General features: G+C 36.8%; 9 protein-coding genes, 1 non-coding gene and 4 pseudogenes across 11 annotated transcripts; 5 read left to right on the forward strand and 9 right to left on the reverse strand.

Annotated features, from left to right (window-relative positions):
- Positions 1-3,471: 3,471 nt before the first annotated feature.
- Positions 3,472-10,494, reverse strand: LOC103965506 (very-long-chain aldehyde decarbonylase CER1). The gene is given in 11 exon segments (XM_009378576.3): positions 3,472-3,886; positions 3,974-4,147; positions 4,268-4,363; positions 4,521-4,721; positions 5,508-5,615; positions 5,888-5,938; positions 5,940-6,264; positions 8,755-8,974; positions 9,408-9,640; positions 9,780-10,003; positions 10,335-10,494. Coding segments are annotated over 11 exon segments (1,872 nt in total). The 5' UTR covers positions 10,395-10,494; the 3' UTR covers positions 3,472-3,706.
- Positions 10,495-27,258: 16,764 nt separating this feature from the next.
- On the forward strand, positions 27,259-33,085 carry LOC103965517 (annotated as a pseudogene).
- A 6,332-nt stretch (positions 33,086-39,417) lies between these two features.
- LOC125480687 (DNA replication ATP-dependent helicase/nuclease JHS1-like) lies at positions 39,418-44,268 on the forward strand. The gene is given in 16 exon segments (XM_048591715.1): positions 39,418-39,440; positions 39,869-39,944; positions 40,028-40,215; positions 40,316-40,388; positions 40,483-40,587; positions 40,735-40,902; positions 41,198-41,267; positions 41,352-41,503; positions 42,129-42,206; positions 42,298-42,358; positions 42,361-42,389; positions 42,477-42,640; positions 43,216-43,303; positions 43,431-43,571; positions 43,724-43,843; positions 43,995-44,268. Coding segments are annotated over 16 exon segments (1,701 nt in total). The 3' UTR covers positions 44,160-44,268.
- Positions 44,269-45,711: 1,443 nt separating this feature from the next.
- LOC125468310 (riboflavin biosynthesis protein PYRD, chloroplastic-like) lies at positions 45,712-47,026 on the reverse strand. Its single transcript, XM_048591788.1, has 2 exons — positions 46,704-47,026; positions 45,712-46,525 (listed from the first exon to the last, which is right to left on the reverse strand). Exons 1-2 carry the CDS (start codon positions 47,009-47,011, stop codon positions 45,916-45,918), a joined length of 918 nt encoding a protein of 305 aa, XP_048447745.1. The 5' UTR covers positions 47,012-47,026; the 3' UTR covers positions 45,712-45,915.
- Positions 47,027-48,718: 1,692 nt separating this feature from the next.
- LOC103965518 lies at positions 48,719-55,197 on the forward strand (annotated as a pseudogene).
- Positions 55,198-56,523: 1,326 nt separating this feature from the next.
- LOC103965507 (riboflavin biosynthesis protein PYRD, chloroplastic) lies at positions 56,524-59,721 on the reverse strand. The gene is given in 5 exon segments (XM_009378577.3): positions 56,524-57,014; positions 57,017-57,408; positions 57,587-57,885; positions 58,468-59,018; positions 59,513-59,721. Coding segments are annotated over 4 exon segments (1,275 nt in total). The 5' UTR covers positions 58,837-59,018; positions 59,513-59,721; the 3' UTR covers positions 56,524-56,799.
- Positions 59,722-59,759: 38 nt separating this feature from the next.
- Positions 59,760-59,833, reverse strand: TRNAV-CAC. Its single transcript has one exon. It is a non-coding gene; the product is annotated as a tRNA-Val (tRNA).
- Positions 59,834-61,684: 1,851 nt separating this feature from the next.
- Positions 61,685-66,989, forward strand: LOC103965508 (endoglucanase 14-like). Its single transcript, XM_048591872.1, has 7 exons — positions 61,685-61,726; positions 64,546-64,725; positions 65,095-65,508; positions 65,636-65,722; positions 65,824-65,976; positions 66,139-66,420; positions 66,534-66,989. Exons 1-7 carry the CDS (start codon positions 61,685-61,687, stop codon positions 66,849-66,851), a joined length of 1,476 nt encoding a protein of 491 aa, XP_048447829.1. The 3' UTR covers positions 66,852-66,989.
- A 6,706-nt stretch (positions 66,990-73,695) lies between these two features.
- LOC103965519 lies at positions 73,696-77,156 on the reverse strand (annotated as a pseudogene).
- Positions 77,157-80,037: 2,881 nt separating this feature from the next.
- Positions 80,038-82,441, forward strand: LOC103965509. Of its 2 annotated transcripts, XR_007260982.1 has the most exons (5): positions 80,038-80,460; positions 81,041-81,137; positions 81,209-81,415; positions 81,950-82,004; positions 82,096-82,180. XR_007260982.1 is itself a non-coding variant. In XM_009378582.3 (4 exons), the coding sequence occupies exons 1-4, from the start codon at positions 80,308-80,310 to the stop codon at positions 82,274-82,276; spliced, it is 486 nt and encodes a 161-aa protein (XP_009376857.2). In that variant the 5' UTR covers positions 80,112-80,307; the 3' UTR covers positions 82,277-82,441. The 2 variants fall into 2 exon arrangements, 1 of the variants encoding a protein (XP_009376857.2); XM_009378582.3 differs by lacking the exon at positions 81,209-81,415 and having other exon boundaries at positions 80,112-80,460; positions 82,096-82,441.
- A 1,590-nt stretch (positions 82,442-84,031) lies between these two features.
- On the reverse strand, positions 84,032-84,912 carry LOC103965521 (annotated as a pseudogene).
- Positions 84,913-100,050: 15,138 nt separating this feature from the next.
- Positions 100,051-104,543, reverse strand: LOC103965510 (WD-40 repeat-containing protein MSI1). Its single transcript, XM_009378583.3, has 6 exons — positions 104,001-104,543; positions 103,082-103,408; positions 102,694-102,846; positions 101,686-101,810; positions 101,485-101,580; positions 100,051-100,500 (listed from the first exon to the last, which is right to left on the reverse strand). Exons 1-6 carry the CDS (start codon positions 104,343-104,345, stop codon positions 100,278-100,280), a joined length of 1,269 nt encoding a protein of 422 aa, XP_009376858.1. The 5' UTR covers positions 104,346-104,543; the 3' UTR covers positions 100,051-100,277.
- Positions 104,544-106,298: 1,755 nt separating this feature from the next.
- Positions 106,299-113,011, reverse strand: LOC103965511 (ribose-phosphate pyrophosphokinase 1). The gene is made up of 9 exons (XM_009378584.3): positions 112,758-113,011; positions 112,424-112,603; positions 110,961-111,209; positions 110,367-110,510; positions 109,802-109,969; positions 108,845-108,914; positions 107,696-107,777; positions 106,981-107,140; positions 106,299-106,649 (listed from the first exon to the last, which is right to left on the reverse strand). The coding sequence occupies exons 1-9, from the start codon at positions 112,872-112,874 to the stop codon at positions 106,611-106,613; spliced, it is 1,209 nt and encodes a 402-aa protein (XP_009376859.2). The 5' UTR covers positions 112,875-113,011; the 3' UTR covers positions 106,299-106,610.
- A 17,350-nt stretch (positions 113,012-130,361) lies between these two features.
- LOC103939256 (protein NRT1/ PTR FAMILY 7.3) lies at positions 130,362-135,739 on the reverse strand. The gene is made up of 5 exons (XM_048591673.1): positions 135,516-135,739; positions 133,912-134,038; positions 132,836-133,053; positions 131,558-132,123; positions 130,362-131,248 (listed from the first exon to the last, which is right to left on the reverse strand). The coding sequence occupies exons 1-5, from the start codon at positions 135,543-135,545 to the stop codon at positions 130,375-130,377; spliced, it is 1,815 nt and encodes a 604-aa protein (XP_048447630.1). The 5' UTR covers positions 135,546-135,739; the 3' UTR covers positions 130,362-130,374.
- Positions 135,740-144,179: the final 8,440 nt, after the last annotated feature.

Genomic DNA, 144,179 nt, shown 5'->3' on the forward strand with positions numbered 1-144,179 from the left:
AATCATGCTTGTGAAAAATGCTCGTGGATATATTTGCTCTAGCCGACATAGGATATACACAATATCTTCTTCCAAAACATCTACATCGGATTTCCACAACGTTTTACAACATAGTTGCATGAAGAACTGAAACAAATATTTAATCGTCTTAACAACCTCGGAGTCTAAGTGTGGCTGAATACCAATCGAAGGTAGCTTTTGGAGTACTACATGACAACCATGACTCTTCAAACCCGGTTGTGTCCCAAATGTCCATATTAACATGTCTTGCTATATTGCTAGCATGCCTATCTAGAAATTTCACACCTTACAACCACTTCAAGAAGTCCTTCTTGCCATCCGACTTGAAAGTAAAATTGGCATTCTTTTTCTTGTATTTACCATTTTTGAATGTAGGCCATAGGTTATACCTTATCTCCATTGCTTGCATTCCAATACGAGTCTTCATGGTGTCTTTTGATTTTCCCTCAATAAGCAGAGTCATTCTCACCACATTGTCGCATACATTCTTCTCAATATGCATGGGATTAGCAATGTGTTTGATTTTCAATTTCGACCAGTATTCCAAGTTAAACAATATATATATATATATATATATATATATATATTGTCCAATTTAGTTGTTCCACTAGTCTCAAGCCTTCCTCAAATTGGAGCGTATTCAACTTGGCTAACATTTCATTTCCAATAATTCTCTTGTTCTAGGTTGATACTATGTTGTCCCATCAAATGTTTTAGGCTTGTCATGCCGCTCGTGATACTAAGGGATCCATCTTCGGTGGCCAAATTAGCATACATTTCCTATGTGTCAAAAGGAAAACGTATATTTCCTGCATGTGGGGCATGCCATGTACCCTTTGGTGTTTTAGCCCGACAACATACCATAAGCTGAGAAATCATTAATTGTCCGCATAATTGCGTCTCTTAGAGTGAACATTTCCCCTGTAGACCTGTCGTACATTTGTACACGATTTGGCCATAAATCTATCAACTCGTTAATCAAACACCGCAAATAAACATCCATGAAATCGCCTGGTGATTTGGGCACTAGTAATAAAAGACTTATGATTGTAAATTCTTTCTTCATGCACTTCTAGGGCAAGTTCTAAGGAAGAACAACCAGTGGCCAAGTTCTGTGCTCACTGGAAAAATTCCCAAACGGATTGACGCCGTTAGAAGCAAGTCTTAGTTTGACATTTCTTCGTACTGCGGCAAAATTGGGTAGATTTTATCAAATTCTTTCTATTCTTCACTGTCAGCCAGATGCCATAACACATCATCATCAACCCATTCCTCCTTGTGCCAATTCATATCACGAGTATGGGTCAACATGTACAATCTTTGTAATCTTGGTCTACAGGGAAAATAACTCAACATCTTATTCAGAATCTTGTTCTTTTGATATATCAACTCATTCCACTTGGGACATTTATCTAACTTCTCAAACTCACGGTAAAATAATACACAATTATTTGTGCATGCATGGCCATTGTCATATCCCAACCCAAGATCTTTCTTCGACCTAGAATGATTTGTAGGAAATGCATTTGGTTGTGGAAGCATACATTTAAAAATCCACATCATCATAGCATAGTTCTAATTGGTCATATTACATTGCACTTTCATGTGCATCAACTCTACAACGACTGTTAGGACCAAAAAATCTTCACAACCAAGGTACAATTCTCGCTCAGCTTCATTCAATAATTTATCATACTTCTCGAGGTTTGTGGACAACTCTTCGTCCATATTAAGCGAAGCATTAAGGAAAGCATCATTCTATATGTCCACCACTTGGTCGTCATCAAGACGTCCATATGTAGAAGGTTCATGCCAAAGTGTCCCACATCCGAAGGACATCAACGATGTAATGTGTGATTCTCCATGATAAGTCCAATTAGAGCAAGTGTGTACCATCTCATTCAAATACAAGAGATATTGGTCTTTGTCTTGTGTCATCCAAACACAATTATTACATTTTATTAAATTTCACACAAAGACACCTAATACGATTCTGAGCGCTAACATGGTGCCATGCAAATTGAATTAAATTGTCGATCCCATCCAAATATTAGTTACAACTTTTATCTTGCAGTTGATCTACACCTTGTCCATTGTGCCTATAATCAGAGAATTTAGCCATCATAATGATTTAAAATACGCTTTATTGCCCCTTTATGCCTTCGGTAATGATCCTATTCCATTCAAAAGTGCACTTTCTATGTTGTGGTTTACGAATCACGCGACTATTTTAGATCGTAGAAAATCCTGCAGCATCTCCTCAGGGATCCTCAAGTGCATGACGTATATATTACAGACAAATATATAGTATGCACTTGAAGAACATTAGGTGGATACAACCAAATTATCCACAAACGAAACTTAGCCAAGTTCATCGCAAACCCCGAAACACATACTAGTGCACTCCCAAACTGTCTGAATTGGACAATTCAAGATTCATTTCGATCACAAAGCCGCATATTGCGTCTACACGCGCGTCCAACAGAATCTCAAACGGGTCTAAGGTTTTTTTTTTTTTTTTTAATGAACAAAATGATGCACAATTTAAATTCTCCTAATCTACATATATTTTAATAACACACAAACTCAAAATTTCACATCATCCATAATTTCAACATATTTATATAATTAAATAAATTCAAACATTATCTATAATTAAGATAAATACATACCTTTCTTTTAATTATTCCAATCACAAACCTACATAAATCAAAATTAATTAATCACAATTGAAGAAAAAATTAATCAACAAATAAATATAAACTAACCTTTAATTATTTGGGAGAGGAAGAGATGGAGGAGAGTGTGTATGTGCGTAAGAGAGAGGGAGAGGGCGAGGGAGAAACAATGATGGCCCGCGGGAGGGGAGGAACCTTACGGAATTCCTTGTTGGGCACCTTCCCTCCCGTTGTTGAGCAAACGTGGTTCCGCTTGTTTTTGTAATGTGTCAGCGTGGTCCTTTACTAGAAGAACTAAAACCATTAGTCAACGGAAATTGTCCATCGAGCAAACTGAACTTAGCCAATGAACCATTGTTTCACCCCGCAAGCCTCAGTGAATTGCGCGCCAAATTCTTGCCGACAGATTTATCCTTGCCCTACGAAATTCTTCCGTCTCCTAAAGATTTTTAGTAAAGCCTAAACGGTGATCAAATTCGCCCTACGAACTGGTAATTTCGTCTGGTAAATGTTTGTTCGCCGATGAATTTGTCTCGGTCGGGCAAGGTTTCACAAGACAACCCCAATTTTCTAGTAGTAATACCAACTCAAGTGATGTAATTTGTTCAATCCGAAGACTATAAATAAACAAGGATCAATCAGCGTAAATCATATCCCAAATGAAAAGTTGCATAGCAAAAAAAAACCAATATATATGCATTTGGCATAGTTCTCTTCCTAAGTTTTTGAGGTTAATTAGGTATATTAAAGCCATGAATTATTAAACAAAAGATCAATAACAATCAAATTTTATCAACGAATAGTTCCATATAAAGTGAAATTCATATATAATAGAGTAACTCATAGATGATGACAACATCTAGCCAGCTATTTGTAGAATATAGCCAGCATTGTCACATGATAACCCAACTGAAACAAGGGATCATCTGATTAAGGTCGCGGTGCACTTAGTAACTTCTTTTTTTTTTTTTTTTTATTATTATTATTTAATAGGAAGCTGTGGATCTCTAAGTTTTTGTGTGAGCAGTAATGATCGTCAGAGGCTGAAACCCATGCACAAGACTTGCTTGCCAAACTTTGTCGCTGTTGGACATGGTGTAACCACACTCATGCTCCTTCCAACCTTCCAAGGCATGAACTATGCCCGCAACTCGCCATGCACTCATCACCCTTCTTGGCAACCAGTTCTGTCGTCACAAAAATAAATAAATAAATAAATTGTTTAGAGCTTAGGGTTTCGGAAAATTTGACGAATAAATGAAAAAAAGCTTTACCTCGCAAGAGTGAACATTCTCAAGAGATGTGGGAGTCTTCATTGCTGGAGTGTAATGATAGAAGCAGTCCTTGCGCAATTTTTTGGGTGGGAATTGTGAGAAGGGAACAAATAGTGTTCCTTTTGGTGCACGCATCTGTTCTTTTTCGGTCAATCCATCACCCACCAACCATATCTGCAAATTAAATCAATTAGCTTTTATCATCCAACGTATATGAATAGATGGAAAAATATTAAAAATACAAAAATATGGGTGAGGAAGGAGAATTTTGAAGCAAATAATTGATATATATACCTTTTGTGCATAGCTTTTTGCAACAATTAGGTTACTTTTAGTGCCATTTAGTGATTTGGTCAGTTTCAAATGCTCAGCCTGGTATAATGTAGCTACCTGAAATATTAAGAAAATTCAAGTTATAAGATAGGAAGAAACATTATCTTAATTACAAACGATCAGAACCGACACATTATATGATCACGTGACCTTGGTATGATAGTTCTACCCTTGTTTATCTCCCCAATGATCTATATAGATTATGTATGTATACCTGGATACCCTTCTGGCTCAAAGCATAGGCAATGGCATAAGCAACCTTTGTGAGATTGCCTCTAAGGACGACTTGAGTTGTCCCTTTTGGAATGCTGTTTAGGATTACAGCCACAGCTAAGCTACTTCCATCCACCACCTTGACTTTGAGATGTGGATGCCTTTGAACATAGAGACCGCCATATCTATTCAACTCTTCACCCTGCATATACATAATATATAAATTAAATAAATAAACAACTGTTTGAATACATAAAATGGGACAACAAAATACAGTGCGCAGTAATAAATATGGTCCTTGTTCAAGGAAAGAAATTTATATAAAACGGATTAACTGTAATCATGTCATTTCTAAGTATACAATGGTACATAAATTTTATCAACATAATTTGCATCATGGAATCAGACTGCCTCGTTTCATTTACTTATTTCCAATCGAGAGGTAAATGTCGAGTCCTAAATTAAGGTCAAATTTTAGATAAAATGGTTACGTGGTAGAACCTCGAGGTGAGCCCATGTATAAGACAGATGATCGCTTTACTTACATGGTATACCATATGGCTGGACCAACAGTGAATTAAATTGTAGAGTACCCTACTGGTATTCTGTATAGACAAATACTTTTGCCATGGACCATGCATTAACTGATATTCTATATACACAGCCATAAATACATAGACAAACATTTATAATACATATTATCTACCACAACGCCATTACTAAATTGGGAAGATTTAGTGAGGACTCTGGTAAAATTAATTAACTTCTGATTCAACCAGTGATTAAATTGTAAAAGTTAATTACCTGATTTAAACCACTTAGTATTATGGTCTAGTGGTATTTCTTTTCATTTGTAAGTGAGATGTCTTAGCTTTGATTTTTACCAAAGCGAATTTGAACGATATTATTGCTAGCTCATTATAAGACTAAGTCTATCCCCTTTCGTTTAGTATAGATAATATTGTTTGTTAAAAAAAAAAATAATTACCTGATTTAAGAGGCCTAGGCTTAAAACTTTGACACCTTTTTCCTCTGCATCAAGTATGGCTTCCTCAATCAAGCCATTGATAGCTTCACTTTGCCATTTCATAAAGTACTGAGATTTACAAATTAACAAATTAAATCAGATCTCATTAAAAAAAAATTAAAAACTAATATAAATGTAAATAGGGAAGTGTCATTGACATTCTAAAAATCTCATTCTACATTCTTCATAAGTGTATTTTTCTTTTCTAATATAGAAAGTTTGAAGTATATAATGAGATTTTTGAAGTACCAATAACAATTTCGTATAAATAAATAAATAAACAAGAAGAAGAAGAAGAAGTAGACACAGATTTAATAGAGAAATTAAGAATTGGGCCTCACTTGCAAACTGTACTTTGGAATAGCCCAAGTCTGTAATTTGAGCTCGTACAAAGCGGTGCCTTTCGACGACAAATGTACGGCCATAGATCCAAGTTATCATCATGGACCACAATGTGAGAGGCCACATCAACCATAAGTACCACGTGCTTGTGTGGGGCCTAGAGGCCAAGGAAACAAATCCTTGCGGTAGATAATATATGGACTCGGGCGTTGTTAGATGGGTTAGATGGAGGACATCTGGCGATTCCTCCCCTCTCGTGAGCGAAGTTTGATAGAGGGAATCACTTGATTTGTCCATGGTGCCATACATGCAGTCGTAGATTGGCATGAAGAGAGAGTAATTGGTCCTGAATTGTGTATGGTGCAAGGAATGGTACCTGCATTTATATGCACGTTAAATTTGAATTGAACTCAAAAAGATACGTGTGGAGTTGCTATTAGTATTCAAAAATATTTAAATATTAAATGTTGACAAAGTTAATTAGTCAGACTATAAAACTACACTGTTTTGGCACTTGTCACATAAAGGTATAAAAGAGTGAATAGTTAGTACAAATGTGACATTTCGAGGTGTTGATTACGATTGCATGAAGGTATAATAATAAATAATATAAGCTAACAACAACAGTATATATCATAGGTACAATATGATGGTGATGCAACCCCTAAGAATGAAATATAAAATGATATAGATGTGTAATGATGGTCTTTGGACCACGTGGACCACCAAAGAAGATTTTCCTGTAACGACATTTATTGCCCGCCTGCCCATTTATTGGGCATCATGTGCCTAAAATTCTATTAAAGGAAAGGCCTAATCGGGAGATAACTTTTGTGATAAAAAAAATTAGAATTTAAATTCTTATGGTATAATTCCTTAGTAAATTTAGTTTAAAATTATTATTTTTTGTTAATTATCCGTTAAATGCTGGAATATAAATGTATTTTGACGTGTTCTTCTTCTTGTCTTTATTATTTATCTCTCACCAAGAAAATAATGAAAACGGTTAGAATTCAACTCATGTATTATTATATAGCACAAACATCATAGCATCCTGTAAATTTTGAGAAGTGTTTCAAAACAAATCTGAAAATGAATGAAAACCTTGTTAACCAAATCTATCACAATCGCATCAAACCAAAAACCAAACCAATCCGACGTAGCGAAATCCAGTCAATAAATAATAAAAAATACTCTCAAACCCATCAGCCAATATACAGCATGTAGAAGCAAAGCAGCTCATGCGGCTGTATCGTTGGTGGTATAGGGGCTGTGTTCTTCGAGATGGGACTCTATGCCCCCTCCCTCTCTTGTCGGTGTTCCGTCTAGGGAATCGGGATGGCCTTTCTTAGGAGAAATTTTCAATATAACCGCAACACAGAATGATACATCACGTGTTATTATACAAATTGTAAGATATATGTGTTAAAAAGTTTATAACTGAGAAATACAAATTCCCACCATTTATATAAAAACACATGATGTACTATCCGTGTTCCGATCACAAGGAAAAATTTCTCCTCCCTTGGCCTCTTCTGTATAATTCCCAAGTTGGGTTGGAAATAACCCCTCCATCTTGGTTGTAGGTAGATTTTTTTTGTAGCCCTTTTGGCTAGATAGTTATTCATACTTACAGGATCATGTATGTTCCTGCTCTATGTAAGAATTGTGCTTATCTTCTCATTTTCTAAGGAGTTTTTATTTTTTATTTTTTGTATTTTTCTTCTCTGTGCTGCTTTGTTACTAGAATTCCTATTGACCAAAAAAAAAAATTCTTAAAAAACCCAATTTCTACGAGGACCATTTATCCAATTAGACCTAAGGAGAATGCTAAATATTTTATAATATTAGTATCGGAATTGACGTTAACCAGTGAAGTGACAGATAGTCTAAGAGAGTCCTTTTAGCATCACTATTTGGAGAAATATTTTATATATCATTATATAAGCTCAGAAATTTTTTTTTTTTTTTGCCTCTCTTTCTGTGTCTTTTCACTTATTTGATGACACGTGGAGCACCGAGTTAAAATATCGAGCACTTTGAAAAGAAATTCTTTAAATTGTTTGTGTATACATTTTTGTATTGCACTTGGATGAGATCAGAGATTAGGAGAATGTTTCATAATTGTTTCATAATTGTTTGGTGTGAATTATATGTTCTCCGTACTAAAGTACAACAATATATTAACTAAATGTCTTATAAGGACTATAATATCATATTATGAGTCAAATTTTCTGCACTTAAGACTCTTTGTAGCATATTTTTGACCTATGTATTTGAGTGATAACTTCATTTATTTAGTTTTTTATTTTTATTAAGGAGATAAGTTAAAATGTTAACATTGTTAAATACAGTTTAAATGGATGGTTAGGCGATGACAAATAAGATAGGTCACAGAGATGCCACAAAAAATTTTGGATGCAGAAGATTTTATCTCATCATATTATGACACGCATGTTTCTATCATATCAGAGTCAGGTTCATTTGAGTGCAACAAACTAAACATCTCTCACTAACAAGGAAGATAAATATTATTAGATCGTAATGTTAATTGTGGCACAAATTATACCATTCAACTTATTTTCGATAAGATTAATTTTTATGGTATACTTAGTTGTGGATACCTTGCAACAATATCTAATTCCTAAATAATTGAAATTGAAAACAAATAGCATCTATAAGAACGTCATGAAATTTGTTAGAAAATCAATGGTACCAGAATAATTTTGAATAAAATGTGTAAATTTATATGTACTAATTATGTATATGACATATGCATACTTCCCAAGGCTTGCATAAAGTAATTCTTCCCTATAACCGGTTGTATTTGTATAAAGACAACGAGAGAGAGTAAAGCAAGACTTACGATGGAGTGTACATGAAATACTTGAGAGGGGGGAAAATGGTGAAGAGCCAATTTGGAATGAGCTCAAAATTGCAATGTCCCATGTTGTTCATGAAGTCAATATAAGTTAAATAACCAGCATAGACTGCGACAGAAGTTGTTCCGGTGAATAAAGTTGTCAACATTGGTATAGCAAAGAGTATGAAATATGCGATATGCTCCGCAAATGGGTGGATCACAGCTGCACAATACATCAAAAAAATATAAGTAATAATTAACCATTTAGAAAATTGTTATTAGCAGTCTATAAAAGTCTGTCTTCCACTCTTTGCTTCTTTATTTTTCTTTGTCAACTAAAATAAGGTGCATGATAATTGATTTTGAAACGTCAATAACAGCTTCTATAGTATATTCGTAAACAAAGAACATTTTCACCAACCAAGAGAAACAAAGAACATTTTTCAGAGCACCGGGATTACGTGGTAGTACACTATATGCCATTATATTATATACGTAAAGCGAAGTTTTATTTTCAGGTGCCCCACCAATTGTATAATCACACGCTATGTACCACCCTGTGTTCGAGCACACTAAAAAAATCTCTTCAAGAGAAAGTGAAGTATAGAACTAATAAAATAAAAAAAATGGAAGGGGTACTTGAGTAATTTTCTTACAAGTGATTGGCTCAGTGACAATGGAGGAATGGTGATGAGAGTGGTAGCGAGAGTATAGGAAATGGTGGTGAAGTGCTCTGTGGAACCAGTAGTAGAGAAACTCCACTGGACCAGCATGAAGCAGAATTGTTAGAATAACTCCATCGGTCCTCCACATTGGCAGGTTTGAAGCCCCTGGCAAGTGCCTGCTCCCTAGGTAGAATAGAATTGAGTTGAACAATATTTGATCATCCCTGCCCAAACAAAAATTAAAAAAAGAAAGATATATAACTGAAGAAATTTAAATGAACTGATTATATATAAGACTACATTCGAGGTTGTAATCAGGCAGCCCATCTTTCAGCTTCGAATGGCTTTATTCTTTATACGTACCAGTTTCTTTCTCTGTCGACTTGTTCAAATTCGAGGCCCTTGTCAACAATCCGGCCGTTGCCCTTGGCCGTCCGATATCGAGAAAGAGAGATCCATAACTGGTTGTGGACAAACCTCCACAGAATAAGCGGAAATATGAGGAAATAAGATAGATCTTTATCTTCCTCATCGTTAGCAAAATACGAGTATGTACTGTGAATGATCCAAGGAGCCACGACCACATGCTGCATTAAAACCCCATATATATAGATCACAAATTTTAAGTTGTTAATACATCAAAATATGTAATGTATAAACAATGCATATACAATGAAAACCTTAATGGGGGAGGTGACAAAGTTTTCTAGTGTGGACTGGAGCATAGTATGCAACGAGATTCTTGACCGTTCTTGGCCATTACAATCTTGGCCTTGCAACCAGTCGCCCATCCCCTCGTTCATACTATGGGCTGGTCCATTCTAGAATTCTCAGTGTGTGGCACTGTATGTACACGAGAGAGAGAGAGAGAGAGAGAGAGAGAGAGAGGTAGGAGCTAGGGTTTGTAGAAGGGAAGACCTTAAAGCTTCCAAGAGGAGTCCATGGCCATTCAGTGAGAATTCCGGGAGTAGTAGCCATATCTTTTTTCTTCTTTGCTAATAAAGCTGGCTACTTAATTTGCACACAGACAGTTTTAGCTTTGGGTATGTATGAATATATATATATATATATAGTAGTTGGTTGATGAGTACGTAACTATTGCTGTTGTTGCAACAGTGACTTATGTGTATGGCGGTGCCTAAAATGCAGGAGTTTTAAATTCGATTCAGAAAATTTGTCGAAGATGTTCACAAAATAGGTGAAGATGTAAGCAAAGTCCAATGGCAACGTGGTTAAAAGTGGTTAAGAGTTGGAAATAGGTGGTGAAAAAATTGTTATGCAATTATGGTTGTATTGTACATTAATTAATGACATGCACTTGCCTTGTATAGTGTCATGCCTTTTTTCTTTTTTTTACTTTTGATGGTTTAGGTGTCAAAATGAATGTATCTCCGTTAGTCAATTTTAGATAATTTATTAAAGGACCAGTCTCGATGATTTGATCTTGTGTGGATTTAATAGAGTTACAATGAAGTTACATGTATGTCCTCTCACGTGCAAAACACATGTATATTTTAATGGACCTCTAACAGATTGTCTATGATTGGTTTGAAGAACAAATACCACTTTGACCAAATTGACCGATAGGATAAAACACAGGGATATATGTAACTCAATTGGTACACATAAACTATTGTTGTATGAAAGATATTTGGTATTTTCATTTAAAAATGCATTTTCGTGTTAATGCATGTGTATTGCTTTTAAAACATAGTATACGTACAAGTTGAGGTCCATGATCTTGGGAGGACCATTTAAGCCCTCCGGGCCTCCCTTCTCTTTACTTCTCCCACCTGCTTTTCTGCTGCCCACATTGATTTGGTCTTATTGGAGTCTGCAGTTTGAGCTACATCTCACGTGATTTGATCAGAGAGATGAGGACCGTGGACATATGCACTTCAGCATTTTGTCCTTGATAGGAGCATATTTATGCGACTTTGTTAGCCAATTTTCTTGCATTTAGTGAAGTTAGTTTCTATTTATTATAGTGATTTAAGCTATTTTCGTGTGTTTGTAGATTCAATTGGCTAAAGTGGCAAGAAAATGCAATTTGGAGCATTTTAGAGTAGTTTTGGGCTTGGAATAGATAGCACATGCATGAAGCAAGGTCGATAGACGAATTTGAAGTTCAAGAAGGGCTAAGAATATGCTAAAGAGATGGGAGAATTAATTCAAGACAAAGAAGATATGGAGCTTAACAAAGAAAGAAGGAACATGAGCCAAAATATCTTATTTTGTCTTAGCCAATCCTAATCCTACACTACTTTAGTTCTAGCTATTAGGGGGATCCCTAATTATAGTAGGACACTTAGATATATGTTTCTAGAAGGCTTAATCCTAATTCTACAAGGGTGCCGCACCTATTCCTTCTAGAATAACCTTTCCTTACCGTGCACTCCCTTTTTCTTTCCTTCTAGGATCCTGCCACACCTTTTCTTTCCCTTTCCCTCTTGGATTCTGATTTTAATTAGCCTTTTTCCTTGTGGATTTGGAGTGCAAATCTTTGCAAAAAAAATTTAATTAATGCCGTGCCCTTTCCCTTTATTTTTATGTTTTTTCTGCCGCACCAAAAGGGAAGACGAATCATCCATCTCTCATCACAATACACAACCACTTATCCATCTCTCAAGACAATTCGCTCTCACCCATCCATCACACACAATAACCCAATTTCAGAGACAAACACCTTTGTGTCGCAACTTTGCAAGGAAGGGGATGATAGCTTGTAGTCGTACCTGCCATTCAAGACTTTTTGGATTGTTGGAGCGTTTCTAGGTGTATTCAATCTTTTGTTTTCAATGTTTAAATTTAATTATACTTGTTTAATTGTGAACATGAGGAGCTAAACTCGTTTTGGCTAGAGGAGAATTCAAAGCAATGAACATATATGTGCGTAAAACATGAATGTGATTTACTTATCTGTTTGATTTATAACTTATTCTTGTATGTTGATTAAGGATGCATACTTAATTTGCATGCATAAATTTGATGCTAAAATATAAGGGAATTTCACCTAATCATTATGAACTTATATTTATAAGTAGTGGAAGTCACTAATCAAGATTGTGTTAAGTAAATCCATGGCAGGAGTATCATGTTTTTCATAATTATAAATGCTTTGTCAATGCTTATGATTTTCATAGAACTTAATGATCTTTGATATGTATCTCTATCATGCTATTCATATAGGGAACTTGATTAGAATAATTTGATTGCGTCGCTGAGTCCAATTCAATGAAATTAGGAAAATCTGAGAGTTAATTTGTGCAGTTCACAATTAATTTAGGGCATTGTCATTCATGGTTTGTTGGAATAATAATTGGAAATCAATCTGTATGCATATGTGTCATGTGTGGAGAATGACCATCTAGCTAGCCTATCACCCATCAATTCTTCCCAAATTTGTATCAATTTACTTTGTTTCTGTAACTTGTTTGTTTAAGATTTAAATTCGTCAAAACCAATCCCCCTTTTTATATTTCATGTTTATTTAGTTAGAACTTGTTTGAATTTGTTTCTTTTAGTGTTTTGAGTCAAAGTTAAGTTAGAATTCGTCCAAAACCACCCCTAGTTTCTGTTTTGAGTCAATTTACTTGTTTTGTGTTATTTTGAGTCATTCTAGTTTGTCTTGAGTCATTAGAGTCTAGTTTTCTGTTTTTGGGTCTAGTTTAGTGTTTTAGAGTTTAAAATTGAGAGATTAGCATCCCTTCTAATCCCCAGCCTATAACAATCCCTACTTATTCATACTACAACTACATAAAAAGGGTTTAAGTTTGTGTGCTATTTTATATCACATCAGTCATTTCTGTGGTTCATTGGTTCTGTCTGAACAATTTCCTCGAAATGTGAATTCCCCCCTATCCTTTCTGTGTTTCATTGGTTCTGTCTTAACAATATCCTCGAAATGTGAATTCACCCCCCCCAACCCAAAACAAAACAAACAAAAAAAATAATAAATAAATAAATAAAACCAATAAATAAATAAATAATTATATATATGATAAAGCACTTAAAACAAAAGTACTGAGCTAAATTTCACATTATAGTTAGGTCATTGAATTACTAGCGTAACCTACCCTTCTAGTTCAAAGTAACTAGAAAATGAGAGTGCTGAGAAATTAACAAGATTGATATCAACTAGTGGTAGTGGGATACAATTAATTGTTATTTGACAAATCTAGCAAATACAAATAATAATAATAATAATAATAATAATAATAATATAATAATAAAAACATGTTGTAGGTGGCCTCATTGCAAATACATGAATATGGATGAGTGGATGACTACATATAATAGTCAAAACAAGACTCACAACTCCACTGGTGATAGTTAGTTGAGGTTGGAGTTGGGGTTAAGGTTGGGGTCAAGGTTGGGGTCAGGGTCGGGTCGGAGTCGAGGTTGGGGGTTAGGGTCACTGTTTTTAAAAATCTCCACCTAGCTATACTTAGGCCCCAATTAGGCGTTAGGCAGCTGGTCACTGCCCCGATTAGTCTTTTAAGTGTATGAAAATTAAGAAATGGTGCCAAGACCTGCTTAGGCGTCCGCCTAGACTGTTAAACATGATATCTTTATGTACCATTAAAACACCATAGAACTAACCTTGAGAAGTCATCTTCCTAGCACAACAAGGACTGCAATTGCAGCAAGCTTTCCTCGAACACCCTAGACTTTGAAGGTTGGTCTTCTGCACACTCACCACCACTGTATTACTCGAACCTATGAGGAGTTCTGCAAGTATGTGTATCAGTGGTGTATGCAAGGACCTTCACTTAGTATTTATACTACTTCAACCCTAGCATACATTCCCATAATCATACGCTAGGATTCCTTATTGTACAAGGATATAATCTACCAAATCTCAATCCAAATAGGATAGTATCAAGAGCCTTTATTCTCCAATTATAACCGAGTTATATACCTTTACTTGGAGTCCAAGTTATAGCTTATAACTAAACCCTTAATCAGTCTTATTTATGATTGCTTAATGCTTCCTATGAAACTTTCAAGCTATAAGAATAGCTTACATATATTTTTCGTGAAAAATTCAGTACATATGGCAATCAATCTCTCGGCACTACTAATTGCAGCTAATAACCTTTTGTTGCTACATTGTCTCACTGTAATATATCAGTTGCTTATGATCCTTCAACAACCTTTATTTCCAACAGAAAATAAGAATTTAGAACTATATTGAAACAATGTATGAATTAAGTAGTATCCCTTTATTAAACATTCAATTCAACCAAGTGCAGCAACTGGCTAAACATAAAACCAAAATTACTACTTACTATCACGATAATAACCAATATGCATAACTATGCTATATACTATCACTACTCCCACTAGTTCAACAAATCTAGGGTTGCAGCAGTCACTCCCATACTGACTGCATGTTTGTGAAAAACTGCATTTGGTAATACCTTAGTGAGTGGATCAGCAAGCACTGCATAAGTGTCAATGTAATCAACCTTGATCTCTCCAGGCTTCACTTTCTTCCTTGTCAATGCATATTTGGTGTTCAAATGCTTAGTTCCTGGAGACCTTTTATTATTCTTAGAATAAAAGACGACAACTTTTTATCACACCAAATTTGAACAGGCTTTGCAATTAAATTCATAATCTCAAGACTGATGATGAAATTTCTCAGCCATATAGCATGTGATGTAGCTTCATAACAAGCTACAAACTCAACTTGCATAGTGGAATGGCAACAGTATCTTGTTTCACACTCTTCCATAACACTGCCCCATTTGCCAATGTGAATATATAACTTGAAGTTGACTTAAGTGAATCAAGGCAGCCTGCAAAGTCTGAGTCACTATAACCTACTAGTTTGAGTTTTGAATCCCTCTTGTATACTAGCTGATATTCATTTGTTCTCTACAAGTGTCTCAAAACTTTCTTGGCAGCTATCCAGTGTGCATTGCCATGATTAGACTGAAAACTTCCCAATATACTAATAGCATATGCAATATCAGGTCTACATTCATATGGATACATGAGACTCCCAACGAGAGAAACATAAGGCTTACTAGCCATTTCTTTCTTCTTAAAATCAATCTTAGGGCATTGATCCTTACTAAGCTTGTCTCCCTTTATCATGGTAACATAACAGCCATTCGAGTCTTCCATGTTGAACCTTTTGAGGACCTTTTCAATGTAAGCTTTCTGTGATAAACCAAGTTGTCCTCTACTTCGATCCCTTGTGATCTGAATACCAAGAACACAGGATGCCTCTCCCATATCATTCATCTGAAAACAGTTAGACAAAAATCTCTTGGTGTCACTTAGCAGTGATGCATTATTGCATGCTAACAATATGTCATCTACGTAAAGGATGAGAAAAATAAAATAGTTTCCATTCATTTTCATGTAAACGCACTCATCACTAGGGCTCTTTTCGAAACCGTGTGATGAAACAACCTCATCAAACTTCAAATACCACTGTCTCGAGGCCTGTTTCAATCCATAAATGGATTTGTTAAGTTTACAGACCAAATTCTATTTCCCTTCTTGAATGAAACCCTCTGGTTACTTCATGTAGATCTCTTCCTTAAGGTTTCCATTCAAGAATGCAGTCTTAACATCCATGTGATGCAAGAGTAGATCGAAGTAAGCCACTAGTGCCATGATTACTCTAAAAGAGTCTTTTGTAGAGACAGGGAAGAAGGTTTCGTTGTAATCAACTCCTTCTTGCTGAGTATATACCTTAGCTACAAGTCTAGCTTTGTATCTCTCGATATCACCCTTAGAGTTTCTCTTAGTCTTATAAACCCACTTGCAACTTATTGGTTTGCATCCTTGTGGCAGCTCAACCAACTCCCACACTTTGTTTTTATTCATGGAGTCCAATTCTGATTGTATAGTTTCTTGGCAATGTGCATTATTGAGACTCTCAATTGCCTTCCTGAAGTTTAATGGATCTTCTTCTTGGTTACTGAACTCAGCCTCTTGCAAATACACAAGGAAATCATTTGAGATTGCAGGCTTTCTTGTACGAGTAGATCTTCTGGTTTCCATGTGCATAAGCTCAAGGTTCTCTTCTTGAATGGTTGGTGCATTGTTCAATTGCACATGTTCAATTGCAATCATCTCTTCTTGTTGAACAACTTGTGTTGGTTCTGCAACTCGATCACTTTGCACTGGAATTGGTACAACAACTTCATCTGTCATAGCATCACCTACGTTTTCTTCTTGTATTGCTTTGGCCTCTTCATTCCAATCAAGATTCTTTTCCCACTCATTATCATTAGCTTCTTCAAATCATTAGCTTCTTCAATGAACTTTGCTCTCCCAGTTTCAATGAATCTTGAAGTATGATTGGGACAATAAAACTTGTAACCCTTGGTTCTTTCTAGATACCCTACAAAGAAGCATGTGATTATTCTAAGGTCCAGCTTCTTCTCCATTGGATTGTATGCTCTGGCTTCTGCAGTGCATCCCCAAATTCTCAAATGATTTAGCATTGGTTTTATGTTAGTTCACAACTTGAATGGTGTCTAGGGGACAGACTTGCTAGGGACCCTATTTAACAATTAGTTTGCAATTTTTATTGCTTTTCCCCAAAGAAAGGTAGGCAGTTTTGAATTACTCATTATACTTCTCACCATCTCGATCAAGGTTCTATTTCTTCTTTCACAAACTCCATTTTGGTCAAGGGTGCTTGGATTGGTGTATTGAGTAACAATTCCATGGTCTTGTAGAAACAATGCAAAATGACCAAGCTGTCTTCCAGATTCACTGAACTTTCCATAATACTTTCCACCTCTATCAGACCTTGCTACCATGATTTTGTAGTCTAATTGATTCACCACTTCTGCTTTATAAATTTTGAAAGCAGCAAAGACACTAGACTTTTCAGCCAACAAGTATACATACCCAAACCTAGAAAAGTCATCTATGAATGTAATGAAATACTTGTAGTCGTCATGTGTTTGTGTTGGAAAAGGTCCACAGATGTCTGTGGATCAGTTCTAGCAACTTTGTACTTCTATTTGAACCCTTCTTCTTCTTGTTTATCAATTTTCCCTTAATGCAGTTAGTATAAATTTCAAAATCACCATAGTTCAGTGATGGCAGAATTTATTCCCTAGTTAATCTTTGCATTTTTTTTCTTTTGAAATATGCCCTAATCTCTTGTCCATAACTTGGATGAGGTGTCGTTTATCAGTGCTCGTTTGTGCCCTATTGTGTTAACCACACTTGTTGGTATATTACAGTTAAGCTTGAACATGTCACCAACCAATACTCCACCAATTAAATTGGAACTTCAAATATTGAAAAACCATTCTCATTAATATCAAACTTGAACTTTGATTTAACAAGCCTACTAACTGAGACTAAGTTCCTTCTCATGGAAGGTATATAAGCAACATCAACCAAATCTAGCAAAAAACCGGAAAATAATTCAAGCCTAACTACTCCAATGAACTCCACTGCAACTCTAGCTCCATTGCCGATGAACATTGATACCTCATCCTTGTTCGGCACCCTTTTACTAATGTACCCCTGCAATGAGTTTTTCACATGAATTGTAGCACCAGTATCAAGCCACCAAGTATCATAAGATATCTCAACCAAGTTCGATTCAAAACAAACTGAAATTTTATGCACCATACCTTTGTTTTTCTTACTTTCTTTGTTTTCCTTCCAGCGTTTATACTTAGTGCATTCCTTTTTCTGATGTCCTATCTTCTTGCAGAAGAAACATTTCATTATAACACCCTTATGAATTCCCAGGTGGTTATTGCCATTATTGACTTTTCTTGCAAACCTTTTGTTGTTTTTCTATGGAGGGTTGTCTTTCTCATTGGAAGGATTGACACTCTCCACTACATTGACTTGTTTCTTTCCCTTATCTTGTCGAATATTTTGCTCTCCATGCACACAGATAGCAATCAACTCGTTCAGGTCCTATTTTTCTTTATAAGCTATATAAGTACTCTCCAACTGAGAGTACTTGGGAGGTAAGGAATTAAGGGCAAGGTGCACTAGAAAAGGGTCATCTATTTTGATGTTAAGTGCATTAAGCTTTGCAGCTGCATCAACCATTGAGAGAATGTGCTCTTTCACATCACCACCAAGGTATTTAGTGGTTATAAGAGTATTCATAAGTGTTCCAGTTTTTGCCTTGTTTTTTGCCCCTTCAGGTTCTATTGCTGAGCTTACATGTCAGCGAGGATTGTTGGCAAATCGTGGTATAGATGATTACCTTCGATGGTATAATTCTCACCCTATCTTACTGTACTGTACTTATGCTCTAACATTACGTGTGAAATGGGTTCATTCCCACTCACCAACGTACTTTTATATTTAGGCACTTTTAGGTTTAAATTTATTCACATTTTCCACATCACTACACTTTATGGTTTCGTCACCCTCTGGGTGTTAGCCAGTATAGCTCGATTCGGAGTCCAAGTGGACATCCGGGGTCAGGGTGTGTCAGTTTGGTATCAGAGCATAAGTTTGGGCAGTATTGCATTCATCACACATGTGATGTAAGCATTCTCAGTTCTTAAACCCAATCTTCCAATATTGCCACCTTGTCGAGGACGAAAAATGTGTTAACTTTTTCTAATTTTTGAGCGACTTATACGACTTATCGATATTCTAGAACATCAATTTGGCAGACGCTTGTAGACTTTAAACGGAGAACCTCGTTGCCAAGGAAAATTCCCGATTTGAGACAAGTTGATGGCCCTGAAACATGGCTAATGTATCGATAGTTGTGTACCACTGGAGTTTTACCCATCAATCCCATCATTATTCTCACGCCATCATTATTAACCTTTTCGAGATAGGAAACCAGAAATAGTTTTGATTCCTTGGCAGTATCCGTTAGTAATAACTTAAGCAACAACTTACTGCTAAAGTGGTAGCACTCGATGGAAAATCATCTGGGGGATAGCCACTTTTGGTCCCCGATAGCACTAATCTTTTCAAACGCACCAATGATCATTCCGGATCTTCAAGACGAAGATCGACTTCCGTTTAAGTCTGTTCTAAAGTAGATTATTAACAAATTCCTTTTTCTAGCCTTAGGGCATCTCAACCAATACTAGTTCCCAAAATTTCTTTTGGTGTTGTACTCATCATTTCGATGAGTATAGGCTCTAAAGTATGGGTTGTTATACCTACGGTCAATAGAAATCCCAGTAAGTATTTTCCCTAGAATTAATGAAACCACCTCCTAGGACCAATTCCTTACCAATCATCCGAAACCATCCACCCGAGCGAACTCTAACCCGTAATCAGCCTACGGTGGTGCTACTAATTGACGATATTGTCCAATATCCAAAAGTTGTCAACCAGTATTCAGGCGGTATGATTTTTGATACCGGACGCAGGTACTAGTATCTGGGAGTGCTACCTTTATGCCAGAATGCCGGTTCATAGTTTTAGGGTAACGAACAATATCAAAAATATCAAAAGTATCATATATGTGTTAATTAGCAGCGCAACTAATAGACTGATTAACAATGATTAACGGAGCCAAAGAAATTTAAATCGTGGAAACGTAGGAGGAAGCCTTTTAGGAGGACAATAAACTCACAGTTGTGTTAATTATTTTACCCATCTAGGTAACCAGAACATTCTCGACCATTCATCCTTTAGTTACTTCCACCGACAAGCATTAGAATTGAAGCACGAGTTAATTTATGTTGTAAGAGCAATTTGAGTGTCGAGAAAGCTGTGAAGACCTCTTAGCATGTGGCGTAATGAAAAGAAGTAGTATGGTACGTTTCGAGGACGTATATCCCTAGCGTCATTTCTCAAAATTTTACCTGGGATATCACCAAATGGTGAAGTACATTATCGATCCACTTTCTCATACTACACCAATTTTCCTTGCATCTTTTCGAACAAGTCCTACATTATTGAGAAAACCTAGTTACCAAAGTTTATCTATTAGGAATTTACCCAACAAACACTTTATCTAGGGAATCTCAAACCTATCTGCGAAGGCGAAAGACCGAACCTTAGGATCGTACCAAGATTTTAGCAAGCTAATCGAGTGACAATTAAAACTGTTAGCCCCTACTTTGAGTTGATGATCTCTTCAACCAACTTTTAGAACCCAAGTTTTCTTCCATAACCTGACGAGTTTGTAGTAACCTTGTTGATGACTTTCTTACCTACTCCAGCAGCGAAATCCATTCTCCATACACCGACAATTAGCTTCACACCAAATTTCTCAAATATTACCTTCGTTTAGTTAGTACTTTTCTTGGGAGATGTAATCTCAGCAGACGACATTCTTGTTAATTTCCAAAAAGGTTGCAAATGTAGAAAACTTCATATTCCACAAATCGTTGTGAAATATGCCATATCTTTGGCCTTGTTGGTTTTATCAGCAGTTTATTAGTGACTTTCTGAGGTGGTGTTTTTCCTTCTATATTGGCTGAGGAAATATCAATTTAGCTGAGACGTGGGATATGATTAAAGTTGTGACAATTGAGGTGTTGTCTATTTCCTACCCTTGTTCATGCACTTTTCGATAAAATCGATAAGTTCAGTATTCAGGATGACGTATCCTTTGAATGATTAACGCAACATGGTGGAGTATCGCTTATGTTCCATCGGTTGAAATTGTATGAGATGAACCATCTTATTCATGACCTAAAGTCAACAGTTATCATCTTCATTCGAAAATTGGATGACACTTCTCCGTGGAGAAACGAGTCCAAAATCTTTGTCAACCCTAGACTTTTCAAATACATCTTTAAGTGAAAGGAACTAGATTTTGACATTGGTGATGGAAACACCAAATCAACGTCTACGATTGCACTATCGTGTATCACCCCGGTTGTGCAAATGTAATTACTGTTTACCACAAGCATCGATTTGACGTTAACAAGCATCGAGTTGACGTTATTTTCGAATCATCAAGAAATCGTTTGAGTGGTTATAATCACTTCCTGTATCCAATGGAGATAGGGAAATATCACCATAAGCTCCCTATATAAACTACCATGTACATGTGGAGTTATGATTATGTTTCACTGATTATTGATCGACTTGACAAGTCAACTCGCCTTCGGTTGGTCCAGAGGGACTACATTTAGACCATCTAGTAAAATTGCTCATTCTTGAATTTATCGGATTTTTTGGTGTTTCAATCATCATCTACTCTGACTGTGATTCATATTCACCTCTTGGTGCTGGAAGGCATTCCAGCCAACCTTGAGTACATGTCTACCCTACTGCACTTCGCATTAATTTGAAGCATATAAATCGTTAAGGAAGATCGCTCAGATATTTAATCTTTAGTTTTGGTACTTCAATCACCCAACAAATACTTTGCTGAACGAATTTGACCATTGGTGATCGAATCTTCTAGAAGCTACCATTGTAACAAGATGTAATACATTTAATCTAGATACCTTGTATTTTAGATTTGATGGATTTGTTTTGACTCTCAAATTCTTAATTGTTCTTTTAGTCTTCTAGACATAATTTTCTCTAAATTCAAGAGAAATTCAATTTGAAACTACTCTCTAAGGCGTTGTGAACTGATGTGAAAATTAACTTGACACACAAATTAAACCCTATTTGTGACAATTGTAGTATATATGTAAGTAAGGATCGTTCTAGGCCAGGGATTAACTAGGGATGCTAATCTAGACTTAACTAAACTTAGAAACACAAACTAGACTCTAAAAACACTAAACTAGACCAAACAGACTCAAAACAAGCTAAACTGACTCTAAACAACTCAATACTATCAAATAGACACAAAACTGACTCTATGGGGATACTTAGCCGAAATTTAACTAACTTAGACTCAAAATAAACAATGGAGACAGATTTAAACTAGTTCTAACTAAAGGACACAACTCAATGTAAAGGGGGGTTTATTTGGACGAATTTAAACCTAAACTTAACAGATTGCAAAACAACTTAAAAAACTTCAAATTAAGTTGAATTAAAGGGTGAAAGGCTAGTTAGAGGGTCCTTCTCCACATATGATATATGCATACAAACCAATTCCCAGTTATTATTTCTTTAAACTTTGAATGACAACACCCCAAGTTAATTGCATCGCACAACCAACCATCAGATTTTCCTTATTTCATTGAATTTGAATGAATACACATTAGCATCAAATTATCTTTCTCAAGTTCTCTATATGAAACGCATGATAGAGAAACATATCAAAAGTCATTAAGTTTTATGAAAATCATAAGCATTGACAAGGCATTCATCACTATGAAACGCATGAGACTCCTGCCAAGGATTCACTTAACACAATCATGACTAATGACTTCCACTACTTGTGAATATAAGCAAATAACTATTACATGGAATTCCCTTATATTCTAGCATCAAATTCATGCATGCAAACCAAGTATCGATCCTCAATCAACATACATAAACAAGTTTTAATTACTTAAATAAGCAAATCACATTCAAGACTCAAGAAACATATAATCATGGCTTCGAATTCACCTCCAACTATAAAGAAATTAGTTCCACATGCCTCTTAAAACTGAAAACAACATTAAAACCAACGTTGAAACAAATCTAAAGATAGAAAGAACCAGGTACGTCCCAGTAACTCCAATGGCAGATTTCGAACCTCCTGGAATGCAAAACACGGCTAAGAATCCTTCTTCTTCTTCCTTGCTTACAAGCACGCACAAATCTCCAAGACTTCTCCAAGGGACCTGCAACATTAACTCTCAATTTCTCTGAATATAGGGTGTGTTCCACTGAAATTGGCGTATAAGAAGCATATATACAAGTTAGCACGGCAAGGAAAGGGAGTAGGGAAAGGATTCTACAACCAAAACCCAAGTGGAATGGGTTAAAACAACCAAAAACCAAAGGGAATTAAGCTAGAAAGGTGCGGCCAATAATCAAGCTTCTAGAAAGAATATGTTTAGACAGATTTCTGGACCTAAAGGGACAAGGACACACGGCATAGGTGTAGAACAAGAATTACAACTCCTAAACCACCAAGGGAAAAAGGTATATGTGGCCAATAAGGGATAAGGTCTTCTAGAAGGGAAAACATGCGTCACCCTTTTAGGAGAGGGATTAGGGCTTCTAGAACCAGATATTTATGTATTTAAATGCTTACTTATCCCTTCTAAATAGCTGAAATTAAGGCACAAACTGATTTGGATAAGATAAGATAGGATAAGATAAGGTTTGTTTGGATAATGTTTTGGATAAGATAGGATAAGGTTCCTTCATTGTAGCTGATTCCTTATCTTCAAAACTTCCAATTTTGCTTCTCCAACTCTTTAGCACATTCCTAGAAACCTTTGGTCTTCAAATTCATCCATCCACCTTGCTCCACTCATAAGCTATCCAATAAATGCCCAAAACTACTCTAAAAGGCTCAAAATTGCCTTTTCTTGCCAACTTTGTCATTAGACCTACAAACACACGAAAATAGCTTAAAACACTATAATAAGAAGTAATTAGCCAATTAAATGCAAGGAAACAACATAACTAAGTAGCATAAATATGTTCCTATCATGAACTATATTGTTTGGCTATATAGTATGTTTGTCACTATTGTATCTCACCATGATACGTGTTTCACTTCCAAGTCTTTGACAGTCATCTTGAAGGCCATGTGTACTAACTTTATGCTAGTACCGCATTTCACCCCAGACTAACGGTTAGTTTGAACGAATTATCTAAACCTTGGTGGACATGTTGCATTTATTTGTTCTACAGTTTTAGTATGATTATGACTGACATTGGTCCATGTTAGAGTTATGTGTAACTACAGTTACAATTTTTTAGTTTTGGGTATGGCATCGTGTGAGATGTTGTATAGAGATCTTATACATAGTACATGATTGACACGATAATTTTACAAACAGGTATATTGAAGAATCGAATTTACTATATAGTTAATTTGTGTGCTATATCAGTATTGCGAGCTGCAGACCGTAATATCAATAACTTATTCGTTAGGTTCGTTAAGCAAGTAGACAAGTAGGTCCTTCTTCACATTTTTATTTTTCTGCTATCTTTTCACAACTTTTGTCTAACAAATGATTTAAAATTTTGGGGACAAAATTTTTTTAGGTGGGTAGATTGTGACAACCCGTCCCTAATTTTACGTTTTTGTATAATTTTAAAGGAGTGAATTGACAAAAATGCCCTTAGAGGCAAGGATTTTGTTTTCCATTGACCATCGTTAGAGAGACGTACGACTTATTCTTTTAGTGTAAGTGCGTGTACACGATAATACAAACGCGTAGGCGCAGGTGGATCCGAATTTGGAGCTAAAACGAAGATTTTACGGAATTCGAAACGCAAAGACAATTTTGCTAATTTTTCAAGTAGATATATTTTCCACTTCGGACCATTCCCGTGCTGACACGTGGCAAGATTCCCCATTTTTCTGGGGGGTCCTTTTCTGTCTCGTGATCTCTCTTTCACTCTCTATCTCTATTTTCTTCATCTTCTTTCACTCTCACTCACCTTTTCTCCCTCTCTTCCTTTTTTGCCGACACACACACACACACACACACACACCTCTACACCTGCAACCATAGCAAGGCAACACCCCCACCATCATCTCTTGCAATCTTTGTGAGCCATTGGACCTAGAAATAAGAGAAAAACACCTTGAAAACTACCTCCCCGCGCTGCACAGTACCATTGGAAAACACAAAGGAATGTCACTGTTCATTCTGGAAATTTCCAATCCATGGTCGTTTGGCTATTTTCTAGCTATTTTTCCGACCAACTCGGATCTCCATTGGGCCTCCTAAAGGTATGAATCTCTTCTCTACATTTGTAACTTCAAAATGGCTTTTGAATCATCAATTTTGGTTAAGTATCAAACTAGAAATTAGCTATGAAAGTTAGGAAGAAATTTCCAGATTTCTGGAAAATTTGGCCGTGACCATCATGCCACTTTTAGGCCGTTTCCCCGTTCAACTCTGGCCATGATTGGCTGAATTAGATAAACCTCTTCCCCACATTCCTAGCTTCTAGTTGGCTTTTGAATCATCAAATTTGGTTAAGTATTGAGTTAGAAATCAGTCTTAGAAGTTAGGAAGAAAACCAACAAATTTCTGGCCTCGCGAGGAAGACGAATAGACCTGTACTTGCGGGCGCGTGGGCTGCACGTGGTTAAGAGTGGAGGAGCCTAAGATCCCTCCTTAGGTTTCTCGACATGCCAGACCCAAATCCGCTCTCCGTTTTTCAAAATTTGACCATTTTAAAATAGCTTCTTTATTAGCCGTACTTTGTATGAAAACATGTTTATACGTTAGTACGTTACGTATTTACATAAATGGTTTCATTTCTAGGCAAACCAAATTGCAAGGACTCTCGATGCTATGAAGCGGGTTCAATCCGACGACATAATCTGTGAGTGGGTCTTTTCTTTAATATATATATTGGTTAGTTTACAATTATTAATAAATTCTCTACGTGATTGCCATGATTAAACTTACGTTTATAAGAAATGCCTTATTGTTGGGAAATGATGAAATAATCCTACGGGATGCACAGGTATGCGTACTTTTATGGGGTTTTAATTACAGCCATAAGTAATATCTTATTTATTATCATTATGTTGACTAGAATTATCAAATTACTATGGCATGACTATATTGATGTTATCTACTCATCGTTTGCTGAACCGGTGTTGGTACTCGCTCGGGCCAGGGCCAGTCTTTCATGTGTATGTGCACATCGCACCATATGCTAACTTTGGATCCATTGTAGGTGTCAGTCTTGTCGTACAGGTTACCATAGGCAACTCCGACTCGTATGTTCTGCGCATAGCGCCAGTCTTCACGTGATTGTAGTACTAGAGCGTATATCATTGTTACACCCAATCTTGTTCATGTCAGAATACCTCTGCATGAACTCGTGTGTAAGCATGTGTCGATGAGCACTCGATATAATATGTTTGCTTATGCGAGATTTTGTGATTTTGGTCATCATGCGCTTATTTACGAGATATTGTGCTGTAATGAATTCTTGAGATATTGCATGCTACACTAAGTATTTTCTAACTATACATAGTATGTATATTTTGGAAACTATACTTGTTTTACAGCGAGGGGTTATTATGTTTTCAAAAAGGTTTTTTCAAAACTTTATTTTTAGGCCCACTCACCCTTGTTTTTCACCCCTCTAGGTTTTATTGATGAGCTTACATGTCGACGAGGATTCTTGGCAAATCTTGGTATAGATGATTACCTTTGATGGTATAATTCTCACCCTATCTTACTATATTGTACTTATACTCTGACATCATCTGTGAAATAGATTCATTCTCGCTCACCAGCGTAGTCTTATATTTAGGCACTTTTAGGTTTAAATCTATTCACATTTTCAACATCACTACACTTTATGGCTTCGTCACCCTACAAGTGTCAGCCAGCACAGCTCGATTCGGAGTCCAAGTGGACATTCTGGGTTAGGATGTGTCAGTATTTTAGAGTTTTTACTTTTTGCACATCTATTTACCTCTAGGCTACACATTAAACCAATATCAATTCAAACCCCATGAGTTAGGGCCTTTTTAAAATAAATTAATCAGTCAATAGAAAAATTCCGAGTAACAATGTAAAAAAATTTTGGTTGCAAACTGTGCACCTTTCCTTTAGATGATTTTTTGTTTGGGAAGTATTTGGACGTATGATAGCTTAAACCTTTTTTTTTTAAGACTATATTTTGTGCAATTGATTTGAGAGAATGTTTTAATCAGAATAGAGACCTTAGTGGTGATGGTGGTGTTTTGCCTGTATGTCTATGATGACTTTTTTGTTGCCTAGTTTTCATCGACATCTCATTTTCATCCCTTTTTGGTTGTTTGTTCTTGTGGCCTCTGTTTTCTCCCTCTCTTTGTCAATTGTAAATCACTTTCAAACAAATTCATAATAATGATGAAACTGGAATTGGATTCCATCTGGATTCACTTTGTGGGGATCATAAGGATCCCCACATCTTAGCCATTCATCGTATATCGTATGGTCAGAAATTATTTGACTTTTTTTTTTATTTAAAATTAGACACAAATAGTATCTGACGAAAACTGGGCGCATGATGTACGATGAATGGCCTACAAAATAGATACGGAGAGGATCCTCTTCCGATTAGATTTAAGTCTACTTACTTCAAAGTACAAGGATTTGCTCTCTCTAATTTCAGTCAATTCATTAAAGCCTTTTTTTTTTTTTAAACAAACGACAGTATCTACAATAAAAGAAAGGGAGTGGGCTTAACCATATAATGATTTAGCAATAATGTAATTCAAATTTGCCTTTGGTGAAAATCGAACCTAAGATCTCTCATTTACAAGTAAAGAGGAATACCATTAGACCGTAATACTAAATGACCGTTAAAACCTAGTTTGTAGTTGGCAATATTCTTCATCGGTCCATTTAAAGTCCCTTTCCCACACCATGCATATCCGTAAATTCCATACCTGCACAACAACAATAAAAATTTGAAAATTATGAAACCTTTAGGAACCGTTTCATTTCGTTTTTTCTCCACCGCCAGCCCAAATATATCAGACATACATCTGCCGATTTGTGAAGTAATAGTTAAGTCATGCCCCAAAAAATCCTCCTTCTAGCTAATAACTATGCGACAGCGATTTTACATAGCGTTTACTACGCGTGGAGGTGGAGTGGTTTATTTACATATTTATTCCCCTACTTATTTTAGCAGTAATGATATTTCTGCATCTACACGTGAACATGTTTATTAAAATCTTGAAAACAAAACTTACATAGGAAGAAAATATATAATGGTTGTTGAAGCTTTTGGTTATTTTATTTGGAAAAGAAAAATAGGAGCAATTGAATGGTTATTTAGCTGTGAGGTTAGGAAAACAAAAATTTATTTTGTGTTCAATTTACTATATTGCCTAGATTTTTTTTTAATTATTTTTTTAGTTTTGGTGACAGGATTAATTTGTTCTTTAACTCTTTTTAGTTAACAAAGAGAATTTTATTAACAAGTAAGTTAGATATATTTTGGTTCCAGACATCAAGTCAAGATTTGTGTGTGTATATATAATTTTTTGGGAGTATATTTGAACAATTTCACTTCTTTAAATGACACAAAAAAAGAAAAAGTTTTTGGCTATGTGAAGAAGTGAAATTGTCCAAATACAAAGAGTGACAGTATTAACTTCTTCCTTTTGAACAAATGATATTATCTACACCAAGAAAGTAGATGAGTGAGCTAAGCCTCATAATAGGTTAGTAATAATATGATTCAAATTCACCTTTAACACGAATCAAGCAAGAACCTGCCCTCCAAAAGAATTAATACCAACTTTAGATACTCTAATATAAAATGGAGGCAGATTGTCTGTCCTCTTGTTTGGGTGCCCTTTCCATCCCCTCCTATTTGTGCGGTCATGGTTAAGCCACGTCAACATTTTATATTCCTATTGTTTTTTGTCTTATTATCTCTATAAAAAATCAATATAAAATATTGACGTGACTTAACCGTGACCGCACAAAATAGGAGAGGATGAGAAGAACACCCAAACAGGAGGGTCATACTTGTTAATTGGAACAGGTCATCCAAGAGTTTATAAAAGTCCGTAATTATCCTTGTTATTATAAGCTATGTTTTCGGTGGTTATTAACCCGGCCGGTGTTCTCGGCCAAGTAGGTAGAATATCGAATTTCTATTCATGTGTCTAAATTAATGTAAAAGTTTCAATTGCTCTCACATCTTTTTAATAATAATTATATTTATTATTAAAAAGAAAATCTATATAAGCAATTCATCACTTTCTATTTTTAGATTGTTGCTCTGTCATCACTTCGCGCTCTCACATCTCCTTAATTATAATAATATAATAATTAAAAAAAAGATATCTTCGTAAACAATTCATCACCTTCCTTTCTTCAATTGTCACTCTGTCACAACCAAATAGTTGTAATTAAAATTGTGAATTTGTTGATGTGGGAACGTATCGACCATCCGTAGAACATGAGGACAGTTGATAGAGGTTTTGAAGGGGGCAGTTGTTAAAGGCAAGGCAGATGGGCTTCGTTTCAATCTTCACTTACATGAAAGCTACCCTCAACTACTTGCTTCTCAACCCTTTTTAATCCCATTTCAATATTAATCCGGTGGGAGTGGGGGGATGTCGGCAGTTTTGCAAAAACTAATTACATTGCCCTTTTTTTTTTTTTTTTTTTTGTATTTTATTTTATAAATTAGTGGAATGTAACAACCCAAGGCTTCATCTAAAATTGCTAGTTGAAGGTGACTTTAAGGATGTATCATGTATGACCTTGCTCAAGTATAGTTTTTAAAGCTTGTAATCATCGCTTAGTTTCTCTTATACGTGGCTTAGTTTCCAATATAAAACACTATTACCTTCCATACACAACAGGAGTAACCGTTGTGTCATTTGCATTATCAGTAAGGACCCCATCAAAACAACTCAAATGTGAGTTTCAAAAATAAGATTGTACCATCATTTGTCCTCATCAAAATGACTCAAATGTGAGTTGCAAAAAATAATATTGTACCATCATTTGTAAGGATTGTTTTAAGCCTCTGAGAGTATTTTAGAGTCCCTAATGGTTGTCAGTGTCCGATTTAAATTTATAATATGTCGTTTCAAAAAGAACGAAGAGACTAATAGGACTCAATATTTTTGGCTAATGCTAATGTCATTTTCATGCGTAAATATTTACCAGTAAATTTTCGTGCCAAATGAAAAAGAAATGTAAATTAACAAAGTAAAAGAAAGAAATATTAACAAGGTGAAGAAAAATAAAACAAGGAAAAGAAGAATGGGCCAAGAGAACTGTACCGGGCCAAGCCCAGCCTGGTTAACCATTTTTCTGATGGGGTAACCGAAACGACGTCGTCGCTGATTTTGGCGGGTAAAAGGTAAAAATTGAGGAAATCAAGCGCTCCATAAACCTCTAGGAACTGGAAGTCTCTCTGTGCACACCTTCCTCACTCCTCACACTTCGAAACCCTGGCGAGTCAGAGAATCACAATACGGCGTCGTTTCCCCTGCAAAAACCTTGGACCATCATCTTTGCCGTTCTAGCATGTAAGTATCTCTCTCTGTTTCGTCATTTTCTATCGAAAATTCATCTGATTTCTCATTTGGGCAAAATTGGGATTGTGCAACTTGAGAAATGTCAAATTGTTTTTGTGTAATTTTTGGAATGCCGTTAGACAGTGTTTGGTTGCTGAGAAAATGCAGGAAAACGATAGAACGGAAAAAGGATCAGAATTAGCCTTTTGGGTTTTTGGGATATGAGAACCGTAAAATGTTGGTGATTTGCAGCATCTATCCAGAAGCAGAATTGTGGGCTTTCTGGTGTTGATTGGTAAACAGTTTCAAGCGGGTTAAATCCTGTTACCGAATTGGTTGATTGTTGCAATTTCCCTTGCCTAATCTGCGATTTTTAATTAGTTGGCAAGTTTAGATTGCATAATTAATTGTTACAATTCCAGAACATTGACAAATTTGATTTCTATATAAAGAGAAATTTTTAGTGTATTTAGAGTGAACATTAAAGATTACATTTGTGAGTTGTATCAATGGTTGTGATTCATTGTATTGTTTATTAGCAAGTTTCTATGATATGATTGTTTACCCATCTTGGCTACTAAAGAATTACTATACTTAACTATGGTGGTTTCTGTAGCTTCTTTGCTTGTATTTTTTAATTTGACACTGATAAATCCAAAATCTATAACATTTTCTTACACTTTAATTTTAGGCAACTCCAGTCCAGAAAATACAACTCAAGGCAATAAACGACGAGGGTTATTCATCATCTTGACTTTCAACTTTTGATATTTTTTAGTGGAAGTTCGAACTTTGATGTAGATGTCTCATTTTTCCCTTCACAATCTGTCTCTCTGTGTGTGTATGGAGAAAGCTATGGATCCACCATCTCCAGGCTGCACTGGTGCTGAAGCAGTACTAAGTCTCCAACCCAACTCGTCAATTCCTATTACATATCACCCGCTTTTTGGTCCACACTGCACGAAAGGTGAGGGATAAGTTAAAACTACTTTCTGGAGCCTTTGTTCTGGGGTCAATAGAGTGTTATTTTTTGTTACATACTTGCAATTTCTTTTCTTCTGTTTTTCATTTCTCTAGAGTAACTGTTAGAGGACAGCCTGATGAAGATGCAGTCCTCTGCACAGAGTCAAAAACTTATGCAATGAAGTCCGTTGGAACTTCAAATTCTGTTTTTCTCATACCCCATGCGGTCAATATACTACTTTTGAAAGCCCAAAGTGTTGCGACGAGAACTATCATGACCCACAATCTGTTGCTTCTGTCATTAAGGTTGCAACTGGTAACATGGAGCTTGTTGAAGTTGCTCCCCGACTTGACAAGCTAAGGTTGCTACTTTCCCAAAATCCTTACCGATCTGATGAGGACGTAGAAATGGAGGATTTAGAGGAGATGGAGAGAACAAATACAGGACTGTATAGATAGAATGATCTTATCGAGAAGGTTCAAGCCAGTGATTACGAATTAAGGACTGGGTTGCAGGCTCTTTCAGCAGTGGAGATAAATGGATACTGGAGAATTGTGGATGAGAAGTACATGGGCACAATTCTAAGGATGCTTTTGCACAATTCAGTGTTGAATAACTGGTCCTTGCCTTTGCTTAATCAAGATGATGTTGTCAATATGTTGGAATCAGATGGCTTTCCTTGCAAACTTGCAGGCCACTGCTTGCATGTTTTTGGTAGTAAGGTGACTGAAGGTGCGACCACAAGTCGTGTCTGGAAGTTGGATGACAGGAAGGTATGTGTGCATTTTGCAAGAGAAATATTGAGAGATGGGAAGAGGAAGATGAAGAAGTTCATGGAGGAATAGGTCCGCAAGGTTCCCGAAGGGATGGCAGCTAGGTTTGACATATTGGAAGGTGAAGTTTTGATAGAGAGGCTTGGAGCTGAGACATGGATTCGAGCCTTCAGTTTTTCATCTCTACCCTACAATCCTGCGAACAATTCTCCATCCTTTTTCAAGAGCGTCCAAAATAGGAATGGAAGGATCTACAGCCCTTTATCAGGTTAGTTTGTATATTCTTGTGATTGTCCTTTTTCCTTTTTTTTTGGGTGTATTCTTGTTTTAGAGATTTTGATCAAAAGTAATTTACATTTTCCTTTTCTGAATCTACTTCTGAGGGACTTGAATGTGCCGGGACTTTCTGCAGAAGGTTTGCTTCTCAAATACACTAGAAGAACACAACCAACTGCTGATGCAGAACCAGTCTTCAGAGCGAGATAGTGTTAGTGTATATTATTCTGCATTTCTCTGGTACTACTTTCACTTTGTCAGCGTGTTTGCACTTTTGAATTGGCTATATTGTTAACAAATCAAGTACTGTCCTCTACATAATATCGTTAAATGCACTCTAATCAAAAGCCTGCTTGATTTTGTTCGGATGCATAAACATGCAGAAGTGATTTTGTTGCTGCATTCATGGTTAGCATTAGAGAAAACCTGCGTCACGGTAATAAATTGGTCACTTAGCAGGCCTTATTTCTAATTGTTGGATCTGGTAAAGCGTATGCCAAATGTGAATTATAGTAGCATGAACATCGTATATGTTATGATTATAGAGAGATTATCTGCGGATCAAATTGCTTCTAGTTGTGTAAGTCACTGATACGATCACCTTTTTTCGATTGAATTTTCGTACTGGTTATTTTTCTGCGAAGTTTGTGGTTAAATCTTTCACTTAGGTCGGGCTTCCAACCTAGCTTCATGTCAACTTGAAAAAGAAAAAGGTTGAAGAGTTGAGTTCTTTCTCTGATGGTTATTCCTCCTAATCCAGCTACCCTTGTATGTAACGAGGATATGAAGAACGGGAATGAAGCAAAGTAAGGCAAATCTAGCTCTGGTTTTGGGGCATCTTCTCTTTTGCTTACCGCGTGAGAGGATGCTTCCGAACCAACATATCAAAAGATTCCCGTTCTGGAAAACTTTCACTTTTCAAAGTCTACAAAACATAGCTAAGGTAAGGGACTTTGTATGGCAGCCGCGCCGCTCTGTTCCGGTCCCGTGATGTTTTCGTCTGTGAATCATCAGTCACATAGTTTATAAGGCTTTTAATATGTAATTGGGTTTAAAATTGTAATTGGTTTATTTTGATTTGTTGTAAGTTGTGGCCCAATTGTTAAATGGCCCATTAGCTAGTCCGCTTAAAAGGGATTCACTACACTCCTTAACGGTCATAAGAATATTTTAAGGGAATTTTAACGAAAAGTTTTCGATACTGTTCACTTTAACGAAAAATCACATTTTTATACTAAAAAATCAATCCTAGTACTATTCACTTTATCCTTTATTTTATCCTTATTGTTAAAACTTAAAATTTTCAAGCATTTTTCATTAGTTTCCTGTATTTTAATAGAAATCAAATTGGCTTTTGCCTTCTTCATCCTTCATCCATGTCCGCCATTGTTTTCCGGTCCCAGTTTCCCTTCCTTGCATGCCCTGCCATTCTACCACCACCCGTTTTGTAGCCATAGATGCTCGTGTTGCTGTGCTCGAATCCTCTGTTGCGAATCTCCAAACCTCTTTTTTTTTATACACTTGACGCCAAGCTGGCGGTGTATTTTCCATCGTGTACTAAGTGCTGGTTCTTTTTCAAACCCAAATCCAACTCCACAACCGACTCTGGGTGATGCAACCGAGCCTCTTCGCCATCATTGGCGTGAACTTGCAGAAACTGGGGGTAATGCTCGTCCTCCTTGGCAACTCTGTATTGAGTTTCCCCGTTTTGTTTCAGGTGAAAATCTGATTGCTGGGATCTACAAGGTAGAGCAATTCTTTGCTTACTACAACACCGCTGATCAACAGAAGGTGTTGACAGTCTTATTTCACCTTAATGGGGATGCATTACAATGGTTTTGTTGGGTTGATTGCTTACACTCAACTCTTTGCTGTGAGGAGTTCACTAAGGCATTTTGCCGTGAATGTGGACCCTCTGAGTTCGAAGATGGTGTTTTCGTCAATCAGGTGCTCTTAAGGACTATATCTTTGAATTTCATCGAGTTGCTAACCGTACTACTGAGATTCGCCCTATATTACTGAAGAGTTGTTCTCTGGGGGTTTAAAATGAGAGCTGAAGTATGATGTGAAATTATTGTGTCCTGCAAATGTTCATGAAGTTGTTGCTACAGCTTTGCAATTAGATGCTGATAGAAACACTTAAAATACCTGTAAGAGTACAAGGTAATCGTAGTATAGCAACTCAAGTAAGGTTGTTCTCTATAGGGATTGAATGAATAATTTATGTAAAATCAAATCTTAGTTAATTATTTAAAACAAAGTTTAGAAAGGTTGATTTTATGATTTAAAATAATAAAAACGAATTTAATTAAAATAATTAAACAAATCTGCAAAGCAAAGAAAACAAAAGAAAATAGTTTTGAAAATCAATTTAAGCATTAGGGTTCCATCGCCACCTCAACAATCCTATGTAGTTCTTCCAATTACTTATGAATTACACATGCATATTTGAATGTTAGGTTTTCCTAATGTATGCCTACTTGGACACTAACATAGAACGTATATCAAACATTCAATCCGTCTGTGGCATTCAGATAAAATTTAAACATGCATGACTCATTAAGTTTTATGAAACCTTTTGAAAAATCATATAACCCTTAAGATGTGGTATCATCTTAAGTGAACTTGCACATATTAACCACAAGAAGCCTTCGTCAATTTCAAGACCAATCTCCAACCAAATTGCATCAAATTACTTTTCTAAACATCATAATGGTAGCTAAGCATTAAGACAATTAGACAGTATAAACTAGTGATTAATAATTCAAAACCTGCATTCATAAAATCATAAGCAAATTGAAAAGAAACTACTTATTCTTGCTAAGGCTCCTGACCTCGCCCTAACAAATGAAAATAAGTTATGAACAATCATAAAATAAAATATTATTAAAAACAAGGATATAAAACATCTTGAAATACAAATCGTTAAAGCCTAGCAAAGTTCTCCAAAACTAATGCGTTCTTCCCGCTCTTCTCTTTCAAAACCCTAATGGCTAAAAAGCCTTATTTATGCCACTACACAATTAAAATCCTTACTAGAGAAGGTCTTCTAAATACTAGGAAACATAATAACTTCAAAGAAACTAGGAAACATGATCGTAATCAAGTATGGCAAATCTTTCCAACCACAAATTAGCCACGTTTTGGACCCATATCTACTCCAAAACCAGCCCAAAATAGCTGGATTTAAATCTTGGAATATTTTGAACACTTCTCCAGAAGGCCAAGAACCCATAAGAGGTCATCTTGGGTTCCAAAACCCGCAAAACCCAAAAAAGTCACTTTCCAACGTAACGCGCTGCACCTTTATTTCATTGCTATAAATAAACCGCTTGGTAGAAACATATGAAAGTTTGATACGAGCAAGTTGAGAGACACACGAACGTCCTCCAATTGGAATAACTCCAAAATTCATCCATTTGATCACGTTTTGCTCCAAAGGAAGTCAGAAATCCTATATTGAAAATACATTTTGAAGTATCAAAATTCTTCCAAAATAATAACCAAAATATACTAAGATTAGGGTCATATAAATAATATAATATTGACTCATCAGATGCCAAACACACTGACCTTAAATCCACTGCTATGAAACCTTCATTTACACCTCAGCCACAGCCCCAGCACTCCACTTCCTACTTTAACCCTATGTCTATAACTGGTTCCTTGCCATGACAAAACTTTCACCTGAGGAAATCAACGCAAAAGGGATAGTGGAGAGTGTTGGTTCTGTGATGAAAAATGGTCATGAGTCCATAAATGTACCAAAAGGAAATTACTTATGTCGGAGATGATACACCCTGATGAATTATTGGAAGGAGAGGAAGAAACCTTACCATCAGAATTATCCCACATGAAGCTTAGTGAGTGTGCATTATATGGTACTAGTGGTCCACATAAGGTTCAAACCATGTAGGTTGATGGTTTTATCAATAGCCAGAAAAATTAAAATCCTGTTAGATTTAGGCAGCACCGATAACTTTGTGGATTCTCAGGTGTTAAAGAACTTTGGGTGTCCTTCTTAACCAACCAAAACTTTTGAAGTTATGATTGCAGATGGTGGTAAAATACGTAACTCAGGTTGTTGTAGAGCCACTGATTAACTTTAGGAGGTTAGACTTGTGTAGTTGATATGCATGCTTTGCCTCTAGGGGGATGTGACATGGTATTAGGGGCTCACTGGCTCTCTTCGGTTAGTCTTGTCCCTTGGGATTTTCAGCTTCTTATAATGGAATTCACCAAAAACAATACTAAGTACGAGCTCAATTATAACTCTTCTACAACTCCACCAATCCAAGAGTTTTTTTTTTTTGGTTGCGTCAATTGGATAAAGAGATATTGAACTCTAATTTGGGGCTTTTTTTTTTTTATTTTTTTTTTTTTTTGTACTCAATTGGAGAGTAAAAGATTGGAAGCTGTTCATCAGGAAAAAAAAAAGATTGGAAGCTTGTGATCTAAATCTTGAGCAGTTGCATGAATTACAAACTCTATTGGGACACTTTGAGGAGATCTTTGTCTTGCCATACAAGTTACCTCCTAGTAGGTCCCATGATCATTATATACCCCTCATTCTAGGTTCCAAGCCTCCCAATATAAGACCTTGTCACTATGGTAGTGCAAGAATTGCTAGATTTGGGGTTCATCAGACCTAGCCACATCCCTTTTTCTTTTCCTGTGCTATTGGTAAAAAAGAAATAAGGTAGTTTGAGGCTCTGTATAGGCTATAGAGAGTTGAGTTCACTTATTTTCAAGGACAAATATCTTATCCCTCTAATTGATGACTTATTGGATGAACTGTATAGGGCCATATACTTCTCTAAGCTTGATCTAGGTATGGATATCACCAAATTCGAATAAGTACTAAAGATATATAGAAAACAACATGCAGAACTCATGAAAGATACTATAAGTTTTTTGTTATGCCATTTGGCCTCACCAATGCTCTAGCCACCTTCCGAAAACTCACGAATGACATTTTCAAGCCCTATCTCAGAAAATTCATTCTAGTCTGTTTCGATGATATCTTGGTTTACAATAGGAATTGGGAGAATCACTTGAGTCATCTTAAAACTGCATTTGAAGTTCTTAAGCAACATCAATTATTTGTCAAGAAACAGAAATGTTCTTTTGGTCAACTCAAGATTGAGTACTTCAGCCATGTGGTATCCCAAAATGGGGTTGAAGCTGATCTAGCAAAAATTCAAGACATAATTGCTTGGCCTACACCTACCATTATCAAATTATTGAGAAGATTCCTAGGCCTCACTGGTTATTACAGGAAGTTTGTCCCCAGTTATGGCAAGATATGTCAACCCCTACATCAACTCACCAAGAAAGATGGCTTTATTTGGTCCACTGAAGTAAATGAGGCATTTAAGAAGCTAAAACTTACAATGGTATCTCCTCAGGTCCTGGCATTACCCAATTTCTCACTTCCATTTGAATTAGAGTGTTGATGATTCAGATTTAGGAATATGAGCAATTTTGCAACAACAAGGCAGGCTTATTGCTTTCACAAGCAAGGCTTTGGCCCCTAAAAACCAGTCTCTATCAACTTATGAAAGAGAACTTATATATATTGGCCATGTTGTCAAGACATGGCACAATTATCTTCAAGGAAGACACTTCATTATCAACTTAGACCATAGCAGCTTAAAGTTCTTTTTGAATCAAAGAGCCATCGCACCCTTTTAGTAAAAATAATATACTGCCTAATGCAAACAATCTGTACACCAATTTCGTCATGTGATATTCACTTGACTGATTAATTATTATTTGAATCCTTGAAATCTCCATGTCATCAGTAAATTATTGAAACCATTCCTATTGACTTTTTTGCACCCCCTGCCATTTAGGCCTCTCAAGAAATTGACTGATGGAGAACCTTAGTTCTACTGTATGTTTCAATGCAACCCTTGACAATCTAATACATAACCAGTCTTCAATGTTGATAGGAATGGAAACAATTTTAATGCCATTGCCGTCAAGAAAGTCTTGCAACACTTTCTATATCACATCACCCTATAAGCTACTAAGAATAAGTAGATTTAGCCTTCATCCAGTTTGTAAGTCCTTCAAAAGAATCTGACTAAAGAGATCACTAGATCTAGCTTGGTTTCATTGAAACTTATAATTACTAAAGACGACCCTTGCAAACATATGATTGACGGATCTATTCTCTGATTTTACAGAGTTTCCACATCCCTCATGGCCCATGTAAAATATTAAGTTTAAAACTAGGTTTCCTATGAAAAAAATTTGCGTAGTCACACAGAAAACCTCAATATAAGCAAAATATTCATCAGTATCATACTTTAAGAAGTGTTTTTCCATTGGGCATCACCTTTAATTGCACATGGAGGAAGCACAGAGGGCAGTGGTCTGGCAGATTTGTTTGATTCAAATACTCAGCGCCTAACAAATGCTCATGGTGTTTTCCTAGGGTTGTGGGATTGGTTGATTGATTTGGAAGCTAAAGAGATGCAGGTGCAATTTTGAAGTCACTGTTTCAAAATGTATAAATGTCTAACTCCTAAGATTAGTTTATTTGATATGCTAAACGCCTTTTTCTCTTGTTTGAAAATTTATCTGTTTCAGCTTGTAAAGAATGAAATTTGGCGGTCACATAGCTCCAATAGTGATTATGCCACGGGTTGCCTTTCTTCTGTTGTTCTTGATGGTAACCCCCCATGTTTAGCGTCTGAAAAAGATAGCAGATTTGTTTATCGTTTTCTGCATAATGGTTTTCCTTCTCTCAATGGGAGGACATCTGACATAGATTTTTCAAGCACCACTTCTTCAACAAAAGATGTAGATTGCACACTGAGATGTGGTGATTTTGTGGTATGTTCTACTTTCATAATGCGGGTTTTTGGTAGTTCACATGAACGCTGATTGTTTGTACTACTTTTAACATAAAGTTCTTACAGTAGCTGTGGATTTTATGTACTCGAAGTTGTTTCCCTGGATATGTCTGGTCTATTAAAGAACATGTAATGTTCATGATTCATTTATCAAGAATCTTTTTCTTTTCTGGATGGAATTCTTGTGCATAATAATATTGAAATACTTGTTTACCTTTCCAGTCATTCCCTAAGAACTTAACCATGTCAAATAAAGTAATCAATTAATTATATTAATTCATGTTCTGGTCTTCTCAAGTTCAAGGGTTTCAAGAAGTTGCATTTGTGCATGCGTGCGAGCTTCTTTTATATGCAAGCTAATTGGTATGAGTATGATTTTGTTTTCCCCCTGCTTTCATGTTAATTTGTGAAAGATTAAAGAACCAAATACAATTTTGCACATGTGTTAAAGATTTGAAAATTGCTAATTGTAAACTTGGTGATAATTCATGATGGTACACTTTTCTTTTATCCTCACTAACAATTTATTAATCACCGGTTGTTTGTTTATTGTTTAGATACTTAGTAGCAAATCTGGTAATCTACCCAGTTGCAAGTGGGATCATAACCGATTTAAGTCAGTCCCATGTTTCAGTAAGGATAATATCTGCCATATTTCCTGGAATCCTGTTCATATGTACTATTGTGAGCCCAAATATGGCTGACTAACGCTACAGTGGCAAAATCTTAAACTTAATGAGCAAATCAATCTTGTAATTGTAATATTTTCTGCAAAACTCGGGGTTTCTTTCTCTAAACACTTACGACTTCCTTGGAGCAACCCTTCTTCAGAGGCAAGTGATCTCCTTCAGGAGGTCTGGCGTGTTGACAAAGATGATTTCATGACATCATTTTCAGTAATGAGGTATTATACTCCTGAACTCTTCCTAGAAATTTCCATATCCAAACTTCTAGAATACTTCTCTGAAATACCCTGTCTAAGTTCATGCTTTTTGTTGCTGAAGGTTCAACCTTGTTCAACTTTTTCTTCAAGGTACACAAGCTGCTCACCTTAGAAAGATGATTGTTGACCTAGACGTAAGTTTTGGTGAATGGTATTGTATCAAATTTGCCGTCTTTTGCTAATTCTAACTCACTTATCTGTTGGTCTATATGTGTGAATTCTTTTTAGGCTCCTAGGTTTGACAATGGGTCTCCACTCAGCCAGGATCCAGCAATATCCTATGTCTGGTCCCAGAGAAATTTAAATGCTGTTCAGCGTCGAGCCATTCTTAAGGTTTTCTATACATCTATCTTTTTTCCATAATGCTTACTTATCATGTCCATTTTCCCACAGAAACTCTATCCTGAGGCTAAACTTGTTTGACGCTAATCTTTCAATTATCTATTGAATATGGACATTTACTAATTCAAAAATATCCAGATACTTACAGCAAAAGACTACGCTCTTATACTAGGAATGCCTGGAACGGGCAAGACATCCACCATGGTGCATGCTGTGAAAGCTCTGTTGATTAGAGGTTCATCTATTTTGCTTACGTCCTACACAAACTCTGCTGTTGATAATCTGCTTGTCAAATTACAGGCTGAGGTCATTTCTCTATTTCACATCTGTTGATAAGCTCGTTGTTTCTGTTATTATTATTAATTTTTTATTATTTGTTTTAGTTGGGGACGAACCAAAACTCTTGTTCCTAGCAATTTTATCCACTATTCAATCAAACCTAGGGCCATAGTTACCATTCACCATCGGGAACAATGCTCTTAGTTGATGTTTCTTTTCTTACTCTCTAAATTTGTGGCTGTATGGTTTACCCATTTTGCGTGCCATATTTTCTGTGAAACACTACTTCGGGTTTCCTTGTATTGAATTTAAAGCATGGCAGGATATTGATTTTATACGCATCGGAAGACATGAAGCCGTGCATGAAGAAATTCGAGGCCATTGCTTTTCAGGTCAGAGTTTATACTATTGAGAGTATTTTCGTTAGTATATAATTTAATTTCTTCTCAGCATTTGAATAGTGGTTTCTTTAATAGAGATGAACATTCAAAGTGTTGAAGGCATTAAGTTAATACTAAACCAAGTCAAGGTGGTTGCCGTTACATGTTTGGGGATCACCAGCCCCTTGCTTGCCAATAAGAGATTTGATGTATGCATCCTGGATGAAGCTGGACAGACCACCCTTCCAGTACGTACACTTTCTGATGGATATCTTGACATTGCAGTTATGGTTAATATAACCAGAGGCGGATATTAAGCTATACTATGGAGAGGCAACATGCTTTAAACTTGTTAGAGTCTATTCAATTGTTGTGATTGTTAAAAGCATGACTATTAGTACAAGCATAATATTTGAACATGCATTATGTTTAAAATTTTGGATAATTTATGGCGGCTCATGGAATTATATGTGCTGTAATGGCATACTTCGCTTGTGAAAATGAAAAAACAACTTGAATTTTTATTGATGGAGAAGATTAGCAAAGATGTGGCTAAGACCAAATTTTAGTACTTCACGATTTGGTATTCATTGTCAGGAGGTTAAGTGTAAGTAATCGAATCATTTTTCCCTGCTGTTAACACTTACAATCTTATGTGATTATTTGTCATGTTGCAAGTAAAAGGATTTAGGAAAAGAAAATCCATCTGTTGTTGTTTTGTATGTTAAATTAGTCGGAGTTGCGCTTAGATAGGTTGAATTTGTATTGTCTCTCCTTTAGGATTTTATTTATCTTTAAGTGAAGGTTGAAGTCACTGCTTATGTAGAACCTTATCAAAGGCAGTGATTCATGAGCAATTTTCTGTTCTATCAGGTATCTCTTGGGCCTCTGATGTTTGCTTCCAAGTTTGTCCTGGTTGGCGATCATTATCAATTACCTCCTCTGGTCAAGGTGTATATCATCGCATGTCTGTAGGGTTCTAATTGGTTGTTACGCTCTGAATTGTGGCTTGATGAAATGCCCTATGTTTTTCTATTTCCAGAGTATGGAAGCTCGAGAAAATGGAATGGGGGTAAGCTTGTTTTGTAGGCTTTCAGAAGTGCATCTCAGGCAATTTCAGCCTTGCAAGGCCAGGTTATAATTCATTTACTATTATGTGTGTGTGTGTAAATATTTTGGCACTTCTGTAGAAGTAATATTTATAAAACTGCTTGCATCCAGTACCGTATGTGTCAAGGCATTATGGAACTGTCAAATGCCTTGATTTATGGTGATCGACTTCGTTGTGGCTCTCCTGAAATAGAAAATGCGAAACTCAAGGTTTCAAGTTCAATATCTCATTCATTGTGGATACAGGAGGTAAGAGCAATTTTCAAAGGAATTCCATATTTCTATTGAAATGTATGCATGCTTATTCATGATTTCCACTTGCATTAAGAATTATACCTATATCCTTGTCCGGTCTACTCATAGGTGATAATCGTAGTGTTCATTTGATATCAAAATTCTCATTCAGTTTATGGCATCTTTCTTCTGCTTCTTTGTTCCAGATACATCCATACAGGTTATCTTCCAGATCATGTTGTGTGGCATTGGAAACTATTGAATATCATGTAAAAGAATTATGACTTGATGTTCATTACAACCTGTTAGCATGTTTAAAACTTAGACTGTGCTTAGGGAAATGTGATTTCCAATTTGGTTAATTCATGACGATATGATTTTGTCACAGATTTGGTTCAAGTGAATTCTTTCACATTTTTTGGCGTTTTGAAAACTAGTGCAATGAAATTGTCGTTTTCTTCAAACTTTGATGCAATTTTCATGTGTTTTAAAACTTTGTTGCAGGTTATATTTATTAATACAGGTTCACTGAAGTACTTTTATTTGTTTTCCATAATCTTTTCTTCTATATAAGCAGCGTTGGTTTGTTTGTCCCTTGGTTGTTTAGTATAATCACTTTTTGCAATGTAGATTCTTTACCTGCTTTTGAGGAAAAGGATCACAAGATTGTGAGTAACCCGACAGAAGCTAACATAATTGTACAGGTTAGATATTCGCTTGAACATATATAACACCATCATCCTTTTTTCCCCAAGAAAATATGTTTCTGATCTGTTGCAAACCGTTGAAGTAGCTTGTTTTAGCTAAATAAAATTCTCATTTTGCTTATAGGTTGTGGAGGGACTAGTCAAGAGTGGAATAAAGGGGGAAGATATCGGCGTCATTACCCCATATAACTCCCAGGCAGATATCATCCAGCTTGCCCTCAACCGCCTGACCTCTGTCAAGATGCATACCATTGACAAATACCAGGTCCGGTTGAAGGATTCACTTTCTACGCTGATGTTATTGTTTTCTTTATCTAACTATTTGTTTCTTTGAAAGCAGAAGGATGACATTGTTATATCTGTTTTCGGTTGTCATGATTCCACTATTATCTGATTTGCAATGCCTTTTCTATCCAGGGAAGAGACAAGGATTGTATACTAGTGTCCTTTGTTAGGTCAATGGAAAATCCAACGAATTGCTCCTCCTCGCTGCTCCGAGACTGGCATAGGATTAATGTCGCCCTCACTCGTGCCAAGGTAAGAACCACTTTGGTTTGGCCTTCTCACTCTATTATAATGTCGAAGATCATGTTCCAATCTGAATTTCCAGATTTTCTATGTTTTCGGAGTGACCAAACTTAGTAACATGTTTTTGTTTTTTCATTTTTATTTTGGTTTGATTTTGTAGAAAAAATTGATAATGGTTGGATCGCGCAAAACCCTATCGAATGTTGTGCTGATGAAACTTCTTATCGAGCAAGTTGAACAGCAGTCGGGCATCTTAAATGTATCGAACAAGGATATTAAGTTTAACAGCGAGTTAAGGAGATGCTCTCAGGCTCAGGTCAGATAGATGATTGATTGTAAATTTTCCATCCTGTTCGTCCAGTTTTGGTTGGTGACTGTACATACTGCTGCTGATTTATGAGGTTGAAGGTTGTATATTTAGAAAGATCTCTCTCTCTCTCTCTCTCATCTCTGAAGCATTCTTCAACAGCAAATTCTTCATTTTATTCTTTCCCTCAGAGTCTTCATGCAACATGGGACCCTTTTGTATCAAGAGATCACAATCAACCAAGCGCGCAAGTGACTGAACTGCAGAATTCCGAAACTTAAAAGTAGCAATTCTAAATGCAAGTATAAAAGTGGAGTGGCAAGGGGTTGAGCTCAACTGAAAGGATTCTGAGCTCGATTCCATTGTTTTCCCCACATCAATTAATTCTAGTAGTGAGTACATCGTCCTCGAACCATCATTTGTGTTTTTATACAAGCGATATCTAAGTCTGCGTGCCCAAAATACAATTTAGAAGGCAAATTTTATAAGGCAAACCAGATGATATCATTTTGTCTCCAAAAGTTTCTGACTTGCAATTCTACAAAATTCTTTAAATTATAAAATGTAGGTTCATTCTTCATACAAACAGAATAGAAGTGAAAAGAATGGTAAGGAAAGAGGAAAGCAAAGTGAAAAAAACTAGAGTAACAATTTAACGATAAGGCAACAGACAAAATAGCAAACTAATATGGTAGTTTGATTGAAACAATATGGTGGTAGACAACATTCACTTCTCAACAAATTATGGCTTAAGACGCTTTCAGGGAAAAACAAGGTATTTATTTAAGTATGATGATGATTTTGAAGTTTTAGATCCTCCTATTGTCGCTCCAGTTAGAAGATGCGATTACGGGACAGAGGTCCAGGGCCGAAGAGGTAGAGGAAGACTTAAGAAAACTTTGGAAGAGACTCTAAGAAAAGAATTAGAGTGCTTGGAATCGAGCGTAATGACGTTTTAGAATTCATATAGCCGACCCCACTTTGTGGGAAAAGACTTTGTTGTTGATTTTTTTTCGAGGTTTAGGAGCGTATTGCCTGCAAAAAAGGACTTCGTTAGCCCAAATATGCGTGTGAAACAACGGAATTCTTTCGAAATTAAAGTTGCATGCGATTGTGCAGGCTTCATTCCATGCGTGTTCTTGTTTTGTAATTGCCTGCGAAACTGTTCGGTCAGAAGCTACCAAATAATTCAAAGTCGGTAGGATCTCACTAATAACCGGCCTCTTGGCTCCTGTAATACAGCAGCCCTCCAATCTCGAAAAGATAGCAAGCAAATACAAGACTGTAATGAATACCCATCTTTTGCGTAGAAAAATTAACATCATTCATTTTGACTGCTCTCTTGTTCCAACAGATTTCATATTGAATAAGTTGCAGAACATTCAAGGGTGAAATGTAATTGGATGAGTTGTACAATATTGATTTTGAGTTTTTATTTTCTAAACGGGTGTAAAGATAGATCGACATATTGAATTGGGCTACCGAGGGACAATTTAGGTAGTAAGTTTGGGCTTCTTAATCATTTAACACATGGATTCCAATACATACTTACAAAACCATTTCCCTTTATTCTTGGCTATGGCAGCCCTCAATATGCAGGTAAACAACATAACGAAAAATAGCAACTCCCTACGCTCTAGAGACTGGAGATCGTAAACGAACTTGGCCTCTGTCCGTACCCTCTTCCCGAATATTGTAAAATCCTTGTATTTCTCTTCAGCATCGGCACGAAAATGATCATGTCAAATCTCTTTTTGTGTTCTAGTCACTGACATTACAGATATCCCTCAAGCACAACACTCTCATTGGAAATCTTAGGCTGCAAATTCTCCACTTTCAGTCTTTTGCCCAGATCCTTCAATGCAACAGGAAAGTTCCGGACATCATTTTCATCCCACAGTGGCAATACTTCCACCACAATTTTTTGCAGCAAATTCTGCTCAATACCATCTTGGAGAAACTCTTCAAAATCACTAACATTTCCTTTTAAGTCGAACAAAACACTACACATTCCTTGAGAGTTACAGTATTCCAAAATAGCATTTAAGCTTATTTGATCAAACACCACTGTTTCGATACCTGTTTGAGCTCTCTCTAGTTCTACCGATGTCTCCTTGTCTGCAAAGACTATTAGCTTATCTGTGGGTTCCACTGTGAGAGCAGAGATTTTGATTGGAGAACTAATATTCCTAGCTATTACAATCCGAAGTGGTTGATTGGCTCCAGCTTCTTTGGACGCGGGAATAGAGACGTTCTCCATTATTGAGGAAGGAGAAAGAATAACTGCATCATATTCCTGTAACAATTGCGAATAGTAACCACCAGACGTGGCAGCTCCTTCCCCAAGCTGATCCAGAAAGCGTCCATTGACTGAGATCGAGTATCTGCAGACAAGAGGAAAGTCTCAACTTCACAGTACCAAGCAAACAAATAAAAAAATTCTTTTGGTTACACAGCACAACAATCAAAGACATCACAGCTCGAATAAGGTATCATTTCCACTCATTTTTATGTCCATTGATTTTCTCTTGCTATGGACTACTGTAAACAGAATAAATTTACCTGATAGTGACGAAAGGATTCCCCGTTAGCATACGATGGATATACGCCTCATTTAGCCTCCTGCATAATTCTTCCTCTACGCACGTAGCAACATCAATTCCTGCATCTCTTAATCTATCCAATCCCCTTGATGCTACAATTGGATTCGGATCCACCATTCCGACCACCACTCTTTTCACCTTGGCTTTGATTAGTGCTTCACTGCATGGTGGAGTTCTCCCATAATGATTACATGGTTCCAAGCTCACATATGCTGTTGCATTCTCAGCCAAATCCCCAGCATCTCTCAGAGCAAAGACCTGTAACATTTAACTTCCGGGTATAAATTTTCATTAACAGCTACTTATAAAGCTCATGTCAAAAGATAAAACACTTAGACAGCATGTAGTATCCACCTATGCTTTCATTCTTTCAACTTCTAACTCATCTCTCTTGCGTCAATTGGATAAAGAGATATTGAACTCTAATTTGGGGTGTTTTTTTTTTTTTTTTTTGTTTTGTTTTGTTTTGTTTTGTTTTGTTTTGTACTCAATTGGAGAGTAAAAGATTGGAAGCTATTCATCAGGAAAAAAAAAAAAGATTGGAAGCCTGTGATCTAAATCTTGAGCAGTTGCATGAATTACAAACTCTATTGGGACACTTTGAGGAGATCTTTGTCTTGCCATACAAGTTACCTCCTAGTAGGTCCCATGATCATTATATACCCCTCATTCTAGGTTCCAAGCCTCCCAATATAAGACCCTGTCACTATGGTAGTGCAAGAATTGCTAGATTTGGGGTTCATCAGACCTAGCCACATCCCTTTTTCTTTTCCTGTGCTATTGGTAAAAAAGAAATAAGGTAGTTTGAGGCTCTGTATAGGCTATAGAGAGTTGAGTTCACTTATTTTCAAGGACAAATATCTTATCCCTCTAATTGATGACTTATTGGATGAACTGTATAGGGCTATATACTTCTCTAAGCTTGATCTAGGTATGGATATCACCAAATTCGAATAAGTACTAAAGATATATAGAAAACAACATGCAGAACTCATGAAAGATACTATAAGTTTTTTGTTATGCCATTTGGCCTCACCAATGCTCTAGCCACCTTCCGAAAACTCACGAATGACATTTTCAAGCCCTATCTCAGAAAATTCATTCTAGTCTGTTTCGATGATATCTTGGTTTACAATAGGAATTGGGAGAATCACTTGAGTCATCTTAAACTGCATTTGAAGTTCTTAAGCAACATCAATTATTTGTCAAGAAACAGAAATGTTCTTTTGGTCAACTCAAGATTGAGTACTTCGGCCATGTGGTATCTCAAAATGGGGTTGAAGCTGATCTAGCAAAAATTCAAGACATAATTGCTTGGCCTACACCTACCATTATCAAATTATTGAGAAGATTCCTAGGCCTCACTGGTTATTACAGGAAGTTTGTCCCCAGTTATCGCAAGATATGTCAACCCCTACATCAACTCACCAAGAAAGATGGCTTTATTTGGTCCACTGAAGTAAATGAGGCATTTAAGAAGCTAAAATTTACAATGGTATCTCCTCAGGTCCTGGCATTACCCAATTTCTCACTTCCATTTGAATTAGAGTGTTGATGATTCAGATTTAGCAATATGAGCAATTTTGCAACAACAAGGCAGGCTTATTGCTTTCACAAGCAAGGCTTTGGCCCCTAAAAACCAGTCTCTATCAACTTATGAAAGAGAACTTATGTATATTGGCCATGTTGTCAAGACATGGCACAATTATCTTCAAGGAAGACACTTCATTATCAACTCAGACCATAGCAGCTTAAAGTTCTTTTTGAATCAAAGAGCCATCGCACCCCTTTAGGAAAAATAATATACTGCCTAATGCAAACAATCTGTACACCAATTTCGTCATGTGATATTCACTTGACTGATTAATTATTATTTGGATCCTTGAAATCTCCATGTCATCAGTAAATTATTGAAACCATTCCTATTGACTTTTTTGCACCCCCTGCCATTTAGGCCTCTCAAGAAATTGACTGATGGAGAACCTTAGTTCTACTGTATGTTTCAATGCAACCCTTGACAATCATTAACATAACCAGTCTTCAATGTTGATAGGAATGGAAACAATTTTAATGCCATTGCCGTCAAGAAAGTCTTGCAACACTTTCTATATCACATCACCCTATAAGCTACTAAGAATAAGTAGATTTAGCCTTCATCCAGTTTGTAAGTCCTTCAAAAGATTCTGACTAAAGAGATCACTAGATCTAGCTTGGTTTCATTGAAACTTATAATTACTAAAGACGACCCTTGCAAACATATGATTGACGGATCTATTCTCTGATTTTACAGAGTTTCCACATCCCTCATGGCCCATGTAAAATATTAAGTTTAAAACTAGGTTTCCTATGAAAAAATTTGCGTAATCACACAGGAAACCTCAATATAAGCAAAATATTCATCAGTATCATACTTTAAGAAGTGTTTTTCCATTGGCCATCACCTTTAATTCCACATGGAGGAAGCACAGAGGGCAGTGGTCTGGCAGATTTGTTTGATTCAAATACTCAGCGCCCAACAAATGCTCATGGTGTTTTCCTAGGGTTGTGGGATTGGTTGATTGAATTGGAAGCTAAAGAGATGCAGGTGCAATTTTGAAGTCACTGTTTCAAAATGTATAAATGTCTAACTCCTAAGATTAGTTTATTTGATATGCTAAACGCCTTTTTCTCTTGTTTGAAAATTTATCTGTTTCAGCTTGTAAAGAATGAAATTTGGCGGTCACATAGCTCCAATAGTGATTATGCCACGGGTTGCCTTTCTTCTGTTGTTCTTGATGGTAACCCCCCATGTTTAGCGTCTGAAAAAGATAGCAGATTTGTTTATCGTTTTCTGCATAATGGTTTTCCTTCTCTCAATGGGAGGACATCTGACATAGATTTTTCAAGCACTACTTCTTCAACAAAAGATGTAGATTGCACACTGAGATGTGGTGATTTTGTGGTATGTTCTACTTTCATAAAGCGGGTTTTTGGTAGTTCACATGAACGCTGATTGTTTGTACTACTTTTAACATAAAGTTCTTACAGTAGCTGCGCATTTTATGTACTCGAAGTTGTTTCCCTGGATATGTCTGGACTATTAAAGAACATGTAATGTTCATGATTCATTTATCAAGAATCTTTTTCTCTCTGGTGTGTACTTTTACCCTAGTACATCTTTTGTTGCATGACTGTTTATTGCCCTATGGATTTAGATATGTAAGATGATGGGTTCTACATTAAGATTTTCAGATGTTTTATTAAGATGTCGAATGTAAGTAGTTACGCATGATTGTGTTTTCTGGCACCTTTTCCTTTGATATTTGATAAACATAACAACAATTATTGGGTATTGACTTGAGATAAATAAACGTATTAACAATGTTAGAACAGAACTTCTAGATATGGAATCAATCTCATACTTATCATATGTTTCATTGTTTTTTTTGGTACACATGCAGGCACTGCTTGTAAACTGTCACTGCCTAACAATATTTCAACAAAAAGGAAACTTCAAAGCCTCTTCTGCCCTAATTCCTTCCCTCCCACAATCACTGGAGTTTTTTTGATTCAGAAAAAAAAAAAAAAAATTCAAATATAAGTTGGAAACGAAACCATCAAACAATACTAGGAACCAAATTTGCGCCCGTTTGAATTCTTTTTCTTTTCTGGACGGAATTCTTGTGCATAATAATATTGAAATACTTGTTTACCTTTCCAGTCATTCCCTAAGAACTTAACCATGTTAAATAAAGTAATCAATTAATTATATTAATTCATGTTCTGGTCTTCTCAAGTTCAAGGGTTTCAAGAAGTTGCATTTGTGCATGCGTGCGAGCTTCTTTTATATGCAAGCTAATTGTTATGAGTATGATTTTGTTTCCCCCCTGCTTTCATGTTAATTTGTGAAAAATTAAAGAACCAAATACAATTTTGCACGTGTTAAAGATTTGAAAAGTGCTAATTGTAAACTTGGTGATAATTCATGATGGTACACTTTTCTTTTATCCTCACTAACAAATTATTAATCACCGGTTGTTTGTTTATTGTTTAGATACTTAGCAGCAAATCTGGTAATCTACCCGTTGCAAGTGGGATCATAACCGATTTAAGTGAGTCCCATGTTTCAGTAAGGATAATATCTGCCATATTTCCTGGAATCCTGTTCATATGTACTATTGTGAGCCCAAATATGGCTGACTAATGCTACAGTGGCAAAATCTTAAACTTAATGAGCAAATCAATCTTGTAATTGTAATATTTTCTGCAAAAATCTAGGTTTCTTTCTCTAAACACTTACGACTTCCTTGGAGCAACCCTTCTTCAGAGGCAAGTGATCTCCTTCAGGAGGTCTGGCGTGTTGACAAAGATGATTTCATGACATCATTTTCAGTAATCAGGTATTATACTCCTGAACTCTTCCTAGAAATTTCCATATCCAAACTTTTAGAATACTTCTCTGAAATACCGTCTAAGTTCATGCTTTTTGTTGCTGAAGGTTCAACCTTGTTCAACTTTTTCTTCAAAGTACACAAGCTGCTCACCTTAGAAAGATGATTGTTGACCTAGACGTAAGTTTTGGTGAATGGTATTGTATCAAATTTGCCGTCTTTTGCTAATTCTAACTCGCTTTTCTGTTGGTCTATATGTGTGAATTCTTTTTAGGCTCCTAGGTTTGACAATGGGTCTCCACTCAGCCAGGATCCAGCAATATCCTATGTCTGGTCCCAGAGAAATTTAAATGCTGTTCAGCGTCGAGCCATTCTTAAGGTTTTCTATACATCTATCTTTTTTCCATAATGCTTACTTATCATGTCCATTTTCCCACAGAAACTCTATCCTCAGGCTAAACTTGTTTGACACTAATCTTTCAATTATCTATTGAATATGGACATTTACTAATTCAAAAATATCCAGATACTTACAGCAAAAGACTACGCTCTTATACTAGGAATGCCTGGAACGGGCAAGACATCCACCATGGTGCATGCTGGGAAAGCTCTGTTGATTAGAGGTTCATCTATTTTGCTTACGTCCTACGCAAACTCTGCTGTTGATAATCTGCTTGTCAAATTAAAGGCTGAGGTCATTTCTCTATTTCACATCTGTTGATAAGCTTGTTTTTTCTGTTATTATTATTAATTTTTTATTGTTTGTTTTAGTTAGGGACGAACCAAAACTCTTGTTCCTAGCAATTTTATCCACTATTCAATCAAACCTAGGGCCATAGTTACCATTCATCATTGGGAACAATGCTCTTAGTTGATGTTTCTTTTCTTACTCTCTAAATTTGTGGGTGTATGGTTTACCCATTTTGCGTGCCATATTTTCTGTGAAACACTACTTCGGGTTTCCTTGTATTGCATTTAAAGCATGGCAGGATATTGATTTTACACGCATCCGAAGACATGAAGCTGTGCATGAAGAAATTCGAGGCCATTGCTTTTCAGGTCAGAGTTTATACTATTGAGAGTATTTTCGTTAGTATATAATTTAATTTCTTCTCAGCATTTGAATAGTGGTTTCTTTAATAGAGATGAACATTCAAAGTGTTGAAGGCATTAAGTTAATATTAAACCAAGTCAAGGTGGTTGCCGTTACATGTTTGGGATCACCAGCCCCTTGCTTGCCAATAAGAGATTTGATGTATGCATCATGGATGAAGCTGGACAGACCACCCTTCCAGTACGTACACTTTCTGATGGATATCTTGACATTGCAGTTATGGTTAATATAACCAGAGGCGGATATTAAGCTATACTATGGAGAGGCAACATGCTTTAAACTTGTTAGAGTCTATTCAATTGTTGTGATTGTTAAAAGCATGACTATTAGTACAAGCATAATATTTGAACATGCATTATGTTTAAAATTTTGGATAATTTATGGTGGCTCATGGAATTATATGTTCTGTAATGGCATACTTCACTTGTGAAAATGAAAAAACAACTTGAATTTTTATTGATGGAGAAAATTAGCAAAGATGTGGCTAAGACCAAATTTTAGTCCTTCACGATTTGGTATTCGTTGTCAGGAGGTTAAGTGTAAGTAATCGAATCATTTTTCCCTGCTGTTAACACTTACTATCTTATGTGATTATTTGTCTTGTTGCAAGTAAAAGGATTTAGGAAAAGAAAATCCATCTGTTGTTGTTTTGTATGTTAAATTAGTCGGAGTTGCACTTAGATAGGTTGAATTTGTATTGTCTCTCTTTTAGGATTTTATTTATCTTTAAGTGAAGGTTGAAGTCACTGTTTATGTAGAACCTTATCAAAGGCAGTGATTCATGAGCAATTTTCTGTTCTATCAGGTATCTCTTGGGCCTCTGATGTTTGCTTCCAAGTTTGTCCTGGTTGGCGATCATTATCAATTACCTCCTCTGGTCAAGGTGTATATCATCGAATGTCTGTAGGGTTCTAATTGGTTGTTACGCTCTGAATTGTGGCTTGATGAAATGCCCTATGTTTTTCTATTTCCGGAGTATGGAAGCTCGAGAAAATGGAATGGGGGTAAGCTTGTTTTGTAGGCTTTCAGAAGTGCATCTTCAGGCAATTTCAGCCTTGCAAGGCCAGGTTATAATTCATTTACTATTATGTGTGTGTGTATATATTTTGGCACTTCTGTAGAAGTAATATTTATAAAACTGCTTGCATCCAGTACCGTATGTGTCGAGGCATTATGGAACTGTCAAATGCTTTGATTTATGGTGATCTTCTGTGTTGTGGCTCTCCTGAAATAGAAAATGCGAAACTCAAGGTTTCAAGTTCAATATCTCATTCATTGTGGATACAGGAGGTAAGAGCAATTTTCAAAGGAATTCCATATTTCTATTGAAATGTATACATGCTTATTCATGATGTGCACTTACATTAAGAATTATACCTATATCCTTGTCCGGTCTACTCATAAGCGATAATTGTAGTGTTCTTTTGATATCAAAATTCTCATTCAGTTTATGGCATCCTTCTGCTTCTTTGTTCCAGATACATCCATACAGGTTATCTTCCAGATCATGTTGTGTGGCATTGGAAACTATTGAATATCATGTAAAAGAATTATGACTTGATGTTCATTACAACCTGTTAGCATGTTTAAAACTTAGACTGTGCTTAGGGAAATATGATTTCCAACTTGGTTTAATTCATGACGATATGATTTTGTCACAGATTAGGTTCAAGTGAATTGTTTCACATTTTTTGGCGTTTTGAAAACTAGTGCAATGAAATTGTCGTTTTCTTCAAACTTTGATGCAATTTTCATGTGTTTTAAAACTTTGTTGCAGGTTATAAACCCAAGCAAGCCAGTTATATTTATTAATACAGGTTCACTGAAGTACTTTTATTTGTTTTCCATAATCTTTTCTTCTATATAAGCAGCATTGGTTTGTTTGTCCCTTGGTTGTTCAGTATAATCACTTTTTGCAATGTAGATTCTTTACCTGCTTTTGAGGAAAAGGATCACAAGATTGTGAGTAACCCGACAGAAGCTAACATAATTGTACAGGTTAGATATTCGCTTGAACATATATAACGCCATCATCCTTTTTTCCCCAAGAAAATATGTTTCTGATCTGTTGCAAACCGTTGAAGTAGCTTGTTTTAGCTAAATAAAATTCTCATTTTGCTTATAGGTTGTGGAGGGACTAGTCAAGAGTGGAATAAAGGGGGAAGATATCGGTGTCATTACCCCATATAACTCCCAGGCAGATATCATCCAGCTTGCCCTCAACCGCCTGACCTCTGTCGAGATACATACCATTGACAAATACCAGGTCCGGTTGAAGGATTCACTTTCTACACTGACGTTATTGTTTTCTTTATCTAACTATTTGTTTCTTTGAAAGCAGAAGGATGACATTGTTATATCTGTTTTCAGTTGTCATGATTCCACTATTATCTGATATGCAATGCCTTCTTTTCTATCCAGGGAAGAGACAAGGATTGTATACTAGTGTCCTTTGTTAGGTCAACGGAAAATCCAACGAATTGCTCCTCCTCGCTGCTCCGAGACTGGCATAGGATTAATGTCGCTCTCACTCATGCCATGGTAAGAATCACTTTGGTTTGGCCTTCTCACTCTATTATAATGTCGAAGATCATGTTCCAATCTGAATTTCCAGATTTTCTACGTTTTCGGAGTGACCAGTAACATGTTTTTGTTTTTTTATTTTTATTTTGGTTTGCTTTTGTAGAAAAAATTGATAATGGTTGGATCGCACAAAACCCTATCGAATGTTGTGCAGATGAAAATTCTTATCGAGCAAGTTGAACAGCAGTTGGGCATCTTAAATGTATCAAACAAGGATATTAAGTTTAACGGCGAGTTAAGGGGATGCTCTCAGGCTCAGATCAGATAGATGATTGATTGTAAATTTTCCATCCTGGTCGTCCAGTTTTGGTTGGTGACTGTGCATATGCTGCTGATGTATGAGGTTGAAAGTTGTATATTTAGAAAGATCTCTCTCTCTCTCTCTCTCTCTCTCAGACATTCTTTCAACAGAAAATTCTTCATTTTTATTCTTTCCCTCAGAGTCTTCAATGCAACCGGGACCCTTTTGTATCAAGAGATCACAATCACCAATGCGCGGGTGACTGAACTTGGCATAATTCTAAACTAAAAGTAGCATACTAATGCAATATAAAGTGGAGTGCAAGGGGTTTGCAGCTCAACTGACAAGGATTCTGAGCTCGATTCATTTTGTTTTTATACAAGCGATATACTAAGTCTGCGTGCTCGAACTACAATTTAGAAGTCAGATTTTATAAGGCAAACCAGATGATGTCTTTTTGTCTCCAAAAGTTTCTGACTTGCAATTCTACAAAATTCTTTAAATTATAAAATGTAGCTTCATTCTTCATACAAACACAATAGAAGTGAAAAGAATGGTAAGGAAAGAGGAAAGCAAGTGAAAAAAACTAGAGAAACAATTTAACGATAAGGCAACAGACAAAATAGCAAACTAATATGGTGGTTTGATTGAAGCAATATGGTGGCAGACAACATTCACTTCTCAACAAATTATGGGTTAAGACGCTTTCAGGGAAAAACAAGGTCTTTTTTTAGGTATGATGATGATTTTGAAGTTTTAGATCCTCCTACTGACGTTCCGGTTAGAAGATGTGACTACGGTACAAAGGTCCAGGGCCGAGGGGGTAGAGGAAGACTTAGGAAAACTTTGGAAGAGACTCTAAGAAAAGAATTAGAGTACTTGGATCTAACGGAGGACATGAAACAGAACCGAGCGTAATGACGTTCTAGGATTCATATAGCCGACCCCACTTAGTGGGAAAAGATTTTGTTGTTGTTTTTTTTTCGAGGTTCAGGAGCGTATTGCCTGCAAAAAAGGACTTTGTTAGCCCAAATATGCGTGTGAAACAACCGAATTCTTTCGAAATTAAAGTTGCAGCATGCGATTGTGCAGGCTTCATTCCATGCGTGTTTTTGTTTTGTAATTGCCTGCGAAACTGTTCGGTCAGAAGCTACCAAATAATTCAAAGTCGGTAGGATCTCACTAATAAACGGCCTCTTGGCTCCTGTAATACAGCAGCCCTCCAATCTCGAGAAGATAGCAAGCACATAGAAGACTGCAATGAATACCCATCTTTTGCGTAGAAAAATTAACATCATTCATTTTGACTGCTCTCTTGTTCCAACAGATTTCACATTGAATATGTTGCAGAACATTCACGGGTGAAATGTAATTGGATGAGTTGTACAATATTGATTTTGAGTTTTGATTTTCTAAACAGGTGTAAAGATAGATCGACATATTGAATTGGGCTACCGAGGGACAATTTAGGTAGTAAATTTGGGCTTATTAATCATTTAACACATGGATTCCAATACAAACTTACAAAACCATTTCCCTTCATTCTTGGCTATGGCAGCCCTCAATATGCAGGTAAACAACATAACGAAAAATAGCAACTCCCTACGCTCTAGAGACTGGAGATCGTAAACGAACTTGGCCTCTGTCCGTACCCTCTTCCCGAATATTGTAAAATCCTTGTATTTCTCTTCAGCATCGGCACGAAAATGATCATGTCAAATCTCTTTTTGTGTTCTAGTCACTGACATTACAGATATCCCTCAAGCACAACACTCTCATTGGAAATCTTAGGCTGCAAATTCTCCACTTTCAGTCTTTTGCCCAGATCCTTCAATGCAACAGGAAAGTTTCGGACATCATTTTCATCCCACAGTGGCAATACTTCTACCACAATTTTTTGCAGCAAATTCTGCTCAATACCATCTTGGAGAAACTCTTCAAAATCACTAACATTTCCTTTAAGTCGAACAAAACACTACACATTCCTTGAGAGTTACAGTATTCCAAAATAGCATTTAAGCTTATTTGATCAAACACCACTGTTTCGATACCTGTTTGAGCTCTCTCTAGTTCTACCGATGTCTCCTTGTCTGCAAAGACTATTAGCTTATCTGTGGGTTCCACTGTGAGAGCAGAGATTTTGATTGGAGAACTAATATTCCTAGCAATTATAATCCGAAGTGGTTGATTGGCTCCAGCTTCTTTGGATGCGGGAATAGAGACGTTCTCCATTATTGAGGAAGGAGAAAGAATAACTGCATCATATTCCTGTAACAATTGCGAATAGTAACCACCAGACGTGGCAGCTCCTTCCCCAAGCTGATCCAGAAAGCGTCCATTGACTGAGATCGAGTATCTGCAAACAAGAGGAAAGTCTCAACTTCACAGTACCAAGCAAACAAATAAAAAAATTCTTTTGGTTACACAGCACAACAATCAAAGACATCACGGCTCGAATAAGGTATCATTTCCACTCATTTTTATGTCCATTGATTTTCTCTTGCTATGGACTACTGTAAACAGAATAAATTTACCTGATAGTGACGAAAGGATTCCCCGTTAGCATACGATGGATATACGCCTCATTTAGCCTCCTGCATAATTCTTCCTCTACGCACGTGGCAACATCAATTCCTGCATCTCTTAATCTATCCAATCCCCTTGATGCTACAATTGGATTTGGATCCACCATTCCGACCACCACTCTTTTCACTTTGGCTTTGATTAGTGCTTCACTGCATGGTGGAGTTCTCCCATAATGATTACATGGTTCCAAGCTCACATATGCTGTTGCATTCTCAGCCAAATCCCCAGCATCTCTCAGAGCAAAGACCTGTAACATTTAACTTCCGGGTATAAATTTTCATTAACAGCTACTTATAAAGCTCATGTCAAAAGATAAAACAATTAGACAGCATGTAGTATCCACCTATCCTTTCATTCTTTCAACTTCTAACCGATCTCTCTTGCTCTCTGCAAACGCACGGACACAGAAGGACCCCACCATTACTAAACTAATAATTTAAAAACTTTATAAGCACAAAACTTTTAGAACGTCTGATGCACCTATAGCAAGAGCTGAAATAGGAAGAGAATTCCAGAATCCGGATTGCTATCCCCATGCGAACATTTTCAGCTAAATGCTCCACAGTGGTGAAGAAAATATAATTGGAAATTTAACATAACCCCAGAAAGAACAGGACCATGCTATCCAAAAAATAAAAAGTTGAAAGAATCAGTGTGCAGGTATATACTTCCCTTTATTTATTTTTAGTGATCTTTCCAAAATATTTTAACTTGTAAGTTGTAAGCAACCAAACAAAGAGCAAAGTGACCGATAATTTTGACCACCTCATTACTCAAACCGGTATCCATGCATTGAGAAGCAGAACTAAAACTGAGGAAAGAAGTTTACCTCAGCATGCGGCTGGCCAGCTTTTGGGTGAAAGCCTTCACCAACAACCTTGCCATCCTTGACAATAACACAACCCACCATAGGATTGGGGCTGGTGCACCCGATAGCCGTTCTTGCAAGCTCCACACACCTCCTCATGTAGAACCCATCATCTGTATCCTCTTGTTGTGCCACTCCACACGTGACCCCAACAAACTTACCATGGGTTCTTAAACCAGTTGGTGATTTCGACACCCTTTTGAAGGAACTGCAAAAACCCGATTTGGGACTTGGATTCAACCTCAAAAGCTTAGTGGAAAGTTGCTGAGATAGTGAGCCATTGGGTGGACTTAGGGTGTAACTTGGGAGTGAAAGTTTTTGAACTTGCATTTCTTTTGTTTGTAAATGTAAACCTCCGATCAGAGTTTTGCAACTTCAGCCAGATTTGTTGAAATGAGTGCAACTCCCTGAGTGAGCCTCGGGTTGTTCCCACTCTTTAAGGCCAACTTATTCACTGTAAGAGCTGAGCAGCACAGATTTTCCGTTGTTTCAGTTTCTTAGAAACTGTGTTTCTGCAAAGCAAATGAATCAAGAACTAAAGAGAGAGACTAGAAATGCAGATAAACAGCGGCCATATGGAGTTCTATCGCCTCAATCTCTTACTGTGAGATCACTTGTGCGTATATTATCTTCTGATAACAGATATTTTAACTTGTAATCTAAATCCCCATTAGCACAACCACAATTCCTCTAAACCCAACGATAAACTAAACCCATTTTCCCCTTTCCTCGAGAAATCATGCCCAAGCACCTTATGCAGGTTCGATTCCCACCGATTTCCCTCCCCTGACAAATAACTATTTAACACACTAACGCTATCGGTCTACTTCAAAATAACTGAATCTGGAGACTGGAGATGCATACAATATAGAAAAAATGAAAGACACGAACTTAAATCTAGTCCCATATATACGATTGAAACCCAGAACCCAAGTACAATCAGTGTTACAAAAACTTGAACCAATTGAAGTCAAGAGTTGTTTAACAAAGAGAGCAAATCGTTTACCTTTGTGGCTGTGGGAATACCAGTTTCAACGAGGAATTGAAATGGGTGCAAATTCTTGTCAATCTTTCCCTTGAAAATGTAAAAATCAGGAAAAAAAGTGGAAAATGTAAAAATCAGGCAAAAAGTGGAAGAAATTGTTGGCAGCCAGCGTTTGATCGGGAGACTGAACCCAAAAACAAAAAAAAAAATTGGGATTGAAAGGATACTGTTGGCAGTAGGAAACTGGTAAAAATGTAACGTTAAAAAGTGTCTGAGCTCGGGTTCGAACCGGGGACCTCTAGTGTGTGAGACTAGCGTGATAACCGACTACACCACCCAGACAACTTGCTGATAGTGCTTCAGTTAACTATAATAACGTCTCGTTAGTAATTTCTATGCCAAGATTGTTTTATTCTCACTAAATTAGGTATATTGTTTTAACAATATAAGAATTTTATGTGGTTTTTATTTTTTTTTATTTTTTTATTATTTTTTTAATAAATTTGGGAGGGGGAGTTTCAAACCCAATACATATGAGTAGAAACTCAAACACCCTATCTATTAGAATATTGGACTACATGCAGTTACTAAAACATGAATATTGGAATATTTGAATTTATGATTTTTTTTTGTGTTTACTTAAACATGAATATTGGAATTATCATGGCCAGGGCTGAGGGAAGGCGTAAAGAAAGGTTATATGCATATTGAAGTGGAAAGTTGCAGTAGTAAAAATTCACAGTCTTCGGTCTTGACGAATTTGTACCAATAAACTAAATAAACACTTCTGATTAAAGACCAAAGCCACAAACTCAAGGTGTGGGGGAGGGGGTTAGCCAATATAACTCCGATGCCTAAGTTAGTTTTCTGAAAAAGAGAGAGGTTTAGAGCTTAATTGCATAGCAAAAACTTACCAAAATTTAGTAGGAATGGGGTATTTATAGGAGTTAGGGTTGCGTACATGTGTAGGTTTTCCATGTCATGTGTCGTCCGGTTGGTCAAGGTGTGTCATCTGTTGGATGGAGGAGAAATGATTATCCCAAAGATATTATTAATTAAATACCTTATTGGGATTATCTTGTAATATTTTTGATTGGATGTGTTTATGATTCCTTACTTGATTGAATTGGTCTTCAATTCGAAAAAATATAAAGATAAGATTTATCAATTAATCCTATCTTTAATACCTTTGACATTTCTCCTTGCCATGGGTAGAAGAGCTTGATGAGGTTGTTGTTAGATGCTCAAGTCTTCAAGAGAGTTTAACTGCCAATGGAATAAATGTGGGTCTCGCAAATTTAATAAGGGCATTCTTGTTATTAGCTGGTAAAAGTTCATGTGTCAACTCCAGGATTTTTCGAATCAAATACCCCCACACCTGCTTTGTTGCATGCAAGAAAGGGCAAGAGGGGTAGAAATCCCAAGTTAAGTGGATAAGACAGAAGAGTTGATCGTCGTCGTCTTCTTCATTGTAGCTGCACCAAAGGTAAGAAAAAATAAAACTTTTCCTCTTCTTTTTTATTTTTGTTGTAGGTGAGCCGTGTTAGGATGATGACGTGCAAGGTACTGCAATGTAGACTTGGGTTAGCTCGGGTGAAGCCGAGGTGCTTGGAAGAGGTGGGCCAATGGGCTTGCCTCGCTAGGTTGGATTGAGAAAGAGAAGAATAGCTGAGTGCAAGGCGATTTCTACATGAGTGGGCCTATGAGCCAACTGGAGAGAGAGATGGCTCGTGAGGCCTAAGCACTTAGTCATTAGGTTCTTGTGGTTCTAGGCTAAGGGGTGGCACGCTAAGCAGTGTCCTGGTGTGCTAGCTCTATTTATTATTTTCTTTATATCTCTTTGGCAATCTTCTAAGCACCTTATTGGTGTTTTTGCAAAGGAAGTTTTCAATATGCCTTCTTCTAGCTACAAAAGTGACGAGTATCTTCTGCCTAAGTATTGTCAGGGTGGGTCTTACTGTGAAGTCGGTTACTTTATGGTTGCTCAAGTTAAGATTGGTTATAATGAGCTATTTGAGGATTTTCTTGAGACATATAAGCACACAATCCCATTCGGAGTTCTTGTGAAGCGCGTGAAAGGTGGAAGTAATAATAATTCATGTACTGAGGTTGCTAAAGCGAGGAAGAGAGCTATCAAGTTTCACCCGACTACTTCACAATGAGATTGATCTTTCTTATGTCGCGCTTTCTCCTATGAGGTGTGCTCTTGCTCAATGCTCCCTGAATTCAATTTGTGCGAGGGTGGGATTCTTAAACTTGAGCAAGTTCTTCGATTTAGGCTTGAACATCAATGAGTTCTAGTATTTTCCGAGGTTGACAACAATGATGGCGTGGGGCAGTGAAGTCTCGCCAAAAGCTTTTCGACTCCTAGAGCATGAGTGATCATGAATGGGTCAAGGAGGCTCTGGAGGTAAGTGATAGTGGGAGTCTTTGGAGGTAAGTGGAGAGTGGGAGTCAGTCTCTTCGCCTGAGCTGCATGTTCTGACTGCTTGGAATTTTTATTGAGTTGCTATTGACTTCAAGTTACTGAATATGTTCTTTTCTTTTTGCAGATTTCGAGTTTGGCTCAACTCCCAAGACCAAGTCTAACATGAATAAAGTGCATGTCATTTGGATAAAGCGCTCCAGTTACACCTGGGCAGCAAAACCCATCCATGTGTGGATATCAAGATAGTTTACATTCTCTTAGAGAAAAGCATGCCTCAAAAAGGTGTCGACGAATTAGTTTACCCTATCATGTTGGAGAGCATACCAGATTAGTGTCAGGGGATTAGTTTTGCCTTCTCATGTTAGAGAGCATACCCATATGGGTGTTGGGGATTAGTTTACCCTATCGCGTACCCTAAGAAGGGTGTAAGAAATAGCTTACCCTTTATCCTAGGAGAGTAGACCCTGAGAAGGGTGTTAAATGGTAGCTTACCCTCTCTCGGAGGAGAACATGAGTGTTGTTTTTGAACATGCATTTTAGCCAAATTTATGAATAACTTCTCAAATCTTCATTGAAAATAGGCGAAATGTATCAAACTTTGTTGGAAAGTAGAACCGCAAAACAACTTGGAAAATTATTGGCTTGCGATGTCTTGTTTGTCAATCTACTTGAGACTTCGAACTTATTTGGCTTGGACGAGATTCAAGGAGCGAAGGTCAGGTTAGAATAGTACGTTCTCATATTGTAGGCATTTCACTACTTCTTAATTTTGTTGTCATTCATGGTGGTGAGCGTGTAACTATTCTTCTGTCTGCTCTGCTGATTTAGTAAGGACCTTCTCAGGTGAGATCCATCTTTTTGGAGCCATCTCTACATGCATTAATGAAGGTTTTTCTCAAGACAATGTTTCTAGGCTGGAACTACCGGATCGTGGCCTTTTAGTTATAGCTGGAGAATAATTGTTGCTGATAAGTTGTGATTTTGGTGACAACCTTGTCGCATTCTTCCTCTACCTGGCCACCTCATTTTCCTTTAGCTCTAGATTTGGCAGTATAGTATTAATGGTTGACATGATGACATTGGGGGAAATGATTGCCTTGGGGTTGAATGTTAGGAAGAAGGGAGTTTCGTTGGTTGCTCGTTGTTTGGTTATGGATACACCTATAGAACAACTGGGAGCTCGTCTGGCCGCTTCCCTTTCTTGTTTCTGAGTGACCTTTTGAGGTAGTCTAAGACAGTCTTATTGGATTCCTCGGCCTACCCATTACCCTGGGGTAATCTTGGTGTAGACATGTGCTGCTTGATGCCATATTTCTGGAAGAACTTCACCAAGTCTTTGCCTACGAACTCTGCGTCATTATTGCTTTCAAAAGAGTATGAGATTCTGAATTGGCAGCTAATGTTCTTCCAGATGAATTTTTCTATGTCTGTCTGGGTGGTTGTAGTTATGGGTTCAACTTCAACCTATTTGGTAAAGTAGTTGGCCACTACGATCATGATGTTTTTGCCCTAGTAACAAGCGACATTGGTCCCACTAGGTTGATTATTAATTGCATGAATGCCTCAAGGGATTGTCTGCGGATAGAGTTCGCTGGTAGGTAGTGCGGCACTGGCTTGAAGCGCTGTCAATTGTCGCATATTTGTAGAAGTTCTTTAGCATCTTAAGGCATGGTTGACTAGTAATAGCCTACGTTAAGAGCTTTCTAAGCCAAGGAACAGCCACTAGAGCACCTTCGTGGATCATGCTCAAAATCTTCAGGTCGTCAAGAAGCACCAGGTAACGAAGATGTGGTCCTATGAAGGATCTTCGAACAAGCATGCCATTCACATGTACTTGCGTCCTGCCTTCGCTTGGAGCTTTACTTGATGCCTAAGTCAGTTTCTCTGAAAAGAAAGTTTTGAGAGCTTAATTGTGTAGCAAAAGCTTACCAAATTTGGTGGAGAATGTGTATTTATCGGAGCTAAGACAGACCACATGTGTAGGGTTTACCATGCCATTTGTTAGTATGGTTGGCCAATGTGTGTTATCTGTTGGATAGAGGAGAAAAAAATTATCACATAGGTATTATTAATTAAATAATTTCTTGGAATTATCTTGTAGGATTCTTGATTGGATGTGGCTGTGATTTCTTGCTTAATTGAGTTGATGTTAGAAAAACATAAGATATTATTTAGTAATTAATTCTATATTAAATACCTTTGAAAGAAAAAAAAATCAGAAATCATATCAACGAAAAAAACCAATAAATTGATCATAAGATTCATGAAATTTCGCAAAAAAGAAAAAGAAAACGAAAGGTTTCGAAATACCGAACAGAAGTTGGTTTGAATTAATAGTAATGCAAAATAAAGGAAGGAAAATGAAACAGTAATGTCGGATATTCCTACAGCTTAATTGACAAGGAAAATTAAATCATATCAACACTATCCCTAATTAACAATCGTGGACTTCTCTATTACAGAAAGTATCACAAAATCAAAATCATAACTATCCCAAAATGGCATCAACGAATTTAAAAATTTCACTATAAATTTGAGGCATATCAAGGCTTTGTTTTTCTGCATTCTTCTTGACTTATTAGCTCCCAGATTATTCAGCATGGCTTCCCCCAATTTATTTGGTTTGATTTGCCTTCTTATGTTTTTATTGACTACTCAACATGCAGTTCTTGGTGATATAGACTATGGCGATGCTCTCACCAAGTCTTTGTTGTTTTACGAGGCTCAACGTTCCGGTATATTGCCTTCCACGCAAACAGTGCAATGGCGTGGAGATTCTGGGCTTAAAGATGGAAATGATGCTGGTGTAAGTTCACAAAAATTTAACCTTGCTCCCTTTGATGATGAACAATTGAACATATAGAATTTTTCTTTGGGAAAACGATTCGCGCACGCCCTTCTTCTCCTGTTGCAGACCCTGCCTGTTTATTTTGTTCCTTAATTCTCATTTGATTTGTTCAAACTAAATCCTAGATGCAAACAGACCTGTTAATGGGTAGAAATAGGTGTACGAAAACACACTTTCTTCAAAATCACAATTAACAATTGTTAGCATCCACAGTACACATTCGAAAACTAACGCTAGCATTTAGAATTTTGCAGCTTGTTATGTTAGAGAAATTATTTTCTTATGCGTTACATGACCTTCCATATACTACTTGATCACATGTAACAGGTTGATCTTGTGGGAGGATATTATGATGCTGGTGACAATGTCAAGTTTGGATTTCCCATGGCATTCACAATAACAATGCTTTCATGGAGTATATTGGAGTTCACTAAACAACTCGAGGCCAAGGATGAGCTGTCAAATGCATTGGATGCCATCAAATGGGGAACGGATTATCTCATCAAAGCACACACTGCGCCGAATGTCCTCTATGGTGAAGTTGGTGATGGTGATTCAGATCATGAGTGCTGGCAGAGACCCGAAGACATGACCACTCCGCGAACAACCTTTAAGATTAATGAGCAACACCCAGGATCTGACCTTGCCGGTGAAACTGCTGCTGCTTTGGCTGCAGCTTCCATTGCTTTCAAGGATAAAAACCCTAAATATGCATCCGACCTTTTGACGCATGCAAAACAAGTAATACTCTAACCAGATCTCCTACCCTATTTTTGGGTTCAAAAATTTCGTACTAGATTATGCATATTATTACTTTTCACATATATAATTGGTGTACCAATATCTAAGGATACATGAAAATTTGCAGTTATTCGAGTTTGCTCGCAATCACCCTGGCATTTATTCGAATAGCATTTCAGCAGCAGGAAAATTCTATGCCAGCAGTGGATATGAGGTAATAATTAACATTTAACATGGTTGCAAATATTAAGTCTAATTAATCAGTTAAATCTTTGTGACAAAATTTTAAAAAATTGTGTACGTGTTTCTCGTCAGGATGAGCTATTATGGGCTGCTTCATGGCTTCATCGTGCTACTGATGATAAAACCTACCTGGATAATCTTGGCCAAGCAGGCAATACTGGTGGTGCTAGAACTGTGTTTGCTTGGGATGACAAGTTTATTGGCGTACAAGTCCTTGTTGCAAAGGTACTAGACCAACTCTGTGTGAGTATCGCAGTAAATTTATTTATCATATAGTTTGATATATTATGTTAATTGTTAGACAATATTGAATTATAGTTGTTGAAAAACTGTAATGTGTCTAAATATGTGGTACGGATTCATAATATGACGATAAAATATATGCAGCTTGTTCTGGAGGGCAAGGTAGACTCTGCAGGTGCATGGGGACAATACAAGAGCCAAGCTGAGCAATTCATTTGCTCTTGCATTCAAAAAGGTAACAACAATGTGAAGAAGACGCCTGGTGGGTTGTTATGGTTTTTGCCATGGAACAATCTTCAGTACACTTCAACTGCTGTATTCGTCGCAACCGCATATTCAGAGTACTTGAACGCCAAGCATGCCTCCATTCAATGCCCTGGCGGCATTGTCAAGCCATCTGATCTTATTGCCTTGGCCCAGTCACAGGTATAAATATCCTTTTCATCCTTAAGATGACGGACAATTATTTAGGGTTAACATATTTGTTGATGAAGTAGGATGCTCTAAACTTAAACTTTATTCTCTTTCCAATTTACTAGGTGGACTATATCTTGGGATCGAATCCAGGGGGTATGAGTTTCATGGTTGGATTTGGGACAAAATATCCGACGCAAGTTCACCACAGAGGAGCATCCATTGTTTCAATCAAGGAGAATTCAGCTCCTGTTTCATGCAAAGCTGGGTTCGACTTGTGGTTCAACAAGACCTCGCCAAACCCGAATGTATTGGATGGAGCAATCGTTGGTGGCCCGGATGAGAATGATGGCTATTCAGATTCAAGGTCGAACTTCCAAATGGCTGAACCAGCAACTGTTTCTACAGCACCACTAGTAGGTGTCCTCGCTAGGCTTGCCTGAGTTAATTGGTAGTTTTCATCCATTGTCCTGAACTTGGCCACTGTCTAGGGTTGTGTTCTATCATTTTCTCTAGTTTCCAACAAAAGTCCCATTGTCCTGAACTTTAACTCTATAAAGTAAAAACTAATTAACTTTTAGTCTATATTTAGGTGATAAAGGCCAATTGCAAGATATGAGACGAACCATAAAGCATTTCATCATGATCAATTTTGTAAGCCTACTTGAGTATTGAGCATTTATCTGTAAGAACTGAGTTCCTTGCAATGATTAGTTGTTGCAACTGAGAAAAAGAGTCAATTTTCTCACATAAAATCATTCATATACGTGTGGATATGGATAACATATCAATTTTTTTTTATATGTATCCGTTTTATTTGTTTGATTCTTGCTCGAGCTAGATGATGAAAAATTTTCATGTCCGGTCCTTTTGAGGAATGGCTCCTTTCACGTACGTAAAACTTTCGTATTAAGTTGCCTACCTTGGTTGTCTTTCAATCAGTCAATTATTTATCGTCACAAATTGAGTATAACTTAATGACATATCTCTCCATCACATCATGAACTCATGTAGATACAGAGAGAAAAAAAATACCCATTTATTCTCTTATGCATAGTGACTTTTTATGGGTTAAAAACATTTGTCCATGTAAATACGTTTTTTACTTGTGTAACAAAAGACCAATTGCATGTGTTTTTTATTCCCCTCTCAAAATCGCTTGCAAATATTTCAAATACATGTAGCCGACGGTGGAGGTACGTAAATTAAAAGTCATCCTATGTTGTATCATGTAGCTTTGGTTGAAAAACGAGAAGTTTACTAGACATATATGTTAGTAATTAAGGGCAGTTAGTTAGAGATAATTCTCCCTATTATCTTATTTATCAATTTATATTTGAATTGTAATTTAAACTTCAAATGTAATTGTTTAGATGAGATAGGACTCTTGTATCTCTACTGTATAAAATGATGTATACCAGCATTACGAAAGTTAATGAGAATCAGAAAGTTTACATGGTATCAGAGTCTTGAATTTTTTTTTTCCACGGTTGAGGAAAATTAGTCAACATCGCCACCATCACACTGTACTTCGGTCCTAAACTGTGAAGCACATAAGGCAGCAAATCTTCATTGGCAACAGGGTTGTCCAATGGACGTCAACTGATCAGCAATGTTCTTAGCCTGACCAAGATAATCTGCGATGGATTTTGTCCCCTTTTGAAGTGAAACAATTGAAACCGATAGTGAGTGGCATTAGCAAGACTATTGTGAAAAATTCTGACGAAGATGCTCCAAATTTTACGAGAGGTAGAAAGCCCAACGGTCAAAGAAAGAATCGGCTCAGTGAGGGTGGCTCAAAGCATAAGGGTTTGGTCAGTTTGATACCAGGCAAGATACTCAGGGTTTGGAGAAGTATTGATCACTGGCGAAAGAACAGTAGAAGTATCAGAGTCTGCAGAGGTAATAGAAGAGGCAACTGGAGCAATGGTAGTGATGACCGGAGAAGAGCACATATACGATCCATTGACAAAACACCAGAAATTCTGGCCAATTAAAAATGGCTTCACCTGACTCTCCAATGAGAGATAATTGGTTTCAGATAGTTTGATAGAAACCAAGGTAGACATATTGGGAATGGTGGTGATGTTCAATGAGCTGCGTTCTCGGTTGCTTTTCTTTGAGTCACAACATACTCTTTTTGAAACGCCCGCATCTGCTCCTCATGCGTTCTATTATGCTCGTAATGGTGGGAATGGTCCCTCAGGGGGCCGTAATAATGGTGGTGGGCAACCTCTTAGAAACCCTGACGGTAATGGTGGTTCTCGTGGGTTTTGCGGACCTGGTGGCAATGGTCATCAAGCACAGGCTCCTGCCATTGGTGGCACTAGTTTAGGGTGTAACAATCGTGGGGCTCAAAGTGGTAACTCCCTTGCTCTTGGACTTCTTGGTCCTTCTCCCAATTCTCATGGCCCTTAGTGCTGGGCTTGTTAACAATATGGTCATATTGCTATATAGTGCCCTCAAACTGCTCATGGAGATGATGACTTATCTTGGGCCTTTGCAAGAATGCATGTTGCCTCCTCTACTAATCCTTATTGGTATCCGGATCCCGATGCAACCCATCATATGACCAGTGATGCTCATTTTATGACATCTACTGCTGGGAATGGTCAACATGGTCAGGTGGTTGTTGGTAATGGTCATGCTCTCCCTATTGCGGACATTGGTAATATTTCCTTTGAGTCGGGGTCCTATATTTTCTGTTTGTCTCAAGTTTTACATGTCCCTGCAATTCGTAAAATTTTGTTGTCTGTTTCTAAGTTCACAAGGGACAATTGGGTTAGTTTAACGTTTTTACCTTGGGGTTTTGTCATTCATTATTTAAAAAATTGTGTTATTCTGTTTTAGGGCCCAAGTGAGGATGGTCTCTATCCTATCAAACTTGATTGTGCACCTAGGAGTAAGGTCTTCTCAAGTCCGTGCCTTTGCTTCCCTATTTGCGTCGCCCTCCTTGTGGAATCATCGTCTTGGGCATCCATCTCGTCAAGTTCTTAGTGTTTTAGTGTTTAGTAATTTGTTAGGGCCCTCATTTTCTGTTTCTAATAAAGAATTTTGTAATAGTTGCGCGTTGGCTAAATCCTATCCCTTGTCGTTTAATTCTTTAGAACATTGTTCTATGTATCCTTTTGATTTAATTCATTCTAATGTTTGGATGTCTTCGGTAGCTTCTATATTAGGTTTTCGATACTATGTTTTATTTACTGATGACTTTACGCATTATACTTGGATTTTTCCCATGTGTCAGAAATATGAGGTGTTTAAATATTTTAGTAATTTTTTATCGTATGTTCAAACTCAATTTTCTATGACTATTAAACAATTTCAAAGTGATGGGGGTCGGGAGTTTAATAATTCATCATTTAAACAATTGTGTGTGCAAAAAGGGATTCATCATTGGTTTTCTTGTCCTCATACATCGCAGCAAAACACTATTGCTGAACGTAAGCATCGCCATATCACTGAAATGGGTCGCACTCTTTTACTTGCTGCAAAGCTTTAGTACAATCTTGGGGCCGAAGCTCTTACCACTGCGATTTATTTAATCAACCATTTGCCTACACATGTACTCAAGTGGGCTTCTCCATATAACACTTTGTTTGGGCGTGATCCTGATTATCTTGCTCTTTGTATTCTTGGATGTGCTTGTTTTCCATTTAGGGTGATTACACCACTAATAAGTTACAATCTAGATCTCTGGCTTGTGTTTTTCTTGGATACAGTGAGCAATACAAGGGATATCGCTGTTTACATCCTGCTAGTGGGAGAGTTTATTTATCTAGCCATGTTGTTTTTATTGAGGAAGTATTTCCCTATGATTCTCTTGCTATCACTTAGCGTGTGGAACCCTCAGAATTTGTTTTTGTTCCTGTGGTGCATGTGGTGCCTTCTTTGTTATCAGGAGCTTTCTCATTGCCCCCACCACCTACATCTTCAGATGCTCTGCCTTCATCAGCTGCGGTATAGCTTGGTACTGAACAGGATGCTTCTCTTGCTGCTCCATTGGCCGTTGATCCATTTGCGGAGTAGATTTTTTTTAAATGAAGGCATGCACAACCAAGTAAAATAATTGGTTTTAGGTTGTTGAGAACAAGGTACAATAAAAAATCTCTAAATTAGAAAGCTAAATTCTAAATTGTAATGCCCTCAACGAATGGATGAAGTAAATTCATATAAATACATTGCAGAGTAAAATTGTTGTGTCATCATGATACTTGAACAGTTGAATCTTATGATAAATGATCATTTGAATTCAATGTACATATGAAACCCACACCCCCCACCGCCACCCCCCCCCCCCCTCCTCTCTCAATTGAGTTTGGTTTAGGTTAGGAAACATGGAATGTTTGGAACCAAACTCAAACTTTTAATTGTCATATTACATTTTTTTTCTCTCACCCAAAAAACTGAGTGGGGGCGGATCCCTCCCTAGGGCCTTATGTAGCTCCGTCTGTGGACGTGGTCCCTTGTTCCTCCTGTACCTCATGCCAACACCATTGGTTGTAAATGGGTATTCAAGTTAAAGCGCAATTCTGATGGTTTGATTGAGTGCCATAAGGCACGTCTCGTTGCCAAAGGTTTCCATCAGCAAGCTGGTGTTGATTTTTCCGAGACTTTTAGTCCCATGGTAAAACCGACGATGATTCGTACTGTTCTTAGTCTTGCCGTATCTCTTGGGTGGCCTCTTCACCAACTTGATTTGAAGAATGCTTTTCTTCACGGCTCGCTAATGGGGGAAGTTTACATGACTCAACTGCCTGGTTTTGTTGATCCGAATCATCCTTATAATGTTTATAAGCTTCAAAAGGCAATATATGGACTTAAGCAAGCCCCACGTGCTTGGTTTCAATGTCTTAGCTCCTTCTTGATTCAATCCGGGTTTCTCCAAAGTCGATCTGACAATTCAATATTCACATTTCATCGGGGTTCTATAATTCTTGTGCTTCTTCTCTACGTTGATGATATTGTGCTCACGTGTAATTCTCCTAGTTTGATTAAATCTTTTATAACGACGTTGGGTCTTGAGTTTGAACTTAAAGACTTGGGCAAGTTACATTACTTCTTAGGTATTGAAGTATTATATTTGTTTACTGGCGTTTGTTTAACCCAAAACAAATACACTTTGGAGATTTTGAAGCGGAGCAATCTCCTTGAATGTAAACCATGCTCCACTCCTATAGCTGCCAAACCATAGCTCTCTGTTCATTCAGGTTCTCCACTCCCTGATGCTTCCCTTTATCGTCAACTCGTAGGAGCCCTTCAATACCTAACGCTCACTCGGCCGAATATTTCATATGCAGTGCAATCTGTCTCTCAGTTCATGGGTTCGCCTATTACTAAGCATATGAAGGCTGTGAAACATATATTACGATACCTCAAGGGCACTCTGGGCAAGGGATTATGGTTCAATCCTTCCCTTTCACCACTTCATCTTGTTGCATATTCGGATGCCGATTGGGCAAGTTGTCTGGACACCCGTCGATCTACCACTAGGTTTTGCATATTTTTGGGAGGTAACTTGATTTCCTGGTGCGCTAAAAAGCAAAAGTCAGTTTCACGTTCAAGTGCCGAAGCGGAGTATCAGGCTCTTGCTTTTGCATGTGCAGATACAATGTGGATAATGAGCTTGTTACGTGAGCTTTGAGTGCCTCTTCGTTCTCCAGTTTTGATGCACTATGACAACTTAAGTGCTCATATATGGCAGCTAATCCAGTTTTTCACTGCTCGCACGAAGCACATTGGTTTGGATTATCATTTCATACGTTCGGACACGTGTTGCGTCTGGAACTTATCAAGCTCAGTTTCTGCCTCCATCTCACACAGTTGGCTGACGTTTTTACAAAAGGGCTTTCCAAAGCACGCTTTTAGACGTTGTGTTCAAACTTTTTCTCCTCCTCGGCGTCAAGTTTGCGAGGGAATGTTAGTAAGGGCAGTTACTTAGAGATAATTCTCCCTATTATCTTATTTATCAGTTTATATTTGAATTGTAATTTGAACTTCAAATGTAATTGTTTAGATGAGATAGGACTCTTGTATCCATACTGTATAAAACGATGTATACCAGCATTACATAATTTAATGAGAATTAGAAAGTTTACAATATATTTTTATGTATTACCAATTGTAACCCACTATTTATCCAAGATGATGAGATTAATTCATTGCAATTATTTTTCAGTTAGCTTTATCTCTCTTATTTATATAATTATTTTGTTTCACTTTTTTATAGACTTGCATGGTTTACAAAATGATACTTGGTTCTTCATTTGCATAATATATATATATATATATATATGAGCTTAAGAAAAAAGAACATTCAATCTTAAAGCTAGCCGACCTTCGAAAGAATTTATAACTCCGCGCTTGAATGTAGTGAAATATGATCACATGTACTACGAAAAGAATCTGTTATCCAACTTTGTTTTTGCCTTCTTGAGAGTTTTGTTGGTTCTGGAAGGAGTTATAAATCCAAGTTCTTTTGTATAGTAAACTGATACCACACATGGCTATAACAGTGGTCGAAAATGGTGAAAACTGTAGCGTGGGGCAAAGACAGTTAGTTTGTCTTGGAAGAACCTCACTAAAGAAAAGCAGTATTCTTGTCTTGGATGAAGCAACTGTGTTGTATGGTTTAGATTAGACTAGTACAATGCTAGGTTGTGTTCCTAGTCTTTTTCCTCAATTGAGATAAGAATGTTGACTGTAAAAACCCTACTACTCTGATGATATATATGAACGAATGCTGCTTCAAGGGAGCACACTACCCTCGTTAACTAGTTTAACGACTTTAACCCCCGTTCGCTTTCTAATGTTTTCTTGGTTGGATTTCAGCATATTTTTTCTATTATTACCCATCTTTTTGCTTAACCAGAAATCGTTACGAGGTATAATTTTCCTATTTGAATTAGGAATCGAACCCTTGTCTTATCGTAATCTTTTACCCATTTGGGATATCCCAATAGCTTAGCTTATATACAAATTCACTTTCATTTACTTTTTTCATGCCACAAACGCTCATCTTCTGAAATCCACTCTATTTTAATTCTTGTTCAACCAAATTTATAACATGTTAGGAATTCTTCAACTTGGAAACTATTTAAAATAAACATTTGGATTCGAAAATGTTGGGAATTCTTCAACTCGGAAACTCAAATTTAAAACTTCAATTATAGACAGATTGGATGTTCTGACATCCAGTTCGTTTCAGAATTCAAGCTTTCAAATTGCAGGTATAGGTTTGTGTAACTTCCATTGTGTTCTCACCAATATGCATACGTGTGTGCGAATATCCTTCTAAGATACATCTGCTTCCTTTTAAACATCATCTTGTTCATGCTTAGATTGGCTTAAAGAACACATTATAACATGATTAGTTCCATAACTTCCGTAACGACATGTTCTTAGTCTCCGTCTTCATTACCTTGGCAACTGCCATCTCAAAATCTTCTTGAGTCACATGAATCCTCCTTTCCCTCAAAGAAAACATCCTTGCTTCTGTGCAAACTGACTGCAACAAGGAGAAGGACAACATGTGCGTTTTTAAAACGTGCACACAAACCCTGACTTCCTAAGAGATCCATGGAATACAATAAAAACAGAAATCAATACCTTCAGCTCTGCACCAGATGCACCATTTATCTTCCTTGCAACCTTCTTCAAATCAATGCCTCGCATTAAATTCATTTTCCGTGCATGTATGTTCAAGATTTCCAACCGAGACTGCAATTTGTTATATATATTAATGAGTATTGTATGTTAAAATAAAATTTCTAACATTTTCTTTTTCTTTTCTCTCATCTAAGAACTATAATTAAGTTATACTGCATGAATGAAACCCATAGGCGAGATATAAGTAATCAATTGAAAGAACAAGCTTAAAACTAGACTTATGAATGCATCAACAAACCTGTTGAAAGCAATAATCCCACCAGTATATGGACTTTCATGTACCTGTTCATTAGGATTTGGAAATTTAACCTTCCTGTCAATTCGTCCTGGCCTGAGGAGCGCTGGATCCAGCATATCAACACGATTTGTGGCCGTTAAAACCTGTATGAGTTACAATTTGAAGAGGATGATGGTCAATTAAACGATAATGTTTACGTATCTTATAGTGTTTCGATATCAATGCATCCACATTCTCTAAAGTACCTTTACCCTATTTGTTGCCTCAAATCCATCCAGTTGGTTGAAAAGCTCTAGCATAGTCTGCTACACCTCACTCTCTCCTTTCCCACTACCAGATTCCGTATGAGCAGATCCAATACTATTAATTTCATCCATAAAAATGATAGATGGAGCATGCAGCCTGAACAAAATAGAAAGTTAAAGGATGAAGTTAGTAACTGGGGAGCAGAAGTATAAGAGGAAATTAGATTAGAAGACTTAAATGTATGCCCCCATATTCAATTTTCATTTCATTCTGTTTCACAGGCTAGAAAGAAGTCGCATCATTGAGTGATCCACAACCAAGATCTTTGCAGCATTTAAATGTAAAACTTGTATTCAAAAGTTCCCAGACATTCCAAAAAGCTATTGTTCCTTTATTTCTTCTAGATTTAGTTCCCAAGGGCACCGAATTTACATACATGCCTTTGACCATCCCGTAGTATGACTATATTTCAATACCATTGATACCCAACATCACAATTGCACGAAAGCTTATTCTAGCTCAGACTTTCACTCCACGAATTAGAGTCTCACCATCAAACCTGAGCATATGTAAAATTCGAGAAATGGAGCAACGGAAATATACAAGGAGATAGCAAATGCAACATGTTGAGACAGGGAATCATGGAATCTAGAATAGTCCTTATAAAATGAGATGAAAACCAACCTAGCCATGAGAAAAAGTACTTTAACCATCATAGCACCTTGCCCAATGTACTTTTGGACTAACCTGGAACCAAAAAGCCTTATGAAAGTACAGTCTGTATGATGAGCCACCGCCCGAGCCACCACTGTTTTCCCAGTACCAGGTGGTCCATAAAGCAGGATGCCTTGATATATGAAAGAGTGAGTTTCAGGGCACTAACGTAACAGTTGGTGCCTACTAAGCAAATGAACGAACAAAAATAACTTGGCAACATAGTTCTACCTTTGGTTCTGCTATACCAAGACGCTCAAACAATTCAGGATGTTTAAGTGGAAGTTCAATGACCTGGAAAGATGATCAATATGAATTGCCTAAGAATGTGAAGAAGAAGTACCGCAGAAACCAAGCTAAACAAGAAAAAAAATCAACCAGCCACTAAATATAAGTTCGGACAATAGGGTTGTGCAAAATAAAACCTTTTTTATTTCTTAGATTTGCTTATCTAGACCACCAATCATTTCATAAGTAGAATCAGGAACATTTTCAACTTTCATAACGTTGACAAGAGGATCAACTTTTCTTGGCAGTATTACATGAAGAGCGTGTTAGACGAAGTCAAGCTCGTATTGGAAGAAGGACAGAAGGCCATGCGTTCTCTGTACAGACAGCACAGCAGCATGTGTGCTGTCCGAACTCTTCCCATGCGTTCTCTGTACAGACAGCACAACAAGCATTTGCTGACTCATGAACAGCAGCTTCCCATGCTTCTTGGTTACTGTTAAAGCCTTTTCCCATGTGTGATGGCAGAAGACAGCAGATAGTGCTGCTGCATGTGTGTGTGCTGTTACCTAGTAATTTAATATGTAAAGATGTATAGATAGTGATGCGGCATGTGTGTGCAGGTGTGTCAACTGATAGTTTAATCTGTAAAGTTGTTATGGTGTATATATAAAAGCCTTCCCGTAAGGCCTGGGATGTAGTGAGATTTTGGAAGTAATAAAATTGATATCAGAAAATCTACAGAGCGTAGGTCTCAGGATGGAGAGCAACTTTCATTAATGGTTTGAGCATTGTGACATCAATATTTCTATCAATATTAAGAACAAATTTTCCTCTTTGGCGAACCTGGAAATTGAAAAGAAACAGAAGTCGGTACTATAAAAAAAAGTACTGAATTTGGTATGCATAACTTCCGAAGTATCTGCAACGAACAAAATGTACAACTACTTACCAAAACCAAAGCCTTGTTCCTCTCGATTAATCTTATAAACACACCAACATAAGATGGAGGCTTCGCCTGCAGCCGGAGTTCTTGCTTAAGAAATCTCACTGTTCAATTTACAATTTAACTCATCAATCAGCTATATTTGGTAAAATCCAAGACCACCACCGGATCCCCAAATTTCATATGCATTTCAACCATGCAAAAACGCGAATTGACCAACAGCGTGGTTGGTAAGCATAGAACCAATATAAGTTTCTTGCTCTCTTAAGTACATATGAAGTATATGATTGTTTTGCTCGAAAGTCGAAACAAACTGTTAACCCAAAACGCTTTCGAATAATTTAACCGAAAACAGATTTTAATCTACGTTTTCCCTACCAAATTTCAGTAACAATATCTACGTTCTCATAAATCAGTACAAGGATCGAACCACAGTCGATAAACAAGATTATAGAGCAAGAATCAGACCAGTAAATTTACCCTAGAGAGAAATCGATTGTGCGAATTAGAAACAGAACTCGGACAAAGAAATGGAATCTTGAAAAAGAAATGGAACCTTGATTGTTGAGCATGTGGGCTTCAGCATAGAGGCGACTGATACGGGGAAGCTTTTCGGTCCCTCGATGTATGACGCTTGCAATTTGTTCGCAAAGGTACGATTTGACACCATCTACTACTCCTTTGTCCTCCGCAGCCATGGCTGCTCGATCTCGACGCCGATAGGATGCCTCCGTAGTCTGTATGTATAATTCCCAATAGGCCACGCTTAAACGATTGGGACTTGACTTATATCCCAAGTCATCAAACAGTTTTTTATTTTAATTGGCGCCAAACATAACAAACCCTTAAATTCTATTAGTACAAATGACTAAATTTTAGCACACATCCCCAAGTCATTAACAGAATATTTTTTTTTTTTTTTTTTTTTTGTACAAAAGAGGGATGGGCTTAGACTCACAATGGGTTAACAATAATATAGTTCAAATTCGTCTTTGGCTAGAATCAAACTTAAGACCTCTCACTTACAAGTGAAAAAAAATACTATTAGACCATAGTACTAAGTGGTCATTAATACAATTTTTATAAATTGTATTTTATTCTTTGTTTTGGTTCCTTAACATCAAATTGGATGAGTTAACGAAATTGACCAAACTATCAGTTGAGACTTGAGAGCGAGCATGAGGAACATAGGAAAATAAAATCATGGATCAGAGATGAAAATGATACACAGTTACAAGTTCAGTGAAAATTGGAGTAATTAATCCTTATTTTATAAAAGTAAATATTAATTTGATACAAAAATGACCACAGTAGTGTGCCCCGGTTCGCATACATTGTGTTTTTATTGCCGGTAATGCTTGTTTACCTTTTCTCAGGGCTAATGGGAAGTGTGATCCCAAGGATGCTTTGCCTATCTCTTCCTCTGTTAAATGGCATCCTCTTGACCAGCACGATGTGATTAAGCTCAATTTTGATGGCTTAGTTTCAAACAACCGTGTCGTTGCTGCATTTGTGCTCCGAAATAGTAACTCACAGGTGATTAGGGCGAGGGCTCTAAATCTTGATGGCACTATTATTTCGGTTGCATAAGCGATGGGTTTGCAGGTCTTCAGTGTGCTAGGTGCAAGGGTTTCACTAAAATATCGGTGGAAGGGACTCTAAGATCGTCATTGAAGCTGCACAGGGTCATTGGGGAGTTCCTTGGAGAGTTAGTTCTATCATCAATGATATTCATGTCTTGGCTCGGTTTTGTAGTCATATTGATTGGAAGCACATTTTCAGGGAGGCAAACTTTGTTGCGGATGCCTTAGCTCACCTTGGTCTCTCCCTCTCGAATTCTCATTTTTGGGATTTCTGTTTACTTGATGTTGCTCTTCCCATCTTTAATTTTAATTGTATTAGAAACAGTTGTACTAGAGGTTTCGTGCTTTAATGAATTTCTTTGCATAAAAAAAATGACCACAGTACTGGCAAACTCTTTTAAAGATGTCGGCTATACCATTCTATAGGAGACCCATCCATGTTAGACAGTGTGACAACAATATAATTAATTTGATATGTCTGAAAATCACAAAAGGAATGCTTCCCACATTCTCCACCAACAACCCTCCCTTGCCCCTTTCTCCCTTTCTGTCCTTTAGATGAGTATAAGGTGGATACAGTTCAATTTTGTCCAGTTCTACTTTAAAACCGGAATCAGAATCAAAATTGGTAAATTTTAATGGTTTAGTTCGATGCAGTGATGACTATAGGTTATCAAGGACAGTGGCTCTCACGGCAAGCCTCAGCTATAGGTGAGCATGGTGGTGGCGATGCCAAAAAATAAAGTCGTGGGGTCTGGTTTTGAGTCTAGAACAACAAGGCTCCATAGTGGCGGCTCACAGGGTCAGCTCGGGTTGCTTGGCAACACGACTTCTAGCCACTGCTCGTTGGGTTTGAAACCCTAAGAGCAGTTCCACCAGAGGTGGAATAGCCTAGCACCCAGTAAAAAAAACCAGGCTGGCACCCTATCAATTCACTCCAGCCTGCGTGTTTGCCTGGCACCTAGCCCAAGCTGGTTTCCAGACCAGCCCATTTTTGATAGACCTTGGGACCAGGCCATTTGTGTTGTTGCACGTGATGCATGGCGTGTGCGCGAGTAACAGACAACAAAATCAGAGGCGGGGCCCAGCAGCTCAGGCGCACTAACATCTCCCCCAGGTGGGCGACGTGGCCCAATTTCTGCCGTTGGATTTCTAACGACTAGTTATTCTAGACTGTTGGATTTCCAACGGTAAAAAAAATTTGAATTTCACTTTTAAACTGAACCGTCTGATCACAGATCAATGATCCACTTTTTTTTCCCAAAAAAAAATTTTAAGTAAAAAATTAAAAATAAAATAATTAATTTTTATTATTTTATAATAAAAATAATAATATTTTAATAAAATTGACCAGCCTATTTTTTTTTTAGGGGTGGAGATGCTTTGGCCTATTACTATTCATTGAGGTCTATTACTGTTCACTTGAGTGGATAAATGCGCTGGGTGCTGGCGCAAAGTCTTTAGGGGTAGAATTGCTCTATTGAAAAAGCTTTTTTTGTTCTTTTCTCATAATATCAATTTACAAAAATATGACAATATTCAGGATATAATGCAAACACAATTTATTCAGAATCTATAATTTGAAAAGCTTAAAATTGACTTCATGTATTATGATGAAGGTTCGTGCAATTAGGCCAAGAAAATATCGACAATTAAGATTGTGCTTGGATTGCCATGATGATATCATGAACTGGTATGTATTAGAAATTCCTCATAAGATACGAACCGGTATGTATCAGAAATTCCTCATTAGATTTCGTAGTGCAACGTCGGAGCGTACTAATAAAGTGTTACCTATTTAATCTGCTAATAACGTGTTATGACCTATTTAATCTGAGAGTGAGAGGTGCGGCAATACATAGAGTGGAAAATATTGTAGGATACTTAGGAATTGTGTAATTCTCCATATACCAGTGCCTTTATTTATAACAAACTAACATGAGCAGATTAACTTATCTTCCAAATAAATACAATTCTATACAAAAAGAATCACTAGAACATTAAGTAATCTAGAAACCAAATCTATCTAGATTTACATGATCACACATCAAGTAATATTCATAACAAATTCAACAAAGTTGTGGACGGTTTTACGGGGTTAAATATTGTCCAACGAGTTAGACTCTGAGTGATAATTTTATTTGTAAGAAAATAGTTTGTGGGAAATAAACCAAAATTTAAAAATTTAAGTTGCGATTTGTGCAATTTTCTCGAAAAAGAAAACAATGAAAGAACTATCCACACGGCCGCTTTTCCGATTCGAAAGGCAGTGATAGATGGCAGTCAGAAGCCTGAGCTCACTACCAGCCGTCCGATTCGAAGCCTCAAAATCAAACGGTGCTCCTCCTCCGCCTCTTCCTCCGCCGCGGAATCCAGAGCCGCGGCCCCGACTCTCCCTCTCCAAGCCCTCTTGGGTCGTCCGTGCAGAGGCAAGTGCTTCATATCTCTTGTTTGATTCCTGAGAAAATGGTGGAAATTAAGTAAGAGAAGTCAATTAAAAGTAAACCAAGACAAGAATTGATATTTAGATGTTGAATCACTAGAACCCAAATGGGGTTTTCTGTATTGGGATTGTTTCAAAAGTTGAAATTTTTAGTTGGGTGAAATTATATTTGCTTTGAAATTAATTTCAGAATTTCTGCTGGGTTTTTTCTGTGTTTTTGTTGATTATTATTATCTTAGTTGGATAGTTCTATAATAATATTTTGATTATTGGATGAATCTTTGAGCATAAGTTGGATAATTTGTGCATTATCTGACATTAAACCAAAACCATGGTTTTGGAAGTCATTGGATTCTGGAACATGGGCTGAAATAGTGGTGATTTGTACTCTGCCAATCATAGACACTAAAGTGCCTGTATTGGCATTTGGTTTTTCGAGAAATTGTATCACAATTATCTCCAAAACATTGAGTTTAGCTCTTGCTAAAGTGTAAGGGATGGATATGTGGCATGTGTTTCTCATGCTTTGTGTGTTTAACTTTTGGATCACGCGCTGTTTGTTGCAGTCAAATGTTCACAGAGAAGTAAGGAAGAAACCGGATCCTCCTTGTGAGGTCTGCACTGGGAGTGGAAGGGTCAATTGCCATGACTGTTGCGGAAGAGGTCTCTCTCTTTCTTTCCATCTTATGTGCACACTATTTTCTAAATTTTTATGTTTGCCTGTTTTCCCATAGTTCTAAGGCATACAACAAATATAGTTCAGTCTGCCAGAAATATTGAAGTTATACCAGAAGTGCAGTCAAAAGCGACTAAAGAGATGTTTCTAGATTTATCATTTTCCCACAGAAATCTGATGGTTTTTGAGAGAATGGTTGAGATTCAAAAGTTTTACCATCAGCATATGCCACTGAAGTTTTCAATCCTGAAGTCAAGAAATCGATGTTAGTTTATTGCTTAGTTCTTGACTTTCCTTTGTTTAAGCCTTGAATACAATAAGATCGTTTTCTTTACATAAAGATTTCAATCATCTGTAGCAATTAAAAAAAAATATACTTATGGTTTTACTTAATAAGATCTCATATATCAGGGGACAACGAACTAACTTCAATTGATATGAAAGCCGCATAAACATTCTTATTTAACGAATTTGTTAACCATACTCTGAAGTTAGGTTGCCAACATACAGTAAACAAATATACGCTTTGTCCAGAGACTCGTTATTTTAACCCCAGTCTTCTGATACTGAATTCATTTTATATTGAAAAACGGATGAGTCAAATCCTGATGTCTGTCGAGTCCAGTCCTGTTACCCCAGTTTTCTCGCTGTGTTACAGATTTATGTTTGGAGGTTTGTTTCGTCTATTTATAATGTTTGGCTAGATGTGTAGATTCCTATGTTTGTTTGCAAATTCTATCGTTATATACTATTTTTGCTTTTCTCTGTCTCTAATAATCTGTTATCTTCTATCTTCTAGGAAGGACAAATTTTATTGACATGAAAATGCTCCCCAAAGGAGAATGGCCAAAATGGTGACGTTTCAAGACTTCATATACATTGTAAACTGCAAGTTCTACCCAGTTCTGAATGTGCTTCCATAAACTGCTTCAACCACTCTTGCAGGTGCAGGACTTGCGGTGGAAGTGGTCTCGGTTACTGCTCCCGCTGCCTTGGGACTGGTGAGTATCGGTATATTATGGGATTTCAGTTCATGAAGATGAATTCGTCTCATAGCAGAGACATTAAGAATGAGGCTCAACGCAAGCAAGAGCGCTGTTCTGCTGCAGATTTCTACAAAGAGTAACTAGTTAATATATGTACGTTTCGACAGACTGAATCGATGTTGTACCAAAATTCGGTTGGGTAATGTAGGAATTCTATCAATAATTTTGATCACGTATCCGCTGTCAGTAATGCACAATCAGATTGTTTTATTCAATTCAGATGGAAAAGCGCTTCTTAGTGTAAACATTGTTTTATGCGGACCAACTCGAATCAAATCCCTTAGAGGAAACAGAACACTTTCTACAGCTTCAAGCTTCTTAGGGCTTGTTTGGAGATGCTTTTAAAATGACTAACAACGCTTTTAGTGAAAATGTTTTTGTAACCAATCCTTAGTAAAAACACAAGAAAAGCACTTGAACTGCTTCATGAAAGAAGTCTATAACTAGTGTCTAGGAAATACTTCAAGTGTTTTTGGGAATTCAAAATCATTTTCTCTAAAAGAGCTTTCAGTAATTTTAAAAGCACTTCTAGACGAGCCCGTAGTGTATTGATTGTTTTGTGTTGGTTAGTGTGATGTTGGAATAGTGAGTTTGGAGGAAAATGAAGCGTTGCGTTGGATACACTCCGGTAGTTAAGAAAAGGAAACTCGACCACGCTTGTCTTAAAGGGAATCGGAAACTGGACGCTTGCCTGTGTTGCCTTTTGAGGAGCTAAATAATCAGCCTGTATTGTTATGTCCTTGTGTTGTCATTTTTTCTGTTTTCTTCTTAGTTGGCCTGATAGCCGCCACGTACAAGCCGGCATAGATATTGCTTACCGGAGCTGTATACAGTATACGGCTAAATATAGCAAAATGCATTTTTGCTCACCATCCTTAATTATTTGTCACGTGTCCTTTCGTTTAACTTTGGTTAAATTTTTTTTTTCTTTTCAGAATTCAAATGTAAAATCTAATGCAAAAGTTAACTACAGTTAGATGAAATGACATGATGCAGATAATTAAGTATATGGTGAGCATACACCATAATTATGATGGTGAGGAAAAATGCTCCCTATATTTTGATTAATAATTAGTCAATTAATTGTCTGAAGTTTTTTGGACGTACATGCGTATGAAAACGAGAATTTTTGCATGGAAAATGACAAGCAAGTACGTGTGTGCATGAAGAAAGATGCTACATTAATCGGCTTTGGAACTAGGATGGATACGTACTTAGCTGCAATATTGGACAGGTTCTTAATTAAGTTCAACTTAACAGTAATAATGAGCAATATTAGGGCATATTCGTGTGTTAGAACCTTCAATTTCAGGAACAACATGAGATGCAACTTAGCATTTCTTATGATGACTGTACAGTGAAATGATGTCACTTGTAACTTGTAACTTACAATAATATTTTTCTTATCATTTCTACATCATTTCTTATCATTACAATAATTTTTCTTATCATTTCACTGTTCAGTTACATTTGCAACAATCTCATTCCGCGAAATAAGAATGAACGGTTGTAGATATAGATGAATGATAAAAAGAATGAATAGTCATGAAGATCCATATAACCAAATGAAAGTAGAAAAGGACTTTTGTGTTTTTAATTTTTCTTAACATGATCTTTAAATGCTGATAAGAATGAACAATTCTAATTATGATGACTGTACAGTGAAATGATGTCACCATAGCATTTCTCAGTGAAATGATGTCTCCTTAGCATTTCTTACTAGAAACGAGGGAAATATTGACCGTACAGTACTACAGTCCGGTGGTATTTCTCTTTACTTGAAAGTGAGAGGTTTTCGGTTTGAATCTCGTAGATGGTGAGTTCGATACCAAATTAGGTTGCGCATTGTGTGACTTAACTGAACTTCGCCTCCTCTTAATGTAAAAATATCGATGTATTAAAAAAAAGTACTTTAATAAAAAAAAAATGATAGAATTACAGGGAAAACCGTACATCAACAAAATCCAAAACACAAAGTTATCAAATAAAAGTTTTTATAATAAGCAAATTATTAAGCTCAGTCGCACTTTGTTATATAGGAGCTAGTGGGTACTGAAGCCAGTCTTGATCTTCTAAATGGTACCAACATCTGTCTTAAATGATTTGGCGAGGATCACATCGTCGATTCCCGTGCCAAATACAGACGGCGGGACTGTAACTGCTCTAGCACTTGCACTTCCGAATGCTGCAATGGCGGGGGCTGGCGACTGTGGATCCGAGTTGTACAGGTAATGGACTAAGCCTTTGGGAAAAACAAACTGATCTCCAGTTTGAAGCTTTTGAGTATATAGATTGTTTTTCGTGTCGATCAACCCTACTTCCAAGGTACCATCAAGAAGAAACAACAGTCCAGTTGCGTCCGGGTGGGTGTGAGGTGGTAATAGCGAGTTAGGAGGAAACTGAAGCACTGCATAACAATGCTTGCCTTTGACGCCTTAACGGTTTGAGGAGCTTGATCGAAGATGCCGCCAAATCCAGTGAAAGTGAAGAATGTCCCATCAATCGTGCCGTTGTAATCTGGTGGGACTATAAAGTCGGAAATAATGTCAGGATCACTTGCTATTACTGGCCTTTTGAAGGTGGCCAAGGAAAATACTAATATGACCAGTACTTGAACCAATCTCATGGCCATAGCCATGGCAGACAATTACAATGTAGCATATAAATGTCGGTGCATCTGTTTAAGGTTTTGTTTATGGAGATTGTGGTGCTTCGATTGCTGACTTGCTAGTATTAACTATTATGAATCAGATGAAGAAAATGAAGAGCTGTGTATGAAGAATTGCAGAGAGAGAGAGAGAGAGAGACGAATGAAAGAAGTGGCTGTGACTTTTTAGATTGCGTTTCGTAAAATGTAAATGTTTACAAGATATGCCATATATAACATTTTACACTTAGACAGCTCACCTCTAACTAACTTTTAACAACTCAGCTAACTACTAACAATTCTCAACTATATTTACTGACATGGCACACACTCACACTCTATTTGATGTCTACACTTATCATCCCCCCTCAATCTCAGCTAGGTTTACCAAGCCTGAGATTGCAGCAATGTCTGAAGAAGGTTGGACCATGTAAACCTTTAGTTAGAATATCTGCAATCTGATGTTTTGTGGAGACATATTGCACTTGTAAGTCTTTTCTTTGAACCTTCTCCCATCACTGCTCATTCCGTGGTATATTACAGCCTTGGTTACCTTGTCCTTCACCATTGCCTATTGTGATTTTGTCATTGCCTTCATATGTAGAAACTTGCTGCAAAGAATTCAGGTATGATGTCATGTGGTGTGATGGTCCAGTGTCAATGATCCAAGAATCATTGGGAAGAAAGTTGGCTGGAGCTTGAGCTTGCATAGCAATCAGTGTAGGTGCAGGTGTAGAACCTTGATAAGCAAAATTGTTTATGTGGTGACAATCTAATGCACTATATCCTCACTTGCCACATATTTGACATTCAAGAATTGATCCACTTGAACTCGGATTAGTAGACCTTTTCTGGCAATTTGGAGCAGTATGCCCCTTCTTGGAACATATCTGACATTCAGGAACAATATTTGGCCTAGTTTCAGTGTTCCAAACCATGATTGCCAATTTCCACCATTATGTCTTTCACCAGATGAATTCCTACTATTATCACCATAGTTTGATGATCTAAAGTTACCATTACCAACAAAACCATATGCATTAGAGAAATCAGGGTACAATTGAGGTTGATGTTGCACAATAGGGAACTGACTACCAGGAAATGGTGATGGATACACTGTTTGAGGATTTGAAGAAAAATGACATTGGTGGTGGTGGATGCATAACATGATTAGATGATTATTCTCCCTGACTTGGCACTTCAAAGATTGGTACTCCATTTAGAATCCGTGTAAGAATCCCTCCAGTACTATATGCAACCTTATCAGAATTACTTGAAGATCCCTGAGCCCTTGTAAATTGTGAAGCAAAGGCTACATTCCCTTGCACATATATTCCAAAAAAATTCTGAGACAAGCCATTCACCATAGACTCAGCCTCCCTTTCTGCACATAATAGCTGCTTTCTGAATTCCCTTAAGGACATAGTAGTGTCTCTTGTAAAGATCACTGTTCTAATCACAGAATATTCCCTTGGTAAACCAGACAGAGCAGCAACAATGAAATCATTATCAGTCACAAATTCTCCCGCAGTAATTAACTATTCTTTAATACTTCTAAGCTTAGACAAATATTGATCTATAGAGTCACCATGCTTTTGCATATATAGTCTGAAACTCAGTCTTTAGTGTATTCACCCTTGCTTTAGAAATGGAAGCATACCTATCTTGAATAGTCCAAGCCTCATGAGCAGTCCTAGATCCCAAAACATGCTCAACATGCTCAATCGACTCATCAAATAACGTATCAATCAACAAACTCAAGATAGCAAGATCAACAGCTTCCCATTATTTATACTCATCAAAAATTTCATTTGTAACACCACGATAAGTGCTAATCACAAATTTTGCTGGACACTTAGTCGACCCATCAAAATGATCAAACAACTTATATCCTTTTAGAATAGATTTGAACTAGAAGACTCATTTCGAAGAATTCTTGTCATTCAACTTAATTGTCAACATTCCCAAAAGCCCTTCAATTTTGACAAAAGAAAATGCCATTGCTATTTGCAGGATTTATAGTTTTATCAAGAAACTAATATCTTCTCAATACTTCAAGAATCACAGATTATCAAGAAATGCTTCAAATTTCAACTAACAATGTCCACAGAAATTGAACTAATCTTCATAGAAATTCACAAAAATGGCTTTGTGCACTCAAATTTCAACAACTCTTCAAAGAAATTCACAGAAATAGCTTCGTGCCCGCAAATTTCAATCAACTAATCTATTTAGAGAATGGCTTCGTGCCCTCAAATTTCAACAACTCTTCAAAGAAATTCACAAAAATGGCTTCATGCCCACAAATTTCAATCAACTAATCTTTACAGAGAATGGCTTCGCGCCTCAATATTTAGCTACTAATGGATTCTTGCCTAAAAACTATTTATCTAGCTAAATCAAGCAATAGACTACCAAAGAGAAAAATTTCAAGAAAGAACCTAGAAACAAACATTCCATTTGGCTCAAGTGTTTGAGATTTCCAAAACAGACTACAACACCTTCAGAAAATACCACCGCTAGAAACCCAAAAAGCACTTCCAATCAGCACCACCCAAGAACCCAATTTCGACCTCGAAACTTCATCAGAAACACGACCCAGACTCCACAGCTATTTCGCTGGCTCGATAGTCTATTGCATGAAGAACTGTGTATGAAGAATTGCAAAAAGAGAGAAAGGGAGAAAGAGATAGAAAAGAATGAAAGAAGTGGTTATGACTTTTCAGATTGCGTTTCGTAAATTGTAAATGTTTACAAGATATGCTATATATAGCATTTTACACTTAGACAACTTACCTCTAACTAACTTTTAACAACTTAGCTAACTACTAACAATTCTAAACTATATTTAGCTGACATGGCACACACTCACACTCTATTTGATGTCTACACTTATCAGCTAGCATGGTATTTATAGTCTTTCTCTAGGAGCTGATATATAAATATATATATATATATATCAGTTTCTGTAAGGCAATCTACATATTGTTGTGGGTGTGCTGAAATTTTCTATGTCATTTCTCTAATTTTTCTCTCTGTCTTGATTGATACATGCCACAAGCCGGCAAAGAATATTAAGAACTATACACAGCTGACTAACAAGAGGATACAAAAAGTCAAAAGATAGTTACCAAATAGAATTTCACTAACAAGCAAATTATTAAACTGTTGTCATTCATGGGCTACTGACTGATAAGGGCAGCCTTGATCTTCTCAACGATGTCAAGTGTCAACATCTGCTTTAGCACTTGCACTTCCAAATGCTGCAATGGCGGTGGCTGGCAATTGAGATCTGAGTTATACTGATAATGGAGCTACTCTGGGAAAGATAAACAGATCTCCAGTTTGAATCTTTTGAGTATACAGATTGTTTTTCGTGTCCACCAAGCCTACTTCCAAGTGCCAAGGAGCCTTCAAGAAGAAACAACAGTCTAGTTGCGTCAAGTTGGGTGTTTGATGGAAATAGTGATTTTGGAGGAAACTGAAGCACTGCATACCAAGGGCTGAGCTCCGGTTGGACTAGCTAAAAGATTTGAATCTTTGTAAACAAAGAAACTTGATATTATATTTTCATAATATTAGCTAGCTCAAGAAAATTTTCACAGTGAGTGAGAAATTTTTCGTTGTTAAACAAATATGTGTTAACAAAGCCAAACTTAAAACATTTATGTAGAATAAGCAATGAGAAAAAAAAAAGGTGTAAGAAAAAGAAATGGATTGTAAATTGTATTATAATTTAATATGATTAAATTGAAAGAATCAAGTGGCTAAGTATATGATGGGCTACGTCTGAAAATCAATGAAAGTTTTATGTAAACTTTTATTTTTGACCAAAAGCAACCTGGGCTTAACATGGCTTTAGCCAATTTTAGCCCTTAGCATGGCTCCCCTAGTGCTGCGTATGACATTGATCTAGCCATTAAGTGCAGGGAACACAACCATGCTACCGTTTTCTATTTTCAAGGTTTCGGGGGCATATGATCGAATATCCCACGAAAGACATCTAAGAGCAACTCTACCGTTGCAAAGGTCCTCTCGGGCTATTCACTATTTAATCCACCCAGTGAATAGTAATTGCCCTTAATGAACAATAACTGCCTTTTGCATCTCCACCCCTACACTGAATAGCCCTAGCAATAGGTAATAAAATATTAGTATTTTTTTGTTTATAATTAATATTATATTATTTACTTTGTATAAATTAATATTTTATCATTAATTTATCTTTTCCTTTTGGAAATTTCTTCCTGTCTCTCGAATTTCTACCATTTTTTTTTTTGCTGCACTTCCGACACACAGTTGAGCAGCACACCTGAATGTCTTTCTTAATTTCGGTTGCACTTCTGTAGTCTATGGCTTCGCGAAACGGTGTGGTGCAGAGAGGTGTCGTGAAGCTGGATCGTTCAAGTCTCAGCTCCCTCCTTCTCAATCTCCTGGATCTGCCTGGCACTAAAGCAGCCTCACGCAGTCTAGCTCTGTAGCTTCCAAGGACAACGGAGGTAAGTTTTTGTTTTCCTAAAAATGCAAAGGGAGAGAAAAATGATGACAACAAATCAAAAGCCAACCAAAATTACATAGTATATTATAGGTAAGCAAAAGCATCCGAGTCCTAGCTCGTCTAATTGTACCACCGAACTGGATTCGCTTGTCTCCACCGAAACGACAAATCACCACAAACCTATTTATTAAACCCCCTCTCCAATTCGATCTCTCCCACTCCGATTCCTTGTGGGTTTTTTCCTATTTCCCTCACAACCTCGCTGATCGATCTGTTCCCAGAGAAGAATCAGCTGCTACTGCTGCTATGTTTCTGTTTGACTAGTTCTACGACGTCCTCGTCTTCTTCGGGTTGTGGTAGAAGGAGGCCAAGATTCTGTTTCTGGGCCTCGACAATGTCAGCAAGACGACCCTCCTCCACATGCTAAAAGACGAAGTTTGACTCTCTTTCTCTCCCTCCTCGAATTGAATAATACCTGGAAGAGTTCGAGAAATGCAGAGGAGATGATAGTTGACGTCACCCAGACGTCAGCCTTACGTCACATGGCTTTCGGGCTCTTGGGCTGGCAACTCTTGTCAGCCTTTCCTTCTGGCCTGCTCGGGCTCTATCGCCATCACACACTGGACCTCCCCACTCGGGCTCTCTAGCCCTGTTTGAGAGCCAGTCCATCAGGTAATAGCCCACGGTGGAACTACTCTAAGGGCCCTGGACAAGAAAACACCATTTGAAGCTTTTAGTGGTAGAGTAAGGCATTTAAGGGTCTTTGGTTCAATCTGTTATGCACAAGTTCCCTCACCAATATGACAAAAGTTAATGAAAATTTAGAAGATAAACTTAAAAGATAAACATATTAAGGGATGTCATCTTCAATGAAGAAGCCATCTAGAACTTAGAGACCAATGCTGAAGTAATGGTCACAACACCATCAACATTGAGGAGATTGGCAGCACCTAAAATTGGAGCTAAATCACCAATTCAAAACACACATCCACGCCACCTCAAACATCCCAGGGTTCAATCCCCCATTCCATAACACAAAGTGCAGAATCACAAGGGAGTACCCCTAGTTCAGCACCATTGAGGATGAGAAATCTCAATGACATATATGCCACCTGCAAATTTTGTGTGATTGAACTTGAAACATTTGAAGAAGCTATGAAGGACACTGCATGGTATAAAGCAATGGAGAGTGAGATTGGAATGGTTATGAAGAATGAGACTTCAGATATAGTGAATAAACCAAGTGACAAATAAATAGTTGGAGTGAAATGGGTTTACAAGACCAAACTCAATCTTGATGGAACATTGTAGAAGCACAAGGCAAGGCTAGTTACCAGGGGTTATTTACAGAAACTAGGAGTAGACTTTATGAAACATTTGCTCCTGTGGCAAGACTTGATACAATTCGGACTCTAATTGCACTTGCTGCACAAAAAGGATGGAAGCTTCATTAGTTGGATGTGAAGTCAGTTTTCCTAAATGGAACACTAGAAGAAGAAGTATGGTTTGAAGTTCCAAATGAAGAAGAGAAAGTCTATAAGTTGAAGAAAGCTTTATATGGACCAAAGCAAGCCCTTAGAGCTTGGTACAATGAGATTAATTCATATTTCAATCAATGTGGGTTGAAGAAGAGTCCAAGTGAAGCCAAATTTTACAGAAAACCTGGAACTGGCTTAGATATATATGCTTACATTGTCTATATATGTGGATGATGTTGTGTTCACAAGGGGAGTAATGATGAAATGATTGTTGAGTTTAGAAAAGATATGATGAGAAAGTTTGAAATGACAGATTTGGGACTTTTGCATCACTTTCTTGGAATTGGAGTGATTCATAGTCCCAGTGGAATTTTTATCCACTAGCAAAAATATGTAGAAACCTTGCTTCACAATTTTGAACTGAAAAAATTTAAATCAGTTGCTACACCATTGATCACTAAGAGCAACTCCAGCGTTGGAGCCCTCCCCCCTGGCAATACACTATTCAATCCACCTAATGAACAGTAATTGCCCTTAATGAACAGTAAGTAGCCCTGGCAATAGAATTTGCATCTCCACCGTTACACTTCAATAGCCTTGGCAATAGGCAATAAAATATTAGTATTTTTTTTATTTATAAAATTAATACAAAATAATTTTAATTGTAATATCGAAAAAGATTTTTAATCGTTTTCGTTGCGCCACGTGTCATTATCCGAAGTAAAAAAAAAAAAAATTTACAATTTTTTTCAGATTTTTCAGATATTTTTTTAAATTTTTTTGAATTTTTTACAATTTTTTTTAATTTTTATTCAATTAATTAATCTCTGCCGTTGGATATAAAAAAATTTGAATTCCAACACTCCAGATTGTGCCACGTGTCACAATGGTAACTTTTCAGATTTTTAAAACTATTTTTTCATTTATTTTTTAATTTATAAAGCATTTTAATATCCACCGTTGATCTCAGATCGAACGGTGGATATTAAATCTGACTTTTTTTTTTTTTTTACCGTTGAGATCTAACGGTCCACATTAAGTGACCGTTAAGATCTAACGCACCGTGGGAAGCCACGTGGCTTCCCAACGGTAACTGACACTTTATTTTTTTAATTTTTTTTTGTGTCGGCGACGCACCCCCACGCGCGGGTGGGGTGCACGCGCCTGACACAAAAAAAATTAAATAATGCGCTGACGCCACCCTGGCGTCAGCATTGCGTCATCCCCACCTCGGGCTCAAGGCCTGGCAATCCCTCACGGGCCTGGCCCTCGGGCCTCCCCCTTCCATCCGGCTCCCACACGCTGGAGCCAAGCCACCGGCCCTTGGGCCCTTCTTTTGGACCCCTTCCCCCGAGCAAAACCCCATGCTGGGGATGCTCTAATAAAAGTTATGCAAAAATGATGGTTCTGGTCTTGCAGATGAGACTCTTTACTGGAAAATAGTTGCTAGTTTACTCCACTTGACAGCAACTAGGCTAGACATCATGTTTGCTCCTAGTTTGCTATCAAGGTTCATGCATAATCCAACCAAGGTGCATATGGTATCGTTTGGTATGCAGACGGGACGGGACGGAACGGGATGGGACGGGACGGGACGGGACAGGACGGAACGGAACGGAGCGGGAGCAAAGATGCCCTCGAATGGAAACAAGGAGGAAGAAGAAGGAGATGGAGTGGTTATAATTTTGTGTTCCACGGATGTGGAACGAGTTTGTTCCAGGGGGGTGAGGTGGAACGAAAATTCACCCAAAACTCGTCCCGTGGAACAGCTCGTTCCACCCGTTTTAGGTGGCACCAAACGTGGGACGGAACGCCTTGTCCCACTCTGTTCCGTCCCATCCCACTTACCAAACAGTACCTATAGGAACAGATAAAAGGGTTCCAAGGTATATATGTGGAACTATTAACTTTGAATAAAGTGTGAAAAGGAAGAAGCTGCTATACTTGTGAGATTCTGTGACAATGACTAGGGAGAAAGTGAGAATGATATAAGAAGTACATCAGGGTATGCATTTACTTTTGGTTCAGAGATCTTTTGTTACAACCTGTCTATAAGTTACTATATTTTATTTTCTGGAAATTGTGAAATGTCCAAAATACTCCTAGAGGATAAAGTGTTGACTTTTGTTGACAATTGAACTCGTGACACATATGTCTTAGCACATGTTCGTAGTTCTCATTGATATGAGCGCAAGTGGAGAGGAAATTAGAGCAAGAATGAAGATTTTACAAAACACAAATGTTAAGGGTATTCTTGTAATTCTAATTTTAAAGAGTAAAACTGATAGGAGCATATTTATGCGACTTAATTGGCTTGTTCTCGTGCATTTACGTTGTGTTTCTTTAGTTATTTTAGTCCTTTATGCCATTTTCGTGTGTTTCTAGGTTAATATGGCTAAGGAGGCAAAAAGGTGCATGTCGGAGCATTTTGGAGCAAAATTGGGCTTAGAATGGAAAGCTTATGCTTGGAGCCAAAGTGTTGGACGAATTTGAAGGCCTTGTATGCACTTTGGACATAAAACAAAGGGCCTAGCCCAATCAAACAATCCTTTGAGCCATGCAAAACCTCTAGCCCAATCAAACAATCCATCAAAGCCATGCAAAACCACCATTCACACACACATGCACCCAAAACACATCTTTGCCGTGAGTTTCCCCTTGCCTTTCCAGCTTTCCCTTTCATTTCCAGCATTTCACTTCATCATTGCAGCCACCTACATGCATTATTTATTAACTCTTCATCATGCAGCCAGAAAATCATCAAAAACTTCCCAAACCCATGCATACACACACCATTCCAGCACATACACACACCTTGCCACATGCAATTCCAGCTTTCACATGCTTTCCTAGCTGTTTTTCCATCATTAACTAGCCACATGCATTCTAAACAAACAGCCATATACACCTCCATTCCTCCTATAAAAACCCTTGCATTCCCATTACCACAACACACCTCAAACCAACACAAAAACACATCCATTCATCCTGAAATTCCCTTTGTGCCGTGGGTTCTCCTCCCATTTCCAGCATCCCCCTTCCATTTCCACCACTCCCCATCCCTCCAAAACACTACCCAACCATTCCTCCATACAAACACCAAACCAACAACATCCCTTAGACCTTATGCTACAACGAAGAGGAGGAGAAGAGTGCCTAAACGTTCATACAATTCAAGTTTGAGTTGTTGGAATGTTTAGGAATTTCTTTTCCTCGATTACAATGTTTAATTTCAATTCTCTTTGTCTTGTACGTATGAGGAACTAAACCCCCCCTTGGCTAGGGGAAGATTCGAAATACATGTTTATGCTTGCAATATGATTTGATTACTTCCAATTGCGTTTCATAAGTTGTGGTTTCAATTTGCTTAACTATTTGATTGATAACCTATTTATGTATGTTTATTGAGAGTGCACGCTTAATTTTCATGCATGAATATGACGCTAGAATATAAGTAAGTTTCACCTAATAGTTATGAACTTATATTCACAAGTAGTGAAGGTTGCTTATAAACAATCGCGTTAAGTAAATTCTTGGCATAAGTTTCATGCAATTCATAGTAACGAATGCCTCGTCAACACTTATGGTTTTCAAAGAACTTAATGATTCTTGCTTGTATCTCTATTATGCAATTCATGTAGGGAACTTGTGGGGAATGCTTTGGGTTGTCGTATGCAATCATCCAATTCATTAACTTAAGGAAAACTTGACGGTTAATTTAAGCGGACCTAATTAACCCGGGGTGTTGAGAACTCATGGTTTATTGAAAAGCAATTAGAAATCATTTTGTGTGCAAGTATAACATGTGTGGAGATGAATCCCTTAGCTAGCTTCCCATCCATTCAAATTCCATCAAATTCGTATTTACAATTTGTTTTCTTTACAATCTATCCATTTTAGTTTAAATTCGTCCAAATCCAATCCCCCTTTACTTTGTTGAGTCATAGTAGTTAGAAATCAATTTAGTTTGTGTTTTTAGAATATGGTTTAGTTTGTTGTCTTATATTGTGTTTTTACGTTTTTGAGTCAAATCCAAGTGATTTTGCAATCCCTCCTAATCCCCGGTCCAGAACGATCCCTACTTACATACTTACTACATTTGACAAAAAGAGGGTTTAATTTGTGTGCGTATAATGTTCGCATCAAAAACTAATAATATTATATGATGTTAACTAAAGTAAAGCAAAGAGGGGAAAAAAGGGGAGGCTTCTAGAAGGGGCAGGAAGAGAAGATAAAAAAAGGAGGGGGAGTAAGAGAAGATAAAAAAAGGGGGGGAGATGTTAAATTAGTAATTCAAGTACTTTGACTAGAATTAAAGTTCATGTCATGCATTTAGTAATGTCTTTGTGAAAATGGAATTGGCCATGTTGAAGGATCCGTGTACTAGTGACTAAGAGCAATGTGATGCTAACTAAGTAAGAACACAAATTAAAACCCTCTTGTGACAATTGTAGTATATGTATAAGTAGGGATCGTTCTTAACCGGGGATTAGGAGGGATTGCAAAATCACTTGGAAACTGACTCAAAAACGTAAAATAAAGTTTAAAACACTAAACTAGACTCAAAGAATGCAAAACTACACACTTAAAACACTAAAACAAATCAAAAACTCAAAACAGCCCCAATACACTCAAAACTGCCTTAAAAACACTTTCTGGGCAGTTTTGAGCACTTTGGTGAATTTGGGCGAATTTGTGTAACAAATTGAATCAAAACACTTATAAACACAAACTAAGACACTTTCTAACTATATTGGACACTAAAGTAAAGGGGGATTGAGTTTTTGACGAAATTAACTAAAATGCACAAATTGTAATTAAGGGCAAATTGTAAAGATGAATTGGATGAAAATATGGATGAATGCTAACTAGAAGGTTCTTCTCCACACATGTCACACTTGCATACACTTTGATTTTCAGTTGGTCTTTCAATGAATTATGAAACTCGACACTCCAAGTTAATTAGGTCCGCTTAAATTAACCTTCAGATTTCCCTAGAATCATTGAATTGGATGAAATGCATCGCAAACAAATTATTCCTAACAAGTTCTCTATATGAACAGCATGATAAAGATACAAGTTAGAATCATTACGTTCTTTGGAAATCATAAGCATCAACAAGGCATTTGTAACTATGAAAAGCATGATACTCTTGCCAGGAATTCATTTAACGCGATTGTTTATAAGCAACCTCCACTACTTGTGAATATAAGTTCATAACTATTAGGTGAAACTCACTTATATTCTGGCGTCATATTCATGCATGAAAATTAAGCGTGCACTCTCAATAAACATACACAAATAAGTTATCAATCAAACAGTTAAACGAATTGAATCCACCATTCATGAAATTCCAACCAAAAGTAATCAATTCATATTGCAAGCATAAACATGGTTTCGAATCAACCCCTAGCTAACTAGGGATTTAGCCTCTCATGTTCACAGAAAGAGAAATACAATTGAATTTAAACATAAAGCACAAAGGATTGATTACACCTAGAACGCCCAACGAATCCACTTGAATTTCTGCGCGTCTAAGTCCCTCTTTCTTCTTCTCCTTGCTGCGGCAGTGAGGTTAAATGGTGTTTTTGGATGATTTTCTGGTTTAGGGATGGATTTATGGTGCTATGGTGGTGCGGCCAGGTGGTGGAGTGATGGAGGAAGGTTTGTATGGTGGCTGGAAGGGTGGGGATGGCTGCGGTAAGGTTGGGAAGTGGCTGGAATGGTGGCTATAGGTTGCGGCAGAGAAGAATGATATGGGATGGTGGCTACGGCTTGAATGAATGGGAAAGGTGTGTAAGTGACGGCTTGTAGCTTAGGGTTTATGAGTGAATGGCTGAGATGGTTTGATGAATGAGTGGAATGCACGGCTTAGGGAGAGAATTAGGATGAATGGCTGAATGATGATGGGAGTGACGGCTAGGGTGAATTAGGGTGAAATAAAAATATGAATGAAAGTGAATGAATGAGAATATGGTGCGGCTGCAAGGTGGAACTAGGGTTATTAGGGTGAATGGCTGAGATGTTGAATTAGAGGGATTAGGGTGAATAAATGGGGACTTGCGGCTGAGATATTTTTGTGGCTGAAAATAAGAAGAATGAATGAATAATCACCCTAGGGTGCGGCTAGGGTTTAGGGTTAGGGTTTAAGTGCATAAAATGGGACAAAACTACCCCCCCTTGCACGGCAAGGGAAGGGAATTGGGCTAAAGGCACGGCATGGGTTGGAAATTGGGCTAGGGCCTTGGTCTTGTGTACTAAAGTGCATACAAGGCCAACAAAGTGGCTAGAAAATACGGACGTTTAGATTAGGAAAGGTTACCAAAACGGGAAACTTAGGGTTAACTTTCCTACTTCAAATAGGAATCCTTGTTTAAGTAGGATTCCTCGTTTTGGTAGGAATTCATCGTTGGAGTAGGAATTTGTCGTTTCTTCAAGTCTTCAACTCATTCATTCCTCTTTCGCTCCAAAAGACTCCAATTTGCATCTTCTTGCACACTTTGGCCTTAGAATCTGAAAATATACAAAAATGACTTTAAACACTAAAATAACTAAGGAAACACAACATAAATGCATGAGAACAAGCTAATTAAGTCGCATGAATATGCTCCTATCACAATGCTTAGGAATCTAGTTAGGGGAAATACGACAGACATTTACGGAGTTTGATTATACTAAACTTCGTGGAATCTTATATTATTATTTATATCATTGGTTGATTACTCTTGTTGGGTGTTACTTGATTGTGTGCATAATTGGATGACTTGGATGGTAATTGAATTATTGCTTTTGTTGGATGTCTATTGGTGTGATTATGGCTTGCTTTGATATGAGATCGATTTCTTATCAAACTTTGTAATAATGTGAGGTATGTTAGGGAACTACAAATGGCTTGATCCCTTCTTAAGGTACGTAAGCAGTCTAACGCTAAGGTTAGATGCAGCCATGAAATAAAAGAAAATGATTGCATGGTTGAATCATTGATTGTGTTTTAGTTGTTTTGGAGGTAAGACATGATGGCTAAACAGGGATGTGATGACGTCACGTGTCGATCTTGGACGTATATCAGGATCGGGGTGTGACATCTTCTCGTGGGCATCAGTGAAGCAACAAAATGTTGCACTATCAACAGCTAAGGCAGTACATATAAGTGCTACAAAAGCAACATCAAATGCCATTTGGTTAAGGTATGTGTTGAAGTATTTTGGAGAAATGCAAGTGGATGCCACACCACTTTTGTGTGACAGCACCTCTACAGTAACTTAAGAATTCAATCTTTCACCATAAGACCCAACATATCAAAAGAAAGTTCCATTTCACTAGAGAAGCCTTGCAAGAGAACATCAATGAACTTCTAAATTGCAAGTCAGAGGATCAGATGGCTAACATTTTCACCAAGGCATACCTCAATTAAGATTTGTGTATCTAATTGGGCTACTTGGAGTCAAGACCAGAATTTATTTAGAGGGGAGTGTTGGAACTAAATGATCCCTACCCTTGATCTTGGATTAATTAACAAGGAAGTCCAAAGGGTCCAAGGGCTAGTTTTCAATTTGAATGTAAAATAGAATTAGGTGATGGGTTTTGTCTTATGGCCACATGCAAGGCTTTGATTAGAATGTGTTGTAAGGCTTGGATTGAAATTAACAGCTGTTACTGTTTGTGCAGCTTGTTGATAAGCTTGTACTACACCAATGGTGGAATCCAATGTGATCGATATCATCATTGCAATAGTAGCAAAGTTTTGCACTGTACTTTCTCTAAAAAAATTTGTGTAGGGAGACTTTAAATGCGGTCTTTAATTATCAATATTCTTTGACTGAAACCTTAATGGTTTTTAGTTTTTGATCGAAGATAAATTATATTCTCCATTCTCCTATATATTGTGTGTGTGTGTGTGTGTGTGTAAACATGGGTACGTTCATCAAAACTACGAAATAGAATGTACCCATGTAAGTTTAAAAAATATATTAGAAAAAAATTGAATGGATTTTATATTAAAAAAATGGGTACATTTTGTATTAAAAAAAATGGCACATTTTACATAAAACAAATTGATATATTTAAGATCGGGTAGATTTAAGATTTGAAAAAAAAAATGAAAAAATATATATAAATGGGTACATTTAAGATTAAAAAAAATTAAAAATATTTAAGTTTAAAAAATAGATTAGAAAAATTGAATGGATTTTATATAAAAAACGGGTACATTTTGTATTAAAAAAAAAAAGGCACATTTTACATATAGCAAATTGGTACATTTAAGATTAGAAAAAATTGAAAAATTCTATGAATGGGTACATTAAATAAAAAATCAAGAGCATGGATAATTCAATGTTTTAATTAGTTGTCTACCTGCATAAGTATTGTCTATACACGTTTTAGAGAATTATTGGCAGGCAGACAACTAACTAGAACATGGATTGAGAGAGGGCAGAGTGACTCACTACCAATACAACTGGGCGTTGTTCTTTAACTAATCACCTGTAATTAATCAATGCTGAAATAAATCAACCTCTTATATGGTTCAAGACAAGCAAAATACGACAATATACCCAAACACCTATTTGCTGCAATGCTGGAAGCACTGACCTTTACTTAAAAGCACTTTCAGCTAACCACAATGCAGAGGCTTCACAGATGCCCGGCATCTTCCGACGCTGTAATCTTTACATACCAAGCAAGCAAGTTTTTGGCTTTATTAACTCAAGATATCTATACGGATCGAAGCCTTCCACTTTAGGAATAGGTTTAATTGTTTAATGTGAACGCTAAGGAAGAGAAATCCTTACCGGAAAGCCGGGGAAGTAAGGTTATGAAAGGTAGTTTGCTCGCTCGACCAAAAAAGAAAGATTGAAACAGCCAAGAACAACGAAAACCTTTCAAGCGGACAAAAGCTTTTTAAACCCAGATGATTCTACCAAATCCAATCCTTCAAGAGCGGGGGATAGCAACCAAAGGAAATCGTTCGCAAGGCTAGCCGGTTAAATGGATAAGTCGTGTAACAAACAATCCTTGTTCCTTTCGCCTTGCTGCCTTCGTCTTTCGGCTTTAGGACTAGCTCAGTCTTGTTCAATAAATAGACGGAAATGGATTAAAAATGTACTTATTCAAACTAGGTAAGTACTTTAGTGCTTCCTGGAAAACTACCTCCTAATAAGCAGACCTGGTGTTTTTTGAATGATGTTTCTAATGAACTACTAATCTTATGACCAAAAAATAGTACAAAGATTCATTCGAAAATTACTTCCACGCCGAAGTACTGCATATAATTACTAAGCATGGGTCAAATACATTACTCATCTGACTCAGTAAACAACACACAAATCCTCAAATGCAATGGTGAAAAGGGAAGAAAAGAAGAAAGTTACACAAAAACATAAATAAACAAAGCGCTGCATGCCTCCTTCCCTAATTAGCTTTGACTGACTACATTTGGCTAAGTATTGGAAATTACACTAAGGCTTTGCCGGTTCTTCAGGTAAATCATCTTCGTCATGGTAAATGTTCTCTGCCATCTGCCAAATCTGGAGTATGTTATCTTCAGCCACGCTAGAAATAACCCAATCTTCACACGGGTTCCACGAAAAATCAGATATTTTACTGGTGTGACCCCCATGAATAAAAAGTAACTCTGGGGGGCCGTCTTCTGCATCCTCTGGTGTCTGCTCTTCATCAATTCTGTAGAGAACGAAGTTATAACATTTAAGTTAAGATTTGTTTTCATGCAAATATAATATACAGTACACAATGATCAAAAAAAGTTTATAGGGCACCATAATTATACAGGTGCGGATGCTTATCCAACCTATGTTCGAAGATTCTTTCTTTATTGACAAAAGTAAGCATGAAAAGAGAGATCTCCAAATACATCAATTAAGTCCAAAAATTAAAAGAGATGCACATCAGAGACAAATATACCCTTGTTATCTTCATATGAAAGCTAGTATAGCAACTAAACCTGGGACATAAGATGAAAGGGAGGAGTGGCGTAATAGTACTGACCAAGATACATATATAATGTTTTTAAGTTCCAACTCTGAGGATAGTCCACCATACCCCTGGTTTTGCCAGTGTCATTTTATATTTATTTCCAGAGTTTCTTTGCTGTATCAAAAACCATTTATTGAGGCTTGTGTCGAAAATTTTGCCAAAGCGTCTATTGTGAGATCCAATGAAATGTTCAAGTGGAATTTGCATTTATGTATTTGTTACTGTGTACCCAAATATATCTGTCTTCTAATGTGAGGTCTCAATTGGCTTCATTAACTCTGGCCTTTTGTTTTCTGCACACTAATACTTAGTTTGGCTACTCTCTTTGGTTCATTAACTCTTAGGACGAGCTTTGGATGTATGTGCCTGCTATATACTTCAACGCTCAAAATATAGAGAGGATGATGCGTACGTGTGGTCTGATGCCTAAGACCCCTACATTTTTATGATGCTTTAGGCTCCACTGACTCTTACTTTCCTGATGTATCTATCACAGTTCTCATATCTGGTTTCCCAACTAAACCACTATTCTAGAGCCATAACCTAAATGCTTTCACAAGAACAGGCTCTCGAAATATATTGATTTCTGTTAAAATAGAACAAGTTGGAGTGAAGAATGCCACTCCCTATAAAACAAAGATAAAATATGACACACGGTTCTTTAAGGAATACCTGCTAAGATCCCAAACCATGAGTCTCCTACCAAGACAACAAGAAGCTAAGATAGTTTCATTCTTTGGATTCCAACCGACTTGGAAAACCTCCTCCCTGAAATACCACAAAAATAAAACTTGATATCAGATCTATAGACTGATTACAGCAAAAGATAACTTTGGACATCCAATTTTATATGGTCCAGGTAAGGATCCTTACTTATGGCAATCAAAGGTGTGGAGTGCAGTATTGATTTTGCGTAGATCAAACAGTTTAACAGTTTTGTCAGTAGATCCAGTTGCAACAACCCATTCATTGAAGGGATTGAAAGCCAAACAGTTAACCTGAAAAAAATATTACATAAACAAGCTACTTTAAAATTGTCCAAAATTTCCAAGGCTATAATATCACAGAGAACTAATCCGTTCATCACTTGTAATATTAGATAAAGAAAACTAAAAGCCTCGCAAATGTTGCAAAATTGTAACAGATATATTACTTGACACAAAGTTTATCAGCTCTAGAGTCTAGAAGTAAAAAAATCACACAGGACTTTGCCTGCTAAGATGACTCACACCTAAAAACATCATAACTATCTCAACAATGATTGCTTGCTTTTGTTTCTATTAGGTATCCGACAACCCTGCAATAAAGTAAAAAAAATCCATTGTAACAAATTGACCAAGCTATCTAATATTGCCGAAATGTCACTAATACAAAAGTTTCCTTTTCAGTATTAACAAAATGTCAATAATTATACGTAAAAGCTGCCACCCTAGCCTTCCTGAATAGCCATCATTGTCTCAGTCCTTTCCAGGTTTCCACAAAAGATCTACAGATTTTCATCAGGCTTTTCAATTACCAAAATAGAAGTATTCATCAACTGGCTAGAAACTCTTTGAATCAGTGATGGCAAAATTAGCTTAAGGGCACCAATTTACAGCAATCAAAACATATAAATTTGTATGTTAGAACATAAAACACGAGAGCTTTTCAATTTTATCAACATACAGTATTCATCAACTGGCTAAAAACACAAACACTTCGCTTTGGATAGAAAAAATTAGCTAAAGGCACCAATTTACAGCAATCAAAACATATCAATTTGAATGTTAGAACATTATATAGAACAGACCTGAATGTATCAAGATTGACATTTAAATCTTAAATGCATAAACATCAAATATCTGTAGCAATGACAGAATATTTCAATTTCACATCACTCACCTCACTCTGATGAGCAACCACAGATTGGACAGGCTTGGTAACTGATGGAGTCCGGAGATCCCATATGAGAAGGTATTGATCATCACCAACAGAACCAAATAAGTACTCATGCCTCAAATGCCATGCTACATCTTCCACAACACCTTCATGAACCTAATCCAGGAACCATTTCAAACAACATTAAAATTTTAAATAAAAGATGCGGAGAAGCAGCAATTGTATAAAGTGCTATCTTATTGCATCGAAACTCAACATGTTACTGCCATCATGTTTAAAGATAGCCTTACTCTGGTATATGTGCAAATTTAGCCTTTTCTTTACTTTAAAAATAGCAACAGCTACACAGAATCGTCTGTATCAAATTGCACACATAGCTGTAGAGACATACCTTAAATATCTGCATAGCTTCAAGAGTTTTGTTCTTAGCAGTCGCATTAATGTCCCACAGGCATATCTGAGCATCATCCGAACCACTGAGTAAATGACCCTGCTTGAACTTACTCCACGATAAACCATATCCTTCAGTGCTGTGGCCCCTCAGCCTTAAATCAGGACTGCATGCACCATCCAATGGAGGCTTCGATGGATGTTTGCTATAATCGAACACAAAAACTTCAGCATTAACAGTCTTTGTGGCAATAATAAATGGATTCTGAGGCATATATCGAGCCCGATTAACCTCTCCATCATGATTTATTTGCTGGATTATTTGCACCTGCAAGAAAATTTAAGACCACATATCTGATTCCATTTAGACATATCATATCTGCAAATACAGCATAAACCAATATACAGTGTTTTAGTTCAGTTATTAGAGTGTCATACGGGCTGCAGCTCATAACGTTTTTGGTTCTTGGACTCTAAGGACATTTATCCTATACCAATGGCCATTGGTACTTTTCTAATTCAAACCAGTGCATCCAGCCTTATGGAACCAACTTGGAACACATTCAGGAAGCTTGTGTGTTTTCTCCTTTTCGGATAAACTGAATTTCCTTTCTGTTTCGTTCTTCCTCTAATTCTTAATAAACAACTTTAGCCAAAAATAAAATCCTTACAATGACCAAAAACAAAATAAATTGACTGAAAGTTCAATAATTGTTTTTTATTTGTAACATACAGGATAGACATTTAATACCAAAAAAATTAAAAATTCGAAATTTCTTGTATTTCCTAGCAGTTCCTCTGCACCCAAACAGGCCCACATTGCAAAACCCCCCAATTTGAAATCTTTAACAAATCAGTACGAACTATTCATGTTCCTAGCCACAAAATGCTTAAACCCGGACCACAAAATCAAGCGTTACCTTTCCATTGGCGCAACCGAAACCGCCAACCTCTGCACGATCATCGTCATAATGGCGAGCATCGTTCTCGGCATCCTCCAATGGCAGCTGGACCTGAGCAAGCATAAGGTAATTTGGCTCGTTCTCGGAGGTGTGGGTCCCCAAAATCATCTTCTGCACCGAATAGTCCTTCCCCGGAGGCTCTTCTCGGTCGGGAAGCCACTCCACCGTAAGCGACGGCCATTCTAAGGCATGGGTTATGACCAGATCGTACAAAAACGGTGTGTTCTTCTTCCATATCTTGTACTCCTCGTTTATCAGCCGCTCCTCTATCTCTCCCCTCATTTCTTCGTCGTCTTTGCCCATGCTCTTCCTTCCACTTTCTCGGAAATTTTCGGATTTTCTCGAGAAAATTGTTGAATCTGAGGTGTGGGTTCTTGGCGGGAATTTGGTAGAGACAAACCCTAAATGTAGGGTATGAGGACTCTGAGTGAAAAGGGGAGAGCGTGTTTGGAACTTTGGAGAAGTGAGAGATGTTGGGCTTTTCTGGCGGGGTCTTTGGTTTGGGAAGCTCCAAGGGATTTACGGGGTTATACCGTTTCCATTATAATTTTTTTCTTTTCAATATGTACTTCTGATTTTCTATTTTAATATGCAACCATTTAGTACTATAGTATAGTGATATTTATTTTTACTTATAGAGAGGTTTTATATTCGATTCTCGTAAAAGAAAATTTGAATCATATTATTACTAGCACGTTGTAAGGTTACGTCCACTCTCTTCCTTTAGTACAGATAATATCTTTGGTTCATTTCGGTTTTGGGGTGAGAACCAAAAGGGAACCAAACCATTTTATTTCGGTTTGGTTTGTTTCTGTTTCAAACGGTTTTATTTTAGCTTGCACCTCACTTGTAGGCTCTTAAAAAATTAGCATTAATACAAGTATTCAACATTCAAACAAACTAAAAGGTTCAAAACCTAGTCATTTGCAAGCCAAATGCTTTATGGCGTTAATCAACTCAATTGAAAAAAATTCATGATCACCATCACCATAATGAAATTCAACGTGAAACAATGTTCAACATCAAAATGCCTAGTGGCATTAGGTTAGGATAACTAAATTGAAAAGATTAAGTTTACCATACAAAATTAGAGTTCAAACAAAGTTCAATGTCAAAATGCCTTTTGATATAAGCATTAGTACAACCCGAAAAAATAAACTGTTCATGCAATTAAAAAAGTTTTGGTGTTTTAAGTCACTACTTTGAATCATTCAACCATTTACCTTTCCATTTCTTTTTAACGCTAACTCTATCAAGGTTTAAGAGGGCCTTGAGACCTTGAGCTTGTGAACGGGCTTGAGAAGGCGATACTTTGGAAGACATTCAACCTTGTAAAAGTGAAACCGATGAATGAGAAGCTATTAAACTTTATGAACTAGAAACTTGAGATTACCTTGAAACTTGTGGTTGAGGATTAAGAGTAAGATAACCGATGCTTAAATTCGAATCGATCAACTCTACACAATACAAAAACATAAACATTATAAATTACATTAGTTAACTGCTAAAAAGTAGATATATTCATAAATCATCACCAAAGAACTTTCCCACCACCATTCCCGGCCTACTTTTTAACCAATTTTCCCATGGATATAAGCTTATGCTGCAGGATCAGAATGTTAGGGAATTTTGACAGTTGACCTCATTCGAATGGATATAAGCTTATGCACATACAAATTGCAAAGCAGTTTGCCTACCATTTGATATCTCAAGGCCTTGTTTAGTATTTTTTGTTGATCCAATTTTTGGTTTTCAAAAAACAGGAGTAAATTACTTATTACTTGTCGGTTTAAAAAACTAAAATTCAATAAAAAAAGGATACCAAACAGGCACTAAACACGTTCATGTTCTTCTAGTTTAGCGATCACGGTAAGAAAATACAAATCATTTTTCAGCTTTCTCATTATTACGAGTAAGGAATTGAAGCTTCAATTCATCATTCTTCATGATGGTCTCTTGAGAGCAGAATAATTGATTAGCTAACCACCACAGATGACTCCCAGGCTCTCAACTTTTCTTTCTTTTGTTTCTTAACCTCGATACTCATTGGATGCACAGCCCTCGGTTTCTCAGGTTGGCCTTCATCATCGGACATCAATGCTTCATCGTCAACCCAATATGAAGCTTGCTTCAAGGCCAGAGTAGGACTGACACCAAAACATGATTCCGAGGGCACGTTGGGTGAAAATGAGTTTCAGAGACTAAGTGAGACTCGCAAGCAATTTCATAGGGTTAAATCGAAATTAATGAAAAAGATAAAAAGGCGAGTACAATGTGATTGATTACTCAACAACATTTGAGCTTACAAGGTCAAAACAATGATATCATACAACCACCTAATAATTTTTTCCGCAAAATGGGGAGAAATGAGATTTGTGAAGCCCTAGGCGGGATTATCTTCCCAACAACCTTCGGTTGTACAAAGTTCCAAAACAACAATCTATGAAGCAGGGCGTCTCTCTCTGTGGAAAACTTTTATTTTTCTATTGACAATCCTGTTTCCGACGAGGTAGCTAGCTATACGGCAGTAACAGAAGCTGGGAGGGCACACCGCCAACATGAATTTGATCAATCAATGCCCAAGGTGGAATAGGGTTCATAGCCACCCTGACAAAAATTCAAAACGAAAACTCTCAGCGAGTCAGCACTGCTTTCCCGACTTAAATTGTAAAAACTATGTAAACGCTTAACTCCTATTCTCCCTAGAAAGTAAGATTTGTAATAGAACCTCAAAGGGAAGTACAGAGCAAGAATCAAATGGTTTTAACACATGAAGCAGAGACGCATGACAGTTTTTGCCCTTGCCCACTGACTTCATTAGGTTTTTATACACAGGCCAATCGCCAGACCGATTGAATTTGTTTATGTAACAGGGGAGAATGGACTAATTTTCTGTAAGAATCGTATTAAACAAATTTTATTGATATATGCTACTCACAGAGCAGTCATCATGAACACGCCATATGGTCTCGCCCAGAAGATTTGCTACTGACAAGACAGTTAGCTGGGGAAAATAATTCTGCTCCGACACTGGAATGGTATTTGTTATGATCACCTCTTGAAACAAACCGCTCGACAGCCTCTCGATCGCAGGAGGGCTGCAAAAGGACAAAGGATAAAAGTAAATATTCTAGCGTGCTGTTGCATATACTGACTACGGCCTACAGCAATATCAACTGTCAACATTAGTTTCATGCAGAAAATACGTATGAACAAATAAAAGGCTCTCCCTAAAACTCATTCCTTCAAATGTCACAAATGCCAATCACCTAGAGATGACATTTAAATATCAAAACTGCGGATTTTTTTATTGGATCCTTTCACCTAATCATAACGCATATTTGAACAGATGTAGATGGCCGAGTGCATTAAACTCCCACTAATGTGGGTTCGGAGGAATGCAAGATAAATCCACCTATATTTCCACAGAGGGTGTTCCTGCAATCATCGGGTCTTAGGCAAGCCAAACCATTAATGCTAAAGGCCACTCTGTCCAAATCATGCCAATATGTATCAAATAAGATTGGGAAAAGGGAAAATTGATTGTTGGCTCCAGTGGATGTTTTAAAGATCATAACCCTGGCTTAAAACGCTCTTTGTGTCATGCTAAATGAGTGAAAGTGGAGATTGATGCACATATAAATTCCACGTACCTAAAAACCGCATGCGTACTGCATGCATAGACTTCCCTGGCACCCTCTTGATGTAGTAAGGCAGCACCTTTCGTAATAGTCCCTACAACCAAACATCCAAACAATGATACTCTGGTGCAAGAATAACAACTAAGAATATAACTGCAAAGACTAGTTGATAACAGAGGAAACTGCTATGAAAACATCAATCAATTCAAAACCAGGACAGTGAATCAATAGTGTTTGTGGCATTTGTAGCTAAGATGGTTAAAAATTGAAAATACAAGTTGTGTGAACAAACTTGTGATTTCGTGAAACTAGACTTTCGTATAACCGAGAGGGATTTTTGCGTATTCATTTATGCACAATTAAGAGCTCTTACACTAATGGCTGTAGACGTCCAAAATTGTAAAAGAATATCTGGATTTGGAACAGTGCTAATAACCAACTATCCAATGCTGATCCCAGGCACATTTCATACTTAAGGTTTTAGTAAGTGGGCCACTCAAGTGTGGAATGCACATACAGTCAAAATTGAGGGGTCGCGACAGGGATAGCTTCCCTTAGAATCTCTCTAAGGTTTGATGATTTCCACACCATCAGATAACCCCCTGTATAGTCTTAGGCACGAACTTTCAAGGTAAACTGACATAAAGGGCTATCAAAAGGGGAATAACCCACTTCTTCAAGCCTCCAAGATACAATTTAAATGCTGTGCACATTAATCAAGTCTCCGTCAAAATGAAAATTTGTTCCAATCCTGATCTACATTTAGATGTCCTTATAGTTACATTTATGAAGATGAACTAGTACAATGCAATGCTTCCTATGGTTAAAAGATACGGGTTCCAATCCACAAAAAAAAACTATACTATTATTATTTGTATTGGTTGAAATATATTTCTCATTTCTTTTCATATGAGAGATGTAATAGTTCTTTTCAGCCCCTGTTACCCCCTATTTCTGATTTTACTAAGATGATTTCTATTTCCATAATACTCGCGTCATAGGCAAGATCCTTTTTTAATGATTATGATTTCTCCAGACAATAGCTTTACCATCACGAGCTAGGCTCATCATCAATATCTAAGTGTTCTATATTATGTCATATCATTGTCGGTACTCTATATGATCGATTATGTAAACAGATTAGAGCATGTACAAACTAACCAGCTGTGTCAATCATGTCATCCACCATAACTGCTACTTTTCCCTTCACATCACCGATCAAATTCATCACCTGCAAAAGAGATACAGAAATGAATTCCAAGATATGTTTCCATGGGGAACCCAAAAAATAAAACTTATGCATATGTGGATGACTGTCCTTTGATTAAAGTGAGAGAAGAGAGAGAGAAGAGAGAGAAGAAGAAAAGAAAGAAAGGTGGGTCATTCACAAAAATCAAGAGACGCTTTTAGGAAATCCAGAGTTTTGAAAGAGAAATATGGTAAAAATACGGGCATATTCAACAATCATTGTCAGAATGTAAGCACAGGGGGTGAGAAAAGTGGTAATAGCTCGGGTGAATGGAGTTTATTGTCCGGATAAAGATGGCAGAAATGCAATCAAGTCATCATATTCTCAAAGAGAAGTAGCAACACTGGCTATGTCAGGACTCAGAGGTAAACAGAAGTAAGAACAATAAGATATCTGAAGTTGTCCCAGAGAATAATATCACAGATAAAATAGGTTGCCATTACGAATGATGAGGTCAAGGAGTATCAACTGAGTAAGGAGGGAGTTTTTAAATGATTTCAAAGAAGTGTACAACAATTGATTCAGACTTCCAAGATTATGTGTTGTTATTTTCAGGAGGTGGAGGTTGTGCATTAATGGATGTTTCAAGTCGGTTAATTTTAGAGTTAAATAATAGTTTTTTTCAGACTGTTTTCGAAAATGCAACATCATGAAATTAACTTGGTCCCTCATAGTCTGCACTAGTTTATCTAAGCTTGATATATGATGTAAAAGCATTCCGGTTTCACAATAATTTACCTTTCCAACAATTTCATGTGTTGCTTCAAATATAATGAAAGAACAAGACTTCTTCTCAAAAAAAAAAAAGGAACAAGACAATCATAGGAGGCAAATCAGATAGTCGTCAAACCCATCTGAATAGATAGTACCTCTGCCACATTGTGCCCATGACGTCTTTTATCAACAATGGCTAAAGGAGCATCAAATAATTTTTTTGCAAATGCACGAGCTCTAGCAACACCCCCAACATCTGGTGAGACCACTACCAAATCATCAGAGCATATAGTCTTGCTGGCGAGGTAATCAAGTATCACAGGCTGTGAGGACATAAAAAAAAAGGTTATAAAGAAGGTGAACCACATAGGAGATGTCCAACAATTCGAACTCTGTGATCAACAGTATTTAAAATCTTATACCCCTCAGGAGTTTGAGAGAAGAACCCAGTACATTCCTAAATAAGCATATATACTTTAAATAGCTAAATCAAGCAAAGTGAATTTTATCAAAATCCTTATAAAATTGTTTCCTTAAAAGATTTCTAGACACAAATATATTTATAGTTCAAAGGAATATCTCTTTCAGCCAGTTTAACACATAATATGTCAATTCAAATAGATTTTATTTCAGGTAGCCAAGCAACATTCTTGTAAGAGTCCAACATCCCCGGGTCCGTGAATTATGAAACAAAAGGGAGTGAAGTATTACAGGTATTACCTGACCATATACATGATCCACAGCAATATCAAAATATCCCATTGACTGCCCAGAATGAAGATCGCATGCAAGAACACGATCTGCACCTGCTTCTGTAATCAAATTTGCAACAAGTTTGGCTGCAATAGATTCACGCCCTTGAGTCTGTAACAACAAACAATTTAAGATAATAATTAAAACAAATTCAAACTTAAAATTGGTTAAACCTTACATATCACCTTCAACTAAAATAACGGCATCGTGGAGTTTACCACAGAACGCATTTGTATATATGTTATCAACTCAGCATTCTAAACTTCTGCTTATTCATAATTCTATAGTGTAGCTCAACCCATTTGTGGAAAAATTCAAGCAAAAATAATACTTAAACTTACTTTTATGTTGATGACCTGAACTTTCTTAAAACCTAAAACCCCAATTTAAGGAATCTAACTTGCGTATTCGCAATAACTCTCCATCAAGATATTTAATTGAATTTTTGTACTACGACAAATGGGAATCAATTATTACCAGTAAGCTATATTTTGATGCTCAAAGTAAAAATTTACTAAAGATAATAAGTTTCAAGAGTCCTTGCTCATAATACGAAGTTACCTTTCTATCAGCCCTGGCATAGCCAAAATATGGAATCACAGCAGTGATATTCTTGGCTGAAGCCCTCCGACAAGCATCAATCATGACCAGAAGCTCCATAAGATTTTCGTTTGCAGGAGGACATGTGGGTTGCACAAGATATACATCACACCCTCTTACACTCTCTTGCAACTGAACATAAATCTCTCCATCAGCAAAGCGTTTGATCTTAATCCTTCCAAGTTCCAGACCCATGTAGCAAGCAATTTCCTTTCAAATAAAAACATTAGGTCAGACCATTGTGCAATTAAATGATTCATAAGTTTACAATACATTATGGCTACGCTTGCTTTGGGGAAATTGTTCCAAGCAGAAGGTTTCTGAATTAGAAAAACTTTGTGATGTTTGTTTGAATGGTCAACTTCCTGGAACATATGAGCATTTTTTTAGCTTGTGTGTCAGGAAATGTTTCCTTAAGAGACAAGGAGAGCAAATAAAAATTTCCTTTCCTTCCGTTAAGTCAAATGGCATAATTAAGGCAAAATTCTCTCGAGAGATTGTGTTTCTCAATCTACCAACAGTGAAAGATATTTCCAAGAAAATTTTTTGTGATTTAAGTTTTTTTTTTAATTTTTTTTTTTTGTTTTTTTTATTATTTTTTTTGCTTCAAATTTCTATTTCCTAAACAAGGATGCATCTTTCCAAACATACGAATACCAAAAGATGGGTAATGCAAATGACTATCACCATGAGCTATATATTTTATAGAAACAAAAGAAATTCAAATCATTACTTAAACAAGGATAATGATGCATTTTGACATATATTGTAAGTTGAGGAGTAAACGACAAAATCGATAACCAACAGCATTTTTGCATACAAATCTTGACACGCTAGCTAATATACTTTTATGTAGGGACCGTATCCTCTCTTCGATTTTGTTAATTCTCATTTATGATCTAGTAGATGTTCACAAATCCTTCTTCCCACTAGCTTTGTCATTCTAACTATCAACCATAACAAACTGACAGCCAAACCGATAAAGCAGAAAACTAATTACATACAATATACCTCCTTCGAACAATTTACTTATATATGTTCAGGTGAAACCATCAACAGTCAATTATTAGTACGTAGATAACTAATCAGTTTGTCCGATCCTCTGCATAATTTCCTTGGGTTTCTTGATCCTCATTTTTCCACAAGTAAATCTGACAGTTTCCAATTGCAAAACACCAGGAAACAATAAAAAAGAACAAGTAAACCCTGATTCCCAACACCTCTACCAAGTCCTCCTACTAACTCTTATGCAGAACCAAAAGGTCCAGAACTCAAACAATAACACACGAAACTTTTGGTATCTAATTTCCCTAATCTTATCATTAGCATGATAAAATACAATAAATCTTCATTGAATAACAAAATTATCATTCAAAAATACAAGCATAGACAATCTTAAGTGGCAAACTTGTCCAAAGCCAAACCTGAGAAAGCGCGGGGTTCGCAGTGCCCGAAAAGATCCTGAGCCTGGTATCATTCTTGCCAATTTCATTCATCAAATGTGTTTTCGTGGCCGAAAAATTCGATATCATATCTTCACTCCTGAAGAGTGGAACGCACGGCTTTCCATTTGCATACTTGAGAGGCCCTTCCACACTACACCTCTGCAACACATTATTCAGAACCAAGAAATTTGAAATCATATTATCGAAATACCGCTCCAATTGAAAATAATTAGCGAGAATATTCGAGAATTAGAGCATTTCTTGAACCAAGAAAATCAGAACATGAAAGCAAAGGAAGGCTACGGCAGCTTACAACGGCGTTTGGGACCGGGACTCGAGAGCGGGAGAAGTTGGCGATGTAAGCGCGAGTGTGTAAAGAGTTGCGAGAAGCGAGAGGGGACGGGGACACTGTGTGAAGCAGCGACGCCATTTCCTGGAGTTGGAGGTAGCAATCAGTTCTAGAGAGAAAGAGAGAGAGAGAGAGAGTTAGGGTTATGGTTAGGGTTAGGGTTTTAGAGAGTTGGTCGTCATGGGAAGGAGTGGTAGTAGAGTGGGAGGTTTATTGATTGTTTCTCAGCAAATGCTGCTGCTGCGAGTGGCGGGATGGGGCTCAGGGGAATGTGAGGAAGAAACAATACCCATTAAACATTTAGAGCAATTTCAGACCCAAAAAAAAAAAAAAAAAAAAAAATCTATTTTGAGAAAACTTTTCTTTATTTTCTATTTTTTGTTTTTAACTTTTCTTTTTGGTTTTTCCAACAAGGGCATGTTTGTAGATGCATCCAAAATGACTAAAAGCGTTTTTGGTGAAAGTCTTTCAATTCCAAAAGTATTTGAAGTGCATTTTGTAAGAAGCACTTTAAGTTTCTTTTTTGGATTCACTTGTATTTTTAGTAAAGATTAGTTTCAAAAGTATTTTTATCGAAAATGCTCAGTCATTTTAAAAACAATTTCAAACATACCTTTAAAAAGCACCATTTTAATTGTTTCACACATCTATGTCTAATCATGCTCTTTTTTATTTATTTATTGAATTCAATGATCATAAATGTGGGACCATGATTTTCTAGGGCCAGAGTAAAGGTGATTCGAATACCATCACCTCAAAAGTCTAGTCATAGACTCACCAGCTCCGAGCAGAGCTGGATCAGACGGAAGCAATGGTGCCACCATCACCCTGTTCCAAGGCATTAGGCAAAGTCCAAGTGACTCCGCTGGTATGACCAAACTTGTTTCACAAGCCATTTGATCTAATATGGATATGGACTCAATCAGATCCTTCATAAGTCTTGGATTTCCTACAATCCAGAAATTGGCATGCACCCCCAATAACCATAGCACCTAAGAAGGTGCAATATCTACTTCTAAATATCCTCTAGGATTCTCTTGGCTTAGAATGAGGATTATATCCTAAAAATATCTCTTTCCATAGTATAAATACACATATCTAAGGTTCGTCTCTGGGAACACAATATACTTTAACTCTCTTACCCATTGCTTGAGTCTAAAACAGCTTACTAACTTGATCGTCTGAAAGCTTCTGGCTGGCACACACACACCCCCTTCCCCCCTCCCCCAGGTCTTAGGCTTGCTCATGAATATTCTCTATTTTGCAGGTTATTCGAATTCGTGCTTTCACCATCCTCGGTGGTGCACATATTTGGTTCCAACAATTGGTGTTTTCATTGAAAGCGAACTTATATTCATCTTGACCATATCACCCTACCACTAACATATATGCCAAAGAAAGCTTAGTTAACATCAACGTTAATCCTGTTAGGGGGGGGACAACCCGCTTTCCGATGCGTCCATCGTTCCAAGGATAGATAATCCACATGAAATAACAATTGCACCTGGGATCAAAGAGGGCCCAGTCCACAAACCTCCTCCTTCCATGGACCAGATTTGGGAAACCCTAATGAAGATCAAAACCTCTTTTGATGAATTGGAAAATAGCTAAGTAACTGCTCGAGCTGAAAGCCACTCCGATATTGTGGACATAAAAAAAACGTATGAAAAACTTGGAAAATTCAAGCAGAACAACCTCTCAAACTTAGATCCCTGCTTTTGATTATGGAATATCAGTACTATAACCCTTGAAGGAGAACCTATAGTGTCGTCTGTTGTCCCAACTTCAGCAAACATCACTGATCTGACAAGGACCCCTTACGCGACGAACAGGTTGATAATGTGGCATCTTCAAATAGGCTTCGAGCCCCGCAAGAGTCTCATCTAATGAACACGATAAGGGCATTGAGATTGGAGCCCTACTGCTTGAGATTCGACGAGCCCGAATCCTCTAAAAAATAAGAACACTGACGCCCCATGAACAAGAAAAATCCTAGAGGCCTGGTTGGAGAAGGTAATCATCGTGCCCCTAGTAGGCCGATGGTTTGCTTCAAAAGTCTACTCTCGATGGCAATCAAAGCCATGCCTCCACCTGAAAATTTTTGCAACCATGGTTCAAGTCATTTCACGAAGATTCTGACTAGACTATCATATTATGATTATTAGAACGCCATGGCATACAATAACAATGATGTTTGGATGTGTAAGATGTTCTTGTCCACCCTAAAAAGACCGACTATGAGATGGTACTTAGAGTTGCGTCCATTGATTGCTTTGAAAGTCTATCTGAAATCTTCACCAACACTTACTCATTATACCATGACGTGCGCAAACGTCATGAAGCCATGTTAAGAATGGCTCCCTAGTCTAGAGAAAAAAACCTCGGAACCTATTTGAAGCGTTTATGTGTGGAGCTGGCAGAGGTTGAAAAGCCAGATGATAGGTTGGCCACCATGGCATTCAAGCAAGGCCTCTATGTCCACTCACCCCTTTCCCAAAAGCTAAATAAAAGTAAGTATGTGTCACGCCCTAACTCTAAGGGATATAGAATCCCACCTTTCCAAATTTGGAGGATGAATCATCACCAATCATTAACTCCTAAATTCCTAATGATTACAAAACTTGCCATCTCACCCTTAGTTGGTAAAAATATCAATCCAATTTCATATAATCACCCTTCTCCAATTCAAACTAAAAATATTTCTAATTACATATGAACATGAAATAATACTAGCTACTTTTGAAATAATTTTGTAGCAAAATGAACTTACGTTGAGACTAGTTTACACATCAAAAGTAAGTTCTTGTACACATAGCATATAAATAGAAATCCAATAAAATCATTACATAAAAATGACTTCACACATACACACACATATGTAAAATTTTTTTATTTTTAAAGACTAGGTATTACAATCTACCCTCCTTAAAATAAATTTCATCCTTGAAATTTGTAAAACCTTAAACATTGTATAAATAAAGTAAACATATCTCAAAGATATAAAAAAATATATCACAAAAATTATAGTAATAGTTAAAAACATTAAGAAAATATATAGTTATAGTGGTTGCTTGGAGACTACTCTTCCATGTCAAGTGAATTACAGTTCTCCAAATATTATGCCTTCCAACTCTAGCGTATAACAGAACACCTTTATAGTGAACTTGAGAGGAAAATAAAATTAATCTTTAACTGAAAATCACTTAATAATGAAATCAGTGGAGAAAACTTGATGGTTATATAAATCAGATATGCAACTCACCAATCACCTTACTAATTGGATTTCTATATTCTCATCACATGTCATTTATAATTTTATCTCATCACATAGTCCAAAACATGTAGGAATAAGATTTCACTATCTCATCACACAACCCGTAGTTGTATAGGAATGAGAATTATTATCAACGTTACCAACTCGTGTAGGAATGAGAATTTCACTTCACAATGGCCTTTGTTTCTTTTTCTTTTTTTCTTTGTGAGTAGGAATGAATTACATCCAAATTCGCTTCACCATCAAAATTTACAAAATTTTACTAGAGAAAATATATTCATGCGAACCAATTGCAGTGTTAAACAACAATAAAAAGTTAAATTACTATTTTTACAAAACCATTACACAAGTATATTGAAATAAAGGAACATCATTGAAAAACCCCACATTTTTCTGAAACAAAACTCAAATTCTAAAAGAAATATGCGCACACACACACACACACACACATATTTATACCGTTACTTTATGGGCTCTGACTCCTCTTCCTAGTAGCCTGAAATTATAATTAGTTCATTGTCCTAGTAACATACTAATACAAGCCAAGAACCACAATCTAGATAACAAGAAACTACTAGTCCAGTCATTAAACTAATGACTCTAAGTGCACTTCCTCTATATAAGAATCAGAACGGAATTATAAGTCCAAAATCATAAAATATAAAATTTAAGCTAATTTGACAAACATAGTAATCATCACAAGTTCAATCCTAGAATATCTAATCCCTAAGCTCTAATACCATTTGTCACGCCCTAACTCGAAGGGATATAGAATCCCACCTCTTCAAATTTGGGGGATGAATCATCACCAATCATTAACTCCTAAATTCCTAATGATTACAAACTTTCCAACTCACCCTTATTTGGTAAAAATATCAAGCCAATCCCATATAATCATTCTTCTCCAATTCAAATTAAAAATATCTCTAATTACATATGAACATGAAATAATACTGCTAGTTTTTGAAATAATTTTGTAGCAAAATGAACTTACGTTGAGACTTATTGTACACATAGTGTATAAATAGAAATCCAATAAAATCATTACATAAAAAAACTTCGCACATACACACACATGTATAATCATATATATATATTTTTTAAATATGGTGGATTACAGTATGACTATGCCACTATGGTAAAATGCTTTGCTATTGCAGATGATTTCACGAAATAGGACGAAAAAACCAGAAGGACAATTGTTGAATCAGACTATGCTAAGAGGACATACATAAGAAGGAACGATAGGGACACACCTCCCTCTTCCCCACCAAAAATTGGCAAAGGAGGTCGTCGAGACAAATAGGCCTTGTCCAAACCAAAGTTGAACACTACCATCAGCAACAACATCTATAACATAAAGGACAAATTGTTTTGTCTGCACCCAAAGCCGTTCCCAGAGCATCTAGATAAGAAAAACTAGAATGAGTACTGCTCATTCTAGAAAAGCACCGTTCACAGTACTAGGGGCTGTCGCATGTTGAGAGATCATATTGAAGAGTTACTGGATCAAGGGCATTGCTGGAAATTTGTCAAACACAAAGCAAGGAAAGAATGCTCACTCGAGCCCAAAGAAAAAGACAGGTTAGACAAGCATCCCGACAATAAAGATTGACGCCCAGCTAAGAAACCCGCTCTTAACATAAACTGCATATTGAAAGGTGAAGAGATGCAAGGGTGAGCTATGAGAAATCCAATTTCTTAATTCTACATCATCTTTGATCCGATCGAAATAGGATTTGGTTTGTTCCTATAACCGTGAGATGGACCCATCACAGACACCTTCCGATTAAATAAATAAAGGTACCATCTGAACTACACGTGGTTTGATTCTCTTCCTAGGATATGTAGGCTGTCCATCTCGAACTCAATAGCAATGCCACCGTCTGCGAGAAGGCAAGTCCATGGAGAACTCATCTCCCAACACCCCACCATAGGCTCATCTTCTAAAGTGATCCCTGATGTAATTTTTACTTTATATATTTTTCTTAAAACTACACTAGTTATTTGATTCTCCTTCTCGAAGATATGTAGGCAATCCTTCCCAGATTCAATCACACCCTTTTGTCAATAAAGAAATTAAGAAGTTTATCTCTCTTATGGTTGATGTTTGTTTGTTTGTTTTTTTTCTTTCAGTGATGCAAATCATTTAACTAAAGCATAAACTATGAAAACTTTGCATGATTGCAAGTCTAAAAACTTACTCATGTTCTGCTTTGCCACATGTTACTCCGAAGTTAGCTTACATAAAAAATATTGCCGGATTAAATATCATTCTGCGGAATAAAGACACAAGATGGAAAATCACATGCACTTAGTTGCTTGAATACGAATTGTTTAGAAAGACAAACACTATTGAATAAGATCACGTATTAAGTAAAAAGGAACTTTGAAAAAGGAAGAGCCTAGAACCCATAACTGGGGCAGGAAAGTTTAAGATATGGAAGGGACAAGCTTCCACCTTAGCCAAATGACAAACTAGTAATAAACTTACAGGTTACAGCTTGTCGTCACAAACTACGTTCGCAGCACCCCTATAACCTACTGGATTTACAAGAGCAACGCTTGGATCAACAGGATCAGCTCCCTTTAGTGGCCCCTCGATGCCAAAATACAACTTGCTTCCCTTCAATACTACAATCTCCGTTGCGTTAGTTGCAAGAGATAAGGAAAACCAGCCTTTCAAATCTTCGCCACTAAATGAGGAAATCACATTCGTCTCGATGGTATTGACCTGTGTAACCCGCGAGGTGGCCTTAATTATACCTTTAGCTCGGTCCCCTCCTTATACAACCTTTGAATCTTTGTTTGGTCGACTTCGTTTTGTTCAAAGATTTTCATCTAGAACTTCTTGCTCTAAACCACTTTTTGTCAAGCTGCGCTTAAGTCTGACTAAAAAAATTAGATCAATTAGCAACTTCACTCTTACACCAATATCTGCTCTGCCTCCTATTTGGCTTTTAACACTTGAACTTTCGTTGATTCAGCATTGCCTAAACACCGCGCTTAAGTACCATTTTTGAAAGCCTAGGCTCATTCGACATCTAGGAGTGCTTCGAGGGGCCACCGAAAGGAGCTGATCAAGAAGTGAACAATCACATGATAAATAATATTTACAACATGTAAAATATTATTAAGACCGAAATATTTGTCCATCTCCAGAAATTAAAGGCTCTTAAAATGACCACAGAGCCAGTGCCACTCGTCCATCCTTTCCACAAACTTCGGGGTGGATGCATTAGAGCTTCAGCATGAGATGCACAAGTTTCGTAGTAGTTGTGCACATGGTATATCTATCCTTAAATTGATGAGTCCACAATTGGGTTATGTACTCGGACATACCCAATTCTTCCACGTTGACCTCGAAGTTGACTTGAAATAGATAATAAATAAAAAAACTAGTTTTAGTTTAAAAATACAATAAATAAATAAAATTAATAAAAATAAATTGAAAAGAAACACACATCATCACCTCCTTCACCTTGGAGGCAAGCTTGTTCCATAGAGGTTACTCAATACTTCTATTAAGTAAAACGTAATATTTTATGGTAATTACTAGTGTAAATGTTTTAAATTGATGATCAAGTTAGTTCATTGTATTATTCTTGGGTCGATGAGTGTAGCGGTATAAATTATCTAAATCGGAGCGAAAATAACCTTTCAATCGCAATGGTATGTGTGTAACCGTCAAATGATTTCGTCTTACCTAATCCTGAAAACTTGCATTTGGGTGATTTTTGACATATGCCATCCCAGAGTATATACCAACTACATTGACGGTTGGATTGTTGAAATTAAATTCGTAGACTGTGAAAATAATCAAAGAAATAGAATATGCCAAAATCTTCCCAACCTTTGCCCGACGAAACCTTGAATTTTACCCTAAACCATAAAATACACCTTTACTTGATGATTACTTTCACTTTAGCCGCGAACTTCTTATTAATTCATCAGCTAATATTTTAAAAGGTTTAATTTCTTTCATCTTTGCCTGACAAAGTTTGGGAGGTTTCTCAGGCAAGGTTATTTGTCTCATTTCGTCGGGCGAAGTTTGGAAAGATTTTTTTTTAAATTCTTTTAATGTGAATGTTAATAGAATACTTTAAAGTTTTTTATTTTATTTTATTTTTAATTTTTTTAACTTGAAAATTTAGTAGTACATTGTGAACTGAAATTAAAATAATAGGATTGTACATAATATTGCAATAGTGAATTTACAAACTGAATTCAGTATACTCGTCCAATTCATTGTCGTCATCTGAATTGCTTTCAATACTTGAGACACTATTGTTATTGTTAAAGAAGGCATCTAGAGCAATTGGTGGTAGGGGCCTAGAGGTCAATATATATTGCATCTATTTTAATTGGGGAGACATTTGATATCTGGAATGATGGTTGTACAATGTGGTTGCTCCGTACTCTGGGAAAGTTTTGGGTGGTTGTGAACGAATCTTATTGGTAAACATTGTGGCCATCATCGGTTTCTTGACCATCATCTTGTTGTGGTTCAGGCAACTCCCAAATATTTATATGTTGTATTAATTGGACTACTAACCACCCTTACCTTTAGATTGCTGGGATGTAGTAGTCATCATCAAGCCACTGGTGTTTGTATGATGGTGTTGACCCTAAAAACTACCAAACCTACGTGGTGCGTAGGCCGAGTAACTAATGACTAATTACGTCATTCGGTTGATGCGGGGCGTGCCAACTCGTCGGTTGAGGAGTAAAATTTTTTGATGTTGCGTTAACGCGCTACTAACTTCTTGATCTTGCAATTGTGGCCAAGGAAGGAACATGTCTCGGCCTTCGGGTTCTCGAGGCTGAAGACAAGGCTGCTAGTTCTGCGAAATTCAATAATCAAATTCAGCTTTCGATGTGCCGAATGTAGTAACCTGTAACACCTCACTTCGCCGAGATGGCTAATAAGATGACCTCTGCCAATAAGGATTCGAAAATCCTTCTAGACTGAGACTTGGATAGATAACCAGTTAGCCTCGACGCAGTGCTGTTTATCCAAACTGAAGGTGCTCCAGTAACGGCTGATTCTACGGTAACAGTGTTGTTTATCCAAACTGAAGATGTCACCGGTTTCCTTCACAGTGCTGTTTATCCAAACTGAAGGTGTGTCGGCGGAAAAAGAAAATAAAAAAATCTTAAGATGTTTGAGAGGTTTGCGCAGGGTAATTTGTGTGTTGAATTGGAGAGGGCCTTTTATGTTGCCACTGCCTCTCTACTTATAGTTCATCAGTAGCCTTGTCATCGTAAATTTCAAGATAATAAGAACATTATCTTTCAATTACACATATTCCTGCTTGGCACAACTTGATGATTTTGTAGAGTCCAATAGGGATTCTATTACTTCCCGAGTTTGATAAAGATATGATAGAATAATAGTTGCACTAGAAGTTGTCAACTATCCCATTGACTCACACTTTGTACGTTGCTTGCATGGAATCTTATCCTCATTCATCAAATGTAATATCCGATTTGCCATGCGCTAAAAATGGGATTGCATGGAATTATCCAAATATCCAAGACCTCATCAGCTTGAATCATTTGGCTAAAGATAAAGCACAGGTAAAAGAATCCCAATGTTGCTGGTAAGCGAATTGCTGCGTGCAACCTCCTTTTTTTTTTTTTTTTTTAGCATATGAAAGTGGTAAGGTTATTTAGAAAGTTATTAAGAGATAATTATCATGATTAAAAATCACAATATTATCACTCAATTAAAAATTATCTTAACATCTCACATACCCAACGATCTAGAACTCTGCTTACTCAACGGCCTCAACTGCTCGGACCGATAGTGTAAAATTGGGTCCAAACATTACCCCCCAGTTTCCTTGAGCTTCGGCCAATGGGCCGAATGTTTAAGGAAATTAAGCTTTACAGCACTCCATAATTCTACCGAATGCTTATACCCCGCCGAATATGAAATGGAGCCTCGACCATCTTCATCCCACCAACTTGGAGAACCCATAACACAACCGAGACTTGGAGCCCCAACCATGCATACATATTTATGAAATAGCAGGCATAAACCGAGCGAGTCTTGCAACCATGCGTCCTTGAGCAATGTGTATATATATAATTTTATTATATGCATTTCTTCCAACATTTGGAGGATGCAGTATGCATTCACCTGGCCCAAATCATGGCAAACCAACCTTGACCACCAAAACCTCATAATGCTTCTGGCCGAGCCCACCAAAATGAGTTCACTATATACTTTTGTTTCTCGGCCACCAAAGTTCTTCTGTGTTGAAATCTGGGTTCTTTCTCGGCTTTTTTTGCCGCACTAAGTAGCCTGCTTGCCTCCAAGGAATATTCACATGAGCACAGTCGTTCGACATGTCATTCGGCCATCTACTCCTCCGTAATTTTAAATTCGATAGCGGCATCCTGAATCCCTGATGTGATACTACTAATCATGTATACATATATATTAAAGCCCATGTAGAAAACTCAACAGAGCACATTCTGCAACCATGCATCTTTGATAGTCCTCCCAACTGAGCCATGCATATATAATATTGAATTTGTATGCATTTTTACCACCAAGAAAGAATGCTGCATGTATGAACCAAATGGCCACCAAAAAGTGGCCTACTTTTAGTACTTCCAACCCCATCAAAGCGTATATCCAATTAAATATCACGCCTCTTGGATTACTCCTTTAGTAAGAATGTCAGAGAATGATGATGACCCAGGGCGTTGTCAGATGATGACAATAGCACAAAAGACCAGGATCACCAACCTCGGTCTAGTTCTTATTGCCATAGCCTGGAAAATGGAACTAGCCATCAAACCTCGTGGCCTTCATAGAATTAAACATGCAGCAACGCAGCAAATAATTTCTCTTGACGAGGCTTAAAATGAAAACTTAACCGCCGAAATGTCGATACCAGCCGATTATACCACATGTTGCCCCTTTGTTTTCTTATGCATTGGCTTAGAGGCCGAATGGTTAAGAAAAAAATTTATTCACTCCTTTTTTTTTTTTTAGTACGAGGTACGAGGTCAGGATGCTTGTTGCCCCCCTTATTTTCTTATGCATCATCGGTTCAAACAGCCAGATGGATAAGAATATATAAAAAGAAAACTGAAATCTAATATATGGGAATAAAGTGGCCGATCCATGAGAAGGAGGAGGCCAACGATGTTTTATTCCTAGTTGAGATCTTTTCATATTAAAATTTCAATTTGATTTCGCTTTAGGCCAAATAAAGAACAATCTCCAAATACTCTTGACATGGCGAAATATTTTTTCATTTTCGACTGCCGAATGTGTTGAACAATTATTATGCCCCCTGGGCATAATAACTTCGCCAATTTCGGCTCTTAACTCGAACGATTCAGCCAAATGAGATTTCTCTATATTGGCTTTATCACCAATAACCATGTCAATTGGTGTAATTTCAGCGTCTAAGACCATGTCTCCAATTACCATATCAATTGATGTGGTTTTTTTGTCCGAAGCTATGTGTCGGCCTTGTTCATCATTGGAACAGTCTTCTGACGAATCATTTTCTAAGTCGATTTGTGGCTTAGAAACTTGAACTTTTACTTCTAGGTCTACCATAATTTCAGTCTCGATCAAAAAAACAGGTGGCTTAGGTTCTTCTTTGGCCGTCTTGACAATCTTCTTAGGTCGAATGTTGGTTGTGGTTGGAGCGAAAAATTGCCCCTCAGCCTTCTGATATAACCATTCTTTAAATGGAATTGATTTGAACCCAAATGGCATTTTTTATCGAGCCACTCGTAAAATCGAGCTCTATTTTCATTTAACCATTGATCTTGTTAGCTGTGATGAACCTTCACCTTTATCATTTGAGAGAAATTTTTTTTCCTTTCTTCATTCGCTTCAATGATCCGATCAACGAGTTTTTGTTGCTCGACAATTTCCTTGAATAGACGCTCGATCTCATACTGATTGTGATCTTGACATATCATGTGAACTTCATAGTTTTAGCATTGGGTCCCACTAGGCATGCCAAAATATTGACCCTAAAAACTACCAAGCCTACGTGGCGTGCATGCCGAGTAACTAATGAGCTACCTACGTTTTTCAGATGATGCGGGGCGTGCCAACTCGTCGGCCAAGCTCAGCCGAGGAGTAAAATTTGTTGATGTTGCATTGAATGTCCTATTGACTTCTTGATCTTGTAATTGTAGTTGGGGAAGGAACACGTCTCGACCTTTAGGTTCTCGAGCCTGAAGACAAGGCTGCTAATAAGGGTATATTTATGCAACTTAGTTAGCTCGTTTTCTTGCATTTACATAGTTAGTTTCCATTTATTATAGTGTTTTAAGTTATTTTCGTGTGTTTGTAGGTCCTAATGACAAAAGAAGCAAAAAAGTGCATTTTAGAGCTATTTGGAGCAGTTTTGGGCATGGAAAAGATAACTTGCATATGGAATAAGATGGATGGACAAAATTGAAGTCAAAAGAGGTTACGAACATGCTACAAATTTGGAGAAACAAGTTCAAGACAAAGAAGATAAGGAAAGAGCAAGAAACATGGAACATTATCCAAAACAACCTTATCTTATCCGAATCTTATCCTATCCTAATCTTGTTCCACCTTACTTTCAGCTGCAAAGACGACTTAATTTCATATTTATACACCTAGATATATGGTTCTAGAACACCTTATATGCTCCTAAAAGGGTGCTGCGCCCTTCCCCTCCTAGAAGTCCCAATTTCTGCCACAAAACACATTGTTTCTAGATTCCCTAGAAAGGTGGCACCTTTCCCTCTTCTAGAAGCTCTAGATACTGCAATCTTTTTCCCTTTCCTCCTTGGTCTTTGCCGTGTAACCCTAGTCCTTTTCCCCTAGGATTGTGCAATCATTTTTGTTGGAAATGTGCCCTAAAACCAATCATATGATGATACTTTACGGACATTTCAGAAAGTTAAACTAATGTAGTTTAAATGTAAAGGGCAAAGATTATTGTTTGAGCCGTCTCATATAAATGTTATATGCTTAAACAATAAGTCCAAGGAATATGTGATTGGAAGAATGCGATCTAAAGAAGTTAGATTCATGAGACCATTCTTTCGTTGACACATCCTAAACGTTCCTGATCATAGGATTGTCAATTGGGCATTGACAGTCCGTTAAGATCAGTACGTGCTATGTCTTCTCTCAGGGAGAGTGACTAGTCTCGAGTCATTGGTGTGTGTGACATCAAGACAAGTACATAGGTGCTCAATAGAGAATGAGTTCACTGAACACGATCAACGAAGAGTTCTCATATTCATGTCACATGAGAACTCATGGTTGGGATAATGCAAATTAGTCTTTTGACCTGAGGCATCACAGTTGTCTTGTGGTTAGGTCCTTAATCTTTGATTATGTCAAAGTCACTCCATCAGGAGGGTGTCCAAGGCATCGTTGGGGTTAAGCCACTTAGCCATGGAGGCAAGTGAATGCGCAACAAGGGATCTCTAACCTTCAAACTGTTTGAGGGAGAATACTCTATGATATGATTTTGAATCTTTGGCCAAAGTATGAATGAGATTTAGGAATGTGTTCCAAATCACGTTCAAGGTAATCATATAAGCACAAGACTCACATTGGATAGTAGACATGAATAAACTATCAAACCAAACAATGTGGTCGAGAGTATTGTATTAGAGAAAGACCGTATTGCATTTGTAATCCTAAAACTGAATAGGTTCTCCACCTCTTCTGATTAGCTTGGGTAACCATGACATGCTGCTAGGCGTCAACCATGGTTTGTGGAAGCCCTAAAAGTGTATTATCACTAACGGGAGAATTGAAAGTAAGTTTCAATTCACAATCGATTTGAAAGAGTTTGAATCGCCCACTGCCTCGCTAAAAGGAACCTAATGGATCGTTCACCGAGTAAGGTAGAGTTTGAAGAAACAACGGAGATGAGTAAGAATAATTAAATGGTTTAATTATTTATCCAATGGCAAGGATTAATTAATATGATTATTAATCAAACGAATAAGTTCGTTAAAAGACCTCGGGATAGTTTTGGACCTTAAGGCCCAATGGGCTTCGAACGTCAAGTCCATTGACTTAAGTTGTATGACAACTTAATGAATAATGATTCACAAAGGCCCAAATAGCCCAATAAATCCCTAAGGCCGGCCATGTTAGAGAATGAGTGGTTTTGGACTTATTTACAAGTTTGCCACTCAAATGAATTAAGGAATAAGTATGACTTAATAGCCAAAATTCATTAAGGGTTATTTTTGGGGGAAAGGATGAGAACACAAGCTCTCCTTTCTCTCTAAAATTTCGGCCAACCTTGGAGGGATCATCTAGCAATCAAACTCCTCCAAGGTCACTCATTTCTTCTTCATTATGCCTTGGTGATGAATAATTAGAGGTTCTCAATTTTGGAAACTTGGAGAAACCTTTTCATCCATCCAAATCCATGGATCTAAGATGCAAGGAATGAAGGCCCTCTCTTTGGGTGATTAGCCTTTGCTTATGCAAAGAGGAATCTACAAAGGTATTGATTTCTCAACTCACTTTGTTTTGAGTTGAGTCTTGGTTCACCTATCTACTAGGCTTTGAATTTCATGGGTAAATGTTTTGTTTTTAAGTGCATACAAGCATGATTCCGCCTTTAATTGTTAATTGCATGCTATTGATGTTGCTTAAATGAACATGTTTTTCACAAATCTTCCTTCAATTTTCCCTTCAGAAATTGTGCAAAACCCTAGCCTATAAATACATGTCTTTGCCGCATATATCATCCATCCATTCACTCATATATTCATTCATACATTTATCCATCAAACACCTTAATTCACCCTAGTGTTGCAGCAAGGAAGGAAGGAGAAGAGGAGTTGTGCCATGCTTGCCACCATCCAAAGAAGGTTCGAAATCTGCCATTGGAATGTGGAGTGCTTCTGGGTTCCTTCTATCCTTAGTTTTAGTTCAATGTTTATTTTAATTTGGTTTTCAATTATGATGAACATGAGGAACTAATTTCTTTATAGTTGGAGGTGAATTCAAAGCCATGATTATATGTTTTATATGAATTGATTACATCCAGCTATTGTTTCTTAAGTCTTGAATGTGATTTGCTTATCTAAGTTATCACAACTTGTTTATGTATGTTGATTGAGGGTCGACACTTAATTTGCATGCATGAATTTGATGCTAGAGTATAAAGGAGTTTCACTTAATCGTTATGAACTTATATTCACAAGTAGTGAAAGTCATTAGTAGTGAAAGTCACTAGTCGTGACTATGTTAAGTAAATCCTTGGAATGAGTATCATGCTTTTCATAGTTACGAATGCCTTGTCAATGCTTATGATTTTCAAAGAACTTAATGACCTTTGATATGTCTTTCTATCATGCTTTTCATAGTTAGGGAACTTGATAAGGATAATTTGGTTGCGATGCGTATTTCATCCAATTTAATGAGTTAAGGAAAATCTGAAAGTTAATTTATGCTTTTCATGGTTAATTTGGGGCATTGTCATTCATAGTCTAAATGAATAATAACTGGAAATTGGTTTATATGCATATGTCATGTGTAGAGAAGGACCCTCTAACTAGCCTTTCACCCTTTTTAATTCACCAAATTCGTTTTTATAAAGTGTTTTATGCAAAGTTTCTGTTTTAAGTTTTAATTTCATCAAAAACATTCCCCTTTCATTTAGTCTTGTTATTTGAGTCAAAATCTGTTTTCTTTTAGTCTTTTGAGTCAAGTTAAGTTTTATTTTCATCAAAATCACTTGTTAGGTCTAGAATTGAGTCTTTTTAATTGTTTGTTGTTGTTTTGAGTGTTTTAAGTTAGTTTTGAGTCTATAGAGTCTAGTTTAGTGTTTTTAAGTCTTATTTGTGTTGATTAGCATCCCAAGTTAATCCCCGGTCTAGAACGATCCCTACTTACATATATACTACAATTGTCAATAATAAGGTTTAATTTGTGTGTCAAGTTAATTTTCACATCAACTGTTAATTCTGTGAAGTTTAATATCAAATTCGGCTTTCGATGGCCGAATGTAGTAACCTGTAACACCTCATTTCGCCAAGATGGTTAATGAGATGACCTCTGCCAATAAGGATTCGAAAATCCTTCTCGACCGAGACTTGGATAGATAACTAGTCGGCCTCGACGCAGTGCTGTTTATCCAAACTGAAGGTGCTCCAAGAACGATTGATTCTACGGCAACAGTGTTGTTTGTCCAAACTGAAGATGTCACCGGTTGCCTTCACAGTGCTGTTTATCCAAACTGAAGGTGTGTTGGCGGAAAAAGAAAATAAAAAAATCTCAAGATGTTTGAGAGGTTTGTGCAGGGCAATTTGTGTATTGAATTGGAGAGGGCCTTTTATGTTGCCACTGCCTCTCTACTTATAGTTCATTAGTAGCCTTGCCGTCGTAAATTTCAAGATAATAAGAACATTATCTTTCAAGTACACATATTCCTACTTGGCACGACTTGATGATTCTGTAGAGTCCAATCGGGATTCTATTACTTCCCGAGTTTGATAAAGATATGATAGAATTATAGTTACACTAGAAGTTGTCAACTATCCCATTGACTCACACTTTGTACGTTGCCTGCATGGAATCCCATCCTCATTCATCAAATGTAATATCTGATCTGCCATGCGCTAAAAATGGGATTGCATGGATAGAATTGCATGGAATTATCCAAATATCCAAGACCTCATCAACTTGAATCATTTGGTTGAAAATAAAGCCAGGTAAAGGAATCCCAATGTTGTTGGTAAGTGAATTACTGCGTGCAACCTCCTTTTCTTTTTTTTTTCTTTTATTTTTAGCATATGAAAGTGGCAAGGTAATTTAGAAAGTTATTAAGAGATAATTATCATGATTAAAAATCACAATATTATCACTCAATTAAAAATTATCTTAACATCTCACATACCCAACGGTCTAGAACTTTGCTTATTCAACGACCTTAACTACTCGGACCGATAGTGTAAAATTGGGTCCAAGCAGATGGATAACAAGAAATTATCTCGAATGACAGTGACTGGATTGTTTAGGTTCGTATCATACCAATGACACTTGAAAAACATGACCTCATTGTGGTTTGTGTGTAACAATTCAAACACAGTTACAAGTTTGATGTAGAGAAAAGTATTTGTAGTTTCCCTCGAGATAAAAACTCCACTATTTTGAGTGCACAATTTATCGTCTCGTTCTGCTGTCAAAAATTTAATTCCATTCACATAACAATGAGAGTACGTTTCAGCTCTATCGGGACCACATGCTAGTTACAAAATTTTTTTGTGGAACAAGGGGGATTGTCTTCATCTAATAAAATTCAAATACCACTAGATATTAAGTTTTTTCAACAAACAAAAACAATAAAAAAAAAAAAAAAAAAAGAGGCATGAGAACTTAATTTATTTATTTTTAATACAAAATCATTGGTACACCCATTAAACTTAAATTAACTCTGATGGACATAAAAACTTGATAAAATTGAAAAGGAGGGGCAGTGATAGGAAATAGCGTGAATTTAATGTTTAATTGCTGCAGCCGACAGCTAAACTTTTGAGTTTTGATGTCACTTACATTAGTCTCTTGTATTAATAATAATCCAAATTGGTAGGTTAGACTTTGTATCCAAATTCCCTTTCCCAACAAAATTGAGCTTGAAAAGACGCCGCTCTTATTGATGTTCAATCCATGCACGGCTTCTATTTCCCATAGCTTATCAATCTTAAGAAAAGTCAATTATTTTACAAAAATAAAATAAATTAATCAAAGTTATCTTTTGCATCTACCATTTAGACTGAGTTGGTTAGAAAAAGCTTCATATAAAATCTTAAATAAATAAGCTTAACTAAGTTGATTAGAGCATTGTATTTAATGTTTTCTTCATTCTTGTAGTAATTTAGATAAATTTAGTATAATTTGTATAAAAATAAAAACAAAAACTTAAATACGGAAGACAAATAATGGCTTAGACACAATTATAATACGGAAATGCATTTTATTACATATTGTAGGCTACATCAAAGATTGCATTGAGTTTTACACTGGCCTTGCCACATTCTTTCTACAACACCTTGTGCTCAACTTGGAGAAATGAAAAAAGCATTTCTCTAGTATCATTGCAAGCATTGACTCTATGTATCCTCATGACGGCCCTCCCCTTTCTAACAAAATCTTATATGTTTAGACGATATATAACCTCTCTCACGCAATGTTGAAACCTACCACTAATAGTAGCGATAAATACCTGCTATAAAAATAAAATGACATATGACCGACACATACAATAACTTTATATCTTTATGACCCTCCTCTTTTTTTAACCCTAGATTTGATTAGACTCTAAGTTCAGCTTGCCCAATATTGCCACTGTCATTTCCACCTTTTCCTTCAAACTTGATATACTTATACCATTTGGCACATAATACATAGACCAAAAGATCAGCTGTTGTCAAAGCTGCTAAGAGAAAGTAGAACCTATCCAAATGGCCTTTGTTAAGGTTTCCAGGGATCCATCCTGGCATGTCTTCCCTTGCAGAAATCTTCATCACAACTGTAACAAGTAAGCTACTCACGTAGTTTCCAAGTGAAATTGAAGTCATACAAAGTGCACTCCCAAAGCTCTTTAATCCATCAGGAGCTTGTCCATTGAAGAACTCCAGTTGACCAACATACATGAACACTTCTGATGCTCCTATAAGCATGTACTGAGGAACTTGCCAAAATATGCTCAATGAACTTGGATTTTCGCAATCAATGTTGCAGTCTTTTATCGCATACTTTAACCTGAACAACTCTACGACTCCTGCTGAAATCATCGCCATGATTGCAATAACAATACCAATCCCCATCCTTTGAAGCTCAGTGAGTCCTTTTTTCCACAGTCTGGCAACAAGAGGGTCAAGAACTCGCCTGTAAAAGAAGATAAAAGCTGCTACGCTGAGAATGTCGAAGCTTGACATACCGGCTGGGGGAATGTGGAAACTTGAAATGGTGGTCTTCATTGCAGCACCTTGTTCTACAAAAAGTGATGCCATTTGAGTAAAAACTACAGAGTAGAGAATTGTGCACAGCCAGATTGGGAGTAGTCTAAGTATGCATTTCACTTCTTCTACTTGTGTCACTGAGCAAAGGCGCCATGGATTTTGAGCTCCCTTGCCCATTTGATTCATCTCCTTTGATGTGATGATTGCTGCTTTATCCAGGAATCTGGCAAAGATTAACATGGATCAGTTGAAGGATTTACCATTGGTCATATAATTAAGCACATGTATTCTTATTACTTTTAATACAAAAAAAAAAAAAAAAACCAAAAAAAAAAACCATCATCACTTTGTACTACTTAGCAATGTTTTTATTTTAATTAATAGGTTTATTTGGAGTATTTTTGGCAGTTCACTAAGCATGTTTTTAAAGCGCTCCTGAGAAGAAGAATCTCATAAAGAAAATGTTCCCAAAGAGATTCATATGACTAGTGAAATTATCTATTAAAATCTAAAAAACATATATATAACTTACTTGAATCCGTGGGTGTGAACTATTTTCCTACTCTCATTTGAAGAGCATTCCTTCTCATCCTCTCCCTCGTACAAATCCTCCCCACTTGGTGTCATCTCAACCTTCCATTTTCTTGTTGCAGCGACGATTACCCGAAAAAACCTAGAGAGAGGGTTTCCCTGAGGCTTGAAATGCCTGTACATTGGTGTACCACATAGAAATAAGACCAAAGCCATGGCAGCAGAGCCAGTAGATACCCAAAACCCTAGAGTCCATATTCCTTTATCCTCAAAATATCCCAAGATTGTGTTTGAAAAGAGAGAGCCAAGATTCAAAGCCAAGTAGAAGTAGCTAAAGAAGGATATCTTTGAGTGCCCTTCATTCGGGTCCTCCTCGTCAAACTGGTCTGCCCCAAATGTAGCTATGTTAGGTTGGTAACCTCCATTTCCAAGTGCAATAAGGTATATAGAGATGTAGAAGAATCCGAGTTCAAAGGTCGAGTGTTCTCCACAGGGAGACTTTTCATCACCACAGCCTTTAGGCTTAAGTAAGAATATATAGGTCGATATGGATAACAATGACAAACCCTGCTCAATGGAAAAGAAAATTTGCATGAGTATACTTGCAAGAAACAAAAGTAATGCTATGACAAACTAGTATGCCTAAATAAGAGAAAACAGAAGACAGTCTAGGGTTTTCTTTCTAATAAATCATCAGATCTATCTATGAAGTGAATCTCATCTTAATTTGAGGAAAATTACTCGTGCTTTATTAATTTTTTATTAATCCTAGTTAGATATTTTGCTTACCCATTTTGCCACAAAGTTGAGCTTACTTGTCTCACACTTTTTTATATATATTATTCAGGCAATTGTCTGCACTAAATTAATCTCAACTACGAGGAGTGACATTTTAACTTGGGTATAAGAGGGAAGAATACCCTACTCAAACAAATTGCCTACGACTAGATTTGCTGAACTGGTGTCACTTAGATGAAAGGATTGAGCTCAAACATACAAATTTCATGTACATATACGTAATCATTTTTTCAAGGAATCTACTACCTATTTTTTTGAGAATAAGCAAATTACTAGTTTGGATATTAAAAAAAAAAAATTTCAAAAATCAACTTGGAGTTTTGGGATGAGTAAAAATCACACCAATTGAATTCATATTTGTACTATATTTCTTTCAATAAAACCATGGATTCCATTTATTGACGAAAAAAAATGAGGCTAAACCAGCAAAATGATTAATATAGTTATTGGATTTTAAGCTAGTAATTAGTAAATAACTTACAATGACATAAATAACTTGAAATATAGCACAAGTTTTGTACCTCCCCCAGTAAGAGTCACTGAGGAAGGCACCAAGAAGAGAGAATAAGTAAACTGTTCCAGTCCATTTGCTGACGTTATTTGCAGCCTCTGCGTTGTCTTGACCCAACACTCTTGTCAAAAACAATACCAAGTTCACTCCTACTCCAAAGAACGCCAATGTTGCCAGCCCTTGATTTACTGATCACGATTGATAACATTTTATCAATTAAAAAAACAGGTCAATTGTGTTACGAAACGTTATTAATTAATTAGGGATGTTATATTATGATATGATGCTTGCACAACTAAAAATGAGGGTCAATGCGATCATGGATATAAATGTGGCAGCTAATCACAATAGCCACGTTGGAAAAAGAAATCACAATAGCCACGGATATCCTATGTGGCTACAGATCATCATGTTGAATTATATGTACTTGTGAATTAACTTGGTTCAATACAATAGTGTGAGATCTGTCTTAAGACTTATGATGTGAAATAATGATATGGAGAAAAAACGAACTCAAAATATCACATGATTTTGATGATCCAACTAATCAGACAATAGAACTAATTAAGAATTATGTAAAGTTAAATTTTCTTAAAATTACAAATAGTTAAAATATGCAACAAATATTGATGTCACTTAGTACTTACGGTCTAATGATATTTTCTTTTGTAAATGAGAGTTCTTAGGTTCGATTCTCGTCAAAGGTGAATTTAAACTATATTATTGCTAACCCATTATAAGACTTAACCACTCTCTTACCGTTTTAGTGTAAATAATATTATTTGTTATAAAATATATATACATACACACACACAACAAATACTGACAAAATATGACATTTGAAATCTAACGTAACTGCTTTTTGGAAAAGTTGTTGGAACAGTGAGAATTTCCTTACAGCTGACAAATTTCTTCCACACAATAAAGAAATTGATATTTATTTTCAGATTAAAATAAAAAACTTAACCTAAACATTAGTTAATAATCCAAATAAATAATCGAACCAATCTTGTTACTAAACAGTATAATCATATATAATTAATTACCTAATATGAGAATCCCAGCAACCCATCTTCCAGTTCTTCCTCGGACAGCAGGGCGGCCATGCCTATCAGTGGTTCCATCGAGGGTACAAACCTCTTTTATCTTCAGGTTCTTTTCTTCTGCATATCGCTGAAAATGTTTGAATTTATAACAAAGTTAGCTAGCAATACGTATATCCTTCTAGCTAGATACAATACTTGGGACGTACGTTTGGAAGTTATGTTCAACAATTATATTTTTAAGTGATACTCAAGTCATCAATGCACCTCCGTTAGAGCATTCAGCAATTTTATTTGGAAGTGTTCTTAATTAAGGTCACACAACTTCACATCTTACCAAGTGAATCTATAACATCCATATTGTCTAGGAGAGTGGATCATGTAAGCCTTATATGTATATTTCCATCTCTATCTAACACGAGGCCTTTTGGAAGCTCACTGGCTTCGGGTTCCGTAGGAACTCCAAAGTTAAGCAAGTTCGCGCGAGTGCAATCTTAGAATGGGTGACCCACTGGGAAGTTCTCGTGTGAGTTCCCAGAAACAAAACCATGAGGGCGTGGTCGGGGCCCAAAGTGGACAATATCGTGTTACGGTGAAGTCAAGCCTGGGCCGGGTTGTGACAATTTAGTATCAGAGCCAATCCCTGGCCGGAAGTGTGTCGACGAGGACCTCGGGCCCCTAAGGGGGGTGGATTGTAACATCTCACATCGTCCAGGGGAGTGGATCCTGTAAGCCTTATATGTATATTCTCATCTCTACCTAACACGAGGCCTTTTGGGAGCTCACTGGCCCAGGGGAGTGGATCTTGTAAGCTTTATATGTATATTCTCATCTCTACCTAACATGAGGCCTTTTGGGAGCTCACTGGCTTCGGGTAGGAACTCCAAAGTTAACCGAGTTCGCGTAAGTGCAATCCCAGGATGAGTGACCCACTGGGAAGTTCTCATGTGAGTTCCTAGAAACAAAATCGTGAGGGCATGGTCGGAGCCCAAAGCGGACAATATCGTGTTACCGAGTTCGCGTAAGTGCAATCCCAGGATGAGTGACCCACTGGGAAGTTCTCATGTGAGTTCCTAGAAACAAAATCGTGAGGGCGTGGTCGGAGCCCAAAACGGACAATATCGTGTTACGGTGGAGTCGAGCCTAGGATATGAGAACAATAATATATAAAATAAAACCTTTAATTTTCTTTTGGTGTACATAAATTAAGATATTAATTTGCTCTTTGTGTACACATCAGTAACCTGCATGCACTACACATTGATATAGTAGGTAAAATACGTTCATAAAATTATTTGGACTGACAAAATTGACAAACTTGCTCACGCATGTGGAAACATCTATTCTGTGAGACATTATTCTGAAAATCCGTAATTATGTTAGGGTGGGTCATCACATCTGGAGGCAAGCAAAGCTTCAAGGTGAGTCATCAACGGAAAATTGATAAACACATCACCAATCGATAGTAATTAGTAAATATGATACATGTAGCAAGTAGCATTGCTTGCACATCAAAACTATCCTATACACGTCACTTATCTATATGCTATATATCACCTTAGTTTATGGTAAAGATAAAAGAGAGGAACACAAAATTCATCACAAACCTGGTCCTTGCAAACATTTAAACAAGCCATTGCTGCATATTAAGCTGACACTCTCACAAGAACTAGGTAGCTAGCTAGCACCCCCGGCAAAATAGTATGAGAGAGTGAAACGATTGGGAGAATAAAAAGATGAGTAAGAGAAACCAGGAAAGTGAAGAACCAATATTGGTGGAACAAAAAATAAAGCACTAATGTTTGTCTGGATGTACCAGGGCAAGTAGGAATGAGGGGTTGTATATATAGAGGATGGCAAGATTTAGTGAACGGCTACGATTACATGCTGAAAGATACGTGAGAAATTGAGATAAAAAATGCACAGCTGGTTCACAGGAAAATTAGTCGATCAAGCAAGTGACAAGGAAATCCGTAGGAAGCAAACTTGGAAACGGATAGGACTAATTAGGTACGGATGCGGACTTCTCATTTGGGCGAAAAAGAATCGTGACATTGTTGGATACAGTCAGCCAACATATACCATCATAGATAGGTGACTAAGTCGATGACTTTTTCACGTGAATACAACAAACATCGTGACTTGGCGTTACCTAAGGGATTGGTTTATTAGAAAGCTAGCAAAGTTTAGAACATCCAATTCGAGTTGAAATTTTCATGGCTATATTTTTTGGGACCACCGACTCCACTTTGGTGTGCCATTTTATGAAGGTCAAATATATGTTGTGGTCTTATGTGGTACCAGAGCGGTAGAAGAAAAGGAATTAATTTGTCATCAATGTGGATGGTAAGATAAATTCTATAATTTAAAAAATAATAATGGTTGTGACTATGGGCTGTCTTTGATATCGACATGTTTGAAGTATGTAATTGTTAATTTTCCGCACCACTGTTTTTAATATAATATTTATATTTTCGGCGGGATTTAAATTTGTTTTTTGTTTTGTTTTAATGCTTATATATGGTTTCTTTCTGTGAATTGAAGCACCAACAAACGTCATACTTTATAATTGCGTCCACTTATTTTTGGCTGCTTTTGTGGAGTTTATTTGACTATGAAACTTGAGCAGCCTTGTATATGGCCTGACTTGCAGGACTAGATGGAGTAGTAGCAACGCTTACCAATGGTGGTGTAGTCTTTTTCTTTTTAATGGTTTTATTGGCCATAGAGAGATGATAGTAATTGAAGAAAATAACCAGATAAATCCGAAAAGCTGATCAAAACAATGTATCAGCTACTCTAATCTCGACAAATTACTGGGAGCGGGGTACCAGTTTAATAAGTATTCGGATTTTTTCGAATTTCAAAATTTCAATTTTAGATTGGAATCGGACAAAATATATTGAAACTTTTTTGTTTGAAGTCGGATATTCCTATTCAAATTGCACCCATAAGTGTTACATATGTAGCAAGAAGCAGCTGGTCCAGTCAAGCTCAAAAGTAGTGGGCATGCATGCTCTACCATAAAATCAATTGGCAGCATAACGAATAGTCTAACTTACTTATAAGCCAAGTAATATTTCTTCTCCCATCAATGTGAGATTTTTTGTTTATTTAAAGGCTTAGCTGTTGATCTTTTGTAGAACAAATCAGAAATAAAGAAGTTTCTAGGAAAAGCTTTGTAGCCAGTTGATCATTTTCGATTGTTTGTTTAAAGGCTTAGCTGTACGCCATATTAATTAATCAACGCCTGAAGTCTAAACATGATTAGTAGTGGTTAATTACCAAAGGAGAAATTAGGTTCCCATCCTTATTTTTCAACTTCATTGATTAAAACCTTATTCCTTTTTAAATTTTAATCAAGGTCCCTCGGTTTTAATAAATAACATTAATTATTTCAATAATAAAATATTTTACATATCAGAATAATTAAACTTTATTTCTAAATTATCCATTTAATCTTAGAAGCGTTACATTTGATATATTTATATTTATGGCTAAATTTTGTATCATATATTTTTGCTTTTAGTTTGTACCGATTTTAATTTGCAACCTTTTTTTTTTGGGTAAAGTACAAAAAACTACCTCAACTATTGGGGTCACGACAGTTTCATACCTCATCTTTTAAAATTGACAATGTCATACCGCATCTTACGAATTTGTGATAATGTCATACCTCCGTCAATTTTTCTGTTAGTTTTTCTGTTAAATGTTGACGTGGCAAGAGACGGGGACCACTTTCTATTAAAAAATTAATAAAATATTATTAAAAACTAAAAAAAATATTTAATATTTTTTAAATATTAAAATAATAAATAAAAGTAAAATTAAAAAAAAAAAAGGTAAAGTACAAAAACCTACCTCAACTATTGGGGTCACGACAGTTTCATACCTTATCTTTTAAAATTGATAATGTCATACCGCATCTTACGAATTTGTGACAATGTCATACCTCCGTCAATTTTTCTGTTAGTTTTTCTGTTAAGTGCTCACGTGGCTTGATTCGGGACATACTTTCTATTAAAAAAATTATTAAAAACTTAAAAACAATTATTTAATATTTTTTAAATGTTAAAATAATAATAAAAATAGAGAGAGAAAAAAAAAAAACCCATCAGTTCGTCCCTCCCCTCCCCCTCCCCCCTCCTCTCTCTTCTCCCCATCTTCATTTTCTTCCCCCCACTTGCAAACCCAAAAAAATAAAAAAAATAAAAAAATTTTGAAAACCCAACAACCCCCTGCGGAAGAACAAGAAGGAGAAGTAGGAGGAGGAGGAGGAGGAAGAAGAAGAAGAAGAGGAAAAAAAGGAGGAAGGAAAAAAAAAATTCCCCCCCTGTCAGTGCGGAAGAAGAAGAAGGGAGAAGGAGAAGGAGGAAGAAGAAGAAGAGGAAGAAAAGGAGGAGGAAGAAGAAGAAGAGGAAGAAAAAATTAAAAAAATTTGAAAACCCATCAACACCCCCCCTTGCGGAAGAAGAAGAAGGAGAAGGAGAAGGAGAAGGAGGAAGAAGAAGAAGAAGAAGAGGAAAAAAAGGAGGAAGGAAAATTTGTTTTTTTTTTTTTTTTAAACCATCAACTCCCCTGCAGAAGAAGAAGAAGAAGAAGAAGGAAAAAAAAAAAAAATATATATATATTGAAAACTCATCAAACCCCAAATCCACCACTTTCATCCATTCTCCACATCCTCTTCCGCACCCATCCTCCACCTTCTCTGCTCACCCATCTTCTCGGCAACGGGATCTGGGTTTTTTTTTTAATTTTTAATTTTTTTTTGGGTTGCAGGAGGGAGAAGAGTGTGGGTGTGGGGAAATTGAGTGTGGGTGTGGGGGAAGACAAATTGGATTTTTTTTTTTTTTTGTTGGGATTTGTAGGTGGGGGAAGAAGATGAAGATGGGGAGAGGAGAGAGGAGAGAGGAGGGAGGAGGGGGGAGGGGAGGGACGAAATGAGGGTTTTTTTTCTTCTGCTTTTTATTATTATTTTAATATTTAAAAAATATTAAATAATTGTTTTTTAGTTTTTAATAATTTTTTAATAGAAAGTAGGTCCCGAATCAAGCCACGTTAGCACTTAACAGAAAAACTAACAGAAAAATTGACGGAGGTATGACATTGTCACAAATTCGTAAAATGCGGTATGACATTGTCAATTTTAAAAGATGAGGTATTAAACTGTCGTGACCCCAATAGTTGAGGTAGTTTTTTGTACTTTACCCTTTTTTTTTTTTTTTTTAATTTTACTTTTATTTATTATTTTAATATTTAAAAAATATTAAATATTTTTTTAGTTTTTAATAATATTTTATTAATTTTTTAATAGAAAGTGGTCCCCGTCTCTTGCCACGTCAGCATTTAACAGAAAAACTAACAGAAAAATTGACGGAGGTATGATATTGTCACAAATTCGTAAGATGCAGTATGACATTGTCAATTTTAAAAGATGAGGTATGAAACTGTCATGATCCCAATAGTTGAGATAGTTTTTTGTACTTTACCCCTTTTTTTTTTTTTTTTTTTTTTTTTTAAAGTGTGCCGATTTTCTATTCAGTTTTAGTTTGTACCATATATTAATTTCTTTTTGTGTCCATATTTTTCAAACTTTTATTTTTACTCATATTTTTTTTGACCTTTTATTTGTACCCATAATTTATTAATAATGTACCCATTTGTCTTTAAAAATGTACCACTTTGTTATATGTAAAATGTACCCATTTTTTATTTATTTGAAATGTACCCATTATATAAAACATATCACTTTTTTTAGTATAAAATGTACCAACTTTTTGTATGTAAAATGTATCGTATAAAAATTACCAATTTTTTGTATGTAAAATGTCATTAATATAAGTAATGACAAATCATGTGTTTTATTTAAGATAATTTTTTTTTAATATTTTCAACAAATTATGGATTTTATTTAAAATCTCATTAATATAAATAACTACAAATATCAAATTTTAATTTAAAAATTATAATAACCTACATAGGAATGCATTATTGCATTAATTTCAGGGACTTTAATAAAAAACCGAAAACCAACAAGGTTTCAATCAAAGAACGTTGATAAATAGGCATCCAAAGTCACCCATTACCAAAACTAGCTTTCTATATAATGGAGTAGGATTCTCTCCTTTCTTTTTTTCCTTGCTCCCCTCATATTTGAACGGTCACGGTTAAGCCACGTCAACATCTTATATTAATTTTTTTTTTTTATAGAAATAGAAAGACAAAATAGAGAATATAAAAGCAGAGAATGAGAGGAGATAGAAAGATAAGGGGAGAGAATCCTAGTCCCTATATAATACCATCTTTATCAACTTTTTGTTCTCTTTCTTGTTGATTTCAACACCTAGGAGGGCTCTTATTCTCGGTCGTAGCCTCGTAAGCGTCTTCAGCTTACACAAGCTGAAAATTGAGTTCCTTATTAGTAAAACATCATTTACATATGTATGTGTTGTGAAATGTAATGTGGTGTGTTCCACACATGAAGAATATTATCTATTTTCCCTATTTACCTTCTTCTTTGTTTCTTTCTCATTCAGCTTTTGACATGTTTACTTCATTGCGAGGTTAAATTAGAAATTTTAATGGCTGAAAATATAAATTGTTTGTTCCCCTTATACCGTTAATATATAAACCAAATTAAAAATAAACAAATTATAAAGCTCTGCCCTCTTCGACTCTTCCCCAACTTTTCACATCTACCAAGCAGGTGTCATCCTTAGCAAGCTCAGCCCTTGAACTACAACGACAATTAAGAAAAAGTTCAAACAAACATCTGATTCTCCATCATCGCCATCACCGACCTCTTGAAATCCTTGTACGAATCTCCATTGATCCAATATAACGTGCCGTATTTCCTCTTTTTTATTTCCTCATCGCTTTTTGTGTTTTTTCTTCTTCTTGAACGAGGAAGGCCGGTGAAAGATCGTCATTGGTATAGAAATCAAGAACCTACAATGGGAGGGGATGGGATAGATGGGGATGTGGTGCTGAGTCATGGGAAGTGGTAGAGTTAGAGTTGTGCTTGGGATGATTGCAGCTTGAAACACTAATAATAAAATTATTTTGGATGATTTATAACTTATACGTCAAGCAATTTCTATGAAGTAATTTCAAAGCATTTCTATGTTCACATGCGTTTGGAGCAAAGCAGATTGACTAATTTCATTTTTGGGATAGAAATAAAAAATTGTTTGATTTTTAATAATTAACTACTTTTAAATTCTAAACATTTAATCTTGTATGTATAATATGAATTTTTACTTTGGTAACATAAGATCTTTTTTATTTTAGTTTTGTTAATGAAGGTATCATGAATAAGAACTTACATCAGCAGAAGCAACATCCACATAAATAAAAAAGGGCAAAAGAGTGATAATGTATAGTATAAATGAGCAGGCACGATTGGATTTATTCAATATAAGTTTGCCTTGAATGTATTTGGCCTTTTATCAAAATAAAATCTTATCTTGAGAGGGGATCGACCGTAACTCCTTGTGTATAACATTTCGCTACTATTTTTTTTTGGGTATTAATATATAGTATTGGGTAAATTACATATTCATACCTCAGTTTGGGATATATTTCAATTCTTTACAACATTTTCAAAACATTTCACTTTCATACCTTAAGTACTATTTTATTTCAAAATAATACATCTATTACATTTTCCATCCATAGATCCGTTAAGTGTTGACGTGACTGCCACATATATGCCACGTGATTGCCAAATGTGGGTCACGTGGCAAAAAAAGATTTTTTTTAAAATTTTTTCTTTTAAAAACTTGAATTAAAAAAAAAAAAAAAAAACTCATCCTTGACCCACCCCCTTCTCCCATCCATCATCACCCATCCCAAAATCCCACCCGAGCCACCCCTCTCTCCCATCCTCCATCACCCACCCTAAAAAAATTCCACCTGAGATTAGGTGGATCTACCACAAAACCAGTCCAAAAATCATCTCAAACTCTAAATCCCCAAGATGAATCTACCACAAAACCACCTGAGATTAGGTGTGATTCGGGATCTCTGTGCAAGGGAGGTGGGGTGGGTTGCCATTTCGTTTTTTTTTTTTTCCTTCCTCTTCTTATTATTGCAAATGGGGAACTTTTTTTTGTTTTCGCGAGGGGGGGGGGGGGTGGGGGGGGGAGAGGGGAGAGGAAAGGGATTTGGTTGCAGTTTTTTTTTTTCCTTCTTCTCCCTCTTCCTCTTCTTCTTGTAGGTGAACTTTCTGTTTTTTGTGGGGGGTGATGCGATAATTATACGCACACAAATTAAACACTCTTTTTATCAATTGTAGTAAGTATGTAAGTAGGGATCGTTCTGGACCGGGGATTAGGAGGGATTGTTGATCACTTGGATTTGACTCAAAAACGTAAAAACAAGTTTAAACACTTAATTCACTTAACGAAAACTCAAAATAAGTCCACAAGACTCCAAATACTTAAAAACACAAAATAAGATAGATTAAGACTAAACAAAATATGGGGGGGAAATGAGGTTTTGACGAAATTGAACTAAAATGCACAGATTGTAATTAAGGGCAAAATGTAAATATGAATGTGATGAAAATATGGATGAATGCTAGCTAGAAGGTTCTTCTCCACACATGTTACACTTGCATACAAGATGATTTTCGGTTGGTCTTTCGATGAATTATGAAACTCAACACCCCGGGTTAAACAAGTTGAATCCACAACTCATGAAATTCCAACCAAAGGTAATCAATTCATATTGCAAGCATAAACATGGTTTCGAATCACCCCCTAGCTAATGGGGGGTTTAGTTCCTCATACGTACAAAACAAAGATAAGTAAATTTAACCATTGAAATCGAGGAAAAGAAACACCTAAAAAGTCCAACAACTCAAACTTGAATTGTATGAACGTTTAGGCACTCTTCTCCTCCTCTTTGTTGTAGCACAAGGTCGAAGGATAGGTTGATGGTTGGATAGTGTTTTGGAGGGATGGGGAGTGGTGGAAATGGAAGAGAAGAATGCTGGAAATGGAGTGGGGATGCACGGCTAAGGAATTCAGGATGTGTTTTGTGTTGTGTTGTGTATGAATGGAGATGTGGAATGAATCATATGTGTGATGGGATTGCATGGTTTTATAGGGAGAGAATGGGAGAGAATGTGAGAGAATGTGGCTGAATGATTAAGGAGGGAATGCATGTGGAATGACAGCTAGGTTGGTTGGTGGAAAGCTGAAAATGGGTGCTCACGGCTAAGATGGAAGTTTGGTGCTGAAAATGCATGTGTTTGCATGTGAATTAAAACTAGAGTGAATGATGATGAATGCATGTGGATTAAAGAGTGAATGGTGGCTGCAATAATGAAATGGAATGCTGGAAAGTGGATGTGAAATGCACGGCAAGGTGTTGATGGTGCTGGAATTGTTATGCACGGTTTGAAGTGATTGTTGTTTGTGTGAAGTGTGTGTAAATGCATGTGAGTGGCAGCTAGGGTGAATGATGATGAATGCATGTGGATTAAAGAGGGAGAATGTGGTTGAATGATGAAGTTTTTAATGGGAGTGACAGCTAGGGAATATGGAAGTGTGCAGCTGCAATATGTAAAAGAATGACTAAATAATGTATGTAGGGTGCAGCTAGGTTGGTGGAAAGCTGTAATTAAAAGGTTTAAATGTCCTAAAACTTAAAGGAAACAAGGATCCCTTGCACGGCAAGGGATGATGATAAAGGGAAAGTTTGACATGGTGCACGGCAAGGAAGAGGAAAGGTCAAGGGACCTTTGTTTTGTGTCCTAGAATGCATATGAAGTCTTCAAAGTGTTTGGGACATAAGGTCAATTAGAATTTAGGAAATGTCACACCAAGATAGGAAACCCTGGGCTTAACTTTCCTACTTCAAGTAGGAAACCTTCTTTGACTAGGATTCCTCATTTGATTAGGAATCCTCTTCAATTTCGTCCATTCGTTTTGCTCCAAACATAAGCTATCCATTCCAAGCCCAATTTTGCTCCAAAATGCTCCAAAATGCACCTTTTTGCTTCCTTAGCCATATGAACCTAGAAACACACGAAAATGGCATAAAGGACTAAAATAACTAAAGAAACACAACGTAAATGCACGAGAACAAGCCAATTAAGTCGCATAAATATGCTCCTATCAAATTCCCCCACACTTAGCTTTTGCTAGTCCTCGAGCAAAACAGAAAAACAAAACAAAACCTAAACCTTCCAACAATGGTCTCAGGGATTTTCAATGCACATGACATGTTAAAAATTCATTATCTCCACAGATTTTAGTCATCTT

Source organism: the organism of the source record quoted next, unplaced genomic scaffold (assembly GCF_019419815.1).
Source record: "Pyrus x bretschneideri cultivar Hongxiangsu unplaced genomic scaffold, Pyrus_bretschneideri_v1 Contig35, whole genome shotgun sequence".
Classification (NCBI taxonomy): domain Eukaryota; kingdom Viridiplantae; phylum Streptophyta; class Magnoliopsida; order Rosales; family Rosaceae; genus Pyrus; species Pyrus x bretschneideri.

Coding starts and splice junctions, on each gene's coding strand:
- LOC125468310 (XM_048591788.1), bottom strand. CDS start 47,011: ATGTTACAGGTCTTTGCTCTGAGAGATGCTGGGGATTTGGCTGAGAAT. Junction 46,526..46,703: donor AATCCTTTCGTCACTATCAG/GTAAATTTATTC, acceptor TCTTGTCTGCAG/ATACTCGATCTCAGTCAATG.
- LOC103939256 (XM_048591673.1), bottom strand. CDS start 135,545: ATGGCTTGTTTAAATGTTTGCAAGGACCAG. Junction 134,039..135,515: donor TAAATGTTTGCAAGGACCAG/GTTTGTGATGAA, acceptor AAACATTTTCAG/CGATATGCAGAAGAAAAGAA. Junction 133,054..133,911: donor TGCTGGGATTCTCATATTAG/GTAATTAATTAT, acceptor AATCGTGATCAG/TAAATCAAGGGCTGGCAACA.
- LOC103965511 (XM_009378584.3), bottom strand. CDS start 112,874: ATGGCGTCGCTGCTTCACACAGTGTCCCCGTCCCCTCTCGCTTCTCGC. Junction 111,210..112,423: donor CGAACCCCGCGCTTTCTCAG/GTTTGGCTTTGG, acceptor TTTATTTGAAAG/GAAATTGCTTGCTACATGGG. Junction 106,650..106,980: donor GTGTTCATGATGACTGCTCT/GTGAGTAGCATA, acceptor AATTTTTGTCAG/GGTGGCTATGAACCCTATTC.
- LOC103965508 (XM_048591872.1), top strand. CDS start 61,685: ATGAGGTGTGCTCTTGCTCAATGCTCCCTGAATTCAATTTGT. Junction 61,727..64,545: donor GCTCCCTGAATTCAATTTGT/GCGAGGGTGGGA, acceptor TTATTTGGTTTG/ATTTGCCTTCTTATGTTTTT. Junction 66,421..66,533: donor TTGCCTTGGCCCAGTCACAG/GTATAAATATCC, acceptor CCAATTTACTAG/GTGGACTATATCTTGGGATC.
- LOC103965509 (XM_009378582.3), top strand. CDS start 80,308: ATGGCAGTCAGAAGCCTGAGCTCACTACCAGCCGTCCGATTCGAAGCC. Junction 80,461..81,040: donor CTTGGGTCGTCCGTGCAGAG/GCAAGTGCTTCA, acceptor TGTTTGTTGCAG/TCAAATGTTCACAGAGAAGT. Junction 81,138..81,949: donor CCATGACTGTTGCGGAAGAG/GTCTCTCTCTTT, acceptor TCTATCTTCTAG/GAAGGACAAATTTTATTGAC.
- LOC103965510 (XM_009378583.3), bottom strand. CDS start 104,345: ATGGGCAAAGACGACGAAGAAATGAGGGGAGAGATAGAGGAGCGGCTG. Junction 101,811..102,693: donor TGGTTGCTCATCAGAGTGAG/GTGAGTGATGTG, acceptor TATTTTTTTCAG/GTTAACTGTTTGGCTTTCAA. Junction 101,581..101,685: donor CACACCTTTGATTGCCATAA/GTAAGGATCCTT, acceptor GTGGTATTTCAG/GGAGGAGGTTTTCCAAGTCG.